General features: G+C 39.4%; 1 protein-coding gene across 1 annotated transcript; it reads left to right on the top strand.

Annotated features, from left to right (window-relative positions):
- Positions 1 to 32,266: 32,266 nt before the first annotated feature.
- hs3st4 (heparan sulfate (glucosamine) 3-O-sulfotransferase 4) lies at positions 32,267 to 124,161 on the top strand. The gene is made up of 2 exons (XM_031312955.2): positions 32,267 to 33,618; positions 122,066 to 124,161. Exons 1-2 carry the CDS (start codon positions 33,023 to 33,025, stop codon positions 122,718 to 122,720), a joined length of 1,251 nt encoding a protein of 416 aa, XP_031168815.1. The 5' UTR covers positions 32,267 to 33,022; the 3' UTR covers positions 122,721 to 124,161.
- Positions 124,162 to 144,179: the final 20,018 nt, after the last annotated feature.

Raw genomic sequence — 144,179 nt, 5'->3', positions numbered from 1 at the left:
CTGTGGGATAGACATGTCTGTCATCTTTATGTGTGCATTTACGGTGCCCAAGAGAAAAAATGAGTGTCAGAACCTCATCTATCTATTTCGGTCAACTGAGTAAAAATGTCATTTCTGCTTGTGTTTTCCTCATTTACAACAGTGATTTAGAAAAGCTTTCTCTTCGTGACCACCAGCGGCAGTACAATATAGTGGAATCAATATACTGTGGTTAAATTGCTCTAAATCAATTTCCAGCATACAGTACATGATAACAAAGCATTACTAATGCTACAAAAGCCTTTAAAAGATAATTCCAGTTTATTACAACTTGGGTCTTATTACCGTAACCAGGGTTATCGTTTCTGTCACTCCTGATATTATTGTACTCACCAAAGTGATTGCTGGTAAAACCTATGAAATATAAGATCCAAGTTGTAATAAACCAGAATTTTCCTTCAAGACTGCGGAGCTACATTATGCTTTTGCACTGATCTGTTGTCAGCTTGTAATGCATGACTTTCATATGGTCAACCATTTTGAAGTTAATGAAAGGTAAATGCGGGGCTAAGTTTGTCAATATTTCCATCCAGATTTTAGATTAAATTCCGTGACATATTTCTATCAGCAAGTCAGATCACTAAGAAGCCTGAGCTTGTCTCAGTAATGTCTGAAGCTGAATGAGTTCAATAACCCCACTTCATACACAGGTTAATTATATCTGCGTCTGTAAATAAATGCAGATAGTAGCCTCTGTAACCTGCACCTGCTACACCTACTCACCATGATTGACTCCCTCTGTAGGCTTTGGGGATTAGGTTGACCTGGTAGCTGAGTACACCAGCAGTTTCTGTTTACTTCAGTGGTGTAATTACGGGGGGGGGGGCACATCGCAACTCAATTTATTGAAAACCTCAATGCTGTCATAATTTTATGCAGCGATTTAAAGGCGTGACTTCTTTTCTCTCCAGCAGCCTGACAATCAAATCCTATTTTGTGCTACCACATTACAATGTCATCGCCATTTTCTACCCACCAACCACAACCGTCGTCTTATAATTCCTATTCATTACAAGCCATAAAATGTTGTGTCAATATAATACTATACCCATGTATATGTCATCCATGACAGTGGTTATGTTTAGGTTAAATATTTTGTATAAAACCACTCAGAAGGGTGTATGTATTGCATGTGTTTACAGCAAGCGTATAGTTCTTTACTTAGAAATCTGTCAAAGTAGATGCAGCATAACCTAAACTGGCTTCACAATAAATCAGCATTACTTTGTATTTCACAGTGAATACAGTGAAGGTGAATTTTTGAGTAAAAGAATCATTTTGTGTTTTTTTGTAGATTCATTACATAGATCTTTCTCATAGTTGTCTCCTCAACCCTTTCACAATTCTATATGACTAATGGATATGCTCTCAATCCCATTAAAAGGGTAGATAAGATACTTAAAGGCCACTGAGTGTCGACTGCTATCAGATTTTAATCCTCTTCTCCGCTTTTTGTAAGGTAGCTCCATGGCTTACTAACAGCAGAGAAAAGATTAAAAGAGTCGAACAAGACAGTATTAGTAGTAGTACTTCAGAATACAGAATATCTAATGTATTTTTTTTTTTTACCACAAAATGTTTTTTGTGTTTTGTTTTACCATCCTTAAATGAAGTTTATTTGTTTACATTAAAATACATTTATAACTAAACAAATTCTTGTGTCATGTATCATTATGGGAGTTTAGATTGAGGAATAGATGATTCACAAAGAGACTGTGTTTTGGCCTCAGTGTGTGAGGTCAGAAAAATGCCTTACTGATGATAAAATAAAGAAGAAAAAACACTTTGTTTTGGGAAGGGAAGTTGGAAGCACTGATAAACAACCTTCAACATAGACTCAAAAGGAAAATACACACTGTGATTCACTAACATCCTCAACAATGTTGCTACTTTGTTAAATCTAATACATTTCCATTAGCAGGTCAATTATTCATGTTGCTTTGAGGTTGTTAACTTCTCTTTTGTCATCACTTAAGCTGTATGCCATTACAGTCATGTTTTGGTTTTACCTTATATTTCATAGTATAGTGATGCATTTGCTGATGGAGATGTTGACAAAACAATAATATCAGTTTCATTGACACCAGAATCTTGAGAAAAATCAAAGGCACGCTCCCTTGAGTGTAAAGTCAGTGTGTTGCCTTGATTGTAGGAATAGATATCTTGCATTGTTCGGATGGATCGAGTCCTTAACCCTGCATTTTAATCAGCAGAAGGTGTTGTTCAAGTTTCGGATATTTCCAAGTAAATGTGACTGTGCAGTTAAAGTGCATTTTAAATAGTTCTGAAAAAAACAATGGAACAATTTTGTTTGAGAAAAAAATCTGGTTCTGCACGGCGTGAAAATAGCACCCAGGGTAAACACATTCAAATATTTAGCTTCACTTCGTCTCATTCCCTCGCCTCGGAGTTAGAATGAATGCGGAGGAGTGGAAGGTCAGCTTTAGTGAGTGTGCAGGTGTGCATGTGTCAGAAGTTAATAGAGGCAACGGTGGCTCTGTAACAGATTACAGCAGCTCTGTCAAAGGAAGACGACAGGCAAGGCCTGCAGCCCATTCATCACCAGCCCTGTCTTCTCCTCAGCCCCAGTCTCCTTAAGCCATGTGATAAAGGTGCATGTCAGCTCCTCTCTACTGCTCAACTGTATCCAGTCCCTGCAGAATCCACACAGAGGATCATGTGCCTTTATAGTTTGACACTGTAGCCATAGCAATACCTACATTGCTGTCTGCCTGCTAATGTAATGTATATGTGGAAGGGGACTGCTTCAAATACATGGGATTTTAACTCTAAATACCTTAAAGTTCCTGCAGACTTTATAGTGCTCAGGAATCTTTATTTTATGATAGGAGATTATATATGCCATAGTTTAAAGTATAGAAAATCCCCAATCAGCTTGATTGCTCAGGGGACTCTGGTATTAATCTGGCCTGAAATAGACAGAAATTGTCTCACTCTGTGGTGTTCTTATGGCATTAAAACCAGAACAATAACTTCATTCACGCAGCCACTTGGCAGTAATTTCTATCAGTAATTTCTATTGACCTAGATTATAACATCAGGGGATAATTTCCCCCATTAGTGACACAGACTTGTGTTTGCTCTCGATCGGATGTGTAGGTGGGTGCAAGGTTGAGTCATTTTATGAAGGATGAGCCATTAAATCACACCATGTTTCAGTATAAGAATTGCATTTACACATATTAAGTAAAGGAAAATCACATCATCTTGATTCTTTGAAAGACTGAGTCACCCCTTTTCAACAACACATCAAATGTGTATAATCTTGCAAATACATGCCCTTCAATAAATCAGTAATCTATGTGATAATTCCTTTTTTACCTAGATACATAATTTGATTTACCATGTGCAGCACACACATGATGAATCCCTATCACTTGCAACATAAGAGATACATATCTGCTTGTTGCATTCAAGCAGCATTCATCTTCTTTTTTTTAAGTTTCAAGATAAAACACAAAAGCCAAGTTAAGACAAGTTATGTTTTCCTAACACATAAACTGCCCCGGTGTCCACTACAGTCGTGACTGAGAGGACAACTTTTACAGATGGTGAGTTACTAAACAAACATTAGGTCAGTCAGAGATTGCAGGGTATTCACTGATGTGCAGTACTAATGTCTGTATAAAAGCCCTGTATGAAAACTATGCTTACAGCTGTTTTATAATTCCATGCTTTCTCATTTGTAAAGTTCTTGATATTAATCAGAGAGTTCAGGGTGTTTTGAATGCTTAGCAGTGAGTGATAATAAACATGAAAACCTTGTTCAGTAGTGGAACCTTCATAGGTAGCTGTTTTTTTATTTTTTACTACAAATACTACAACTCACAATGTTACTCAATAGATTCTTTGACATTTTATTCACAATATTCCATGTATTTATGTGTCCAAAATGAAAGATTTGATTTACTTTGGATGTTGTGTTGCATTTCAGGTATTCGTTTGATTGGTAGTTCTGGATAGCTTTTATTTCAACCTTAAACTGTTTAACCTTAACCATAACCTTTCTGATCCGACTGCCATCTTAATTAATTATTAAATCGTATACATGGCTTGATGAAAGGCATTTCATTTTATTTGAGAATAAACTAAGAAAATATATTCATACAACTCCATTATTTACCCTTTTATATGTTACTGTAATATAGCTTCGGTGAGTGCAGACAATATAATATTACAAAAAGATTTATCTACTAATTACAGAAGAGATTTCTTACAATTTGATTTTGTGTGGGATACAAAGGGTCCAAGAATCTGGAATCCCATTCCCTTGTCTACTTCACTTAACCATTTTGTAAGTGTATCCTGGAGCTTATGACTGGAGATTCTTCACTGTGCAAACAAACACACAAACATTTGCAGTAAAAATATATTTGTGACTGACTATAACCAAAAAAACATATTTGGAGCTGAATTAAACCCATAAAAGGGTCATGATCTACTGAAATTCATAACATAAACAGATAGCCACAAGACATAGCTTCCTACTTACTAGACCTCCTTAAAGATGCACATGTGGACAGTGGTGGCCTAAAGGTTAGAGAAGCGAGCTTGTGACCGGGAGGTCATCAGACCGACAGGATAAAATCTGGGTGGGGAAAGTGAAAGAGCAGCGCTTGTCCCTCCCTCATTACCACCAGGTGCCTGAACCCCAACTGCTCCAGTGGAGCTGCTCAGTGGCCAGCAGATCAGACTGTGGTTGTACTGGGCAGCTTCCAGGTATGATTGTGTAACTGTGTTATATATATATATATATATATATATATAGATATACATAAAACTGCTATAAAACAAGTTGCCAGACAGTTTAAATGTCTTTGTGCTTTGATTAAGTACATGGAACAATAATCAATATTGTCACGCTTTGCTGTTTAAAAAATTGAGATCACCCAATCTGACACATAATTTCCTCAATTGTTTATAGATCTTAAATGCCTGGAATTAATGCCTGATGACCAATATGCTGCGGCTCTTATTTGGACTGTTTTATAAATGCACCTATTTGTTTTAATCCTCTATCGCTGCCTTTGTGTAGGCTAATGTTTTTCCATTAGGCCTGAGAAACATGAACATTAAGATTGCAAGAAAAGACATGTCATGCCTACATACGGCAATAAATACATGGTTGGTTCTGAATTGATTAACCTAAAAGAATTAAGCTATCTTTCCAGCAAGCTAAAGAGATTGATTCTCCTACAGAAGCACAGAGACAGGAATGAAAGATTGAATATTTCAAAGGAACAACAGTATCTGGCATAAAGGCGGGCTGCAATATGATACTCACACCTCATAATGAAACTTTACTTTTCATTCCATTTCATTTTCACCCCTCTACTACAGTATGTCCCGGTTCCTTGAGGCGCGTTCAAAGAAATGTTCCCCCAGAGTGAATAAATGTCGTGCAGAAACCTGGTTAGGTCTGCGTTCATTTTGCAGTCAGTTCCCTTCTGTGCCTCCAACATAAGAAGGGTACTTCTATTAACAACCCTGCCAGCTGAAATGTAACCCATCTACTTGAGATCTGCTCTGAAATTATATTCCCTCCTCCACTTAACAACACATGGTCTTAAAAATGCAGCACAAATCAAAGTACAGTAGTGAGCAATAGAGACATTAGAGGAGAGGTGTACTGTCCGCCAGAGACAGCAGTTATTTGATTTATAAAATTATTTAATTTTAGACTGAGGTGGATTAAGCTAGAGAAAACTATTTCTATGATGATGGGGATCAAACAGATCACATGAATTATTAATGATGAGCATTTTGTCCCTGATACCATAAGGAAAATGTGGCTACTGCTGATTTTATGTAAAGTTACTACAGTATATACTTAAAATCAAACTGTTGGTGCAGGGAGGTAAACATAAAAATAATGAATATCATAACCCCGTTATCAGAGAATATGGCATTCAGAAAACAAAGATTAACTGCTAAACTATGGCCAAAATTAAGAAAAAAATATTTGTTTACCTATTTTACTCAGAACTCATTCATACAACTCATTCACAAGTTCACACGATGACATTTGGTCATTTTTTGAAATATACCACAGGCAACAGAGGCAAACATAGAACGCAAACCTCTATGGGAATCTATTGTCACAGATGCCATTATGGAACGCTTAGGGCCCTATCTTGTATGGAGGGTATATTTATTCATAATTGAAATTGAAAGTCCAAAGAGAAAATGAAGAGAGATCAAATTAAAAATATTATTTTACTAGGCTACTAGCAAAAATCATGCCATAATTGAATAAAAAAAAGGAAACTTAAAAAGCAAATTGAAATGGAAAATGATAATTTGAAAATGTTTTCATTGAATTATGAATAAATATATCCTCCATAATCTTGCACCCGGCGCAGCGTGGAGCAAGCCTGACCGTCATTTAAATAGCAAATGCAGTCTTATGGTGGTCTTACAGGGAGGTGTGTTCAGGTGTATTCTTGGCGTATTGCTATCTTGAGGCAGCGGGAAGTGATCGCATCATTGACCAACGAAAACCTGGTTTGAAGTCAATAGCGCAGCATTTCATCGTTATTTTAACAGCACATTAGTAAAATGCGCCTAGGCTTATACACAGCGCGCGCACACTATGCTTGTTACACACATACAGGGAAGCGCAGCAGCACACAAACATGCAAAAGATTACAAATAAAAACGGTGCAAATCCGCCATCATAATAGCAATGCACCAAGGTACAAACGCGTCTGGCTTTTAAAGGGAATGGGAGATGACACTTTGATTGGTTTATTGCATGTTACGCCCAAAACACACCTATGAATTAATGAAGACACTAAGTACAACCCTTTGAACCATGCACCCTGCGCACAGACCCTTTTTTCCGCCGTCAAACTAGCAAAAGTGGATTTGGACACGCCCTAAATGCACCTGCGCCATGCGCTTCACACCGTGTGCTTAGATCGTTAAAATAGGGCCCTACGAGTCTACAGCTCCATGTGTCTGTACTAAGGCACAGCTGTGATTTGAGCTAAATGCTAAAGTCAGCATGCTAAAGTGCTGATGTATAGCAGGTATAATGTTTACCATGTTGACCATCTTCGTTTATGGCGTTAGCATAGGAATGTCATTAGCTCTGTGGGTAATTGGTCATAAACTAAAGTATTGGACAAATTGAAACTGTGACCTGATAATAGCGTTAGATGAAAAGTTAAGTGACCCCAAAGTAAATATAGTTCATTCTGAGGGGGAAATGGATTTTAGAACCAAATTTTAATGCAATCCATGTAAAAGTTGTCAAGACATTTCACTGTGAGCCAAACATCACCTATTGGTGCTAGAGCAAAAGTCAGGGGATCACCAGAGTTATTAGGATTTGAACCAAATTCTGTGCCAGTTCATCCAGTATATGTTGAGATCTTCCACTGGATAATTGACCTGCTGGTAATGCTACATGTAAACCCTGTCTCCATTAAATTAAGTTTATATACCACTAATTTGCAAAAGCAAATGCATTTTGAGAGAAACATGGTGCTGTCATCATTATGTTTATGTTTTTACATGTAATTAGGACATTTTGTTAATGTGATACTGAAGATATCAACACATTTTTCATTAACTGATTGACTTTGCATGATGAAAACTTTTTATGTTTCTTAAAATACATAATCAGCAAAAACAAATTAGTAGTAGCCTATCGAGATATAATTTCTAGACATGATTCCAGATGAAAAGTCAGAGGATCACTAAAGTCTTTAGGAATTCTTCTCTGAAGACCATGAATGTATGTACCAAATAGCCTACATGTCAATCTATATAATGGGTGTTGAGATATTTCACTAAAAGACGAAAACGGTGGCACTAAAGGACATGTGAGGGAACCAAAGATAAAAGGGTTTAATCTCTGGGGACCATGAATGCCTGTACCACATGTAATTGCAATCCATCCTGTATGTGTTGAGATATTTCAGTTTGGACTAAAGTGGTGGACTGACTGACTCACTGACATCTCTGGAGCCCCAAGACTAGCGTAGATTAACAGCGGGCAAATGAAATGAAACTTGAATAGAAACGTGATATAGCAGGTAACCTCATTCTCCTTCACTCAAAGCAACTTCTGCTTCTGATGATACAGGTGCTGAGGAAATCCCTCTTGAGAACTAGTGCTGTTTTCAATAGTTTTTCCACTGTTGCTGTTATTACTGCACTTGATCTAAATACACAACCCAAAGCATGTGAGTAAACCTTAACTGCGTCATAGAGTGCAGCAAAACATATCTGAAAACCATTAAATCAAATTGCTGCCGTCTTGCTGAATTATCATCACCCTGCATTAGCTGTGTAGAACTACATACAGTCTGTGTTTTTCTTCCATATTCATTAATGTAATAGCCTTGAGAGAAATATTAATGTGAAGCAAACATCCAATCATAGTGGCCCAGCTTGCTTGTGTTGATAAAAGCCTGTGCTGCATTACAGTGTGATGTAAACTCTTTGCAATAAAATTTTGTTTTTTTCTATATCAACGCCGTGGGCACTTGGGCCTACATTTTGTGAAGGAAACATCACTACAATTCAAAGCTTTGCACTCCAGAGTATAGAGCTGTTTTCCTGTCAGCCAGAGAGTCCAGTGCTTCCCTAGTGAGGATGCGGATGACGCCTTCAGCACTCGTCTGTGATGGGGAGAACTGATGAAGAAGTACAATGCCATGGCCAGCGGTCAGCGGTGTTTATGAGGAGTGTCATCACGGCTGACAGCCTTCCCGCTCTATGATTTATACACTTCCAATTCACCTGCCGAGAACTAACAACTTGCCAGCGGAGGAGTGTAGAATTGTTTCATGCAAGAGGTGTCCTTGATGCCAGCAGACATAATGATACTGTTTGATGTCTGAAATTCATGCACTGTAATACTGTGCAAACATTTGCCGGGGACTCGTTTCAGACATGTCGATCATCTGATAAAGAAGATGTGCATGCCAGTCACTTTTTATTACAGTTGCAGTGCCATCACTCCCATGAAAACATTTACCTTGACAGCAAACTGAATATTTGTAATAGTTCAGATGGACCTTGATATAGCTATGATGACGTGTAGAATATATGGGCACAATCTTGTAAATTTCCGCTATGGCTAAACTAAAAGAAAATCGGTCAAACTACAAAACCCTCCTCATAAATTCTCCTCTCTAAATTGCTGTGCTGCCCATTAGGAGGTTGATTCATCTCAGCGTTTCACTCATATCACTTTCTCCAGCAGTTTAATGTGCCTCTAAGGATTGAATAACACACATACTGGCTGTGTAACACTGGGTCTATAAGAAAGACCAGGATAATTTTCCCTCTTGAAAGCCATCTTTAATTGGAATCTTCGTTTGTCATATTGGGTACAATTGCCCATAGCACCCCATAAAACAGACACTGACACAAGCAGAGTTTTTAAATTATTTTATAATTAGGTAATAAATTGGTGAAATATTCTGTTCTTGATTCTTTGGACAGTTACATTCACACATTTCTATCACATTTTTCTATTGAATGACACATTTGTGTTCTTGCAAAGCACAGATAAGACTAATTGGACAGTTGAAAGTGATGGTATAGCTTGAGTTGCTTTTCATTCAAAACGTGGCATGAATTGATAAAGGTGCCTGCGCAGCATGTGCAAGTTCCCTGTGACCTTCACTGAGCTGTTTTTTGTTTGCTTCTTTTAGTTCCTTTTAATTTGTGGGCCATTCAGCAATGCTCCATACACTTCACTCACACATACAAGGTTAAATTGTGGTTAGAATGGTTTGAATATTTCATTTTCTACAACAATATTATAAATTAAACAATAACATGAAATCACATCCTGTCACTACTTCAATGTGGTGATTGTGGCTGTTTTTATAGAGAGAAATTCAGTAGTTTTTGGTTAGACTTTACTGAAATGTATAATTCATCATTCTGCTTATAATTTTCAGATAATATATCGAAACACTGTTTCAATATTGGGACCAATATTGATATTATGCCTGAAACAATCATTTTAATGTGGAGATACTGCATTTATCAATTACAGCTGCATAAGAGTGCATTTTTATTTTATTTTCTTTATGATTGAAAACTAACAGATTTCCTAATTATAATCCTAATTCCTAACACCTACAAAAAAATTGTGAAAAATGCATGAGCAAAACATTTTTGAAAATGTTTCTTTACATTTAAACGAAAAAAAAGAATAAAGAAAGAAAAGAATTTGTCATCACCTTCAGTTAGTCAACACGTAACAAAGATTGCATAGTTTAGTAAATAAGTCAATGAATCAATTATCGTACTGTTGTCATCAAAAGGAGACACATTGATATTGCAATGAATGGGATAATTAAATAAAAAAACGTTGCCTAAGGTGACCATGGAAAATAGCACTTATCCAATTTTGGCAACAATTTAAATAGTATGCATCTGCATTTGTTATGCTTCAAAATACTAACTCAATGTGACTCTAGTCTAATAATAACCAAAAAATCACAACCACTCTGTCTTTAGAGTGATGTTCCAACAATCTTAGACTTTCTGTTTTTCCACCATGTCACACTTTAGTGATAAGAACTCAGTCCTGGAAGAAATAGAAAAACCAAACCCAATTTTTTATCTCTCGACATAGTGGATAAACTTAACCTCTGTCTGGGTGTTATCAAACTCTAGTGAGCAGGACCGTATTTCTTGTCCATGTGAACATTTGCCCTCTGGTCTTCTCTGAATGGAAAGGTACTGTATATCCTGAATTTCACATCTGGACAAATGTTTCCTTTGCACCCGGCATGTCTTGCCTATGATAAAATCTTCAAATTACTGCATGCTTGTTCCCAGAGAGAAAACATGGCAGTCTTGCTCACAGTTCTGCCAACAAATAGTAAAGAAATATGACCTATATGGAACAAACTGTGGTGCAAACATACAACCAAAATAGCAATGTGCATTTTCACTCGAAAAGGCTGATCTTCTAATGAGGCGAAAAGAGAAGAAATGTCTACTTTAAAGTCACTATACTATGTGAAAGAAAGGACATTTCAATTGTCTGTATAATGAAGACATAAGGGTTAAAACTCCTGTGGTCAAAAGCTTTAAAAGGTACATCAGGAAAAAAAAAAAAAAGAACATGTCAGCCACAGTGAAAAGCTAATTAATTAGAATAGGGTTTTAGAACAGTTTAACCATTGGCTGATCTGATGCTTTGGGGATGGCTTTCTATTACACAATCTCAGGGCTGCCGCAGTTAACCTTAATGTGTTAGAAAGCTGCACACATGTTATGTGTTAGCGGGTCAAATTTGACCTGTGATTTAACTCAGCCCCAAATATTCATACAACAATGATTATCATCCAATATTGGTTTTCACCTCATAGTTAACTTATTATGTATTAATTTACATGTGAACAGTCTTTTAAATGTTATTTTTTTATCTTAAAATATACCACCCGTTTTTAACCTAACATTTTTTTAAATTTACTCACAATATTTCCAATAATGAAGACAACGGGTAATTATGTTATCTCACTATAATAGACTAATATTAGAACACACCTCCAAACATTTTTTCATGTGGGCTTTTTCAACTTAATATTATTAACTGTAGTGACATCTGTGGTGTTACGGGTCAAAACTGAACCGTATAGATTTTGGTTAGGAGAAGGTAAGTCTTTGAACAAGAATAGACATCTAATGGAGAGGAGTGTCCAAATGACCCAGATCCTTAAAAATAGTTCTTTAAATTAAAAATAACTGACATTTAATGGTCGTCAATCCCTTATCACACCCAAGGCAGAGCACCAGCTGAGAACATCAACCCAACATGGAAGGGTGTTTGCTGGATGGGGATCGAAAAAACACACCTGGATGCTAAGATGGGGCTGTTGCTTCTTGCTGGGGTGTACAGATCCTGGAATGAGGCTACAGCTTATGGGGTGCTTAGTCATGCCAGAGTATATTGCATGCTACCATGTCACTTCAGACTTTTATGTGTCATCCTCTGTGTCAAGAGTTATCTGCTTTCACATTCGGGAGACTAGAGTTGCTTACTGTGTGAATGACAAACTTGCTCCTATTAGGGATATTTGGGACAAATGGGTGGATCATTTTCCATACATATATCCTCATTCGAGGATCTGTAAACCCCATCAAGATGCAACAGCCCCATGTAAGCATCCAGGTGTGTTTTGTTGATTTCCATCTAACAAACACCCTTCCATGTTTGTTGTTGGATCTTCTCAACAGATGGCAGTATGAACAACTCAAATGCTGTCTTGATGTCTTGGACATGTGACACAGCATATCTAGTAGGCCCCGGGGTCATTCTGATGTCTCAGTTGGTGCTCCGCCTTGGGTGTTATAAGGGATCGATGACCATTTTGATTTGTATATCGTTCATGCCACCCCCCTAAAGATGATACTAACTTGTGAGGGGTTTTACAGGTGTGTGTGTGTGTGTGTGTGTGTGTGTGGTGGGGGGGTGTTAACATTCAAGTTCATATTGAGTCAAAATGTATCGATATCCTGCGAGAAAGCCTGTGTTCCCAGGATTTTGGGGTAGGTTGCGTGTAGCCTATGTGTGGGTCTGTGTGTGGTGTGGTTGGGGACCTTTGAGCAAAATTTCATCTACAAAGCAGCCCACAACAGCCAATATTCTCTGCCGGGTCATATTTGACCCATAACACCACATATGTTACTTTTCTTTTAGAGACATTTAAAATGTACTAAAATTTTCATAACAACTTTCCTTGTGTTAGAATAGCCATGTCTGAAGATATCATGAGGCCTTGTTCCAATAAAAAACAGTAAATGGTACACATCTGAACTTGAAAACAATATATTGAACACAATATAAGGGTTAAAACCTCATCACCCATCAGTCTTAACCAGTATGTTGAAAGAAAACAGAGCACAGAGATTTGCACTTTCAACCCTAATTAAGATGTAGTTTCCAGATGTGAACATACAGGAGAGTCACAGAGAAAGTATATTTTAACTTTGTGTCTTTCATTTTCAGTAACACTGCAATACATTGAGGAATTGCTGTGAAAAGAAGGAGGGGGTGTTGAGGAAGAAAAGATTCAGGTTGGGTATGAAGGTACCCAAGGGGAGACTTGAATCTGAATTCTTTCTGATGCCTGCAATAAACACTGACCCTCTTGTTTTTCTGACATCTGATGCAATATGTGAAACTAAATCCCAGCCCAGCAGAGCAGAACAATTGTGGAAACCCGCTCTGCATGTCAGTTATTGGCAAATCAGGTGGAGAATCAGAGACAGCTGCCTCCACTATTCTTTCTTTGCATGAAAATGTGCAGCGCTCCTCTGTGGCGCCATCCTTCAGAAAGCACTGTCATGCCCATTTTTAGACAGATTCAGTCAGGAGATATGTCATTTTTTTCCCCAGAGATTTTTCCATTGATCTATGTAAACAGACATTAAACTGTGGATTATGAGTATATTATTATTACTTATTTATTATGCTTGTTTTTTGTTTACCAACACTTTATCTGAAAAAGTAAAGTAAATGGGACAACTAACCATGGTAACATAAGACAGCGTATCTGCACAGACAACATTTGAGGCACATTTTTCTGTGTCCGTCTCACACGTCTGACGAAACAGGTATACTCCTATTTTAATCATTGCGAATATAACATGTGTAAATCAATCCAAAGCACATTTTTACTCTCCAAGTCTATTTTTTTATTATTGGGTTCTGAGTGCTGGCAAAACATGGCTGACCTACACTCCATATTGTGTCTCAAGGTGTCCTGTGTAGACACAGACAGAGGACTGAGGCTGTTGCTGCTAACCTGCTGATAGCAAGTATAAAGTTCACCATGTTCATCTTATTTAAGCGTGTTAGCATGCTAACATTTGCTAATTACTGTAGCACTTAACACAAAATACAGCTGAGGATGGAAATTAGTCATTAGTTTTGCTGCTTTTCACGGGATGACCAAAGTAATTACAGCTCATCCTGTGGGGAACATAAATTACATTTTTTGTAATTCCATCCAATAATTGGATCCAGTAGTTGGATGGACTGCCAAATGTCAACCTTATGGTGGCGCTAGAGAAGAAGTAGATCACCAAAGTCAATTTGATGCCAATCCATCAAATAGATGTAGAGAAGTAAAAACGTTGACCTTCTGGCGGCGCTAATGGAAAAGTCAAGGGGATCACCATAGTGATGAGGAGTTATCCTCTGGGCACCATGAATATTTGCAGTGAATTTAACTGAAATGGTGGATCAACTAACAGATGGAGAAACCAGCAGACTAAGACCTAGAGCAAGCTCAAACTATCTTTGAGCATTTAGCTTGTTGCATTATAGGTGCCAGCAAAACATGCACACTATGTAAAATCACCTTTTTATATACATAATGTGGATTCTAACCTGCTGGGTGCTAAACTGTGACAGTAGTTTGCTAGGTGGTTAATAAAATGATGTTAAGGTTAAGAGTCCTAATACCAAAGCCATTTTAGGAAATTAATAAAGTAATGCACCATGCTAATATACTGTAGAAGCTATTATAGAAGCATTTGATTGGAAGCCGCTGATTTTTATTAGCACCTTGAAGCCGCTGATTTGATGAGTCAAACTGCACCTGTTCCCAGCAGAAAGCATATTACCATTGTACTTTACAAACTGGCTGTGTGCTGAATACTGGGCTACAGGGTAAATTGTGTGGAGTGAGCAGAATGCACAGTGTCCATCTAAGTTGCCATAAAAAAGGAAAGAGAAAGGAAATAAATAAATAATAATACAAGGATTATAAGTTGAAATTGGTTGAGAGAAACAACAAACAGTATAATTTAATTATTTAACAATTATTGTGCACACAGTAATTTAATCCAAGCTGAATGCATGTTTTATACTGTTAGAAGTTACATTATGAGCAATGCTTTAAGCTTCTATGAAACTACGGCTTGTCTGCTCTGCCTGGGGCTGGCAGCAGTAATACCAACCATTATGAACAAGCCAAGCAGACCTCACTATATAAAGAAATTTAACTTAACTGCATCTTTCAAAAAAATCTTCTTGGCACATTAATAATATTGCAAGGGTTATTGGCCAAGTTGCCTGGCCCTACCTACAAATCATCACTATGTGAAGGGGGAAAAAAATAGATTTACATATGCATGACCAGCAGAATGCAGATGCATTTCTCTGCCAGCACTATTAGGGTGTTCTCCATTCACTGCACATGGTTCGTGAACAGTATGGCATTCCAATTTGGTAATTTAAGAGGTATGGTGCACTCTATGTAGCTCAAGCCCCCGAGTCAGAGTCTACATGTCTCATCTACTGAAGGAGTTCAGGGTGAATGATTTGTTTGTGAAACACATTATGAAGCCAACTGGAGGTAACGGCATGGTGAAATGTTTGACACTGACTCATGTCTTTCAATTCAAAAGAAATGCTAGGAACATATGTTGTCATTCCAAATTGCAGGAATGTCAATCTAAAAATGAAGTGAGGATCAGTTTAGTAAAGAATCACATGAAGTCGTCCAGCAGCCTAAACAACTCTGTGGCCTGTTGCAAGTCTGCAAATGGTGTGCATTAACAAAGAGTCAGCTAAAAGCAGTGACACAGCCATACTGTTGGGGAGGTGTGAAAAGAGGAAAAGGAGATGTGTTCACCAAATCTACCTATTTACCCGGCCAAATCTACCTATTTACCCGGCTTTTGAAATTCTCATTAACTCAACAGAAACGTTGTTTTATTAGAAACGTATATCAGGTTACATTTTTGTACATTGTTTTATTTTTCCCAGAGTGTGAAGCCAACATTTCATATCTACCTACCTACCTAACAATGTGGACAGATTCCACATGGCACTCACCCATGCACCCACACAAACACACACACACACACACACACACACACACACACACACACACACTTTGTATCATATAGAGCACATTCATGTAATTACACATATCTGAGTTACAAAATATGCAAATGCTTCATATTGGAAGATTTCTCAATACTGGAAGACATTTTGATAAAAAGCCAATAGAAAAAAAATCCATGGCCTCTTGTTCCCTTTTATAAAGTCTATATTCATTTGTATGGATCATTCAGATATTTTAAAAGTACAAGCTGCAAAATGTTACGTTTTATAAGTATTCATGCTGTGCCAAGTTTCTGATGTGCTCTGCTACGTATTTGTTTATGTCTTGGAGACAGAATATGTGATTTATAGTTAGACTGGTGGGGGTGGCAGCAAGGGAAGCTGTTATGTTCTTCCTTTGCTGCTTGTCGTGCGCCGCTGCTGTTCTCTCCAGCTTGCTGTATGTTCACCCTGATATGCACCCTCAGGCAGTATGCCTTTCATTATTTCTTTTGAAACTTTCATCTGAAGTCTCTGAGGGATTAGCCCTCTTGATTCCTGACACAGTCAATGAAAAACAAGCCTCATATACAGGGAGGCTTACAGCCAGGAAAGCCGTGCTCAGCCTCCCCTCTCCTCTCGGTGTGAAACTTGGTATACACAACAAGTGGAGGTTCCTCTCGTTTTTGGTCATTTTGAAATTTGCGTTGGATTTTGTATGCCAGTATTGTTTTGCATGCAGAAAATAATAATCAATATTTTTGATGACATCTAGCTGTTGTGCTATAAACGTTGAAGTGTCTTTGAATAAAAGCATCTAGCTAAATAAATAATGCATGTAATGCAATTTAACCCTTCAAACAATATAAACCCAACTCTGCAGCACTATATGGGCTGTAGCTGCTTTTATGTGTTGGTGTCCCAAGCTGCATAAAGATAGTATGATTTAGTCTCCACACTCTCTTTACCCCCCTCAAAATAAAGCCATGGGCAGCTATTTCCAGCAAGCAAGATCAAATCATAGCTAAAAGGCCATTCACACCGCAGTGTGGTCACTCGCCACCTGCAATTATTTCAGTGAGGGTAAGGCTTAATATTATGTAACAAATGTATTAAAATTGAATTTATCAAATGACAATGTATGACAATGTGAAAGGGATAACGCTACATACAGTAGCGTTAGCACTAAAATCTGCAGCTCCCCTCAGCTTAACATAGCTTTATAGGGAGTTTCAGCTCATTGTTTAGCTGTCTGGCCCACAACTGTTTTAGTTCACTTTCAGCACTCTCATAGTATCCTTTTCGACCAATCAGCAGACAGACACAGTTAGCAACTAGCTGGTGAACAATGTGGAACATTTAGCAGCTAAAGAGCCAGATATTTCACTCAGGACTTGGTGGAGACCAAAAAACAGAGCTAAAAGAGAGTAAATATCAGACATTCATCAACTGCTTGCTGTTATCTGTTAGCATTTGATTAGAAAATTGAAATTCTGATGCTGATGCAGTCCGAATGGTCTGTCAGGTAATAAAGTGGCCACAGTGTTTTTGCTTTGCAATCATCAGATTAGTAGATATATTAACACTCTACAAAGAGTACTAACTGTGTGATTAATTAAGTAACACTGATTAGATAACACTCACATGAAACACATTTCAAACTCTGTCTTCTTTAAAGTGGCAGCGCATGATTATCAACAGAATCAATGTTAGCCAAACTGTGCTTGGATGGTGAAATGTTGCAATCTTGACTTCTTACGCTGTAAAAACTGTGACTTATCAAACAGTGACTTATCAAACAGTGTATATTAGTCCCTTTGGGATTTACATGCTGTGTAATGACGCACTCCCCCCTCGTTCTCCTTTTAGCTTACTTTTGTCAGCAGTTTCAGTAGTTTGCACTTTGCTAATAAGCAGGTGGAGCTAATCTATCTAGTTTGCCCTTCAGTTATGGTTTACTGTCCGGGGGACTGGACACAAGTGTCTCCAATAATCCCTTAATTAGGCAATGATGGACTATTCATTTAGTATGCAAAGCTGCAAATCTCCCCATCCACTGAGCGGAGCCCTCTGCAGTCATACGGAGGCCAACGCTAATGATCTCAGCAAGTGGCAGCAATCCATTGGAGCGCTGCAGCAAGTGCACATTAATCTTGCGGGTGATCCAGTTGATGAATGACCCTGGCCCAGAAGCCCTGGCAGATCCCACCTTAATTATGCTGAGGGAGCCACACCTGGGAGGCACCGGGGGACGTCTTGCTAACTCAGGAACAACGACCCAGGAGATGGCCTGCAGTCCACAGGCAGTTTGCTTCACTCTCAACGCCACTGTAACGCCTTGGGAAAAGTAAGCCTTTACAGCAACTCCATGGAGGAAATTATTACTGGGCCTGACTTCCAAAGCACAAGTTATGGAAAGGGCAAATGGATATCATCAATTCAAGACATTTTCCACTAATAGGTCATTAGAGGAAAGGGAGTTTTAGCTCCAAAAGAAACTAATTCAAGACGCTGTTTTTTTCTGTGATGATGCTTCAAACAGAACAATTTCACCACTGTTCTAATTGTACCCCATTACTTGGCTGTGCTCTGACATGTGTAAAGAAAAAAAATCACAGCAGGCAGTGTTGCATCATTCTAACATTAACACCCTAAAGATAGCACACTGGCACAATGGAAGGATGAGTAAAAACAGAACATGGGGTCAAAATGCATGAGTAAACAATATGAGGAAAAAGAAAGCACTAAATCCTCTGCAAACTGTTTGATCAGACGTTACGCAGAGAAACACCATCCTCCAAAACAGTGACAAAAATGCATCATCTTTTAGGGAGCATTCAAAGTCATATCAAAACAGTTGGTATCTTTATATTTAAAAGGCAAAAGCCACTGATAGAGTGCATTACATTTTGGATATTTTTTTGCAAAATACTGTACACTGATAACAAACTTGTTTCACGTTTGCCTTTTTGGCTTGAGAACAAGGTGGTTAAATTGTTGTCACTGAGCAGCTGAGAAAGTGTGGGGAGTAGATGAGAAGAGGAGATTGGGTGAGTCTTGAAATGGGTTTTTGCTCCAAAACAGAGTATTGGTTATTTTGTGCTGTTGGAAACAAATCTTGCTTTTTTCCCCTGAGAGATATTAAGTATTTTGCTTCAAGGCATTCATTTTTAAATCTACTAAATATGCTTAAAATATTCTAAATGTACCGTACCTTGATGGTAAAATAGGCCATATTAAAATAGTCTAGAGTTAATGTGTAAGGGCATGCTACTGTAGTGGCCTCTCACTGATCGTGCTGGGAATAGATGATCCATGTCAACTCCAAGCCACCTTGATTTACGCCTTCTTCATTTTCCCTCCAGTAATGGTCAACTGGTCCTCACGTCCTCATTGGATGCTATTGGACATACTAGACCTGTTCATAGAGGTTATTGGATTACTGGCACAACAATCTGCAGTAGGAATACTTCTCCCTTTTCTTGCAGCAAAGCCACTGTGACTTATCTGGGAGCAAATTTGTGAAATCTCATTATCTTGTGCTTTGAAGTGAGGATCAATAGGTATTTATGCCTTGTTTTATTCATATAGGTGGGATGTGAAAATTGACTCATTGTGCCTTTTTTCAAAATTCTTTATCTATCGATATATATATATAATTATATTATTTTATATATATATTGTTTTTTGTTTAGTGAATCAATGCAACAATTGCTGCATCAGGAACATCCAACAAATGGATATAACTGCATTCATCTACAATAAAGTTGGGATCCAAAAGGTCAGCTGGAAATGGGACAAAGCCCAAAGGAGTTCTCTTAAGGGCCAGCTGAATTTAATACACATTCCATCCATCACTTTTTATCATCTAATTAGTCCTTTGTGTGGCAGCCTGGTCAACATCGGAGGGAAGCAGAATTATTGATCATGTAAAGGATAGTATCTATCATTTCACCTCAGCATCGACACTCCAGCCATTTGAAAACAGATAAGACAATATAGCCGCATCAAAGTGCAATGAAATCATGATTGCCATTCGAAACAGAGGTCATTTGTTTGTTTTCCTCGGTTGGGCCACCGACTAATAGACTTACCTACTGGGATAATAAACACCACAACTGGAGGAATATAAGCAATCTGCATTTAGAATCATAATGTGAAATATAATACTGTAGTTTTTGATAATTACAGGATGTCTAAAAGCTGGAGTACACTGTAAGTACTAGAAATATATCAATTTATGGATGCCTTTATGGGCCAACTCACAATTGACATACAGATCATATAACATTGAAAGGCCTGTTGATATTTGTAATACATTTTTTACACAGTCAGTAAGTGTAACATCTGGAAAAAAACCTTGAAGAAGTTTTTCTAACCTAAAATGCCAGATGGTTTGTTACATAGAACCATCGAAGAAGCTGATATTGAAGCCTGACAAGATGGATTTTCATGTGATATGTGATACCGCGATTTTCGTGTAATTTTGTGATATCGCGAAAATCCAGCTGCCGTGCAATGTAACAATGCTTCCTCCTTAACAATAGACAGAAAATTCCATAACTGCTTTCTCTACAAAGGGCATGACATGCAAAGCTGCCAACCAATTTGAAGGTCCAACAGGTATCCCTTTAGAGGACTTAAGGTTTGTGGCTGAAACTGCATCTCTTCTACAAACAAGATGGTTCAGCATCACAGACACTAACAATATTATACCTAGCATTTGGTAGTTCTCATATGTCGACACAATGGCCACACAAATGCCTGATGAATATGATCTGTCTGTGTGCTATATCCTAACTTGACCTCCTCTATCTAGTAAATAATTGGCGGAGGTGCAAAGGATTGATACATGCCGAGGGGCACAAATGATGCGTCCTCCAAATTCATTCTTAACCACATTCTTAACCACATTTGGAGTAGCCTTTGAAATGGGACAGGCTTTGTAGACCCGTTTTGATGTATTTGGTTTTGCAAATGCGAATGTTGATGGAGGCAGCTCCTAATTGGGACACGGCTACAACCATCTCCACTGAGATCTGTAATGTTAGAACAAACAAATCAATACCGTCAATCCCAGCATCAATTAGTCACCCTGACAGTTGACCACGCTAGCAAGTTCAGGAATTCAAAAACAGCATTCTAGCAATAATAATAGGCTAAAGTGACAGATAAATGATCTAGGTTCAAACAGCCCACTTAGTAATTCAGGAGTTATTGCAGCTATGCAACAATTACAACAAGAGGACAGTGTACAGTGTGACTATTCAGTGTAAGTGTTGGAGTATGTGCATGTTCTGCAAAACTGTGCTCCCAAACAGGTTTATCTATTGCATGATCAGAGCATTCATCAGGGTAAGAGTGTTTGTGAAGAATGACCAATAAAGACCAGTTCGCACATCAGGGACAAACATTCACACACTTTTTTTTCATTTACAAAATGATCTCATCAGTGCAAATGACCATCACTATAAATCACAATAATGTGAAATTGTACATTGCACAGGAACAAGCTTAATCGCTTATTAAATCAATAGCTGTCTGCTCCAACAATTAGCCATAATTTGTTATTACTTTAAATGCCTCTCTTTCTCCCTGTTTGGCTCTCTGTTTCTCTGTAACCGGATTCCATTGCATCTGCATTCAACAGCATATCATAAATGGGTTAGATTTGGATCCTCACAAAAGAGATTTTTTTTACCATATTAATTTGCTCAAATATGTCCCAAATTTGTCAAGGCAAAGTATTTTTGTCAAAAGCTGCAATATTAAATCTGTTAAATCAAGACAATAAAAAAATTAAAATAAATCAGCATTATGTCTGAATCCACTTTCCTACCAAAGTCTGCCATTGTTTAAGAGTACCAAAGCAGGCATTGCATCTTTTTACTTATAAGTTATTTCAGTGCAGGAACAAATGTTACAACTCTAAAGCCAGTTGGTCAAAATGTATTACGGTTACTCATCTCCCTTGATTTTTGTACTAATTTCTTTTTTGGTGACCGCACCAAAAATCAATCAATAGGATTTTTGCACTTGACTCTCTTGATTGAATTAAGGTGCATCCAATTTCCTAATGTCCTATCGGACATGACAGATGAAAAAAAAGATCTCTTCATGTGTCAGAAACCTTTAGATCGGGCTGTCATTTCGGGTTCCAACAGGGTGATGACTTGACTGGGTAAACCTAGCCAAATCTGATTTGATTTCGCCTTGCAGCTCAGGCTGGAAACCTGTACATTTTTCTATCTTGCTTCCGTTACAAATCTGCAGGGACCAATCACAAACTGGCTTATCTACCTGGCGCGCTATTGGTGGGTTTAACACGATGACGACGGCAAGCAGCCTTTTATTTACCTTCAACATGGCGGCCACCGAAGCGCAGCAACCCGTTGATGCCGCTGTCGCTGCTGTTTAAAAGATTTCAAAGGCAACTTTTCTCTGAAAACGGAACAGAAACTTGCCCTGGAACAATTCATACAAAAGAAGGATGTGTTTGCCTTACTACCGACCAGCTTTGGTAAAAGCCTAATTTACCAGCTACCCCAGCTGGTGGCCAAAAGAATGGAGCTCAGCTACGTCACCCGGATCGTTGGTCTGATTGGTTGAAGGACTATCCAATTGCGTACAAAGTCATTTGAACTATGCCCGTTGATCACACCTCTTGTGCAGTAGAAAATACAGAGCAGACTCCCCAGACTAATGTTCAATCTTAAAAGATTGAGCTTGGTCTGGTGATGGCCAGACTAGGTGATGACCCAAGCATAATGCTAAATCCAGGGTTGTAGCCTGGAGTTATGGGCTCAAAACACTGAATGTACAGTAACTCTAGTCTGCCTCCATTTTATTCCCATTCCCTCACTGCCATTACTCATTGCTCACTACATGGTTTGCAACAATAACAATAACAATAATGAAGCCAAACGAGTGACAAAAAGGTCTGGATATACATCTGATTGGCAGACATACTGTAAAATACGGAACTATGTGACTAAAATGAACAAAATGAAGAATAAATTGTATTATGAAAGTAAAATAAATGGAAACAAAACTCTGGAGTACCTTAAATGATATCATGGGCAGAAAGAGTAACTCAACTCCATCTTTCATTGAGTCAGATGGGTTTTTCATTACTTAACCCTTGGAAATTGCTAATCATTTTAATGATCATTTTATTGAAGTGTGTAAACTAAGGCAGGGAATGCCAACAAGTTGTAATCCATCATATTTATGTATAGAAGACCAAACAATGAAAGACAAGAACTGTACTTTTTAATTGTGTAAAGTGAGTATAGAAAAGGTGAAAAAAATATTGTCCATCAATAATGAGAAACCACCTGGTATTGACAGCTCGGATGGAAAGCCACTGCGGATGGTTGCTGACCAAATTGCCACTCCTATTTGCCACATTTTCAATTTAAGCCTTGCAAGTAATGTTTTCTTCAAATTTAGAAAGAAGTTATTCTTCTACCCAAGCAAGCTAGGGCTGCCTTCACCGACACTAACAGCCGACTAATTAGTCTGTCACCTGTTCTTAGCAAACTCTTGGAAAAAATTGTATTTGACTAGATACAGTGCTACTTCTCTGTTAACAATTTAACAAGGGAGTATCAGCACGCTGATAGGGTAGGTCACTCAACATGCACTGCACTTACATAAATGACAGATGATTGGTTGAAAGAAATTGATCAGAGGAATATTGTGGGAGCAGTACTGCTAGACTTCAGTGCTGCCTTTCATGTCATTGATCACAAATTATTATTGAAAAAACTTGTATGTTATGGTCCATCTGCTTTATCATGGATAGACAATTATCTATCCTATAGAACACAAGGAGTTTTCTTTAATGGAAGCTTTTCTGATACAAAACATTTAGTGTGTGGAATTCTACAAGGAAGTTCGCTTGGCCCTTTACTATTTTCTATTTTTATTAAAGGGATACTTCACCGATTTAGCATTAAGCTTTGTACGGTAGTATTTTCAAATGACCGTGCTTCCCTCCCTCATGTCCCCCTGAGATGAGAGATCTCCGTATTGTGGGTCTGGAAAAAATCTTCTGATGACGGAAAACGACGATTTTTGCATCATCGGAAGATGTTTTGCCCAGATGCAATAGACTACAGCCTGTATTAGGAGGTACTTCCGCATGTTTTCAACCCGCCCATAGGGGGTTGTGTCAGCCATCTTGAAGCTTCGCTAACAGGGAGCTCCGTCTTTTCAGCAGAAAACTTTTACAACAATTATGTGCATTCAAACTATTGCACATGTGTACCACCGGGATACATTGGTACAGATCGGAGAATATGCAGGACACTTTATTACAGATGGAATACTCAACACACTACGCGAGCTTCGCCTGCTACGGAGACCAGCACCTCAGCCTGCGGTGTCGCCCGATGCCGCTAGCCGGGGAAAAGGACCTCGACAGCGGTGTGCAGGAGTGGAAAGCAGCTAGGTGGAAAGCTAACGCTAGCCGGCCACCTGTTCCATCAATCCTGCTTGCAAGTGTCCGCTCATTAGACAACAAATTGGACTACATCCAACTTCAACGAAACTCCCAAGGCGAGTTCAGAGACTGCTGTGTTTTTGTTGTTGTGGAAACATGGCTGAACAACAGTGTACCGACTATCCAGCTACCAGGCCTGCTGCTCTGTCGCCGGGTAACACTAGTGGAGGTGGGGTGTGTTAACACGGACTGGTGCAGAAATGGGTGTGCTTGTATCCAACTAACTGCTAACTGCTGGTGGAGTTTGTGACTTTTAAATGCCGACCATTCTCCATTCCACGCAAATTTACGGTTGTGTTTATACTCTGTGTTTACAGCCCACCAAGCGCTAATGCTAGTATGCGTTAGCTGAATTTTACGGAGCCTATAATGTGTGTGCACTAAATCTAGCCTGTTCCGTATGTCGTTTTTATATAATGTCGTTTTTATATATTTTAAATGTGTAACACCACTTGAGCCATGGTGAACCATTGTTTCGTGTATATGGTTGAAATGACAATAAAACACACTTGAGTTGAGTTGACTGTCTCACTGTCTGTCTGTCTGTAAACGGTAGGCGTGGCTTGGGAGTGGACTCTAAAGCAGTGAAGCAAGTGCATTCTGGGATTTGGTGTCTTTTATCCACATGAGCCAAAAACACATTTTCTGGCTTTTCTCACCCTAGAAGCCACCAATTTCTAAAAAAGATTCACATTTCTACTACATAAGTGACCCAATTTAAAGATATATTCATCTTTCCAACGGTGAAATATCCCTTTAATGATCTTCCACTTGCTTTTACAAAAGCCCATGTCCATGTATGCAGATGATACAACAATATACATGTATGCACCTACTATTAATTAAATAACTGCAACCCTCAACAAAGAGTTGCAGATAGCACTAGAATGGGTTACTAGCAATAACTTATTCTTAAACATGTCAAAGACTAAAAGCATTGTATTTGGTACAAATCATTCATTGAGCTCTAGACCTCAGCTGAATCTGATGCTGAATAATGTAGCTGTTGAACAAGTAGAGGAAACAAAACTTCTTGGTGTTATTTTAGATTGTAAACTGTTGTGGACAAGGCATGTAGATTATCTTGTTGTAAAGATGGGGAGGGATATATCTGTTATAAAAATATGCTCTGCTTTTCTAACACCACACAAACAAGTCCTGCAGACTCTAGTTTTATCACATCTAGACTATTGCCCAATGATATGGTCAGGTGCTGCAACGAAAGAGAAAACTGCAACTGGTTCAGAACAGAGCAGCTCGTCTTGCCCTTCAATGTCCACTTAGGTTGAATGTACACAACATGCATGTCAATCTCTCCTGGTTGAAAGTTGAGGAGAGACTATCAGCATCACTCCTGGCTTTTGTTAGAAACATTAATGAATTGAAAATTCCTAATTGTTTGTATAGTCAACTTAAATTTAGCTCTAACACACATAAATACCCCCCCAGACATGCCACCAGAGGTCTTTTCAAAGTTCCTAGAGCCCGAACACAATCAATGCAACATACAGTATTGGATCGAGCTATGGTTGCATGGAACTCACTTCCTGCTGAGATTGCCAAAGCGGACAATAAATCAAGCTTTAAAAAACTAGTAAAGCAACATCTAAGGGCCCTAAGACTGTAACCATATTTTGTAACTACTTTTGTACTTTTTATGTATAGGAATATTTATATGTATACATGTTAAGATGTATGATTGTAAGATTTAACTTTTCTATATTAAGTGCTTATGTATTTAGTGTAATATTTATAAGAGTACATGAAGAGGAATATGTATATTTATATTTGCAAGAAAGAATAATACTAGTTATACTGCTCTTATTTTTATATCATATGGCTGTTTTGTGTGAAAATGTCTTATTTTTATATCATATGGCTGTTTTGGCTGTTTTGTCTGAAAATGTCTTATCTGTTGTAATGTTTTATGTTTTGTGTGGACCCCAGGAAGAGTAGCTGATGTTCTGCATTAGCTAATGGGGATCCTAATAAAATAAAATCAAAACTGACTTGACCATCATAGTGAAACCTTTACTAGACATCTGTTAAAAATCTATCAAGAGAAGACACACCTGTAGGAGTCTGAAAAGTTACATGAATTGTATTATCTTTTGCTCTAGATAATTTGTCCACACAATGTATACAAGCATACAGTATTGTATTGTATACACTGTTGTTCTACATTAAAACATGTAACTAAAACAACAACATATCTTAACAATCCTACTAATGGCCCAATACTGTATAAGAAATCTTTGTTTATCCAATCTTCCTGCTGAGAAATTCTTCAAAGACATTCATGAGGAAAATGCCTTCAAGTATCACTCGAGGCATTTTCCTAATGAATTTTGTTATCTTCAGTAAATGCAGACAACAAGACTGTAGGCTTTAACTGAACCTTATACAGCACATAACAGTGTTGAGAGCCCAGGCTCATGCATGCTTCTTTACTTTATATAATTCTTCATAAGAATGTAAAATTATTGTAACTTTATAGTACATGACTCTTTCAGAGGTTGACATTTGTGCAATAAATTATCAGGTCATGTAAATATTAATTTAGTATTACTTAGTGTTTAGATTTAACTATATTTCAAGAGAAATTTGCTCCTTTCGAGTTTTTCTATTGTCCCTTTCGTCATTGTTTGGGGTCCCTCAGTAGTGGAATATACCTGATAGAGGGACAGTCACATCCTCTGTCTAATTGTAGTCTGGTAAACCATCTCTGCTGTCAGACCCAGGGGAACGACAGGGAAGTGCTCTGACTTAAATTACTCTGAGCACTGTTAACAGTCCAGACGGCTGTACCTGCCAAAATCTCCCCACATTGGCCCGTTCATCTCAGCTCCACCAGAAAGGCTCAGAATGTGGCAGAGTTCACAATCAGGACAATATTAGACAACCCTAATCTCAAGGTGGTGCAGCAGCTCCTGAGCTGTAACTATATTGAGAAAGTTCCAGGGGCCTGATGTATTTTGCATTGACAGTACAGGAACTTCATGTGTGGTGTCTTTAGGTTGTTTTTTTTTTTAAGCGTAAAACAGTCCTCTAGGGTGTGTTAAACATTGTGATGTCACTGCATTAGTTTACCACAGAAGCAATTGCAGGTGTTGCATGAGATGCAGTTTAGCCATTAGCCTCGTCTGTGCTAACTGCGTCCAGGCTGCATCCCTACCACAGCCCCCCAAAAGGAGTGCAAGTTATGTAAGATACCTATGATTTTTATTTTAAAAACAATTAGTTTTATTATTACACATGTCAATGGTTAATAATTGTTTTGTAAACTATTCATAAACATTATTTGGATGACTATTATAAAGTTGCAACTAATGTTTATAATAATTAGTTAATAATTATTTGTTTATAAAGCATCATGGGACATTAAATGGCACACATTAAATCTTTAATTTGTGAAATATAAAAGAGATGATTATTTGATTATTTGTCCACTGATAATAGATATCTAAATAATGGTTATAGATGCTTTTCAAAATATGCATTAACCATTAACAAGGTATTATAATTTATTTATTATTACTATTTCTTAAAGGTTTACAAATCAGTTGGTAATCATTAACAGATACTAATATAAATGATAGCATTGCTAATAATAAGTCAACAATGTAATATTTACTTATATAATAATTACAATTGTATTGTTTGTTAACAGTAAATAAACTATTACGTTTAATTAACTATCAATTTACCATTCATTAGTGACGGTAATTATAAGTTACCAAGATAAAGTAGACTCAGTGCTGCAGTCTACTCTAAAGCTTGTGAGATGATATTTTTTACAAATTAGATGAATAATTCTGCCTTAACTGTGAGTTAAGATTGAAAATCATAATTGAAGTGGAACTGCAGATAATGTTGTGTAGCTGAGACACATTTTTAATTCTGGGTATAAATGTAATATGGATAATTCATACCTGAATACAATCTAGACACAAGGCGAATGTTAATGCGAGATTCAAAGAGGCCCCTATGCTTCGTCCTGAACACGGAGTGTGTGCTGGTAGATTGTGACTGCAGTGGTTAGCTTGTGTCACGTTTACTGAAACAATGACATAGGAGAGTCATTTCTAACTTCCTTTATCTTAAATTCTGTTAAAACTTTTAAACCTGTTGTTCAATTTGCTATGGGCCTTTTCACACAACCAGTACATTATTTTCTTCACAAAGCAGCTGCCATGACTTAAACTAAACTTTAATTAACTCAATTCTTCCTGAGTGACTTCTTGTTTGTAAATGTAAATAGACACAATCTGAGCACTTAGTTTCTGCGGGACCAGACAATGTCTGAGCGATTTATGAATGGGCCAGATAACAAACACAACAAAGGGAAGATAAAATGGGTCAATGTATTTCCTCTTGTGCTCTGATAATAACTTATTATCAGCACTAAGTAGCGCCAGCCATCTTAATGCCACTTCACTTTTGTGTGTTGTTAACACTGACACGTTCTTCTGCAACTGCTCCACAGCCAGTGTCTGAGCATGCTCAGAAATCACTGACAGGGTGACTCTTAGACAGGTAGGAAGGCTGATAACAGTGAGCATTTACAAACGGGGCAATTCACTGTTAGAGAGCTCTCCACTTCTCTGAGTGGCATTTTACGAATACAACAATTTCAACAAACCCATTGAGCTCTCCTACGCTCTCTTGAATGCCAAACACCCAGTAAGCATTGTGCTCCAAACACTTGTCCATGCTTTCCTCCCCCTCACCCAATCACCTGCATTGCTTGTATACAAGTTGAGTTTGCCAATAACATTATATTACATATTGGTTGGGACATAACATTGGAAATACTATCAGAATTGACAAATCCTTACAAAATATTATTAATTAAATCATGCAGTAGTGTTCTGGATCAGGTTTTCACAAAAAACTAGTGTTTATAAGTAGGGCTGTCAAAGGATACATTTTTTCTTAATTGCGATTAATCGCTGAATTTCTATAATTAATCGCGATTAATCGCATGTTTTATCACATGATTAAAATTCTATTATTTTGCATTTCAGAACTATTTTTAAGTACATATTAACAATGTAAAGCAATTCTTACCAGTGTATCTTGATTGGGAATCAAATGAATGCAAAGAAAGTTACTTTATGAACTTGACTTTAATATTTGTATTTGTTTATTATTTATTTACTGTAAACAAAAGAAAAATTTGTGAATCTGTCATTATTGCACAATTCAGAACATGCCAACCGTAGTACGTCTTTAAGACCCGAGTCTTCTACAATGCTGACAGGTCGGCAGTTAGTTGCCACCCATTTTGCGAGAGCTGTAGTAATTTATTTGGATGTGGTTTCATCCACAGGTCGGCAAGTAACACTCTCCAAAATAGTGCTTTGTCTGAGCCTGCTAGCATCAACCTGAGTCACGTTAACTGTACTACTATGCTTAGCTCGTAGGTGGTAGCTCAAGCTTGATGTGCTTTGGTGATATTTTAATTCAGCTTTACACAATGTGCATATGGCTTTCGACTTGTCTACTGAGCCGTCCGGGAGTTTGGGAAAATAAAAAAGCACCGTTCAGAATTGTGTTGCTGCTGTCTTTCTCCATCATGCCTGCAGCCTGCAGCAGCAGGATGTGTTACGAGGAAGTATGGCAGCTTGATGATAAGTAAAGGTGCGGCAAAGGGTCAAAATAGTTGCCTAGCTAGATTCTAATGATATTAGAACAGCTAAGGGGCGTTGTTAGGCACGACGCAAAGCCGAGTGAAGTGTAAAATAAATTAATAAATGGCGGCATGCGATTAATGCGATTAAAAAAAATGAACGCGTTATGCTCGGCCCTTAATCGCATCACGATTAACACATTAATGCTGACAGGCCTATTTATAAGACATCTGCATCTCACACTAATAATAATTATATTTGGCCATAAAAATCAAAATTACTGACTTGTGTTTGTTAATTTAGTGACTATAAAAGATTACACCTTTTTAAATAAAAGTAACTGTCTACAAATAACCATAACTGTCTACAAGTGTCTTCATGTTAGGGGCAGCAGTAGCTCAGTCCATGGGGAATTGGCTTGGGAACGCCACTTCAAGTCCCCGTACGGACTGGCATGAGAGGTGCCAGTTCACCTTCTTGGCACTGCCAAGGTGCCCTTGAGCAAAGCACCGAACCCCCAATTCCATGGGCAGCTCCCTTGCTCTGACATCTCACATATAATGCACGTGTAGGTCCTGTTTGCATGTGTGTATTTTGTGTAATGTATATATAGTGAAAAAACTGAATTTCCCCTCGGGATTAATAAAGTATGTCAGGTTCTTCTTCTGCTACAAGTCATGAGAGTATCATGCAGGGTTATTTGACAAACATGTCAGTATTTCTTTTAACCTGCAATATGTGAATGTGACAGCAAAACCAGTTATAAACACACCGTTGACATATCAACACCTTCTAAGTTGAAATGGCAAACTTGTTAGTTGTTTATTTACACATCCAGCAGTTATGGAGCAACATTATCATCCATTTGGAGTCGTGTTTCTGGCCCCCTGATGAATGCAAGTGACTGATATTCACTCTATTTTATCTCTGTTTTGGTCTCTATCAACTCCTGAGGGAAATATGTGGATCTTTAGCTGCAAAATGCTCCACTGTATTCACCAGTTGGTTTTTAGAGTTTTTTCGCTAAAAACAGCTGCCTGCTGCAGCTGTAAACGACACTATGAGAGCAGTCAGAAAACAGTTAAGTTGCTGGCCAGAAAGCTACACAATGAGTTGAAATTTGTCATAGAGCTCTGTAATGCCGAGGGGAGATTCAGTTTAAGTGACCCCTTTCACATTGTCACCACATTGTTTTCAAATAATAAAATATAAATAGCCGCTTTAAGTTTGGACAACACCTGCAAAAAATGTTGACTGTACTTTATGTTAGCTAAGTCAGCAATGAGAATATATATTTTCTCTCTGCACTGGTAGCTCTCATTGGATGACATAGATTTTCTGATTCGGTGGAAAGGCACTGGCTGAATGCAAAAGAGTTGTCCTTTAGTAAGACTGCAACACTCACATAATCAAATGACTTTGTGTCACCCCTGGTTTGCATGTCGAACCGACTGCAGACATTTAGAATAGACAAATTTGGTCAAGCAACATATACATCTAATTATGTTCTACATTCCTAACACTGAACTTAAAATATAAGTGTGCCGTTCTGAGATGCAGGGATTGCAAATTATTTGAGACCCAGTTCTTAGTGTGGCGTTGGTTCTCCTGGTGTGTTGGAGGTGTGTGATGAATGAGATTCTCTAATACAGGGAGACAGTGGCATGCAATTTTAAATCCTCATATTGTAGCAACAAAGTGTACGAGTTAAGGTCTAGTGAATATTCTCATCAGTAATTATAGTCTGCACCCATGTATAATAAATTCAGTGTATAATACGCCTAAGCAGCATACCCGTTCTCAGCATAATGTTTTCTGCATGTGCTCTCTTGCATTTAGAAATATGTAGAGAACTACGCCCCCCATGACTCATTGTTTTAATTTAAAATGCAGTGTTGTTTATTATCCATCTTGATTAATGAAATGCTTTTATATTTATCTGAATAAACTTCTTTTTCTGTATTTTTTGGCAAATTACCTTATGCATTGCTCCACAGAAAACCAGCAGGGTGCAGACATGAGCTTTCTGTAAAATGTAATAGCTATTACAATAATCTTTCTGAGATTGAGTTTTATAGTGAACTTTATACAGTATGAAACAATTCACAATGTAATAAGATCTCGCATATCTCAACACTGTGATTCCCATCTCTGCAAGCAGTCACATGAATGAGGAGAAGCCGCTTTCCACGCAACTATTTCAGATGAAGAAATCTGACGTTTACAGCCCTACTTGTTCACGGATAGAGGAAAAAGTGGGTGTACACACTAGTTGTGCTGTGTGGCTCCACGGTGCTTTAGTTCAGATGAGCTCACTCAGCCGATGCGCGCACATCGTAGGATTCTACCAATCTGAGAAGACGCAAGGACCGCGAGCAGCAGCCTGGTAGTCAGTGGAAAGAGTGGATGCTTTTGTGCAAAGGCTGCGGACTTTCTGCTACACAAAGTAAGAGAACAGAGAAAGCATTCGTATCTTCTTGGAAAGATACAACGGATTGTAGGTTGCCTGGATGGTTGTGAACCACTCTTGTATCGCAGACTAGACGGGACTTCGGACTGAGCGGCTGAGGAGAAGAAGCCCACTTAAACACTCTGCTGTTCATTTTCTTTTTTTCTTTCCCCCCTTGTATACAATGTCAGGATTCCGTCCATCATACTCTGTCCAGTTCAAGCCAGGCTGCTCATTTGGAAGGACGCCAGACCTCCAGCCTCTCAAATCTGCAAGTTCAGTCCAATAAATTGTGACATTGTCTTTCAGCCTTGGATTTATAAAACCAATACTCAAGAAAAGCGGCTCGATATTCTTCCGGAATTTTAACGACCCATTTCCCCGCTATCCTTATAAATATGCGATTTGGTTGGATTAGGTTGGTTTGGTCCAGCTTCACGCTTTTTTGGCTGGAGCAGCGCTGATAGTGACTGATTATTGCTATTGATTTTGTCCATGCAAGACTCGGGGTGGAAACATGTCTGGCCACTTCTTTGAGAGGATCACTGCTATCAGAGATGGCATTTTGGTCCAGCACTTCGATTTTCACCTCTAAAGTGCCCCGGAAAATCTTATTCATGTTCACCCTCTCCCTATCTGTCACATACTTGTTCTATAGCTTGATGAGCTGCTACAACTCGCTGCAGTTCCCCCTACAAGAGAACTACGCGTATCAAGGGAGGCTGGTGACGGAGGAGACAACTTTTGTGACATTGAGGGAAAAACTTTACTCCGCTTCCCAGGGCTTAACCGAGTTCACCGAGGCCGAGAGAACCACCGCGGTTTCCACCGTAAAGGATCATGCTGAGGCCGAACAAAGGACAGTGGAATGGATTAGGACTCAGGCGTCTCCAACTAAATCGGCGACGGGGTATCACAACACCGCGGTGGAGAAGGAGCATCAGGAATTCAGCACCACGGACAGCGAACTCAGGGTGAACTGCACCATGGATTACGGAGAGAAGAAACTTCCCCAAGCCATCATCATCGGGGTGAAGAAAGGGGGGACTAGAGCCCTGCTGGAGGCTCTCAGGGTGCACCCGGACGTCAGAGCCGTTGGAAATGAGCCACATTTCTTTGACAGGAACTACGAGAAGGGGCTGGACTGGTACCGGTGAGTTACTATTTCAGTCTTATCTAGCGCCAGTGTTTTGTTTATGCCCGATTTATTACAAATGAATGCCTACTTAAAGCTGGTGTTTACCATTTTCCAAAGAATGCCTGTGCGTTTATATCTAAATGCTTTTTTTAATGCTTTGCACATAGACACAGGTCTGCATTTTCTTAGAGGTAAGGAAATCAATTTGATAGGTAATCAATCACAATGTTCGTCAAACTTAACATTGTTGCGTGGTGATGCAAACTTTTTACTATCTGTACTTTTAGCCGCTTTACATTATTGTAAGCTAATTTTTGGTTCGGAAGAAAAATAAACTCAACTCTTTTTTGTTAACTGTGAACTGGAGTATGTATGGTGGCTTAACTCAGTCCAGGAAGTTTCAACTATTTTCAAGTTCATTTGTATTTAGCATATAGTGACATGCATGATGGCTGCCTGGAATTGTAGGAGAATCCATTCAAAATATTGAACAGCAGTTTTGGAAAGTGGCTAGTAATTCACATATCGTTTGTAGAAATTAGTCCTTTAAGACACTGTCACAGTAACTGAAGTGAGTTCTATATTATTGTGTGAGTCTGAGAGAATACATGTGCATATGAACCTAGTAGTTCAATTTTTACCTCGTTCATGAATCATAAGGTGTATTATTATATACCAAACTGAATATGCTGAACAGGTCTGTCCATCACATATCAAGTTAGCTGAAGTTTAGAGTGTTTCACAATAATGTCACACACGTAGTAACACAAATACACACACAGGAGTGTCAATATATTGTTTTATGGTTTGTTTTAAGCTTTTTTAAAATGTCTGATTCTAAGTTGTTTAGTCTGTAAACCAAAATCACATTTTGTTTTACATGGTACATGAGTATTTTGAACCGAGCCATTGTGTGCCTCAGGTTGGTTCCTGTGTCCACTGGTAAAAGTAAAATACACAATACAAATCGCAGAGAATAATCTTATGATGTCATTAATATAAAATGTTATATCCATATTAAATAATGGATATAATGTTGGTCCTTTCTAGATGCCATTTATCTGAGAAATTGTCTTATGTTTTAGTTAATTATTCCTTGGTTTTAGTTTCCCTTAGAACTCTCCTTCTATATATATTTTTTATATACAGTATATATATATATATATATATATACATACACAGTAGATTTTGTAATATGCATTGGACTGCATATCACATATATTATGTTTTAGAGAACTAAAGTCTTTTTTCTGGCGTTTACTCTGTTTTGTTCTTACAAGTCAGCCAGTATTCTCTACTTCTCATCTGAACAGAACATTTCACACATCAATTATTAGGCCAAATTGCATATAAACTAACATGTTATAAGTGCTGTATTTTCTGAAAGACCTTTTAACTTTGCTGTGCAGCGGGTTCTCAAATAAGCGTGAATTTGTTTACACTACCGTTTAGTGATAGTTGACATTCATTTTTAGTCCAGGTTTATATGCCAGAAAAGAACTTGTTTATCATTGCTGTGTTTATGGGAGGGGAAAAAAAATCAATTTGAGGGTTTATTCATGGTCAGTTGGTCATGGCTCAGTTAGACGTTCTTACATAATGATGTTTGACCAAGGGGAATTCAAGATTTTTTTAATGAAGTCAATGAGCTGATGAGAATGACGCTGACTCAAAGTCCCCTCTGTTTCACCGTGGGTCTGTTACGCTGGTGTTTGGGTTGCAGAGCATCTGCTTTCATCTTGCTGCATAGACATGGGAGCTCTCGGCTGTTCATTTAGCCTGTGTTATTGCAAGCTGTTTCATTACACTCACGGTGAAAGGCTCATTAGACAGGAGGATGACATGCTTACATAAATAATAATAAGCGTGCTTGTGTGTTTTAAGGCCCCTGGGCAAAACAAACCCCTAATGGAGCTTTCATTTTTATATCTGCCATTGTCCTGTGTAGACCGCTTACCTCCGAATGATACGCTCAGGAGAAAGAAACATACATGTTGTCAAATTTGATGGTGAAATGGTTAAAACTAATCACGGGTTGAGACACTTTTTCAGATACCAGACACTGATATTAAAATCCATTCAGACCACGTTTGTTTGTTTGCTTCTAAATGATGCATTATACTGCATATATCTCCTCTGTGAGGCTCTGGCTAATGTAAACTTAATGGAAGTGAAATTATGATCAGTTACAGATGTTTGAAACCATTTGACATTGGTGTAGTTGAATGAGACCAGCAATCTCATAAAATGTGATTCATAAATTTGGGCCTGTCGCAATAACACCTGCTCCACATTTTGATGGATATGATAGACTATGGTGAATGTAACCCAAAGGCAACTTGTAAGCGCATACGTACTCAAATACGTTCAGTCTGTTCTCAACACAGTGAATACAATGATGTCTCTGTGTTTCACACTCAAAGCTTGTGTTGACTGATGATATTTGTCCATTCACATATTCAAGTTTAGTGAACTTATAATTATAATTATAATATAATTAATAATAAATAATTGAGATTGTGTGTTTGTGTTGTTGTTATTACTTATTCATTTTCTGTTACTATCTTACTTTGTGTTATGCTCCGGAGGACAGAAAGCAACATGAAGAAAAGTTCCATTGAGTTTTGTGCTTTGAATTAAAGAACCTTGAAGCCATTAATTGAAAATATACAGCGTGGATTCATTCAGGCTTGCCTGGATCCTTTGCCGCTGAAGGTACTGTATGTAGTACAGTGGAGGTTGTATGGGTAGTAGTGTTTGTCTGAACAAGACCCAGTAGGGTCGAAACGTTGCACTTATATTAAATACGGGAGTTTAAAGCAGTGTTGCGGACATTACACATTTTTTCTTTTTTAGTAGTGTTAGTGCACTTGAATAATACTCTAAAACAGATTGTATACATGTGTACATGCTACTTTTCAGCTGAATCTTGAAGATTTAGTTGCCAACCCTCTGTCCAGGAGTAGTATAGTAAATGCTTTTCTATAGGTTAGACAAAGACCCATCCAAAGATGTTGTGATTATCCTGGCAAATGTCTGAAGGGATCAAACTGTAGGAAAAAAGGGAATATGTGCTCTTTTATGTAGGTAGCAGCACACGCCCCCTCTAATTCCACAGCCGCTGTGTTGGGAGTAAAGAAAACGCTAGGCTCTCACTGAAGTAAATACAGGCAATTTATACGCTTTATATATAGTAGTAATCTTAATAACTGCACTTATATAAAGTTTCAATTATTCGAGAACAAAAAAAAAAGAAAGGTAATTGCTCTTCGATTTTGACAAAACTGCACCTGAAACATTTTCCGGGAGGTTAGAATCTCTGTGTTGTTGTTATTTTATGAGACAATGCACAGTGAATTGCAGACTAAATCACAATTGTATCACTTTAAAAGAAATGAACATATATACTTTTGCATGACTTCATTTGCATATGATTGTGCTTAAAGAATAGCACAAGTTTGTTTTTACAGTTGTGTTGTTGTGTTGTATTCCATACTGGAAAACTGGCCCATTACTGACTCTGTCAGCAGCTGGGGGGGATTTAGCAAAATTAGTAAAAGTAACTCAAACTATTCAGCATAAAATGCAAAGTAGGTAATCTATAATATATATCAGAGTACACTTTTAAAGTTACCCCATTCCTGAAGAGAATGCGGAAAACAATCCTTTCAGAACTTTTGTATTTTTTTGGAGAGTTTGCTTTGAAATTTAAATTTAGTCTGTAAAGTATTTCTTACAGTGATGATTTTAGCCTTCTGTGAAAACACAGACTTCCATGTCCATAAAAATCTCTGCACAAATACAGCACACATCTATATTCACATCAGGATTCCAACTTTATTGTGGGTCTGGTACGAGGCAAGCCCAGATTGGTGATTGGTGCTGCTTTCCTGTTTTTAGAACTCTTGGACAGTTTCTCCAGAGTGTTTAGGGCATACTTGAACAAGCAATTAGCAATGTAGTGCCATCATCACCATACACAGAGGACTTTCATCAGCCAATTGGCGTTTATAATGTTGCCTCTATTTCTGAATAACAAGTATCGGCCACCACCGCAAAGATTTAACTTATCTGTTCTCCTGAGCATGGCTCAACCTGGTGCAAACGCCCATCCTGGAATAGGAAAAGTTTAATGCGTGATGATCAATACAACAAATGTTACTCCAGCTCTTTGCCAGCATTTAAATACTTTACTTGAAAGATAATGTGTCTCATAAATTGTGTTAAAGAATGTCATTGATTATCGATCATACATGAAGATTTATACCTGCTGTGGGTAAGCATTCTCACCAGGATTTCACAATAGTTAGGGACCGGCCTAAAGCCTGAATTATACTCCCAAACAGACACGTACAGTACACGTACAGCTGTGGACAGCTGTGGACACCACAGATGCAATTAGTTCTGTGTCTAGAGTCCACTTGGAGGATGCGTTCCACACATGTGCAGTATTTCGCCATCTACAGGAAGATGTTTTCCGCGCATGCAAATCAAATCAGTGGCTACATCCTTGCAAGAAGATGAAGAGCTGCTTTGTCTGTTGTACTAAGCACAATTACATAAAAAAGAAAAGCGTACAAAGCAAGAAAGTGGTGTGTGTTGCAGCTCAATGACAACAGGATCAAAGACGGGGAGTTGAGCACGTTGCTGCAGGAAATGCGTGCAATGGACGAGGGCTTGTTAGTTAGGTTGACTGCTTGGTATTTTTGGCATTTTTGAAAAATTACAAAAAATTGTGTTTACATTAGTGCTAACAAATAGGGTTTGATTGGGGCAACTGCCAGAGCAAGAAGCTATAAAGAACAAAAGATAATCACAAAAATGTTGAACTGCTGTCTGTAAACCTTTGCCATAATTATTTAAGACAGGTAGGAAAACATGGCCAATAACAAAACTTTTTTAATTACATTACCAAATTAGAAAGTACATATTTTAAAGCACTTTAACATTTGATTTAACTGGCAGATTAACTGGCAGTATCACTATACCACATTGTTAAAAATAACACCATTTTGAAAAGTGTCAGATTTAGATTAATTCCAGTTGAAAAGTCTGTGAGACCAGATTAAATAATTCATCAGAGAGAATGAGGTTTCCCATCTATTGAGGCTCAATGGAATTCTGCTCTGCATTGATGGGTGAACTGGACAGTCAGCAAAGTAGGAGCAGTTATATCAGTCTTTTCACAAGGAGCAAGAATGGCTTTCTTCACACTCAAAGAACCTGGTATGGAGCAATTGTGTAATAGTACGCTGTGTAATAATGGAATTATTGAAATAAATATGTAATTAAGTAATATTGAATGTTGAAGTATGAATGTGTCATCAAACATCTCAATGATTAATGAGCAAAAGCTAAGATTCAAAAGTGCATTTCACACTCTGGGCCCTATCTTGCACCCGGCGCAGCGCAGCGCAAAGCCAGACGCAAGTGTCTTTGCTAGTTTAAGACTGATGCAGTTGTCAATTTCCCGTCCAGCGCCCACCTCGTTTAAATGCACCTGGGACCATCTTTGCGGCCATGGGCGTGCTGGTCTTACAGGGAGGTGTGTTCAGGTGCATTCTTGGCTTATTGCTATCTTGAGGCAGCGGGACGTGATTGCGCCAGTGACCAACAAAAACCTGGTCTAAAGTCAATAGCGCAGCATTTCATTGTTATTTTAACAGCTAATTAGTAAAATCCGCCTAGACTTATCCACAGCGCGTGCACACTATGCTTGTTACACACACACAGGGAAGCGCAGTAGCACACAAACATGCAAAGGATTACAAATAAAAATATGACGGAGAAAATTCGCCATCATAATAGCAATGCACCAAGGTACAAACGCGCCTGGCTTTTAAAGGGAATGGGAGATGACACTCTGATTGGTTTATTGCATGTTACGCCCAAAACACACCTATGAATTATTGAAGACACTAAGTACAACCCTTTTGAACCATGCCCCCAGCGCACGGACCCTTTTTTCCGCCGTCAAACTAGCAAAAGTGGATTTGGACACGCCCTAAAGGCACCTGCGCCATGCGCTTCACGCCGTGCGCTTAGATTGTTAAAATAGGGCCCTCTATGTGTTAGTACTCTTACTTTAGGCTTTATCAATATCTATATATTCCAGAGGTGCAAAAGTTGGACTGATACCTATCAAAAAAATCAATACAAGAGTCTGAGACACCACTACATTGACAAAGAGCCACAGATCCAAACCAAATTCTGCGTGAAGTTCATCAAAAATCGATATGTTAAAATTTCAAGTAACTCTGTCTGTGTGTCCTTGTGCTTCTGGTGTGTGTGTGTGTGTGTGTGTGTTTGTGTGTGTGTGTGTGTGTGTGTGTGTGTGTGCTACAGTACGATCCCATGTGACACACAGTACCCACTATAAAACATCCACTTCCTCAAAACAGTCCTACTGTACATGGAAGAAAGTCAAACTCGCTGAAATCTCAACTAAACAACTGTGTTGGGCAAAATGTGCAACAATAATGTAAAATATACTAGTGGAATTTACTTTGTCACTAATTTAAAAGGTGTCAAAATATAGAATAATATGGTGCTGATGGAGAATTACCTGATATGATCCTTTTGAATCACAATGAAATGAGTTGTCCATTTAATCTGAACAAGCCTGTTTATAGTTTTACACTCACTTCATGTACCGCAATAATTGTCCAAAAGCTATAAATTATACTTCTCTCATAAAATTCTGCAGTATAAGACTTAACAGGACATAAACTTGATTTACAACCTGTTCTTCATCAAATAACTGTCACTAAGATCATAACAGCAGCCAGAAGAAAGACAACACAGAATGTATGAAGTAACATTTGTTCCTTTCTGTAACAGGAGTGTAGATCCTGCATATCAGACCACAAATAGCTTATCCTTCTGTCAACCTGACTGACCTTCTGATTTATTGCAAAGCTCACCTGTTTATGGGGTGAACACATGATTTATCAAAATCATAGCCCCACAATTGGGGCTGGCAGCACTAAATTAAGAGCATATTTTAGGGAGAAAAAGACGAAGGAGCAGCAGGTCATAATCTAAACAACTTTAGTTTGAGGTAGTTTCATGACTTTCATCGCACTGCACAAAGTCCTGAACCTGATTTACCAGCATTAATACATAATATTATACAGTAGCTACTTGAAATTTATATTTCTGGTCAACATGTGAGAAAATCACCGCACAGGTCTGCATTAGGCCTGGCAAACTCGATTCCTTTTAAGGATTCCGGTTATTCAGAGTCACTCACTAAACTGATCCGGGTTGTGCGAATCACTTGAGTCACTTGAGTCAGTATTGATCTATAGGCGAGCCGAGGCAAGCTTGCAATGTTTCGGACTGTCTGCTCGACCTAATTGCATTTTAACATACTACAAACCTACAGTAGGCCTAGCTAGGCTATGTGCAGGACATTGTATGTTATTTCAGAAGTGAAAGAATGGCTTTTGTTGTTGATTTGCTTTACCCTGAGCTCGAGGAGAGACTTCACTCGCTCATCTGCTACAGAATGATCCACTCATGACAACGTAGCCGGCTGATTCGCGCGACTGACTGACTCGCGTGGGAGCTCGCGGGTCATCGAGGACTCGTGAGTCATCGAGAACTCGTGGGTCGTCGAGGGCTCGTGAGTTCTCGAGTGGTCTGCGAGCTTGCAATGTTTCTGGCTCTGAGTCTGCGGGTTGGGAAGTTCCTATAACCTGTCTCGGACTGTCTCTCTCACTCAGTCGCTTGAGTTGACTTGTGGAGTTGTTGTTGCCTACGAAATTGTAAGTTATAGGCCTAAAGCTTTTGGCAGCTAAGATGGCTAGGACTAGTAGTAGCTAATGTTGCAAGAGGTTTGTGTGTGGTGCTGTTATCATTTTAGATTGAATTGTAGTAGGACTCAACTGATCCGAGTTAATGATACTACAGACTCGCGCCTCGTGAGTTAATTTAAAGAGCCGGTTTAAGGATCCGAGTGAGTCACTAACAGGTTTAGTCTGCATAACATTTCCTGTGTATCCTTTGTCTTCTCTGCAAAGTATTTATACATAAGTTAAATCAGCTAACTGTGAACAAGAACTATGTTGGAACCAAACAGTATGGGTAGACACTATCTTGTGGACAAAGGCCTCAGATTAAACTGACCTCTGAGAGACAAAGGAACACGTGGCCACAGACAAAGAGATCGGGGCCTACACATAATCTTGACAGCCTGTGCGTCAAACTACTAGAAGAGAAAAGCTCACAAAATGTCCGGGGACCAGGAAGTCCTGAAGTCCCATTGGTCAGCGGACTTTGAACGCCACATGAGTCCATGTCCGGTGCTCTGCGGAATATATACGCTGAACCCTCGCTCCTCCCAGTCTTCCCCCGCAACGTGAGTTGCTAAAAGGTTGACACACATGCAAACGTTTGCTTTAAATAGCTCAATTTTTCGGACAAAGTGGACTATTGGATCCTGTGAAACATGCGGCAGTGTTTCAAATCTGCAGAAGAGAAATAAATGTTTCTCTACAAGGAAATCGGACAACACGGACGCCGCTTTTTCCTTCATCGAGTCGACCTATCTTGTTTTTCACTGACTGCACACAGTAAGAAGGCTTGAGGTTTCTAGGCAGAGAATATATGTGTGTTTATTAATAGGTGAAGGCTATTGCTGCCAATTGTTTTGCCATTAATGTGATCGGACCGCTGTGTCCCAGTTATTGCTGGGAAAGCACCACTGATCACGGTGCATTGTTGAGATGTTGTGTTGAATAATGTAGCTGAGTTAAACTGTAAATGCTACAATTGCTATCTCCTGCCGTGGAAAAGTTAGTTACTGTACTGAACGAGACAAGTGATTATTGTCTGAACCTCGAAGAGCAAGACTCCAAGTGCTTTGTTTCTCTCTCTAAGTGTGCTTTCTTTCTTCTTACACACTAACCAAACACAGGCATACACGTGCGTTGAACAGCTAAACGGCTAGCCATAGCCATATGGGGCTGCAACCAGCTCCACGACCCGCCATCTGGGGTTTAAGTAGTCTGTTTTGTGTATCTCTTTTTGTCTGTAACACGTTAGCTAACCGTACACATGAGCTAACGGCTAACCCCTAGTCACGTGGTGTGTAACAAAGCTTCATACATGCGCCATTTTGAACAGCTGGCTCAAGCGAGCAGCCATTTTTGATGTTTTGTACTGAACTACAAAGTGTCTCACACCCAGCGGTGCTTCATCCGCCCTCTTGATCACGTGGTTTAGCTACCCCCGTGGTCTCGTCACCTCCCCCCTCCTCCTCACACACACACACACACACACACACACACACACACACACACACACACACACACACATGTCTGCTACATGTCTGTTTGTTTTGCTTTGTTGTAGTTTGTAGCAAGTATATAGGTTTATTGATTGAAGTACTATTGATTGACAATTAATAATTTGGAAGTTAAATGAATTCTATTATACTGTAAATAGCAGTTGTTTGTGATTATTTGTGTATTTGTGGTAATAACAGCTGGTGGAACAGGTCTGTGCTCGAATTTCACCCTTCTTTTGTTTCTTTAAAAGATATCATATATATAATGTTTACTCTGTACGTGTGCTGTGTGTCTGAAATTTTGCTGCTGCAACAATGTTATTTCCCATTTTTTTGGGATCAATAAAAAATCTATCTATCTATCTATCTATCTATCTATCTATCTATCTATCTATCTATCTATCTATATCAGATAAATTAATCAAATTAATTAAGATCTGTATTTTAAAGGGAACACCACCTATGAGACTGTTTCACAGTTCAGTTATTGGTCCCTAATTCCAGGGTGGTGCTCCATTTTGATTGTTTGTCAATTTGGTAAAGTTATTAATACTCAAATTCATAACTTTATTAATATTGATAAAACATCTTTGATAAATAATTGAATCTGTACACCTACCAATTCCCAACAACTAACACTTTACTGAGGTTTGCAAGCTCTAATATTTCTGTGTTCTTAAAATGACACTTTAACCCCCTATGCAATAAAAGCTGAGGGGATGGGCTTATAAATCTTTAGAGCAGTGTTCTTTTCCTTTCAGGACTGCGTCCCTGTGCTGAGAAACAAGTCAGCAGTAGTTTCCAGCTCCGTGGTGATTAGTACCAGTAGATTATGTTTTTATTCCAGCATATTCAACTATTTTACTTCTGTTGCTGACTTTTTTTAATAATCTTTTTCTTGATGCTTCGTAAGACGTTTGTTTTTTTGTTTTTTTTAATGCATGTCACAGAATTAGCCTTGTCACTTCCATGGACTTTTCTCATTGTGCAAGTTGTAATGTGCTCTCACCAATAGATCCTACACAGCTCAAGGTCATAAAATAGAGTGCATTCCCTCCTCACCTCAGCAAAGAAACTGATCCTTTCTTTGTCTTGTGAAAAATTCACCTATTTTTTTAATATTATAGTCTATTCATGGAGACATTGTCAGTGTATCATGTGTGATTCAGCTGCTGTGGGACTTTGAAGGAACAATTTGTACTGCAGGCTTTAGTGTACCTGCAACCTCCGGTCGTAAGAAAGGACCCGGTGATAGGAGTTGTGTAATGGAGACATGTACTCACTGCCGAGCCAGCAGCAGAAAGTCTAAATCCAGTGTTTATCCCTTGTTTAGCCCTTCTTTCCCTCTCTCAGCTGCTCCATGTGCAGCTTAGCCCTTGACTCTTGCCACCTGACTGGGAACCTGTGACTCCGTTCAGTGGGGAGATGGGAAAGAGCAAGGTGGGCCAGATCCCCGAGTAGGCAGGATGCCATCCCGTCCAGCTGGGCCCGCGTGCTGCTGCAGTGCCTCCCTGTCCTGCACCTTCCCAACATGGCAGAATCTGCCTACGCCTGATAAGACGTCGCCAAGACTCACAAGGACGCACCTCTGAGTGCTCTGATGCCAGTGCTGCAGTTGTGGAATTAAACTTTTTAATTAGCAGCATACCCCAGCACTGTCAAGAGAGTGGACTGCTTCAGTACAGTCTTTCTCATTGGCTTCTCTCTTTCCACTTGATTAAACTCCCAAGCATCATGGAGCTTTGAGGTTCCAGTTACCACAGGAGCAATCATGTTTATTTCTTGTTTCTCTGTTTGAGGATCCCTTTAGATGCAGCATAGCAGAAGAAAATTACTCATAATATCCTACTCTTTCAGTCTGAAAGAGCAGCCTGTTTTACCTCACACACAGTAGGCCACCATATAAATCACAACCAAACACACCATACCAGTGGAATAATCAGCCTCTCGTTGTATTAAGCTTATACGTTTATGTTATTACTGTCCACCCTGTTGAATAAACAATATGATGAAGTCATCTTCTCCATGAGCAAATATGTGACTTCTTATTGTAAAGAGGCACTCCTCAGTGATTATCAAACATGCAGCTGATTGTTAAGGGTAATGGTGGAGTACCAGCAGTGAGTGCCTGTTCAGTCTCAAAGGTAAAACTGCATATCCACAGATTTTACTCTTGATGTAATTCTAGTTATAATGTTAATGGTCTTTTGTATATAAAAAAGTGTATATGATTGTATCGGGTTACGTGAATCATTATTGGTATGCACTGCATGTATGGTGTATGTATTTATGTGTTCATGTATTCAGTGGAAATCGGTTCAATATTGTTTATGTGCAGCGCAGTGTCTGGCCATGTTGGTGCCCTAGGCCAGACATCCACTGAAAACCCTGAGACTTGGTAAAATACATATATATATATATATATATATATATATATATATATATATATTTTTTTTTTTTTTTTTTAAATGATGGTCATTTTAGAATATTTTATTTTAAATGTCAGTGCAATGCCATTAACCAATAGTCTGTCAAAAAGTATATTTACATGCACACACAAGTCTATCCTGGTTTCAATGTAACATGTAAGAAACCTGGTTATTAGTAATACCCCTGTGTGGTTCAATATGATAAACATTAACCTGACTTCTCAAGGTCTGTGCAGGAGTGTCTTTGACTGCTCAACATCCCTGACAGTCTCTGTCATTCCTGTACAGACTGTCTTATGGCTGTCTTATGTCACCACATTTAATGATCCAAAAATTATACACAATTTTATTTTTGACAGTGTGCTACACTTTAGGCCTGCATTAAAGGAATAGGTCAACATTTAAGGAAATAAGCTTATTCGCTTTTCTGCCAAGAGTTAGATGACAATATCAGGTCTGTGAGGTCATTTTAAAGCTACAGCCAGCAGCTGGTTAGTTTAGCTTAGCACAAAGACTGGAAACAGAGGGAAATAGCTAGCCTGTCTGCGTCCAAGGGCTATATAAGGGGTGTCTTGTTTTAATCCATACAAAAACAAGTGAAATCACAGCAACAACAATTTCAGCACAGCTAATTAGTACAGCCCTAGTACAACAAGATTATTCTCCAGGTTTCACATGTTCTGCAGCAAATATCCTAATACGGTGGATCAGCACAGAGCACAGTGCTGAATTACCTTTCAGGAGGTTTTTCCTTTCAGTGGTTTTGTTTTGGCTGAATAGACACTCCTTTTTTTCATTCCATTCCAGAATTACAGATTGGTCTGATCTTATTGTAGCGATCTGTATTGTAACATGGGAATTATGGAAGAAGTAATACCGCTCCGTCCTTTTTGCATATGGAGAGAAAAAAACCTCTTGAGAAGTTAATGGGTATAGCCAATTTCATCCTGCCTTTGGTCCTGTTCAGAATTCATGTGCATTCTTCCACACACACACACACACACACACACACACACACACACACACACACACACATCTCTTTCTCCTGCCCTGCTGTAGCTACACTCCGATGCTTTCAAGTGGAAGTCTATTTTACTTATGGTTAGAATTTTAATTCACAGTTTTTTCCCCTTCCATTGCTATGAAGTGGCCGTGGGTTATGGTTCACCATCAAGCCTCATATCCACTTTATTTTTGTGTCTATCAAATGAGCCGGATAGATTCAGAGCAGCCTTCTCCTCCATTGTCGCAGGGCATAGAAGGAGGACTTAAGCTTGTGTTTTTGCTCCATGACATGGACAGATTGTCTGAAAATGAAAGACATAGCTTCATCTGTTAAATTATTTATTTTGGACCCAAAATAAAGTATAAGCTAAAGTAATGTTATGCTCAAAGGGATTCAGCTCTCCCAAAAGAATATTTGCATGCAACAGAATTGCTGTGATGTGCTTTCTAGTCTGGAGGAACAATGATTCTGTTCGGCAGAATTCTGGTTTACAGACGTCTTTAAATCTCTGCAAATAAGACTACCTTGGGACAAATACGCATGTCAATCACACTTGTCAAGATTCCAATTTTCCTTCCACATCTCCTGGAGCACTTGCGCTGCTCCTGCTTCTTATTGGATGCGAGGGATGTGGTCTCATGACACAAACTGATGCATTTGTTCAGTCAAAGAGAAAACCCTGACAGGAATGGTCATGGAGCCAAGATACAGAGACTGCTGGGAGTGTGTTTCAAATGTGTGTCCACGAGCTGATAGGTGCCTCTGTAGTGTGTTATGCTGAGAGATGATGGGGAATGGAAATGTTGGCTTTTCCCACTAGTATGAATAGGCAGCATTATCATATGACCATTATGCAGTCAAGATATGCAGCAATATATGCAGCATATGGCTTTTTTCCATCAATAAAGCCTTGGCCATTTTGAGAAAGCACAGAAATTAGCATCTAACGCTGGCCGCTAAACATCGGTGCCATTTCAGCCCATTTTTCAGACAATTGCCATTTATTTCAAGGATTTCGATGAAATGAAAAGTTAGGAGCATTAATAGAGGTGATCTTTGGGGCCAAATGCATCTTGTGCTCTTCATCGCATCTACAGTTCAGCAACAACCTGACAGACTTAATTCAATTATGGCTGTGTGATGTGTTGAGACTCTGGAGGTGTGAGCTAATTCCTCTGTTTACACCCCTGAGTCACTGTCACAAACAAAGACAAACACATTCATTGGCTTCCAGGATCTTGTTTGCTGTGATTGTCCCATCGCCTTTGAAGCTTCTCATCGCTTTATGTTGTTTACTTATTCATGCTCTTTCTTTCCCTCAAATCACCATGGGGTATTCCGTTTGAATAATTTTAGCACAGTGTGAAACAATGTATGAGCTAAGTATTAGATTTGTAAACTGCACTCAACACACTTTTGTACATACAGATGCATTGACAGACACTTCGATCAGTAAAATCCTGATGCCATAACTTTGTGATGAAACACATTGCCAACATCTTCGCCACCAGGACTCTCGGAGTGTTGGGTATGTTGGAAGTCATTAACACAGGCTGTGGCATTTGCCAAACTCCCCTGAGACTTGGATTAAGACAATGAATTGCAAAAGGATGCTTTTAGGGATTATGGTAATTAATAATGGCTGTATGAGGAAGTGATTGTTTTTCCTGGACAAATTGGAATATAATATATTGGCATTACAGATTAAGGAGAGAGTTGATGTGCTCTGCCTTTCCAATAAGATTGTTACCTGCTCTCGACCATGAATATGTACATGAATGTATATATATTTATACTCATATTGTTTATATTCTAATACAATTTTCTTAACCTCCTTATATTTAGAGATTGTGTGACATGCACCTACAAAACCAAAACAAATTCCTTTTATGTGTAAAAAACTTACTTGGCAATAAAGCTATTCTGATTCTGGTTCTGAAGCCAACTCTTCCCTTGTGAGGCCTTTGATATGTGTGATGTCTCCTATACGCATAATGCACTACACAAACACACAATAAAATCAGCAATGAATTGTAATTCAAATAGAGAAAATATTAACACTTTTAGTTGAAATTCAATTCAATTTAATTTTCAAAATAGAGCTCATAATACCTTGTTAGTGCTGCTCAAGGGCTAATGAAGAGTGTTTAGTTTGCCTCCACATCCTTTCATTCTGTTGTTGTAATACCAACATTCACAAACCTTGTTGGCCAAAGTAACAGTCGCTAATATATATGACCTACACCACTGCAGTATTCTTTGTAGTAACTGTGAAATGTGAAGAAATGTTTTACAAAGAAATCACAAATTTAATCTTCTTATATTAAACATTGATGGTATTTTTTTTATGCTAGCATCTTTATTTGTGCATGCAACCAATAGACACTGCTATATATATAATATAATATACAATATACTGCTATATTCCCTCTTTCCATTAATACCTGTTATTCAATATTCATGTAGGATATATGTCTAGAAATCTGTTTAAAACCCATATAATATCAAATTCCGTCTTTTTTTCTGAATCAGAATGTGACTGGTACTTGACTGTTAGAGACTGAAGATTCACCAAAATGTAAACAAGTTTAGGAGGCAAAAAAAAAAAAAAAAAAAAAAAAGGGCTCAGGTGAAGCCCACAGCTTACTGGCTGACTATGCGGCATTAGGCATAGTGGCATTTCTCATTTCTTATTCTGAAGATAGCAGTAGCCAGAAGCCCAAAATGAAGAAAAACGGAACAACAAAGAGTCAAGGGACCAAACCCCATGACTCACCAGAGAAACATTGTTTGCTCAAATGCTTTAAATGTTCACATTTTGCAGACAAGGGACCAAGGTCAGTGTGGATCACACCTGTAACTCTAACCCCAACCTTAAGGGTGATCTTTTCCGAATCTTAACCAAGTTTAAACTTCCCCACACCTTAAAAAAGGGTACTGCACCAATATAGCATTCTACTTCCATATCAAGCAACAAAGATCCTAGCCTACTTCTACTAGAAAGTGCCATATGTACAATTGTTTTTGCATATTTCTAATTATGCTGATTGTCAAAGTGTTTGTTGATATGTGAAAAGTTTAGTCCACGTGTTGCTTTCAGCCCATTCAGTCTTTTGGTGCTACCACTAGAAGTCGCAGAAGTTGGAAATCCTATACACAGAGGGCTTTATTGATATGTTCCTTTATTTATTTTATATTATTCTGTTGGAAGTTAAGGGATACCAACAGACATTTCACCTGATGTATTTGACCTGTTTGAAAATAGTATGCCAACACCACATCTGTAGCTAGCACCTATGAAGTAACATTACCAAAATCACCAAGATTGTATTAATTTCTGTCTATAACTGCCTCCCAACTCAACTAGCCAGTCAGAAGAGCATTTTTATATTATTATTTACTTTAAAGACACATCTCTATATACATAAAAACATAGGCAAAATGTCAGTATATGTTTTATTTGATGTGTCTGTCAGGGACAAAACTGTAAAAAATAAATAAATTAAAAAAAAAAAAAACATACCTGTCTGTTTTCAGGCTGTTGCAGGATTAGGATCCTTGACTTCTTTGGGTATTTTTTCATTAGGTATGTGAACTGCACTTGGTTATTCATTCCATGCATTTTAAGTACGTCCATGGCAAATCTCCCAATAGTCGCTCTCTGTTATAATCGACCTCTAGTTTGTTTCAAGTCTACAAGACAGGGGGAGGCAGAATCCTAAGTATGAATTGATTTTTGAATGAGCATACATTTACTTTTAAACACCTGCAGAACAAACTGGGGCTGTGCTGTGCCGCAAACAGGCTATCTTAATTGATTTGAGTAATGAACAAGGACATGCTTTCTGTCTTTTGACTCAAGGTCACTTTGCCATCACAGTGTTAAGCTGTGTGCTCTGGTCTTTATAAAGGACCAACTCACCATGAAAATGTATTTGGGCCAAGGTGAGAAGGTAGCTGCTGTAACTAATGGGTTTATTTAATTCAATTTATTGCTTCAGCCGCTGCATCATATGAGACATGCTGGTCACTGTAAGATTGAGGTTTCTTCATGAAAGAAAGAGAGATTAACCCTCTTTTCAAAAGGCCAGAATACACTCTCATGTCATGCTGGATTTTCGTGCCTAGATAGTTGGATGTATAAATCTGCAGAACTAAATGAATATAGGTTTGTTGTAAAATGGTGCTCTCAAGCTTATTACGTACAAGCCTTCTAATCAGCGTCACGCTGTGGCTGTGAGCTCGCCGGGCTGGGAATCTGTAATAAATGAGGGCTTTGTCAACATGTCCACTGTTGGGTGGGGGGAACCGGTGTCTTGATTTCAATGTGTCAGCCGAAAGGCATATTTTTCCAAGCAAATGTTTAGCATTCACTGCTATCTTTACCATCTATTATGTACTTCTGTGGATTGAGGATGGCATTCTCTTTTCCCCCTCAGCATATTGTAATAATTAATTCATCCTTAATACTATTATGTTGGCTACACGTCAGACCATATCTGCCTCTTCACACATTGTCTCCAATTAACATTTTCCAAATTTCTGATGCAATCTGTAGAATACAAAAGAAGGCATCCCAGCAGCTGCTAGCTCTGTTGTCTCAGCTCAGAGCAAATTTCTTTCTCTTAAATTTGTTTTGTAATACACCTCATTTTTACAGGAATAAACAAGTATGCTCTGCACATTGGGTAAACTCAACAAAGGCCTCAGGGTTTAGAAAATGAATATTGCCATGACAATTAGTTAAGCAACGGAGCAATGCTAGAGGAGGGAATTTCACACCTTGATTTTAATAATATATACAGTGTAATTTGCCTCGGTTGTAATGTGCATATGTTTCTTGGTCCTGGTGCTGTATTGTCACATCTGAACAGATGGATCATCACATATTGGCACAATGGCAGCTACTTATTTCAAAACATCTTTAGGATATGGTCAACCTGTAACATGTTTGTATGAATTTCTCATGTATAGTATGGCCATGTTTTATAGGATGTTTGCACTGATTGTACTTTAATACTTTAATTGTATGTGGTTTGAAGACTGTAGTATTCTTTTGTCACTCAATGCAAAAATGCCTTGGTTTACACATTTTCAAAAAAACATCAGTAAACCAGAGAGCATTAATGCTTTCTGCAAATTCCTCAAAAACAACTTAAAATATGAAGATACAGTATTGCTTTCTCAACCACCTTAACAGCAAACATCTTGTAACAAGATGTTCAATGCACCATTATTTTAATTTCAAACCTATTTGCTACTCTGGTCTTGAGGATACAGAGCACCTGCCAGGTAGTTGATTGCAGGTAATTGCCTTCACCTGGCGTCCCAGGTGTAAACCACTTCCTGATTACATGCTCAGAGTGAAAACCAGCAGGCCTTTAGGTCCAGAAGGGCTTGGATTGAGAACTAGTGCCTTAAACACTAGTCTACTTCCAAATCCATCTACTCTAATTGCTCTCCAGCAATTCAGAAGATGTTTTCTTTAAAAAAAAAACTTATTTAGGATTACATTTCTTCATAAATGCAGCCAGAACAATGTCAACAAAAAAATATACTCTAGTTTCAGAGGAATATCTGCAGAGGTGTGCTGGGAAATTATTCTGACATATAATGAGACAGTGGGTTGCACACTTTGAGAGGCAATGTCCCCTGCCCTGTGTAAGTGCTAACCCACAGAGTCAGCTATAGCTATTTTTCTCCATGACTTCATTGCTTTTTGTTTCCCAAGTTGACTGTGACTTGTGAAAGCTCAAAATGTGAAAAGCACAACAATGTCCACCGCATGTTCTGTCAATTTTTGAAAGTTGGCAGAGAAATCTTACTAAGGAAATTAATGTAATCGTGCAGCTTCCTGTTGTTTTGACGCAATTACAAAAAAAGAAAAAGTGTCAGGTCTTGGAGCAGGTATGAGCATATAAAACAGAAAAATATCCCTCACCACCAACTACTGTATGTGGTAGAATATCTGTGACTGGATGGAGTTTGAGGAATAATTGATTTAAAAGGAGTGAGAGTTTGCTATTTTCTTATCTTTATGAACAAAGTGTGGAATGTGGAATATGTGGAAACGTGCTAAAAAATAAATAATTGTATCTAGCATCTATACAATATATACAATAATATATTAGTTTCTCTTAATTTTTTGAGCAAAATAATGGAATCTCTATGAAATTTTGAACACAGCGCACCTTTCTAAAGTCGACCATCATTAACTACAAATGTAGTACAAAGTACTTAAGACCACATTTTGTCATGTTCCGCAGCTCCTCCCTCAAGCCAATACAGTTGCATTTAATTATTCTAGAACTGTATCTTCACTGAAGTTTACAATATATCTGAATTTCCTATAACATGCCTTACACACAGTTTTGATTTGTACATTTTTGGCCATGATGAAGTTTGAAGATTGTTGACAGGCAAACCATAGAGCAGCACAATTTCCCCGTTTACCCAAGGAAATTCAAAAAGCCAATTGGGTGTCACTGTGGCAATGAACTTTGCATATTAGACAATGACTGTTGGATGTAAACTCAAATATACCGAGTATATATACATGAGCTTTATAGAGTATTGGCAGAGTGTGTGAGTCAATCAAAGTGTATAGGCTTGTGCAATCATTGTGAGTTTACAGACAGATTGAATAGATATGAGTAGGAGTCAAGAAGCTGTTTGGCTATGTTGAGGCTCCATCTAAACGCTGCTGTTTGTGTATAGCGACAGCCCTGGGGAACTAAGTGAGGTGACGCATGGTCTTGGCGATAATGACTATTAAGTCTATGAGAGGAAGAAGTTGTGGAGCAGATGGTTGCCGGGTGTGTGCGCACTACTGCTGGCATTTGACCAAGTTATCACAACGTCACTGTGAAGTGTTAACAACTGAAAAATTAATTTTGGGGCATTTGTGTGATCTTTGGGGAAATTTGATGAGAATGACAATATGTTAACTCAATAGATTTGCCAGTTTTTGACAAATGTGTGGATCTCTGTTATCATGATGTTTTCAATAAAATGCTGGGATACTCTGAAGAGTTTTCTTCCTTGTTAGTTAACGCCGATTTGACCTCTGAGAAATTGCCAGTTAAAACTTGCTCAACAGGCCTAACGAGCACAATATTTCAGACTGAGATCCTCTACACAATGGCTCAGTTCCATATTCAGAGCAAAAAATAAGTCTCTTATTTGATAACTCCTCACTTGAACAGGAAGGTGTTTTGGCCCTCCTTTGTGAAGGCCATCTCAATGCTCTTATTCCTGCCCAGAAGATCGGGGCGGGATCTCTAAGGAGCTATGAGCGAGGATACGCGAGAGAAGCCTTCCAGGAAGCCGTGCAGCTGAAAGCTGTTGCTAATTCCGCCCATGCAGCTGACGAATTCACGAAACGCTTCAGAGGAAAGGACGTTATTGTGTTCTATCTTTATATGTCTGCTGCAGTCTACCACTAGGCGGCACTGTTGTAAAGCAGGTATTAGTTGACACCCTGAGTACAGAGAGAAAGAGAGAAAAGATGGCGACTACTGAATGTAGAGTGCTTTGCTACCATGCTTGCTATTAAGAACTGTTGTAATAATGTAAATGCTTCCTGTTGAAGTAAACGGCACTTGTTGAACATTCCGACGTTCTTCTATTAACCAGCCTACACTACAGACGTCTCATCCGTAATTTGCCTTAATCTAGTGCTGAAATCATCTCAAAATGTTCACCTTTTCAATGAAATATCACAACATATATGCACTGGCTGGCACAGAATTATATCAACATGCCCTCATACCTAAACAACAGACTAGGTTGTTTGCCAGTGACTCCCAAAACTATATATTATCGTTCTACTTAACATTGTGAAGCATGCGCGGTTTTAAACACATGGTTAATGTTTTGAAATGGAACTGCTTGGTTAGATTTAGGCAAGAAAACCACTTGCTTAATTTACGGGATTGCTCCGGTGCCGCTGGAAGATCCGCAGGATGTCCCTCACCTTCCGCTTTCTTCGTGTTGGCATTCTAAACTCCAGGGGATTTATGAGGACTATGGTTAACTGCTCCTCAGATCTCTGCAGGCTAAATCCACACAGCTAGCTATACTATCTGTCCAATCTGAGTTTTCTGAGTTTCACACAGGACACAAACACCAGTCTCCTGGGTGAAAGTTCTATGTTCGTTTGACTCATATTCCACCCTGAACTTCCTCCTACTGCGGACGCTGGTCCTCTTATACTACGCAAGGGGGTAAGCGAGCCTCTGCAAAGCATACCTTCTATGGAGCCATTTTGTTGCTAATAAGCCATCACCTGCCGTTAGCATTCCATTGACTGACATTCATTTTGGCGTCACTTTGACAGCGAATAACTTTACATCTGGAACGTTTAAAGACTCTATTTGTCCATTGTTTATTTCTAAAGAAACACGACAATGTATACAAGGCTCCATTACCTTGTATCTCACGTTATGGCTCCGTAGCAGACGTTTTTGTAAAAATCGGCTAACGATTGTGTCATAATCACGCGACTTTCTGTCGCATAGTAGACAAATTACCGTATAGTCAGGAGAAGCTCGCAGGCAGTTTCGACTTACATTAGCTGTTTAAGTTTAATTACTAATGTTAACTAGCATTTTAGTTAGCAATAATTAGCCTGTGACTATGTTATCTCCTTACATATACCTACACTCTCCGTCTCTGCAAGATTCGGAATGATTGAGATTTCTTTTGGCACAGCTACCAGAAGACTTCCAACTTTCAGACAGGTTGCTCACGTCACATCTATGTCGTCAAGCTCAGTTTGAGGCTGCGCAGTAACGCTCAGCCATCACCGGAAAAGTGCTTCTAATAGATTTCACTGGTCTCCGTGGAAATCTACGGCGTAGCTTTGTCCATTAATTTCATTGTCTATGATACTACGTCACACGACTTCCTGCTTTGCTCCTGTTATAATTACTATGGCCACTAGAGGTCGCTGCCTAACAAGAAACGTAAATATGGGGCATAATAAGCTGCTTGCACAATCGACACAAAAGCCGTTAGCAGGGCTATTGATTGTTAGTCTCGTTAAAACAAATACTACCGACATACAGTATACCAAGAACAGTTTGACAAAAGAAGGCAAAATGCAATTCTACTGCTACAATAAGGGGAACAGGTTTTGTTATTAAGGCAGTTTTAATTTATCTTAGCACTCAGAAGGGAAAAAAAGATTTTTTGTGTTAAATGATGCCTAAACTTTAATATTCGAGAATGCACAGGTAGCATCTGTTGCTGTTGTACTGAAACATCATGATGGGCTTCTGTGTTGGCTTCCTCTGTATGAGAGAAGCTTCTGGGTGTGATTTCATCCTCCTCTCCGCTAGTGTTGTGGTTTGTATGTTTTAGAGCAGGTTCAGTGCCTTAGCTGGCCTCTTTATTACTGCATTCCCTAATGCCTTGATTTAATGCATTCTCAGAGGTCAGATATTGTGCTGGCAGCCACAGCACACTTCCTTCAACACCGCCCCATTAATAACAGCAAATAAATCAGGGCACATTGTGAATTTCCTCACTTGCATATTGAAGCTATTTGTAAGTGCTATGGGGACATCTTTATTGCATCAAGGAGGTAAATTGCAGAACACTGATCTGTTTACACCTCAATCAGAAGTCCAAAACGTGTGGTCCATGTCCAAATTAATTAAAGGTACTACTCCCTGTGGGATGCTTACATTTGCATTCCATTAGAAACTCTCAGGGGGCCTCAAATGTATTTATGGAAGATTCATAAGACCATATATTGTTCACTCACTGTAAAATCTACAACAAATTATTCTCACCTTTTCTTTTCTTTGTTTTAGGTGACTTCATAAAAAAATACAGACGAACATACACATCATATCAAGGCTTTGATGTATAGTTTGTAGCATAAACAAACGTGATGAAGTTAATTTGCACATTTGGAGCCCAGTATTTGTAACTAACCTGCTTAAAATGAAACAAAGGGTTAAATGAGTCTATGTCTTCTCAGCGAGCAGTACGTTGCCAGAGATTGATCTTTGCAGCAACCTGTTTTCTGCACGTGTACATATCAGATTTTGTTTCATCATTCAATGATACGGATGTGGACAGAGAGAAGAAGTATTATTGTTGTCAGCATGTGTTTATCTCAAATAGGCCCTGCATAATCAACGTTACCCAGCAAGCAACTTTTCGTTTTATTCAAACGCAAATGTGCTATAAAAACCATCATGTTTTTTTTTAGATTAGACTTTGAATAACGCCAAACATCTTGTCTTGTTGCCCTTAACAAACTGATTGTTTGTAGCACAGATGTGTGTCCCACTGTATCTTTAAATGACTGAAATTACTAATTATGGGCCACCAGACAACTGAATGAGAATTGGCTTAATGATGCAAGATATTCACCATTTCCCAAACTTACATCTGAGTGACTCATATTTGGCCAGAAAGCCAGTGCTGGCTGTGGTTATAAAAACCCAACTCTTCCTCCTGGAAGTGATTTTTCGAAATTTATAGCAAATGTTTAATCACTGAGGTAAAGGTCTACATGTGCAAGCGCGAGATATGTTGCATATTTCAGTCCTATAGTTACATTGTGGATGTTAACCTCTGGGTAAGGTTTCCATCTGGGCTTATGCTTTACAGAATTGCCTGAGACTAAATAAATAAATGCATAAAGATAAAAAAAAAAAAAAAAAAAAAAAACATGCACAGGACACCGGTTCTATGCTTACACAGTCATCTACATTGTTTGTGTACCATTAATCTCCCACAGCATTCTCCCCTTCAATTTTCACATGAAAGCATGAATTGCTCCGGGCTACTGTCATGCAACAACGGCTCATACTGTCCATACTGTAACAGAGGAAAGCATATTCACACAACTGCTCCCCAAGAGTAAAAGAATCAGTCTAGGAGAAGAAAAAATACATAGGACATCACTGCTCATGGTTGGAGAGATTTCATTATTCATAATTATGCTGTTGTAGAAATATATTTTGCCTAGAGTAGATATTAATTTCAACCTCTTCTCTTCTGGTGTGTTTGTGTGTGTGTGTGTTCTGGCACGAGGAGAGCATCTTCTATAAGTCCATAATTCTGTAATGAATCCATTTTTTCTCAAGGAAAACAAACATGTTGGTCTGCCCAACTGAATGATCAACATGCCTTTCTATTTTTTCTCCCCTTGCTATTAAAAATGAACAAACCCACTATAGCATCAAAAATAGACATCAGGGACTTTGTCTTGAATTTCAAGCCAATGAAATGTGTTGGTGGGGGCAGGCATTCTCTCAGATTTTAAGAAGTATAAATTATGCAAAAAGCAGCTATTCCAATATTTATCACTATACAGTATGTGATATTTTTATCGCATAGGAAGAAGCAGGCGTGATTACACGTCATATATTTAAATTTCCCAATTATTCGTAGCTGATGTTGCAACATTTTAGTGACAAAAGAAAAGTGTCCAATTATCAGTTTTTCAGTTGTTCAATCACAATAATCTCATTACAACCCTGCAGTCAGCGTAAGTGGATGCCAAGAATACAACTGGGAGAGTGAGAGTGAATGGATCTTGTGTTTTCACTCCCATGCTCCACTAAATTATGCACTGGAGCATTGTTTATCCATAAAACCAGGCCCTGTTCCAGCGATCCACTCACAAAGAAATCCAGAATTAATTGGCAACACCAAAGTGAAGACACAGCAAACAGACAACTTTCTTCCTCTGTCCATGATGCAAATAATATCCAAAATGGGAAAAAGCAGAGCCCGCTCTCTTTTATGTCTCATCCCCTTGGTTCTTATGCCAAAACTCAGTTGCACTGTGGAGTCTTTAACCTCTCCACCCCCGGTTCCCCAAGGTTCTGGCAGGAATATCCTGACTAAAATTAATGCAGTAGTGAGCAGGAGGTAAAGGAAGGATTGTGAATGACGGTCTGATAATTGGGGTCTGCTGCAGCTCTCTGTCCTCTCTCTGATCTGGGGACAGGGGCGCCAGGGCTTACTCAGCAGAAGAACCCATTTGAAGTAGGGACACGCAGCCCCCTTCTATCTTCTGCTCTTATAATAGCCCTTTAGTACACTCTTAAGTGACTTGCTTAGATATATTGTGTGTGGCTTACCTGTTTTGAAAGTTACTCTTCAACTGCGCTGTAAGCGGGCCCTTGTGGAGAGTGCTGTTCATTTTCAAGGGGAAGCGGAGGGGGGAGCTGCTAAGTGGTCCACCTTGGCTGAAGCCGTGTTTACCCATGAGCACTCAACATGGTGACACAAGCTTTCACTTTGACTAATAAATCAGTGAAGGTCTGATGTGCATCGATGGGAATGCGGTGTCAGTTTTGATACTTGATTAGCATTTCTGTCACTTAGCCTTACATTGAACATAACTCCAGCTGTGCAACTCAATTCACGCTGCCCATGGGCATGACTATGACAAGCCGTTCCTAAAACTGACAGCCTGACGTTTCAACAGGTCGACAAATGTGCAATTTTACAGAATATTTCAAACAAATAAGATGCGTTGCAAGGATTTTTCTGTATACAACAATGAAAATGGTAGTCTTATGATTGCTTTCTTCCCCTCTTTCTCAGTAACACATACATGTGTCCTTGCAATTTAAGCTTTAATACTTTCATGTGATACGCCAAGAAAATGATCTATATTTCAGTTTTTTCTTCTTTTAAATAGATAATTATGAGATATCCTGTGAGACCTTCTTTAACATTTCAAACTGGTACACTTGGACCTTTATGGTATGGTAACAGTGCCTTACGTAAGCTGTGGCGTTCAGATGGTTAATTGATACTAAAGAGCCTAAGTCTGTGTTGAGAAAACATTCCCTGCACCATTTCATTCATCACGCTGCCTTGACTTCATGTTTATTGTAGCTCATCACGCCATTCTCAGTTAAGTATAGATACTACAGCTTGCCAAAATTCCTGAAGATCATCTGTTTCTGGGAGTCTGGTACCAACAGTCATGACACATTCAAAGTTTCAATCACACGTCCTGCCTGTTCGAGTGTTTCGATGAACAGCTGATGAACCTTTTAACCCAGCCCGTGTGTTTTACATATGCATTATTTTTTTACCATATGAAACAGGATTACAGGACATAGGATTTGGGGACATTGGGGGCTTCACCCGGACCTCTGTAGGGGGGATATTTTTTGTTTTTTATAAACAAACTAATTTTTATGTTTTTTATGCATCCTGGTACCGTTTTACATTTAAAGTACATGCCTTAATCATTAAAAAATGTGTATGTGTACCTCAAAAACTGTTGTTTACTACTCCAGATTAATTATGAAATGTGATATTAAAAATACTAGTAGTTGGTAATAATTAGTATTAGAGGAAGAACTGCTATCATTAAACAATGTTGCACATTAACATATTATGTGGCTTTATACTCCTACTCCGCTACATCTCAGAGGGAAATATTGTACTTTTTACTGAACTACATTTACATATTTGACAGCGTTATTTACTTTGCAGATTGAGGTTATTTATACAAAATATAAATCAACTAAAAGAAATATGTCATTAATATGAGCAACACCTTTACAGTACCAGCACACTGCATCAATAAGTATAATAAAATAATATATAATATTCTAAAATGGAAATCTGAATGCAGGACTTTTTTTACTGTAGTATACAATAAAATATACTAAGTACTTTTTCCACCCCTGCATGTTAACATGTGTTTATTGGAATATTAAAAGGCTCTCACACACACACACACACACACACACACACACACACACACACACACACACACACACACACACACACACACACACACAGGTTAGTTTAAAGACATATTTTAAGACTGCATTTCTTGTACAATATGCGTGCACACCAATGTGTGTGTGTGTGTGTGTGTGTGTGTGTGTGTGTGTGTATGTGTGTGTATATAATATATTTAGATTCCGGGGCTATTCATAAAACATTCGGGGGTGTAGCCTCAGACTTCTAGGCCTAACAACGCCACTGTATGACTCACTGATTAAAATTAGCTGTTTGCATGCCCAGTTATTATGGAGTGTATGATATTCAGAAGTATGCAATATATGGTTCACAACTCCCCTTAGAATATTGTGTAAACAGTGTGCCTCTGTACCGATATGGGAATTACCATCCTGCCTTAGCATATGTTAACCTACGCTCGGCTCAGTCCTCCCCATCTGTTAAACTCCACTGTTCAAAACAGTGAAGGGGAAATCTGTCTGTGACACTGACTGTGGAGCAAAACAGAAATGTCAACTTAATTGTTACATCCCTATTAATATGGGAGATATGGGATATCTCAACATGTAGCATTTAATCACACCTTCATCATTTTGAAGATATTGTTAAATTTTGATGAATACTTTAGAAAAGTTTCAGTATAAGATACCCACCACCTAGTGAGCTCTGCTCTTTTGCACAAGCAAAAAGCATAAGAAAATAATTATGAAAATCAACAAACTCCCTCACACTCACAAAAAAACCCACTACCTTACTTACCTGATAAAATAACACCCTCACATTGTTGACGTTCCTTTTTTTAGAGGGAATATATTATGCTTTGAAAAACTGATGAGACTTCTTGAAGGATCAGAGTTAATGTAGCAGTGACCTTGGAATTCAACTGTGGTTTAATTGAGGTAAGTGCTTGGGCCCCATTTTCATGCAAACTGTTAATATGGTAATGAGAGGATATGTTACATGTAATATCCACCTTTACTCTTGTCCTCATTCATCGTGGCTGTAGTGATACCTGTCCGTGTTAATGCCCGCTGCATCCATCCTGATTGAGGCCAGCATGTCTGATCACTGGTAACAGTAGCGCTGTCAGGGCAAAGCCAGAGACGGGATGCACCTAACCCTTTCACAGACCTGACTGGCTTCCACTTCTCTGTTAAAGTAAGAGTGCACTATTACATATCTGTGTGCAATCATTCACTCATTATGGGACTATCTAGTCAATAAGTCACTTAAACGCAACCCAGCACAAAGTACCCTTAAATGGTAATCTATGGCAGTATATCTGTAATATTAGAGGCAATTAAGGAGCATCTTCACTTCCAAATACAAAAGTGCATTTCATTTTCTTCATTTGAACCCTTTTCTTTGTAACACTTGCAATGCAAAGAGCAAACCTCGTATTCATGTTAACAGTTGGCTGTAAATGAAGAAGAATTGCTGATGAATTTTTAAAAATATTACTTTGGAGTGTGAAGACCACTTGGATCACAGTGCTTCATGAAATGATACTAAAATATCATGTACCGTTTGTTAAATCTTAATGAACACAGTAGCATCACTAGTAACAAAGGCAAGTGTTAGCACACGTGTTTCTATTTGCACTGGGTATTTTGGTTATGAATGTTTTGATCATTGTGATTACTTTGATGCAATATTGTTTGAACTTTACTGGAGCAAAATGCTCTTGAAATGGTGAGATGATCAATGTGTGAAACACAGTTTTCCATGGCAACAGTAAACCTTTTTCGCTCAGCTAGCTATCTAATCAAAATCAGCTCTTGACACTGCACAACAGATTAGCCAAAGAACTACCCTTAAATCAAGGAAAGTAATGAGTCTTGCAGCTTGTGACATTATTCAGCTGAAGAACGTTCATGTAATTTGCCACTCTGTGATGGAGGGTAAATAGGGCTGCATATGAATGCAAAATGTGTTGAAAATCCCAGGAATCTATTCTGGTGTATCTCTTAAAGGAATGCTTCACCCCAAAAATGATGAGGTGTATATCAGTTACATGGGCGTAAATCTGATCTAACAGTAGGGGGGGGACAATAAACATAAAATTTCTGAAGAGCAATTTTTGAAGGGGACACAAATAATACAGCCACAATTATACTCATAGAGGACATGTGTTCACAGAGGAAAGCCTTAATACTATCATTAGTGTAGCATGGAGACTGTACCATTATCCTTCTTTTCAGTGTTTCTCTTGATTCAATAAAAAAGCTGACTAAATTGACTGAAATATTCTTCTTTAAAACATGTATTTATTTTTAAGTTGTTTATAATCAAGCCACAAAAATACCTTAAAACATAATGATTTATTTTGAAAAAGTGTCCCCATATAAAAGAAATACAATGCCTTTGTACACTTGTTAAATTAGCTGATCATAATGTAAATTAGTGAGCCACTGGTAAAGCTCATTTGCTCACCCTGACAGCCACACACCTCCAAAAATATGAACTGAGCTCAACACACTTACCTGAGACTCTCCACCTGACTGTCCCTGGTCTCCCTGTTCCTCAGTTCTTTCTGTCTCCTTTGGCTGTGACATAGTGACGTTAGTATTTCCATAAGCACCCATTCTTATAAAGATGTTACCAAATTGTCTTGATATGAGGACTTATTGTACTTACTTGGCGTTTTGGTGTAGGCCTACTGAAAAAATATCTTATGTCTGTTTTTCTTTTCTCTGTCATTTTTAACAACAACACAAATCTTTAACGTCAGATGTGTAAATATGAGTTATAGGTTCATAGGCTCACCACGTGGTCATATTATAATTATAAAATGATCTTGCGTCCTCCACATAAATATTAGGTTTCGTCTGGGACAGAGGATATATATTTAACTGATCAGCCACTTAACTTCATATTGAGCAAAACACAACTGTAGATCTTCAATATTAACCCTAATATCAGTTCACATAACGTTAGGCTTATCGCCGTGGTAACGTTAGTTGTAGTGGGTGCATTTCTATCCAACAAGCTATAAGCTAGCTAACGTTACATTATATTACACTAACATAGCAAACTTTTTTGTCATGACTAATTCATTAATTACTCAGCATCATTTCTATTTGAGAAAAGAAAAACTTCATCCGATGTTTAATGTGAATAAAACAGCCTTGAACCGCCTACTTACAACACTACTGTCACTACCCGATGTGACTAAGTCTACTAGCGCAGATCCTACAGCATGCAGTGGACCAAACCACTGTGAGGCAAGGGAGGGGGGACTCAAAATGTTTCTAAACTTAAAAAGCATTTTTTGGGGTTTGTATTGTTTTACTACTTACACCGATATTTTAAGTATACATCATTATGTTATTTACAATACATAGCATTGTTTTAATAATATTTTTAGGGGGGGGACAACACTTAGATGCGGGGGGGGTCATGACCCCCCCGACCCCCCTGGGATTTACACCCTTGATCAGTTACTCACCCGCTGTTACCTTGACTTCTTGACGAAAATTTTGTTTTTTGGCGTATGTCTCCATGGTCAACCAAGAATCCAAACACTTTAAAAGATTAATTGAAGCAGTGTTACCTTTCACGTCACCTGAATTCTCGCAATATTACAAGATCACTCAAGAATTGCAGGATCACATATCACACAAAAATCAATCTTGTCAGGCTTTGAGGAATGTGTTTGTGTCTGTAGTACCAGCTAACCAAACCAATCAGTCGTATGCTCAGCACTTCCTAAACAAATGCGCATGGAAGAGTAGTGTGTCTGGGCAAGCGTGAGGCGTTAGTAAGGTTTTAGGGAGAATGCAAGAAAAGTACTGAGCATATGACTGGGTAAATGAGACTTGGATTATACTGCACAAGTTGTGTGGGAGTTTGTAAACAGATGTTTTAATATAGTTTGCAGTTGTTAAAGCGCCCCCCTATTACTTCAATTCATTAAGGATTTGGATTCTTCGTTCATGTAGAGGCAGGGAACACAGGGTGACAATATACAAATGATCATTTTGGTGGTGAAGTATTCCTTTAACTGAGTACTGACATGATGTGAAAAGAAGAGGGATGATAAGGAATCAGCATGAACAGTTGTGTATGTACTAACAGTTTTTCTGACTTGCTAAAACACTAAACACCATTCTCTGAACCAAATGCTCAGCGGCCTAAACCCATTTGTCAAATCAATCACTCATCTTGCACAACTCTAAACTAGGGCTGTCAAACGATTACATTTTCTTAATCGCGATTAATCATTGAATTTCTATAGTTAATTGCGATTAATCGCATGTTTTATCACATGATTAAAATTCTATTATTTTGCATTTCAGAACAGTTTTTAAGTACATATTAACAATGGAAAACCATTCTTACCAGTGTATCTTGATTGGGAATCAAATGAATGCAAAGAAAGTGACTTTATGAACTTGGTTTTAAGATTTGTATTTGTTTATTATATATTTAATCTAGTCACAAATTTGAATTTAGCAACAACTTTGAATGCACCACGACGCTGTAAATTACCAGTTTCATTGAACGCACCGTCTGTGTTTTTCCGCTGCAGATTGTTACATGCCGGTGTTGAATCCTCTACAGTGAAATACAGTCACACTTTACACAGTTTAGCGTTAGCTGTCAGCATTGTAACCGTGTTTAATCCAGCTACTAGCTAGCGGTAGGCTAACGTTAGCTGCTGTCGAGTGTAGTGTTAACTAGCATCATGTGCAGCAATGTTTCTGTTGCCTGTAACGTCTGTTTCAGAGCATCAGAGAGAAGTGCAGGCATGGCACCAGAATGAGGCACCGAAATCGGCGTTGCTATTCCTGCAGCAGTAGGATGTGTTACGAGGAAGTACTGCAAAATAGTAGCCTGTTAGGCACGATGCAAAGCTGAGTGAAGTGAAAATAAATTAATAAATGGCGGCATGCGATTAATACGATTAAAAAAAATTAACGCATTTTGCTCGACCCTTAATCGCATGGCGATTAACGCGTTAATGCTGACAGTTCTACTCTAAACACATTCTCACTCGTTAAAACACATTTCACACTGTAATACACTTGTGTTGCAAAATGGTTAACACAGGCAGCAAAACACAACTATCATTGTTTACACACAATTATTTTTTCTATTGTATTTGTATAAATTGTACGCACGTTTCTAGACAGTTCAGAGTGCACAGGTGGCACAGGAGCATTGAATGTTGATGTCTGATTTTGCTGTTTCACTATATTTTTTAGTGTACTGTCATGTGTTATTTATTTCGTTTTCTTTGTTCTTTGGCCTTTTGCAGTTGGACTACTGTATTGTTCTAAAAGTGTCTAATATACAGACATTCAACATTGTAGTACTTGCACTACTTGCAGTGTACAAGATATTCATTGTACAAGTGTGATATACTTTTTGTTGTCATTGCAAAATGTGTTCACTGTATGAAATACTGTAAAAAAAAAAAAAAAAAAATCTGTGACTACATGCCCTGGACACTGTGTTCTCGAATTGTTGAGATAATTTCGTAGTGTTTAGTTATTGACTGGCTGTGCATATGATGTTTTGTGAATAGAGTGTGAGAATTTGGTTTTGTGTTTACGGGTGAGGGTTTCAAGAAGTGTGTCTCAGCAATCGAGAAAAACTGTATTGACTGGCTGTGTGTATGATCTGAAAGCATTGTTTGATTTTTGCCAGCAGAGTCAGGTGTTTTGTAAACATCGTTTGAGAATTTTGTTTTGTGTTTACAGCTTTGAAAAAAATGGGTGAGGGTTTCAAGAAATGTGTCGTAGCAATCAAGAAAAACTAATACCAATGCCCAAACTGATCCAATATATTTTTATTTTAAAATGTATTGCACAATGATCTAGAAACTAAACTAAACTAAACACAGCTTCTTTCTTTTAGGCAGTGAGTGCTGCTAAATGTGTAGACAAGATGTTTACAGATGTACAGCACACTTGTGAAAGTCAACATTTCCTGGAGATAATGTGAGCAATAAAGTCACGTTTGTCTAATCTCGTCTCGGAGACATACCAGTTGTATTTAAGTGGCTTGCATTTACTTTTTAGTTTTACAGCAACATAAAACTAAATGTTTCTCTTTCCCAACAGTATAACAAATTGAATCAAGACTGCAAGACTGTTATCTTTCAACAGTAACTGACTGGTGCTTAAGTTCATTTCCAGGTCATGCTCAATTTATTTAATGCAGCTTTCACAGGCTTTCTTTTGCAAGTTTCAAACAATGTTTCACTAATATCTAAGTAAACAATGGCCATTATACATTAATCCATGTAGGATTAACATGGTAACACATTGACGTATAGTCTTTAGAAATATTAACGTATAGTTTTTAGAAAGACAGCAACTGATCAAAGCATGTGGTTTTAAAGTTTATTACTTTCAATCTTAAAGCAAAACCCAATGACCTTGTGTGATTGTACAACTTTGTTTATTTGTTTATTATTAGCTTTTTCTGTCTTTAGAATTACTATTTGTGCTTTAAAAGCCTTGATATCCTGTATAAATCCTGGTTTTGTGAGCATAATTAGCTTCTAATAATGTATTATTAAACCGTTAGATGGTTTAATCAAGCTTTTTTTTTTTTTTTTTTACAATAAAGTTACACACTCTAAATCCTTTACAGCCCAGGGCTACTGTCAAGAAGAAGGCAAACTGAAAGTAGTTAGTTTTATTCAGGGGAAATACTAATTCCAGATCATAGAGGAGAGAGGCACCAAAAAGGGAAAGCTTTACTTACGTAAGAGCAAATGTAATTATTTGTGTTCACGCATGAATTTGTTTGTTTTACTACTGTATGTAATAACTGAGCAGAGAGTAAAAAAACCACCAGACAAGTCTGGGTTTGGTGGTTTTCTCTGATTCACTTCCATAGTTGGTCAGAGAATATCCTGTGGGGCTTGACCCTTGCTTTAAGGCTTATGGCCTACATTGCACTGCACAAAGTAAATCTTCTTTGTCTTCCCCTCTGAGAGCCTCTGAATCAGAAACATAATGGATACAAAAAGAAATGATTTGGGAGGGAAGAAAATGCTCTTGGGTATGGTGTCCTATTGCTGTAGGCCAGCTTCTGTCTGCATTATAATGTTAGTGTGTCCTTGTTTTGGACTTGGGGATGGATCCACACACTAAACACTTCATTTAAATTGTAGCTGTATTTGTGGAGACCAGCCTGTGAAGTCAAGTCAGTCTGAGATGAAAGCGGGATATAGCTTTCAAATCGTCTTATCTTTAGAACAAAGACACATCATACTGCAACACAGAAGTCTACAGTCTGTGGTAAATCTTCTTTATAGGTAACAGCAGCTTGTTCTGTCCAAACGTTACACACATGATTATCACGCCATTGTTTTGAAACTCGACAAGGTTTAAAATCATGCAACCAAGCAACATTAATTTATTGATTATATTAACTTATGAAGTAAACATTGACAGAATTGAAAATGTTCTGTTATATATATATAAAAACCTTCTGTCAACTGGTGAAATGGTCCACAATGAAAAATTGTTTAATGTTAATTGGATTGTTTTTAACCACAAGTTTTATGACTCTGCATCCGTAGCTATCTCTATATGGTTGTTGACTGTAGCACCAGTAATAGCATTTTAGAGCTTGCAGCTGTACATCTGCCCTGCTGTTACAGGCTCTGACAGCTTTAGTGGCACAACTGCATTAACCCAATACTGAAGGAAAGAGCTGAGTCGGCCAGTCCCCTGTTCCATTTCCACAGGCTGATCTTCCACTGGACAAAGCCTCATACTTTGATCTGTTAAGTGAGTTCTCAGCTCAGATGTGTGCTTGTTTTGAAAGGAACAAGTGCACTAAAAAAGCGCAAAAAAGACTGCCACTGTGAATGGCACATGTACATGTACATGTACATTCAATCATGTTATGCCTATTTGGAGGTGAACACTTCATTCCAGCTGTGTTGTCACTTTCAACTGTACTTAAAACTACAATTCTAACACTTGAACTTTTGTACACAATTGTGCGTCTCAATTTACATTTGTTCCTAAAGTGGCATGTAATGATGTTCATGCCTTTTCAGTAAGAGACTGTGCCAAGTATTTCCATTGCAAAAAAGGCAGGTCAGTCTGTACTAAAACATCACAAACATTGCATATTTTTCTGTCTTTTTTGAATTTGTAAAAAAAAAAAAAAAGGACTTTTACCTCATTTCAAGGTAAGATACAATAAAGAAAACAAACGCTTTGTCTGAGTAAACCAGTCCACCGAGGTAGGGTACCAGCAATTAGAAGCAAAGTCAAAGAGGTGCAAATTGTATGGGGAAAAATTAATCTCCCCTCATCTTCACACTCTCCTCTATCATTTCAAATAAAGTATAATTTAATTAATGGATGATTTCTTTCTACGGACATCACAGCTATAGAGTTACGATGCCAATTTGGTTACTGTTTAAAGCATTGAAGGTCATATATTTGGAGTAATCGTTACTCAAAGTATGTATAATTATATTGTTGAATAGCCAATTAAAATCCTTGTTAGAGGTTGAGATATTCCTTTATTTATCTTCTCTCTGTGGACCTTCTTTGCTCTTGTCAGTCCTTAAAGCCATGCAAGAGAAAACCTCTGGGCACACGCAAACGCGCACACACACACACACACACACACACACACACACACACACCCACACACACACACACACACACACACACACTCACTCACTAACACACCACCACCACAACCGCCACTCCCACGTCTGCTCTTGTCATGCTGGTTTAATAAGAGATAGCATAGAATTAGAGAAAAGACAATACTGGGTGTTTGCACTCCCCCATAGTGGAGCAATGGTCTGCAGAAGCTGATTAAATACCATGGGAGCTTCTGTCCAACCAGCTTAATCTGGACAATACAGTATGTGGGTGAACACCATTCCATAGTGTTCACACCCGCCTATACTAAAGAATGAAATTAGCCACACATCCCACACATTCAAGTCTTTTCTTTCTCTCCAATTTCTGTATGTATTTTTTTCTACACAGTAATTATATGAATTCTGGAAAGCTTAATGTGTTGACATTGTAGTTTGTGTCATTTAAGGAAGCGCAGCTAACAGACACCTAAAGCTACAAGAATTGTAATGTGTCCGCGCCTGCTCCTACATACAGTAGTATCAGCACTGAAAATACAGTCTCCAGGTGGAACTGAGGAAGTGGGAGAGGGATCTGAAAATAAACCTCCCGATGAATAAAAAAACAAAAAACAGACTGAACAAATGTGAAGGGCTTACTCAATGCCTTTTATTGTGACAATGTGTCACAAGATGATTTTTTATTTGTCTAGCTGTGTTTCAGCAATGAAGTTTGTAATAATTTGATATTTAAAGCAAATTAAAAGGCTGCTCTATAACCAATACATTGCATCATAGCAGTGAAAGAAAGCTCTTTTAACTTGCTATTAGATTGTTTGCAATACAATTAAATAATTCTGCAGTAAATGCTATTTTTTTTTTTACTTTTGCTGTCAAACTTATGTTCTATTTCGTATAAGCTTCGCCCTCTAAGAGCTGTTGCTATTGGGGTTTCTCGCTCGCGCATGCGCAGTCGTGAAGATTTCTTTTGCACCATTGTGCCCTGCACAGGCCTCTCTTACGTCCACAGTTACTGTATATTACAGCTGCGAGTCCAGAGATCTGCAGTTTGAAGACTTTGAAGAACAGCGATGTCCACCTGTGTACCTACTGACGGACCGGCTACATCCTGCCGCCAGATCTCCACCCGAGCTGCGAGACGTGCCTCGGCCCCGTTTGCCGGGCTGGCACCCCGCCGGCCGCCAGCAGTTCTGTGCCCGCTTACCAACGGAGGAACTGAAGCGGCAGGCAATGGCAGCCGGGCGGACAGTCAGGTAAGGTAAGGATACCACCAGTGGCGACATCCAGACATCCCGGAAGGGGATCCTTTGGCGGGCAAGAGTCTGCTGAGATGGTTCTCTAGCCGGCGCCGGCTCTCCCTCCTCCCTGTTGGGAGAACTGGAGCTCAAAACAGAAGAGGATTATGGAGGATTACTGCGGCTGGGTTTTTTTTGTTTTTTTTCCCACCTTTATTTTTACAGGTTCTTATTTACGGCCACTGAGACACACGTTCCCCTCACACACACAGACGGGCTCACCGCCATGCTCAAATGCAGTAATGCAGGCGAAGCCCAGCCACACTGTGTCAGAATTAACAGGAGCAAACACCCATTCAAAGTGCGTGTTGATAGCCTACTCAGTTATGCTCCACCTTCCAACCTTCCAGCTGATTACGCGGATTGGTGAGAGTCCTGCGGCACCCCCCCCCCCACCCCACCCCCACCCCATAGCGGGCCTTGTTATCGGTACTCTGATCCGAATACACATTCACGGGCTCGCTGCCTCACACACAAGTGGTGCTGCAGGCGGAGCCCTGTCACTCCCTCACTGTGTAAACAGCGGGAGCGAGTACCCACTCAGAAGGCGCGGTACCACACAGTCACACTTCACGGGAAGAGCTCTGACTCGGTGACTGCCCCCGCCATACTTCCCCAGCATAGCGGTGTTCGGCAGCCACGCTTTCGACTATGCCCTACCATGGGCTGTGAGAAACGACCACCCGCTTCACACAGCGGCGGGAAGGCCTCAGCGCTCACTGTTGGCTATGTCAACAGACAACACACAGATGTGCGCGCCCGCTCTCGGAGCACTGTGGAAAAGCATGTTACCCATGAATGCATGGATGTCAAAGCTGATCACAAAGGGCTCTACACTCCAGTTTGCCAGCCCTCCACCTCATTTTGCAAACAACCATGTCATCTTAGGTGGAGATAGCTACTCTGACGTCAGAGCTAGCAGAGCTGCTGGCAAAGGATGCTATTTCCCGCATCCCTCCAGGGGAGGAGAACGACAGTTTTTACCCCCGTTATTCTCTCACACCGAAAAAGACGGACGGGATGGGACCCATTCTGGACCTGTCTCAATTCAACTGGTGCATTATGAAGCGCCCATTCCACATGCTGACTATCAGACACGTGCTGGAATGTGTGTGTCCCCGCAAGTGGTTCACCTCCGTGGATTTGAGAGATGCATATTTCCACATCTATATCATTCCCAAACACAGGAAATTCCTGTGGTTCTCCCTCCAGGGAGCTCAATACCAGTACAATCGGCTGCCATTCGGCTACTCTCTAGCCCCCCGCACATTCTCCAAATGCATGGAGACGGCCTTATACGCCTTGGCCTAAGACGCCTTGGCTGGATGCACTAAGCTCTCCTTCCCTGCAGTCGGACCTGGCCTATTGGAAAAAACCCCGGACCCTGTTGTCGGGGGTTCCCTTGGGGAGAGTGACGTCACATGTAACAGTGTCTCATTGGCTGGGGGGGCATGTGCGAATCGCAGGTTGTGGGAGGGAGATGGTCAGATTTTCCACCTCCTCACATAAATTGCCTGGAGCTGTCCACGGTGCTGAAAGTGCTGAAACACTTTGCATGGATGGTGATGTGCAGACATGTAGACAACATGACAGTGGCAGCGTACATCAACTGTCAAGGTGGCGTGCGCTCAGCCCGGTTGTTGGAAATACCAGAAGCCTGCTGTTGTGGACACAGAGGCTCTGCTCTCAATCAGAGCAGTGTACATTCCGGGGGTTTTGAACTGCGCAGCAGATCTGATGTCGCGGGGGGGGGGGTCCCCTCTCACAACGAGTGGAAATTGAATCCCTCTCTCATTCAGATGCTATGGAACATAGCTAGCGACACTGGATCTGTGGTTCTCTATGAACACACGGGACAATCCACCTCTCAGGGTCAATGCCTTTTCTCACTGACCATGGCCCAGAGCCCTTCTATACGTTTTTCCCCCTGTCCCTCTGATTCCTCACCTCCTGGCACGCATTCAGGAGGAGATCCTGTCGGTCATTCTGGTGGCACCGGAGCACACAAGCGCATCCTGGTTCCCAACCCTGGTTCAACTACTGGCGGGCTCCCCATGGCAACTTCCGTGGCACAGGGACGCACTGTCGCAGCTGGACGGTGCAACATACCACCCCCCCTGTAATAAGCCAGCAGCTATGGGCCTGGTCGCTGAGCAGGAATGATTGGAGAGGCTAGGTTTGCCCCCTGCCGTTGTGCACAATCCAGGGCGCGAGAGCCCCCTCTACTATGGCGTGTTATGCTGGACGATGGTCCGCTTTCCAGCGCTGGAGAGTGGAGAAAGGTGCAGAACCCACATTGTGTCCTCTGCCCCTCGTGTTAACCTACCTCCAGACATTGGTGGATAATGATTTGGCTCCGTCTAGAGTTAAAGCCTATGTGGTGGCCATTTCGTCCTGCCATGAGGGCTATGGGGAGAGGTCAGTTTTGCACACCCCCTGGTGAAGCGTTTTTTTGAAGGGGGTCAGACGACAGAAACCTGTTTGTTCTCTCACACCTCAATGGGATTTAACCCTGGTGCTCCGAGCTCTGGGGAATCCTCCTTTCGAGCCTTTTGCACAAGTCTCTCTCAGGATGCTGTCACTGAAAACAGCGCTCCTCCTCGCCTTGACATCGGCTAAGAGGGTGAGTGATTTGTGCGCACTGTCGGTTTCACCGTCCTGCCTTTCTATTAGAGGGGATGGGAGCGCGGCTACTTTACAGCCAAATCCTTCATTTACGCCGAAGGTTTTAACAAACTCCTTTCGGTCGAGGATGTTTTCCCTTGAGGGTTTTTTCCCTCCGCCTCATAACAACGACGCAGAAGATGCGTCTCACCGACTTTGCCCGGTGCGCACATTATCCCAGTATGTTTTACGCACAGCAGACATCAGACGAACACAGCAGCTGTTCGTTCACTACAGAGAGTGCTCACAAGGTGCGGCTCTTTCGAAACAGCGGCTGTCTCACTGGCTGTGTGAAGCTATCACCCAAGCCTATAGAACAGAGGGAGTGGAACCCCCTCAGGTAGGGATGGGCGATAGAGACGATATGCAATATAAACGATACAAAATTGGCCTACAATAGAGATTTTAATTATATTGCACTATCGCGATAATTCATGTTGATGACGCAATCTACCCGCGAAATTTAGAGCCACGAGCTGCAACCGGCAGCAACGCGTCATCGTCATCTTGAGTAAACATGGCTGAAAGCGAAACAAGGAGCTGGTGAAAAAGACCAGTGCAACATCCATTATTTGGACTTGGTTTGGATTTAAGCCGCTACAACGGACCTGTGGTCGAGCCGTACCATGGAGCCTTTCATCAGCCTGACAATTTACTATATAACGGATGATTGGAATCTTGGCAGCCAGTGTTTGCAGACGTCGTACTTCCCTGCTGAACATACGGCCGTGTGTGTGTGTGTGTGTGCAGCGGTGGAGTGGGACCAAAAAATGTACCGGGAAGTTTGCGGCCCCCGCCGTACGGGTTGAGCAGAGGCTGCACAGTTTGACCAGCAGGCAGTGGCACCAGGCCGCCGGATGGTGTTGCTAACAACTTGCAATGTATAACTATTATCAGACCGGCCCACCGGGAAAAGTCCCGACTCTCCCGTGTGTGTGTGTGTGTGTGTGTGTGTGTGTGTGTGTGTGCGTGTGTGTGTTCAAATGCGTTACATTAGGCTGCAGGTAAGAAACTTTGTTTGAAATGTGTTTTTATTTAAGGTATCTGTGCATCTTTGCTTAATACTGAAAGTATTTTCAGTACAGTGTCTGTTCCTTAACCAAACAGACACCAGTTTTTCCTGTTCTCTGCATCTTGGGTGGCATTTAAGAACCAATGACTTAAACTAACTAAGTGTAGTGCCTTTTAGAATGGTTTGCACTAAAGAGAAGACACCCAATACTTTAATCTTTTTCTTTGTCAAAGTCTCTAGTGTACTTGAATTTTATTTATCTAACATTATGTTGTATAATTACAGTTTTGAACAATAAATGTTCTCAAAACTTCATACTACGTTTCTTCCTCTTTAAAAAAAAAAATACATTTAGCAGTTTGGTTTTCCTTAGGGTCTATGTAACCTGGTCTGAAATGGTTCTATTATAATTTATACATCACGATATATATCGTTATCGCAAGAGGCTGCAATGTATATCGCAATATAGATGTTAGGCTATATCGCCCATCCCTACCCACAGGGCATCCGGGCACACTCCACGAGAGCGATATCAGTGTCCGTGGCCCTCCTCAGAGGCAGACGGTGGCTGTGCAGCAGCTTCCTGGGCATCCCCATGCCCGTTCATCCGTTTTTATCTGTGTGATGTGTCCGAGTCCTCCATGACTCACTCGGTCTTATCCACACTTGACGGCAAATTATGCACTGTTGGATTTGGTTTGCTGCTGTCTCCATCCTCCTGCACTTGAGTGGCTGTTAGGAATGCAGTTTTTTGCAGTTATTGATTGTGATATTAATTTTTTCAAAGCACTTAACACTCTATATAACATGGGTCTTACGATCAGTAATAGGCCAATTCATTATCATGACAGGTTTTTTATCAAAATAATATGTTGTTTGATACATTAAAACTTGTTCAGTGTGAATAGGAAGAGGAATTAGTTCATGTTCTACTTGTGGACCTTGTGTCGCAGGTGGCATTGACTACATCAGCTTCGCCCTTGACCCGATAGCAACAGCTCTTAGAGGGCGAAGCCTATATGAAATAGAACGATAGTTACGTTATTGTAACTCCAGATTCTATGAGTATAGGCATAGCCCTCTAAGATTCAGGCCACCTGCTTCACCAACGTTGGCTGAAGAAAAATGCTGATGTTGGGAGCAGATCTCTGGTCTCGCAGCTGTAATATACAGTAACTGTGGACGTAAGAGAGGCCCGTGCAGGGCACAAGGGTGCGGAAGAAATCTTCATGACTGCGCATGCGTGTGGGATAAACCCCAATAGCAACAGCTCTTAGAGGGCTATGCCTATACTCATAGAATCTGGAGTTACAATAACGTAACTATTGTTATATTTAAAGCTACTGCTGTGACTGTGTCCACCCCTAAATACTTTTAAATGTACACTGTCCTTTTTGCCCGCCTTAGTCAATAACATCCACACCATACATGCACTGCCACAGTCACCACAGGGGGTTCTCCAAAGATGCCATACTATGCATGGACCAGGATGCTATAGAAAGCTGCAGCTGATCCTTTCTTATTTTGGTTCACTCAGCACATTGGGCCCATAATGCCTTGAGTGTTTGCATGAGCAACATGACATCACTCAGCCCGGCCACTCTCCAATTCTAGTTTCTTCTGATATCCAGGTCCACAAGAACATAATAGGTGGAATGAGGGTTTTTTGGCGGGTGGGCGAAAACAGGCAAAAGCTTGCCCGTGGCAATGCACACCAGAGAGCTCTCTGTGGTACACACTAATCTGGCCACCCACTAGCTGTGACCCATGTATTTCCCATGTGAGCAGCGTACTCTAGGACAAGCCCACCCTTCCATCATTGTCACATGCTGCACTAATGAGTACCAGAGGGCACAAGGTCAATGACTGGGCTGATTTGCCTGCTGATAAGTGATCGCCAGGAGGCACTGCAGTGGAGAAACTGAAAAGAAGTCCTCCCTGCATTTGCTAGAGCAGCTCTCTGCCTCCCTTCACTTAAAGAATATGAACCTCTGCCTCGTTTCATACTCTTAACACTAAAACATTTAGGGAAGTAAACTACCCAAATAACCAAATTAATGTTAATATTACATTTGCATTATTTAGAGAACAGGATGTAACCATCAGTGTTATCATACCCTAGATGTGTTTTAACCTTAAGAAGTGTTTGGTGCATTAAAAACCAAACTCTTTATCATTCTCAGTACATGAGTCTCTGTTATTCCTAATAGCAGAATACGTGATTTGACAGTTAAATTGCCCCTCAGTGATTTCAGCATGCCATTGACATAGGTAAGTGATATAAGGCCCCCAAAACTAATTTGCATGTGATTATGCAGCTGTTACTGTAGAAAATAGAGGATAGCTGTAATTGTCTTACTTTTAGCATGTAATTACATAGCAATTTGCTTTCTGTAATCTGAGATGCTATAGTGAGAGCTGTGGGACAGAATTAATTACAGTAAAGAAAGAGGTGTGTTGTCTTGATACACACCCCTGTTCTTTGTTCGCATCTCACCACTCCTCACATTTGTCTTTTTTAATAATGTGTGTTTTTTGTCTTTATATAACACTCAGAAAGTTCTTTAGGGGCACAGGTACTTTTATGATGTATTGGACTCCATATCCTGTCAAAGGCAACATCTAACACCACAGTGGATGAAAGGAGGGGGAGAAAAACTGGAGTAATTATCCTATACCTTGTAAAGCTGAAAATATGTTTTTCTTTTTTGCATTCTATGGATGGCTCCTTATCATATTCTCAGCTTATCTTACTCTCTTTTAACTTTACCAAAAGCAGCATCAAGCTGTTAATGACTTTAATCTTCCATAAAAATGAGGCCCAAATCCAAGGGAAAGATGCAGCCTGGAGCAAATGAAATTTCAGGCATCACATGGCGATGAGTCTGCAGTCCAGTTGCAGAGTGCCTTAGCTTTGTAGTTGGAGATAAACACTTGATGCCTTTATTTTGGCAAGACATTGGCAGTTCTCAGGAAGACTGGCAGTAGCTGTAATCAATCAGGTCATCTGGTGCCAGGGGGAGACAGCCGAGCCCAGGCCGTCTGTCCATCAGGGAGCGTGGCAGCCATTGCAGGCCACAGGACTATACCTGCACTGCCTCCAAACGAAGGTTGTTTTAATTAGCTGGTGCCTCCTTATTCAATTTTCAGACGGTTTAGTGTCATTAGAAGGTGGTTAAATAATGCATCAGGTACACAGAGAAGAGTAGGTTTTTGTGTTCTCACTCAGAGGATTTGCAAATATCTCTGAAAGATTTAACAGTTTACTCTGAAGCTTTTTTAGCCTACTTCACAGGAAACTCATGCAGACACCAGTTGTAGTACTTCACAGTTTATAAAGGGGGTTCTGCTTGGTAGGGGTGCTAAAGAGTCTCACTAGGGTGATATTGAGTACAAAACTCAACAAAAATATTCGAAGATAATAACAAAATCTTTCTAATGATTAGTCATTTGAAGTCATAGACATTTAATAGTGCATAGAATGTGCAGTAAAAGTTCTGTCCTCATTTTGGATTTATTTTGAAATCATTGCACTTGATTTATTCTAGAAGGAGGACGGAGGCAACATATGCCATTGCAGGTGGTGTTTGTTATGAACCTACCCAACAGCAAGTCCATGCAACTAAATACATAAACATTTCCTCTTGATTTTGTCTGTTATTAAAATAAACACACACACAAACATCTTGTAGATGCAGCTGTGAAAGTAAACACTGGCAATAAAAAATATCCTATCAGACTCCGTATCCCTGACACATTGGAATACATTCAAGAAATGTTGTTTTTCCAAAACTGAAAGGACACACTAGAATTTACATATATTCTCATTTGTTTTGGCTACGTCTGTTTCTTCACATACACAGATTTACAACTAAACAACTAAAATCCATTAATAGTCAGTTTTAACATTTATTTTATGGCCAAAAATACATTTCACATTTCTTCTTCTTCTTCTTCTCTTTCTTCTTCTTCTTCTTCATATATACATTTCTTATTATTATTATTATTATTATTATTATTATTATGTATACCAGTGCTTATCCTCATGCATTAAGGATTAAGGTTTTTAATGGAGAAAGTCAGAAATTCCTTTAAAGTATGAATCCTGCATGTATTTCGACCACCTGTGCATCGGCGTAAATCTGATCTAACAGTAGGGGGGGACAATAAACATAAAATTTCTGAAGAGCAATTTTTGAAGGGGACACAAATAATACAGCCACAATTATACTCGTAGAGGACATGTGTACACAAGCTACAAAAATACCTTAAAACATAATGACTTATTTTGAAAAAGTGTCCCCATATAAAAGAAATACAATACTTTTGTACACTTGTTAAATTAGCTGATCATGATGTAAATTAGTGAGCCACTAGTAAAGCTCATCAAATATGAATTAGGTTCATAGGTTCACCACGCAGTCATATTATAATTATAAAATGATCTTGCGTCCTCCGCATAAATATTAGGTTTCGTCTGGGACAGAGGATATATATTTAACTGCAGCAAACCCACTGATCAGCCACTTCAAACACAACTGTAGATCTTCAATATTAACCCTAATATCAGTTCACACACATAACGTTAGGCTTATCGCCGTGGTAACGTTAGTTGTAGTGGGTGCATTTCTATCCAACAAGCTATTAAACAAGCTAGCTAACGTTACATTATATTACACTAACATAGCGAACTTTTTGTCATGACTAATTCATTAATTACTCAGCATCATTTCTATTTGAGAAAAGAAAAACTTCATCTGATGTTTAATGTGAATAAAACAGCCTTGAACCGCCTACTTACTACATTCTGTCGCTACCCGATGTGACTGTGAGTCGAGTGCAGATCCGATTCCTAAGGTACAGCATGCAGTGGACCAAACCACTGTGAGGCAAGGGAGGGGGGACTCAAAATGTTTCTAAACTTAAAAAGCATTTTTTGGGGTTTGTATTGTTTTACTACTTACACAGATATTTTAAGTATACATCATTATGTTATTTACAATACACAGCATTGTTTTAATGATATTTCTAGGGGGGGACAACCATTAGAAGGGGAGGGTCCTGACCCCCCCGACCCCCCTGGGATTTACGCCCTTGCACCTGTGTTGACAAAAAAAGGTTTGACTCATGTGGGTGTTTGTGCATAGTTCTTTTGAAACGTGGCACAAACTTTAGACATCCAAAGTTTTCTTGGATTTAGGAACTGCGCCTACCTCGAACGTCCAGGACAGACTGTAACACAAGGCTAAGGAAACAGAATAATATTAATCTTTCAGAAAACTAATAAAGGATATTGAGCTCCTTAAATTTCAAACATACAGTCATCTTTTCACAAACTTCAATGATGTTCTTGTTTTCCTAGAATCATATTTGATGTGTGGATGTTGTTGCCATTCCATGAATAATGCATGCACATGTAGAGCTGCAGGGGCTTTCTAATAGTGACCCTGCGTCGCCTCGCTCCTAGGACTGCAAAGAGAAGAAAAGTGGCAGCCTGTAACCATGTTGACATTTTGGAGTGAGTGATCCACAACAAATGTCCATTAAAGGTGTGTTGCGTTTCATGCAAGTCTGTTGTATTCTTCCAGCTCAACACAGGTCACCCCCGCCATGCCAGCAGAGGCGATGCTTCACCAAGCTGCACAAATGAGCTTTCCATTTCACTCTGCATGAACGATATTTTAAAAAATGGTTTCCGGTTGATAAGTGGAGGCTTCCCATGATGGAAAGTAATACTTTCATTTCCATGAGCAACACACACGGTAATAGTCTCACATTGTCATGATGCTGAATTAATGCTGCTTAAGTCTACACTGTGTATCCCACCTGCAGAGTGTTTGGTAATCAGTGCTTAGGACTGGGGGAAGGGGAGCTATTAAATGGAGTTTAAACCAGACGTTATTCTGCTCTCTCTGTCCCTAAAGAAAAGGACAGTTAATGTGGATATGATCTAACAATTTGTGACTGCAATGACTGTAACTGCAATGAAATATTTTAAAGTTGCAAAAAAAGGCCCCTTTTTCCAAATGCAAGTTGTGTTTGGCAAAATGAGATGTGACATACAATGAATGGCAATATTGCTGTAGCTGCACAATATATATGGGCCTTTACATGTCCATCCATCCATCTTCTTCCGCTTATCCGGTAACGGGTCGCGGGGGTAGCAGCTCCAGCAGGGGACCCCAAACTTCCCTTTCCCGAGCCACATTAACCAGCTCCGACTGGGGGATCCCGAGGCGTTCCCAGGCCAGGTTGGAGATATAATCCCTCCACCTAGTCCTGGGTCTTCCCCGAGGCCTCCTCCCAGCTGGACGTGCCTGGAAAACCTCCCTAGGGAGGCGCCCAGGGGGCATCCTTACCAGATGCCCGAACCACCTCAACTGGCTCCTTTCGACGCGAAGGAGCAGCGGCTCTACTCCGAGCTCCTCACGGATGACTGAGCTTCTCACCCTATCTCTAAGGGAGACGCCAGCCACCCTCCTGAGGAAACCCATTTCGGCCGCTTGTACCCTGGATCTCGTTCTTTCGGTCATGACCCAGCCTTCATGACCATAGGTGAGGGTAGGAACGAAAACTGACCGGTAGATTGAGAGCTTTGCCTTCTGGCTCAGCTCTCTTTTCGTCACAACGGTGCGATAAATTGAGTGTAATACCGCACCCGCTGCGCCGATTCTCCGACCAATCTCCCGCTCCATTGTTCCCTCACTCGCGAACAAGACTCCAAGGTACTTGAACTCCTTCACTTGGGGTAAAGACTCATTCCCTACCTGGAGAAGGCACTCCATCGGTTTCCTGCTGAGAACCATGGCCTCAGATTTAGAGGTGCTGATCCTCATCCCAGCCGCTTCACACTCGGCTGCGAACCGATCCAGTGAGTGCTGAAGGTCACAGGCCGACGATGCCATCAGGACCACATCATCTGCAAAAAGCAGCGATGAGATCCCCAGCTCACCAAACTGCAACCCCTCTCCACCCCGACTACGCCTCGATATCCTGTCCATAAATACTACAAACAGGATTGGTGACAAAGCGCAGCCCTGGCGGAGGCCAACTCTCACCTGAAACGAGTCCGACTTACTGCCGAGAACCCGGACACAGCTCTCGCTTTGGTCGTACAGAGATTGGATGGCCCTGAGAAGGGACCCCCTCACCCCGTACTCCCGCAGCACCTCCCACAGTGTCTCCCGGGGGACCCGGTCATACGCCTTCTCCAGATCCACAAAGCACATGTAGACCGGTTGGGCATACTCCCAGGCTCCCTCCAGGATCCTTGCGAGAGTAAAGATCTGGTCCGTTGTTCCACGACCAGGACGGAATCCGCATTGTTCCTCTTCAACCTGAGGTTCGACTATCGACCGAACCCTCCTTTCCAGCACCTTGGAGTAGACTTTACCGGGGAGGCTGAGAAGTGTGATACCCCAGTAATTGGCACACACCCTCTGGTCCCCCTTTTTGAAAAGGGGAACCACCACCCCGGTCTGCCACTCCTTAGGCACCGTCCCCGACTTCCACGCAATGTTGAAGAGGCGTGTCAACCAAGACAACCCCTCCACACCCAGAGCTTTAAGCATTTCTGGACGGATCTCATCAATCCCTGGGGCTTTGCCACTGTGGAGTTGTTTAACTACCTCAGCAACTTCCACCAGGGAAATTGACGACAATCCCCCATCATCCTCCAGCTCTGCCTCTACCATAGAGGGCGTATTAGTCGGATTTAGGAGTTCCTCAAAGTGCTCCTTCCACCGCCCTATTACCTCCTCAGTTGAGGTCAGCAGCGTCCCATCCTTACTGTACACAGCTTGGATGGTTCCCCGCTTCCCCCTCCTGAGGTGGCGAACGGTTTTCCAGAAGCACCTTGGTGCCGACCGAAAGTCCTTCTCCATGTCTTCTCTGAACTTCTCCCACACCCGCTGCTTTGCCTCTTTCATGGCAGAGGCTGCAGCCCTTCGGGCCCTTCGGTACCTTGCAACTGCCTCCGGAGTCCCCTGGGATAACATATCCCAGAAAGACTCCTTCTTCAGTCGGACGGCTTCCCTGACCACCGGTGTCCACCACGGTGTTCGTGGGTTGCCGCCCCTTGAGGCACCTAAGACCCTAAGACCACAGCTCCCCGCCGCAGCTTCAGCAATGGAAACTTTGAACATTGTCCACTCGGGTTCAATGCCCCCAGCCTCCACAGGGATGCACGAAAAGCTCCGCCGGAGGTGTGAGTTGAAAGTCTGTCGGACAGGGGCCTCCTCCAGACGTTCCCAGTTCACCCGCACTACCCGTTTGGGTTTACCAGGTCTGTCCAGAGTCTTCCCCCACCCTCTGACCCAACTCACCACCAGATGGTGATCAGTTGACAGCTCTGCCCCTCTCTTCACCCGAGTGTCCAAAACATACGGCCTCAGATCAGATGAAACGATTATAAAATCGATCATTGACCTTTGGCCTAGGGTGCTCTGGTACCAAGTACACTTATGAGCATCCCTATGTTCGAACATGGTGTTCGTTATAGACAATCCATGACTAGCACAGAAGTCCAACAACAAACAATCACTCTGGTTTAGATCAGGGAGGCCGTTCCTCCCAATCATGCCTTTACATGTGTCAGGCTTTTTAGCAAAGGTCCACACGTGGTCCTGGTGCTATTAAACCTATTTGTTTACAGTTTGGCGAATTTGCACTGTGGAAAGTCATGCTGCATTAGCTATTAGCAGTTTCTGTTTAAACTGTATCCATTGCTGCACAGACAACTAGAGCTATCAATTTGTTCTGTGAAAGAAAATCAATCAACAACTATTTTGATAATCGATTAATAGTTTCAGTCATGTCTGTAGCCTAAAGATTTGCTGCTTTTTCAGATTTCAAATAATAGACGGAATATCTTTGGGTATTGGACTTTTGGTCAAACAAAACAAGACGTGTAGGCTCTGGGAAATTGGTTAATTATTTCTCATTTTTTAAAGCTCTTTTTACTTTTTATCCCCTGGCAGACAAAAATTTCAGCAGAGCACCGGAAGAAAACATATAATCATGATGATTATAAGGCAAGAGCTGAAGTTATAGGAAGCGTTTTTCTGTGTCTAAGTGGATTAATGGATCTTTATACCACTTTGTCTGTAAATTGTAGGCTGATTCCAGGAGTATGTGTATCATGTCTGTGTTTTCACATTTGACTGAGTTATTACTCTTAGAAAATGGGGTGCCAAGGGAGCACCAAGCTGTTTTTTTTCACAGTCTCCATGTCCTCGTCAAGAGCTTCAGATAAATCATGATAATGAGAATAATGTCGGCGTATTGGAATACTATGTTATAGTATTTCTTTTCAGGCTTTCAGGCAAAAATTAAACGAAGATTTCTTCAATGCATCTACTCCCATTATCATGGAAAACTGAATCTTAGCTGATTATGTATCTTACTGGCTTCAATTGAAAACTTGAGTATTTTCCTATTGTAATTTCTAATTCTTACCATGTTTAAGAGGGAAGATAAAATGAAGCTACAGGTAGCAGCTTATGAGTCAAGTCCCAGTTATCATTGTGTGTGAAAAGAATTCTTACATTGTCTGCTTTCATGCATACTAACAAAGCAGCACAGGACATTATCCTGCCAAAGGTCCAAAAATACTAATTATCTGCTGTTTACTGGGCTTTGTACACCCCACCTTTTTTGGGACAATCGATAATTACACACAAAGGCTGGGGGAATGAAATCACCCTGAAAACTATTAGCATGAAACTGGATGAAGTTCATTAGCGATTCTGCGGGCATACTGTGTAATATCCAATATCAGAGACAACTACCTCTGTTATCCCTTTGTCTTTTGTTCTCATCCTGTGTAGAAGGCACACAAGTTGGTATTCTGTGACAATTCATTACACCCTTACTCAACATGCAGTCTAATATAATGCCTCATAAGATGAGCTGGTTTTGATGCAATTACTGTAACCTAGAATGGCATGATTTCTTCAGGTGTCACATTTTAACAAGTTGGATAAAATGCCAAATGTAAAGGTGACTAATGACAAGAAAAATAATTAAGTTGCAATCACAGTGTAAGGTGAGACAGTTATTTTTGTACCTCACAATTATTTGGTGGCTTATTTATATCTATGGAATATTATCTTTTCATTATTATGTAACAAGTTGCCATATCACAATTACCACCCTTTTCCATCCCTGTCAGGCTGCCTTCAAATGCATTTTGCTGTCATTTAAATGGACTCTGATTTACTAACCAGGTACATTTCACAAACATACACTATGGAGGGAATATGGCTGTGTATTGCCTTTTAGCCTAATTCAACTATTGGTTTAATAGTTGTGGGCATCTGTTGTGTGGTGAAAAAATAAAAGAGGAGATTGTTTAAATTTGTTAAGCCAGAAATCCTGTGTCTCACCGTGGATACTGTGTAGTCTCTTTTGCCTGAACATGCTCTTGCTGGATGCTCTAACAATTACACTGCATGACTGGCTCGCTATAGCAGTGCACAAGAAAGCTCCTTTCAAGCTTGGGATGGACGACACAAAGGGACAGTGCATGCAGCAAAATAAATAAATGAAGAGATATGTTAAAAATGAATCCCTGCTTTTCCCCCCAAATAATATGGTGAAGTAGGCAGGTGCTCAGGATTGCCATTTACTTGAGCCTGACAGCAAACAGAAATTAATACTTTGATTTCTTTCTGGTCAAAAGTAAACTACTTTATTCTCTATAAAAGTGGACCCCAAGTATTCATTCTCTGTTTAGCAACCTTGTTCGTCATCTGTGTGTGCCGGATTTTAACAGCAGTGAACCATAATTTGTACCTAATATACAATAACCCACTGCAGTTATTACAGTACATTTACATTTACTGAATATTTCTATTGAATTGCATCCAATTAAATCTTTCCAAAATGTCTTACCAATTAGACTAATTATATGCACATGTAAGTTTAGAGGCATAGTCTCTCATTGTTGGAACTGCTATCAACTCTATATGCTATAAACATCTGAAACATGACTAGACATTGTTTTATTGTAAGAAGTCACAAGTCAAAAACATGGGAAACCACTGGTTTAATCTTCAACAATATGTTATATCTTATCAATTTACTGTGTGTTTTTTTATGTAAAATCTTAATCTTAATAGTATCTTATAAGTATAGCTGTCAAATAACCATTTAAATGTAGTGGAGTAAAAAGTACAATATTTTTCTCTGAAATTAGGTTGACGTATAAAATATAACATTTAGTACAAGTACAGGTAACTTTAAAGTCACCTACTGTACTTATACTTAGTTACATTCCACCACTGGAAAAGAGCATAAAAACATGTTTTTTCTTAGACTAAATAAAGACAAATTTATGCATTATTAAATGAAAATAAAAATAATGAATTAGAGAATAAAGGCTAAAGCTTACCATATGTATGGTATTAATTCATTCATTAAAATGAATGAATGTATCCTTAAGGTGAATAAGTGCCACATGCACATTCAAAGAAGTTACTTCCCCAAACAAAATACACAAAAGTGGAGGAAGGGTAAATCATGCCTACTGTACACATGTGTTGACTCAGCAGAGATAACTTTAAATGAGAGAAGTTGATCTACAGGTAGTCTATATCCTTGACGTTCCACTTCCGTTATTGCTCCGTTGCCGGCGGAAAATACACCGGATTTCACTCATTTAGGCCAGATATCCATTGCCTTGGGCTTCCTTTGTGTTGGTATTTTAAACTCCGGTCGATTTATGAGGACTATGGTTAACCTTTTCTCAGATCTCTGCAAGGTAAATCCAGACAGCTACCTAGTCTATCTGTCCAATCTGAGTTTTCTGTTGCACGACTAAAACAACTTTTAAACATACACGTTCCACCAAAAAAAGGTTCCTTCCAAGCCTATTTTGCAGCAGCACCGCGGCTTTTCTAAAATTCTAAAACCGCTTTTTAAATTTAGACTAAATCGTTGTGCCAGCTACCAACCGGCCAAGTTGCCAACCTATTATTTCTACCTGCCCACCCTAATATAGCAGGCTAAACACCGGCGGTGCTGTATACATACATTCACTGCTGTCGTAAGGGATAAAGACATTTGCTCTACCCATTAAATGTGCATGGCTGGTTTTCCCTTTTTAAATGCCTTACCCCTTTGCCAAGGTATTGGAAACCACAGTCCATGTAAAGTGTTAAATATAGAGAACATTTGCCACATCACCACATGTCAGGAGCAGAGAGAAATCTTAATTTATCACAGGAAAGGCCTTTTCACCTCTATATCAGCCGCTGAAGGGATATTACAGAACTGGTACTTTATGACATGAAATTTAAGGAGAATATACATCTTTTCTTATATGGTAAATGTTACATTAATGTTAAGATAATTCTTGGACAAGAAAAAGTCTCAGACATTGTTCACTGTCCCCTGCATTTGTGCTATTCGGGCCTAATTAGAAACCAGGTAATTTAAATACCCCACGCACACAAATGGAACCGGGTGCACACTTTATAGTTGCTGACCCCTGTCTCAATGGTTTCTCACTGCATCTAATGACAGACCTGTGGGATATAGCAATGAGCTTTTAAACTCGCTAAATGTCACAACAAGTAAAGCAACACTCCTTGGAAAATGTATTGAAAAATATTGACAATATATTTGAGTAGCAGCATAAGGTACAGAGCCGTATTGATACAAAGTAATTGGATGAATTAAAAATAAGGTCAACAACGACAACTGTGAGACAAGCAATGATCGTTTTGATGTGCTGAAGAATTTCCCATGGAAACATATATGTAAGACATAGCTATAGCCAACCTAGTCTCATGGCAGTCCGTGAAATGGTCACGTTATTTAATCTATTGATTCGTACATGGACACGTTTATCTCATTTTTTTTTTGTGGTGGTCAGCACGTTTTTTCAACGTATTTCAATGGGAAGCATCTTTCGTGATCACAACATGACTACGGTAGCGAGTAGTATGAAATGCCGAAAAAATCCGTGTGGTGGGTGGGTCAAACAACACAGGACTTTCACCCCAGAGACCGGGGATCATGTCCCGTGTGTGATGTTTCATTTCCCGTTGTTCTTTTCTTAAACCCAACTGTCCCGTTGTTGTCCCACGTCCCCCAGAGATCGCGGATCGTGTCCCGGCGTGTGACATGTCCTTTCCCCGTTCTTCTTTTCCTAAATCCAACCTTCGTATAGATGCTTCCCATTACGTGCTGACGACCACGGAAAAAACAACATAAATGTGTCCGTGTACACGAATCAATAGATTAAAAATAACGTGACCATTTCACGAACTGCCGTGAGACCGTGTTGCTCTATCACTCTTAACAGATGTCCATCTACCCCCCAAAGGCTGTTTTCCTAGTTCTAGTTCTGCTTCTAACTTTCAAAGTGAAAAAGATAATTTACTGTGTGCCGGGGGAAGCCTTGCTTCACTCTAGTAAACCTTTCTTTCAAGTTTTCTTTTTTGCAGTCTCTGCAGTAGATCAAATGAGCACACTTCTCTTTTACTCCTCTCCTGAGACATATTTTGTTTCAGTTTTCTGAAAATCATACAGTTTAGTCAGGGTTTGAGAGTGTTGTTTACTGCAGTAGAACATTGTTTGGGAGAAACCCTGTAATGAAACACATGTACACTTTTCAAACTGAATTTTTAAACTAAATTGGTTTATATTTTGCTTTTTATTTTGTAAAAATGCCACCATGTCACTCAGCTACCAATGTTTGAATTGTGCAGTGTGCTCAGGTTGTGATCGTTAATGGTGGTACGTGATGACCACAGATAACCCTTCAGCGTGCTTCTCCATGTCTGGTTGGACACTTGATGAAAGACAAAGAGTGTCTCAAGAACAAAGGGGATGTTAAAGAGCTCAGCATACCCTTCCACTGACACTATCTCAAGTGAGACTTACTGCAAGTGGACAAGAACAAAGAGCAAAAAACATAGCAGAAAAAGGAGAGATGACATTGATCAAGGAGAAAAATAGCATCCTGATTCAGACTCAGTCATCATCACCTCGCTGTGCTAAAGTCCAGCTCCAAAGGATACGTAACACTGATTACAATTTAAAATAGCAAGGTATGAAACCTGCTTTCTCTATGAAACCAAAACAATTAATTGATCTGTTTGTCTTAAAATATCTTTCATTTCTTCATTACTGCCACTAAAGTAACCAGAATAATGGAGACACAATTATGTTGAGAATGGTCCTGATGTATCACAATGCAGAGCGTACAGTGTACATCAAAGCAAGGTTTAGGCATTTTGCGAAGTCTCAAACTAACGTGAAAGCTCAAAATATGTGACTTAATATCTACACAGGAAGTATTTTTAAAAAAGTAAACCATTTTATTTCTTTAAATCAGCTAATGCAGTGCCTGTTCAAAACGGGTTTGGAACAGGCTAATTGCCTGGCCTCTGCTGCTGCTTGCAGATTTCTGGAGAAGCGCTCATCCAAACAACTTCACACTCAACACTTTGCTTCCTTGCGTCCCGAGCAATACACCTTCAGTGGCGTCCTCTAGCAATGCTAGAGTATGTCATTTGCTAACAGCTATTTGGCTATTTTTTGGAAACAAAAGCATTAATTCTGAAAGTTACATCGCTGATGCTTGAAAGGTTTGAGTTTGTTACAATGTAACATCTCCAGTCTCTATTTCTAAGGCCGGCTACACACTGCCTGCGTGGCGTGAGCGTGGCGTTTCTGTTGCGTGTCAGCTGCGTGGCGGCTGCGTGTCTTACACACCAGAAACGTGTCTGACGCGGCGCTGCTTCTGCTAGCCTTGTGTGTACTCATGTATATTTCCCATTGATAAAATGAAATACCATGTTAAACATAACAGCTGATTTAGTTGATTACAGTAAAGACAACGTTGACAGCGTTGACAGGTGCAATATTAAAAAAATCTATTTTATTTTTGAAATTACATTTATATCTGCATTTATATCAAAACCTAGATACTTTCAAACATCAACATGTCATTTATTAAAATGTATTCATGTCAAAATGACATATAAACATATTTTCCTATTCAATTTTGCCTGGAAACGCTTCCAACATGCTTGCGTGTCACGTGAAAAATAGGCGTTGGTTCTTTTTCTAGCATGCACGCGTTTTCCTGAGACGTGCGTGTCACGCAGTCAGTGTGTAAGCTCTAACCTGTTAACATGGGAGCCAAAATATAAACGGACGTGTGTTTCAGCTGACACAAATGTTGAAAAAAACTACAGACATACAATATAATGTAAACAGATGCCATCTTCCTTTATTTTGACATCGTACATTTTTTTTTGTTGAGACAAGTTAAAAAAGCACTTTGATCCTGTGACCTCATTATTACTTAAATACATAACCGGTAGAGATACTCCACCATTACCAACACAAACATAAAGAAAAACACCAGTTCTGACCTTAAGTGTTTCCATGCTATTAAACATACTGTGGATCAGACTGGAGCTTTGAGCAGACGTTAGCTTTTAGCGCCTTTTCACCCCGGGCTTATTGCTTACAATGGCAGAACACAGTATTTTTTTTTAAAGTCCCTGTCTTATTCATGGGATATTTTCAGCCATTCTGAGAGGAAGAGTCCTCTGTAAAAAAATGCCCTATAACAACTAAAGCAGTACAATAAATAAATAAAAGCACATCCTGGTTTGCAGTTTACTCCCTGGTCTGAAGTAAAACCACTTTTTCGAGGTATAACAATTTAAGAACATCTCTTTGTCGGGTTCTTTACTTTAAACATGATTTGAACAGCAGCTAAAATTGTTTGCTTGCTCAGTTCTATTCAGTGTTTATCCATTCTGTCTGCCTCTCACACCCGGATTAGCTGGAAATCTATGTGCCAGTTTAGACAGGGGTTAGCCCTACTTGACAGTTTTTCCTATCGCTCTAAAATGACAAATTCCATCAAAGAATCTGGAGGCTATAGTAATACTGTTTGGCTTGCAGTTTCCCTGGTAATTAAAATGGGAGGGCAGCTACCTCCCTAATGTCAGAGGGATTTTGTTATCAACTTTGCAAGGTGCTATGAAATGAGTCTCTGTGCGCCATAGTCTTAACCGTTCATGTCTCCCTCCTCAGAGTCTGGCTTGCGTTGCAGTTTTAGACAAGGTTGCCATCCTGGGCCCGTGACTCGATCATTAGAAGGTCAGAGGCACACACAAAGAGACAGATTGTGCTGCCACCTCTCAACAGGACTCATCGCATCTCGTTTACAGCACAGTGGGTTGCTTTCACTGACAACTTGAAATGTACATAAAACGCAGCATGAGCCCACCCAGTAGAGAAAGATTCGTTATAAGACGCAATTGTTTTTTTTAGTCACACCTCACATTTCTGACAATGTTGTCACATGGCTGAGTATTGCTCCCAAAGCTTTCAGCCTAATGATGCTGCTGTTGATGAGGCAGAGTTTGATCACATGCTATTTAACGTCCACTGAATATGAGAACTACATACAGTTCACACGATATATGGAGAGAGCTGGTATGGAAATAGGTGATAAAAAGGGTGCAAGGGTTCATCACTAATATCAATAGATAGCCAACACAATACAATGGAAGTGAATGGAATTTCATTTAGGGTTCTCAGAGCATTAAGAAAATGACGTTCAAGAGCAATGAGTCAACAATCCACAGATCTCATGGTCAACGTCTTTTTAATTGAACTACTTTCTACTGAAGGACTATTCACATTGAGGTACTTTGCCTTGTATTTGTGTGGAGGCAAACATTTCAAAGACGGATATTTTGGGTGAATCAACCCTTTGAATCTAACACGGGTTTCAGGAGGGCATAACATCCTTGAATAATTTCAAATGCACACTTGACACAGCGTTCAATGATCTGGATGCTGTGTCATATGTACGGGGGAGTAGATTGTAACATCACACGGCAGGACAAAAGTTAGTCAGCTCCAAATCTCACCGACTGTTTGACAATCCAACTTCATGCTGAATCAAAATATTGTCAAATATTTCCATGACACTTTCATCTGACGGATGGACACCAGAGGTAAAAGGTATTTTGTCAAGGCAAAGGGTGTGATTCAGACTCCATCAAAGAACACATACAGCAAGCTTGCTTTTTTCAAACCTGAAGCACTTATTTACACACGTGCTGCTCACTACCAAGAATACCCTTGCATTTAGTAATGACTTGTAACATCTCCAATGGCTTTCTCACCCAACCAACTTCTAGCTGACGGCTGTGGTTGTTGTAATCTACACTGCAGGTTTCTGGATCTCAGTTAATCCTAAAAGTAACTCTCTGTATGAAGCAAATACATAACACTGCACTGTGTTACACAGTGACTGGGCCTAATACCAAAACTGAGCGTCATCCTCTAAAGTGCTACATCACCAGAAAAAAAAAAATGATGCTCTCATCATCAACAGCTTTGGGGCGTAATTAAACCTGCTGTGTATGTAGCGACGGAGTATTTAATTATATCAGTTGTACACTACGAGGCACTGCTCCTTCTGGCTGTGTTGATGTTTAAATAAAATTAGACCTTATTGTCCGGTGTTTAGCAGACTGCGCAGACTGTTATTTTATTATCTTTTGTTTCCCATCAATCCCTTTTGTTTTTGTGTCCTAGTCTACTTTTAATAGGGAGGGGATTCATCCAAATTGTAAATTCAGCGTCCAACAAACTGTCCAAAATGATTCATTTAAGGTTCCGCAAATGAGAGGTTTTAGAGACTTTAGGTGGGAAAGTGAACAAAAATGACCACCTCTTCTTTATCCACTTTTAATTCCCAAACCCTGCTTTTCCTTTCCCTGATCCTCTCTCTAATGTTTTTTTTTTTCTCTTGCTTTTAGTTTATTATGCAAGCCCCCCTTCTCTGCCTCTCAGTGTCTCCCTGCTTATAAAGCTTTTAAACATTGATAGCGCCTGCAGAGGGCATGGAGGCCCACGTGGGAGGAGAGTTGGTGACCTCGGGTGATTTTGAGCACCTGGCTCTCAGAGGAGACGTGCGCGGAGCGCCTCCGTAGTTTCTACTTTGCTTTTAGACAGAAGTGAGCAGCAGACCCACTTCCTCTGACTGCTGATTAATTCTTTTTCTTCTTACCAGTCCCAGATGTGCCTTTGATCACTCTGTCTATTTTTTTTTTACAGTCTTTCATTGTCACCAAGAAGTAAAATGAATTGAACACATATAAAGACCAGTATTTTGCGGTATGGAAATCTGGAGGAAAAATTGTATCTCATGCTCAGATGTTTGACATCAGTGCTGTAAATTAGTGATAGAATTTTCATTTATATTTTCTTGTGTCTGACTGCGTTCAGCACGCTCAAAGGCATCACATCACAGTGTAATGAAAAAGACAGGCAAAGACAGCACAAAGCATATTCAGGATTTCTATCATAGTCACAGGACATTTAGAAATCATGGGGTTGTTCTTTGGCACGCAGTTTTCTGCTGATTGCTGATTTTACGTCTCTGGCACGAAACCATATACCTCATGCCTCTGCATGCTGTGGTATTTGGTAAAGAATGCAATGCCTCTTTGTATTCCAAAACCTAATGCAGTTTCATATTTCCAAGGATGCATTTAGTCATACCTCATTTGGTCTGTGGACACTTAACATGCTCAATGAGTTGTTCTGTTTTTGCTGCCATTCATTTCAATAATGATCATTGTCTGCTTCATTCTTAAATGAGATAATGGCTTACACCAATGATCAAGTGGGATATATTCCAATAGACTGTGTGGCTGCACATTACAACTGACTGTCTCCCCACTCACAGGCTGACAAACAGTGATTTAGATGTAAAAAAGGTATCTGTTCACTACGCTGCTGTGCTAAAGCAACATAGGCATATCAGAGCGGTCAAGCATGGCATTAGTTTCCCAAATTCCCTGAATTTGTTGGGTTTTAAAGGATTAACAGGGAGCACACAGCTCAGTGCTGCTCTACAATTTCCAGATTTTGCATTATTTGTAATGGTTGATATTTACAGCCTTTTTTTTTTTTTTAAATCTATAGCTGCTTTTTAATTTTTGTTAATCTATTCAGGTTATGCATCAGGGACAAGCCCTCAATCCCAAACCTGTTTAGCGGTGCCCTGAAAATAAAATGCGATTGTCAAATAAATCTACCTGTAAAAGGGAAATTAATCTTTGTAATATTCCTTTTGCAATCTGTCTGATAAAACACTCACACATAGGTGATTTTGTCTTAAAAGAGTAAGCCATCATTTCATGAATCAGCTGCATGACAAACTCATTTTTTTATAGTGAGACAAGATTGTTTCCATAATAATTCAACTTTGGTGAAAATTATAGCGTTTCCCCTCTTGGCCAATGACATAAAACCATTCCCTGAGAAAATGTAAATACATTTCATTAACTAAATGTGCATTATCCTTCACAGCCACAGTCATAAATAAACTCATGAAGGTTTATAATTCAACAGTGATCCATTCTCTAAGCGGTTGCTGAAAAATTCAAAGTGTTAGCATTTAAGCAGCCGTTAGCAATTAAGGCAATGTCGGGACAGGCACTGAAAATTAGCTTGAGGCTATGAATGCTATGATATGTGGCTTCAGTCTAATCAATGCATATTCTGTTTGTGTTCCTATAAAAACGAACACATAATTTCTCATATTGCCCAGGGCTTATCATTAACAGAAATAACTGGATACTGTATTGTGATTGCAATGTGTCAAACAGGTTCAAAACGTCTGTTGACTTTAGATAACTTTATACCAAAGGGGAGGCATTGTTTCGTACTACATGTTATAGTTTGAGAGTTATTAGTGTGTGCTGTTTCTCAGGTCCAGTGGGACATTTCTGCCATCTTTATTAAAGTGTATGAAAAAGTGGTTGTTTTCCCAAAACAGCTGTAATATTCTCTCATTTTACTGAGATAATTTGTTGTATATTTGTATAATTAATGAAGTAATTGTTTTCTCTCTGATTTCCATTGTTTTGAGTATTAGCAGCAAAGCACAGAACTGAGAATTTAACAATTGCAAAGTGCTCAGTAAAACATACAACTGTTGGAATTCATGGCAGGAAGTTTCAGTGATAGCTTGTTGAACTAAAACTTCACTGTCTTATGATCCCATTAGACTATTTTCTTATTCTATACCTCAAAGATGAGCAACAGCTGACAGTCTCATGAGTTTAAAGTAGTAGAGAATAAACTAAGATTGTTATTTATTTTGTAAATATGTTGACTTAAGTCTTTCATATGTATACATAACATTAACATATTAATGCAGTAGAAGTGTGCTATTCCTATGAAATAATGAATTGCTAAATATATACAGTATATGCACATTTTATGTTTACACATTTAACACTTAAATTATTCATTATCTTTTAAACACATGCTCATTTAGTTTTAAAAGAAAGTATCTATCATCTATCTTTCTCTACATGTTATTTTTTTCTCCAATAAACAGATGGCCCTGGTATGATCCTGTCTTATCGTTACCATGGTAACCACACAGTGCAGGTGCAAACTTATCCCTCACCCAGGTTTTCGTGGATATGAAATGTTTTTATGGTACATACACAGTATTGCTCTTTTTTAAACATTAGCCACGCTTTTTTTCTTTGTTTGCCTCAGTAGATGTGTCCGTGCCGTGCCTTTTATCGTGGCTGTCATGGCTGTCATTATCAGCCACATTTAATTTTGGCGTGCCATTTCATTTCTCCCTCCACAGATGAAGTTATACAAGTTTAAAAGTGTTTTTGACATGTAGATGATGGACGACAGGCGTGAGTAAGCCCCAAAGTAAAACTGAAAAGAGGTTACATCTTCCACCGGAGATGTTGCATAAAACTATATTATTGATCATGACATTTATAAATGCAAATAAGGATTTTATACCTTGATGTTAAGAGATTCAATAAAAGGAAGGATATTTATAGATGGTATTGATGGGTGAATTGTTAATGTATATTATATTGCAATATAGAAGACAAATATCACACCTCATAATCAAGAAAGATAGTGGCACTAACTGATACTGATACAGCAGATAAATCCATATTGATATCACTGACATTTGACCCCGGTGGTGTCACACTTCCACTAGCTCACCTTAAGTGAACCGCAGAAAGGCTGAGTTGTGACACTGATGCAGAGGATACCTTATTAGTTACAGGCACATATTCAATATGGTTAGTTTCATTTTACACCCGAAATACGCCTTATTTTCGATATTCAGATATTTAAACATGTTACTGTCATCACAGTAAGTGAAAAATCGATACATTCACATCTATTAGTGTCATTGGTGCAGTGGATTATTCACTTATGCCAATTAGTTGACGGAGAGGAAAATGGAAGAGGCCCTTCAGACAACCGCACGTCTAACAGAGTACAGCTCAAGGACTGTGAAAGATGATTTTAAATAGCAGACTTGATGAACATTGGACGTCAGAATTAAACATCAAAGAAATTACAAGTTAAAATGTAACAGCTGTGAACAGATTGTCAGACTACCATAATCCTGTGAGTGTGTGTGCAGTTTTCCCAAGCATGTCCACTACACTATCTCCCTACTGCTGAGCAGTAATGTTTAAGATATGCACTATTTTTCCCTGTGATCATATCCTCTCAACGGGCCGTATTGTTTTGCTTGAATAGCCTTTGTGTCTCAATCGCTATGTGAAAAATCCATTACTTGGTCAAATACGCGGTTTTAGAAGAGAAGACAAACATCCATATTTAATGATATTGTTTGTTTCCAACTCTTTTTCTCCAGAGGGCCATCCCGGCTGGTGTACTGTATGTATAGCATCAGATCATCCAAATTTAAGTGTTTTTTTCTATTGCGTCCACCTGTTGAAATCTGGGCTTTAATGTGGCTGAGTGATTAACCTGCTAAACTCCAGGCAGAGTGGGATGACTGCCTCACAAAACTGACAAAAAACATCAATAATTCAACATCTGGTGTGCTGAATGCTAGGCTGGATGTTATTGTTGCATCATCCGTTGTAGCTACTACAGTCCATAAAGTCTGATATTGCACTGGGGACCTCAGGTTTATTGACAAAATAGCCTCCGGAGCATCAAGGTCCTCAAAAGTATGCTTTTTCTTTTTTGCAGGAGCCAATGCAAAGACAATCATAAGAAACATGTTAAGACAAACATATATAATTTTCAACAATATTGTTTAGATTTTAGTACTTACAGAGAGTAAAGCACTTAGGCACAGTAACAGTGTTCAATATGTGTAGGTCAGTGCAATTCAGCAGAAATGTCAAATGAATCCTAACACCGGTTCAATCAATAAGATTGTTTCATTTAAATATGTCACCTTCTATATAATCAATCAAGGTTTACTTATTTTATGCACCATGCATTTGCTACTTATTATCTAATCAGTTCAAGTCTCAAAAAGGCAGCATTCCCTCAGTTTAAATCATCATCAGTCAGCTTATCTTCTTTCATGATCGTTGGGGAATTAATGGCTGTTAATCTGTTTGTCGCTGCCACTCCAGTTGTTGCTTTTTGTTCTTCTCCCCAACAGCAATCGCTTCAAGTGCAGTCTCTGCAAAGTTTTGAATAGTTTGATTCAAAAAAGCTTTTTCAACTAGTCTCTCTTGATGAAATTAGCAAATGCTCCTTACCAGTAATTTAATAATGTCACAGAAGTGTAAATACTGTATGTGATCACTTCTATGGCATTCAATATTTCAGAACAGTGCAGAACAGGAACAGAAGGTTCACATTACATTGGCCTTTCCACTCTGTACAAATTGTACAAATTTCATTCATCCTTGCTATGTCTATATTAACGATGTTAGCATTACATTTTAAACCTGAGCAAAGGTTAATCGAGTGCAGAGGAAAGAACAAGCACAATGTGAAACTGAATGTGCTGCATAGCTCGAATGTTGATCCCTAATGACAAGGTTCATCTCTGCTAAGGCCAATAAGTAGGTATATTGAAGAAGAGGTCGTTTTCTTTTTACAAGTGATCAACCATGCTGCTGCTGTTATTGTGCATTATTTGACACAATATCCCCCTGGGTTGTGCATGAACGTGTTAAAAAAGCGCATTCATGCACATTCATGAACGTGCTCATGTTTTCATTGATCGGTTAACTGAAAGTATCTGTCTGCAACTAATGAACATGAGCATCTTAACTCTCGTGAGGATCAACCCGGCTTTAGGACACCCGGTTTCGGTTTAACAAGGGACCCTGTTAGCTGGTGACTTTCAGCCGAATGCATTTGTTGTAGTAAATTACATAAATGCTTGGCGTAGATAATAAAATAATAATAATAATAATAAACACAGATGAGTATGTATAGTTGATTACAGTAAAATTAAATGCTTTCATGAGGACACCTTCATGTTCTGTGCGTGTTTTCAACAGCTGCCATCACTACAAGCAATTTGACTGAGTCTCTAGTTAACACAGTCACTCATTAACCCGGAAAACTGGCATGGCTAGTGCAACTGGAAATTCAGACAACACAGCTACCAGTACTGCTGAAGCCAGTTCAAATGAATATTTGAAGAAGTTTTATAAACAAATCAGTACAGAATCCGTAATTCATTTAGTTTGGGAAATGAGCAATGATTGGTGCTTGGGATGTATGGGTAGTAGGAGGTTCTACATTAAAACAAACAGCTCGGAGCAGCTCATTTAAAAATAAAACTGAAGAAATGTACATGAACATAAATAAACATGAACTAGTTCATTTTACAGGACTGTGAACTAATTCATCTGTGTGAACTGAAGTTGCACAACACTGTCTTGTGTTTAATGCCCTTTATTTTTCCAGTTGTTTGTGTACTGGAAGACAAGGGAGGCAAATATCTGGAACCACAGGTCGATTTTCATGGCAATGGTAGAACACTCAAAAGGTCATCAAAGGTATTTCTTTATTTTTCAACCTTATAAAGACCCTGTGTTGTAAACATGAAGGGCATCAACAAGCGAGGGGTGAAAAGTGGCCTCGAGGTCGCAGGATCTGCCCTCTCTATGATATGTACACACTACAAACGTAGCGAGCACTGTACAGAAAACTCAACAATCTTTGAGGCCGCAAAGGTCAGAGGCTTTGATGCGAGCTAACTGATGTTGTGTGCCAGGTCTGCGGAGCTCCTCACACTGTGCTGAGCAGCTCTGCCTTTACAAGAACTTTGACTCTACAGCATACTAATTGCTATGAAATGGAAGTGAACTGATAACCTAACGTCTCTCGTATCACTCCGTGGCATTTTTATCTTTAATTGTCTGCAATGAAGTTTTAAGCCTTGATCTGTCCTGTATTTTAGATGGCATTTAAGTGCTTTGACTGACATTTTCTTCATATTTTTAATCTCAAGATTGCACAAGACCATCCTGTCAAGACAGCTATCAAAACACTTCTGCCTATGCGGGTAATAGCCTTTGTGCAACCTTTGAAATAACTCTACTCTGGTGGAATGACAGCCGTTTAAACACAATTTTTTTTCTCATGTTAAAGTACAACAAGTAGTTCATGCAAGTGCAAGGAAGAACAGAAGTGCATGATAATCTTCATCAAAATATAGACAAAAAAGGCAGACCTATTTCCTCTGTGGTCCTCGGATATACAGGATAGGCTGAATGACAATATGCTAAAAACATGGTTATAAAACAAAAGCGTAAGCGTCTTTTTTTCTTACCATGTCTTGACAGATTTAAAAATACTCTTGGAGTGTGATTGTTATGCAGAACGAGACGCCTATTTCATCTCTTGATGTGAATGAGTGCTATTCCCTATAGAAATCCTGACTGATTGTTGATCAGTTTCTGCTGACCCTTGCTCTAATGACTATGAAACTCTGTAAAATGTGCAGTCAATCCACTGAAATAACTAGGTATAAGAAGGAAATATTGTGCACAGCACAGCAAGCTTCCCCTATGCTGTTAACGAGAGAAGATACAACTCTTATACTCTGTGAGAGGCAGTTTGTTCATAGAACAGCAATGGCCTTGGTCTGGCAGGTGGTTTGTGTGGTGAAAGCCATGATTGTCTTCAATTCAACCTTAACCAAAAATGAATAGCGTTTAAAGGAATGATTTTAGGTTTTGGGAAATACGCTTTCTTGTCAAATGTTAAATCAGAGGATTAACACTCTCATGTCTGCACAGTAAATGTGAAGCTACAGTCTTGCATCCGGTTAACATACTGAGGCTTAGCATAAAGACTGGAAAACATGACTGTTTCCCCCTGATTCCAATCTTTATGCTATGCTAAGCTACTTTCCATACAGACATGATATTGGTCAATCTTCTCATCTAACTCTTGACATGAACGCAAATAAGTGTAATTAAAAAAAAAGGAATTAATCTTTTCACCATCTTACTTATTATTTGTGACAGATTTGACAGAAAAACTGCATCATGCATGTGTCTTCATGGGTGTTGTGAGGTATTTTTCTGACCCGAGACAAAACATGGTCCAACCATATATTCATGCTGTGATGTCATTGTTCAATCAAGGCATTCATCTATGACGTATGCCATTTCGAAATGGTTAAATGTTTACTGTTTGTTCTCTGCAGAGATGACACAGCTAAATGATTTTGACACAGATAATGAAAATAGTAAAACGCCACAGATTTCAGTGTCAGCACAGCTGTTAATTATTTTGTTCTCTAAGGCATTGCCCCTGGGGTGGGATTGAAGAAAACTAGCGTTCAGCATATTTAGAACTGCTTTATGTTAATTGAAACAAAACAGTGACAACTAGCTTGGTGCTACTTTCGTGCCAACAGCTGTTAGTGTCTTGGCAAGTGATGCATTGAATTCAAATCAAATTTAGAGGTCACTAAAACAACTTCATTAATAGTAACATTCACTTGGCAAAGTCTGGTTCAGTAACACTAAAGCAAACGGTTTATTGCACTCACAATGAAGTCTAATGAAAGTTGATGCAAATGTAAAATAATAAACTTTAACGTTGTAAAATGACACATTATTTAATTAGATATGCTTTGAAGGTTATCCCGATCACTATATCTCGGGATGTTTGGGATTGTGGGCAGGGGCTTTCATTGTGTTTCTTGTGCTGCAGCTTTGGTTAAAATTGCCAAAAGGAAAAACAATGATGTGTTTTGACAGGTATTCAGAGCCACCTTAAAGCTACTTCTGTTACACACAGTAGCGTTGGCTTTCAGGGTCTGAACATGGTTCATTCCACCTGAGATAGACTGTCAATGTCATTGGCAGATTATACGCAGAGGAATGTGTATGCAGCCCACAGCCATATGTTTCTCTGTCATGGTCAGGCCAAATGACAGCCAGACGGGACACTCTGTCACTCAGCTCGCAGCACGAGGTGGAGGTTGCTGCGGCCAAGAAGCCCGCTCTCGAAAACACGTCAAGAAAAGGTGTCATATCATGAAAACATCACAAAAACATCTCGCTGCAAGTGAAATAAGCCTTGTGAGGAAATTAAAACATCTAGTTACGAGGGAGGAAGGCAATGCTATGTGTCAAATAATGAAGTTAAGTTATCAGGGATAAGAAAGTAACTTATCTAATAGTTGATCATTTGCTAAACCCCACCCTCAAATATCCTCTATCCTAGTTCAGCAACCCTAACTACGCATGGCATTTTTTGGGATATGGATTTTGTTTTTTGCAAAACGTAAAAATGCAAGCGCAAAAGTGCTAGGAAGGGACTTTTAGTAGTAAGTACGGTATAGTTACTTTCCACTGCTGATAAAATGTAGGCCTAATGCTATTATGTGTAGCAAGCCTAAATGTTAATTCTCAACATGTTAATATCTGTCAATTGCTGGAAATTCCATCTTGCAAATGTAGAATCAGTCTCTGCAGTCATCTCAACCTTTGAATTCCAGCAACAGGAAATAACGTTACTCTTTTACTCACAGATTTTTTTTTCTCTGGTGCCGAAATGTTTCACATTGTGGGTGGCAGTAGCTCAGTCCTTATAGGAGTTGGGTTGGGAACTGGAGGGTTGACGGTTCAAGTCCTTATATGGACCAAAGGACGGTGCCAATTCACCTCCTGGGCACTGCCAAGGTGCCCTTGAGCACAGAACCCCCAACAACTCTGGGTGCTCATCCATGGGCGGCCTGACATCTCTCAATTAGTGCATGTATAGATCCTGAGCATGTTTGTGTATTTCAGGCCTGTGTGTAATGTGTGTAAAAACTGTACCAGCAGAGTCAAAATGTGAATTTCTCTTGCCGGATAAATAAAGCCATGTCATCTTCTTCTGAATTCTTAAAAAAACAAAACACCACTTATTTTGGGGTTAAAATAAAATGATTATGGTTAAAATGCATTGTAACGATAGTTACGTATTGTAACTCCAGATTCTATGAGTATAGGCGTAGCCCTCTAAGGGCTGTCGCTACTGGGTTAATCCCTTCGCACATGCGCAGTCGTGAAGATTTCTTTCGCACACTGTGCCCCGCACGGGCCTCTCTTACGTCTGCAGATACTGTATATTACAGTGCCGCAACCAGAGATCTGCTCCCAACATCACCATTTTTCTTCAGCCAATGTTAGTGGGGCAGGTGGCCCGAACCTTAGAGGCCTACGCCTATACTCATAGAATCTGGAGTTACAATATGTAACTATCGTTCTATTTCGTATAGGCTTCGCCCTCTAAGGGCTGTTGCTATTGGGTTAGGGCAAAGCTGATGTAGTCAATGCCACCTGCGACACAAGGTCCACAAGCAGAACATAGACTAATTGTCCGCGCTATAGACCTGGGTGATAGCTTCACCCAGTCAATGAGACAGACGCTGCTCTGAAAGAGCCGCACCCTGTGGGCGTTCTCTGTAGTGAGCTAACAGCCGCTGTGTTCGTCTGATGTCGGTGAGGCGCCTCCTCTGCGTTGTTGTTATGAGGCGGAGGGAAAACTCCCTCGCCCGAAAAGGATTGTTAAAAAATTTGGTGTAATGATGGATTTGGCTGTAAAGTGACGTGACAACAGAGAGCTTAGTGCGTCCAGCCTTGGCGCTGACAGTTTGGCTCCCATAGTGGTTGTCTGTGAGGGGACCAGTGGGCTCTTTTGCCAGTTTATGGCAAGGCTCAGTGATTGTAGGTGCTGCGCGAACTCCATTGTGTGGAGCGCAGCCCTCTCCTGGGAAGGAGCCATAATGATTAAATTGTCCAATAAAAAAGGACTTTGATCCCTTTTCTGCGTAACGGCTGTAACGCTGTCTCCACGCATTTGGAGAACGTGGAAAATACGCGTCACTCAGATCCACGGAAGTGAACAATTAGTGGTGGCGCACACATTCCAACATGTGTCTGATCGTCAGCATGTGGAATGGGCGCTTCATAATGCACCGGTCGAATTGAGACAGGTCAAGAAGGGTCTCATTCCGTCCATTTTTCCCAGTGTGAGAAGTAACGGGAATAAAAACCGCGCCATCCATCTCCCGGGTTAGGGGAATTTTACTCGGCATTCACACAGGTCGAGAACAAGAACCTTAGCGGTGGGCAGGGAGCCCGCCCACTGCGGAGGAGAGAAAGAGGAGAAAGCCGCTGGACAGTCACCGTAGCGGGGCTCCATAGTCCTCCGCCGTTGCGAGCTCCAGTCCACCCAACGGGCAGGAGGGAGGGCCGGCAACGGAACCGTCTTCGGGGACTGAGTCAGCAGACTCATGCCCGCCAAAGAGGTCCCCTTACCAGCTGCGTGGGTGTCGCCGCTGGTGGTATCCTTACCTTCCTCGACTGTCCGCTCGGCTGCCATCGTCTGCCGCTTCAGTTCCTCCGGCAGTGAACAACTGCAGAACTGCCGGCGGGGTGCCAGCGTGGTGAACGGGGGTTGAGGACACACCTCGCGGTTCGAGTGGAGGGCCGGCGGGAGGATGTAGCCGGTCGGTGGTCGGTACACGGCAGACACTGCTGCTCTTCGAAGTCTTCAAACTGCTTGTCGCTGAAGAAAAAATGGGAGCAGATCTCTGGTCGCGCCACTGTAATATACAGTATCTGCGTACATAAGAGAGGCCCGTGCGGGGCACAGCGCACAAAAGAAATCTTCACGACTGCGCATGCGCGAAGGGATTAATCCAGTAGCGACAGCCCTTAGAGGGCAAAGCCTATACAAAATAGAACGGGTATAATATTACCACAATTTATATAAGTAATGTGTTGTATTACTGCGTTACAGCAAAAAGCAATACATTACTGTAATGGCGTTAATTTTGTAACGTGCTACTCCCAACACTGTTTGTAACCATCAAGTGCATATGAGCTTTTTATTTACTAATATTGTTGCCCTCCTCTTTGGGATGATACTGCAGTTTAACAGACTGCATGTAAAAACTGCTATTATGACTATTACTTCTTCAAAGGTGGATAATTCATGATATCCAATGTATCTGAATATTAAATCTGTAAATATGCAGTGTATATAGAATAGCTCCTTCATATTTGTTTTAACAGCTTCTTTTTAACTCGCCCGTGGTGCACTGAACATCTGCTCTGTGAATAACAGGGAAATATCATGGGTGCACTATGTTGCTAAATAATAATCAAATCAACATAATAAGTGTCTAGTTTGATTACCAGCATGTCAGGGACATTAACAAAACAGAGCAGGATCACAGAATTAACCTTTAAGGTATACAAATACACTACTTAAACATTTTAATTACCTACAAGCAATTACAGAACGTCATAAAGCGAGAAGTCTTTTTTCCCACGTCAACACCTCATCCCTTTAAAGACCTTTTGTGTTTGCCAGCGCTAAATAGGGATTCAAACTGCATTGAGAAGAAAGCAAGCTCAATTTCTTTCTTCTCTTAGTAAGTGAGTCAAACCAAAGACTTTCTCTACTTTGGAGCACTTAAGCAACATGAATAATTACAGGCTTTATTGGGAATGTCTGACAACGTGGTCATGAGATTGGTTGTGCTTGTCACAAGCTGCACATGAAGTCATCATGAATATGGAGCTGTCCAAATGGGACTTGTACCATATCTTTATCAATAATATATATATATTTTTCTCAGACTCCATCACTCTGTCCCAGAAATGCCTGAAGCAGCTGTAAAGACCTTTGTTTCTTCCTCTTTGCTATCAGGTTGGACAAAGTTTAACAGACGCAATGTGTAAAAAAAATTTTTATGAAAAATGGCAGTATCATGATGGTACCTCATCATTCTTGGTCATTTAAATGAATGCATATGAGGCTTATCTTAACTCCCCCTGACAGGCCTGAGGCTGGTCACTTCAAGGTTTTTGTTTGAGATGTCAGCATCCTTAGCTGTGAGAAATAATGAACATCCAGAAGGAGAATAAAGCATCTTTTAATAGCCTTCTGTCTCGCTGAGGTAAAAGTCAATGTGGAGACCATTTATAATGAGGCAATCATCAGGTGGACCTCGTGATAATATTGTTTCTCATAATATGCCCTGAAATTCTCCTGGCTCACAGACGTCCCCCCCAGACAAGCAGCAGCAACTCTTCCTGAGCTTGTTACAAGTGGAAAAACCAACAGCACATTAGACATGCTTCCGCAGTGTGTGTGTGTGTGTGTGTGTGTGTGTGAATTTTAACACAAATCATGCAAATCGCCGAAAGGTTTTGCACACGACTTTCAGCCGGGTTTGTAAAGATTAGTAGTGCCTGTTGACTTCAAAACGTACATTTGAAATGTGATCATGGGAACAACCAAGCCGAGGATTAATTGAGGAGAAAATTATTTCCATCAGGCTTTTAACCGTTACGCTCACATATAAAAACTGTCCATTAAAAACATTAATAACTCTATACTCATTCCAGCTCATCTGAGATTATCCCTGTTTAAACCACTCTTAGTTTTATCATTTCTTCAAGATACAAGTGCTGGGAGAGGCCAACAGTTTGATATTTCCAGTTTTAACCATGAAGCATTAATCCTTGTTGTGTGAAAGATGACTGTGGTGTATAATATTAATTATAACAAACATCTGCTCAGAGAAACTACAGGAACTGATAAAAATGAATGAACTATGAACTAATTCTACTAAAACGGAACAAAAACAAGCATATTATGCTCTGAATAATGGCACCATCAGGGGTGTCGGGCTGGGGGGGGAAGGGGACTGAGTACCCAGGGCCCTCATGTGAGGGCCTTAAAAGATGCTAGAATGAATAGCTGTGGATGCGGGGAGGGGCCGCTTTCTTCAAGGCCCAGAATGTTGTGCTACGCCCCTGGGCGCCATGAAGAACATATTGGAATATATTTCAAAATACTTCCTGTTGCTTTTTATATTTTAAAGATGCAAGGCCAAAAGTATGAAAACATTACACCTGTAGGCCATGTGATTGTTGAACCTTTCATTCCAAAACCACAGGCGTTTATCTGCTGCTACAACAGCCCCTGCTCTTCTGGATATCTTTCTACAAGGTTCTGAAACGTGGCTGCAGGGATTTCAGGTCCACCACTGTTGTTGGGTGACGGGTCTGTTGGTGTTTGAGTTCATCCCAAAGGTGTTGAATGGGCCAGTCAAGTTCTTTCACACCAAAACTGGGAAAAATCATTTATTCATGGAACATTTGTATGCTGTACCATTACATGTTTTCTTAATTGGAACTAAGTAGCCAAGCCTAAACCATAAAAAAACACCCTAGACCAAATACAAATAACAGTGTGCAGATACACATATTTGCCAAAGGATTTTAGAAGTGAATGGAGGTTAAAGTCCAACATTTGCATGTAGCAATATACATAGTATATAAAATACCAAACTTCCTAAGCAGAAGGTATTGGCCTTGAACTGTGCAGGCAGTGTGAATAGGTTGGATTTTGCTCAACTTACTGTAGCTGTATTTATGTTTAGAAAATCTAACACACATCATTTACTGGAAAACATTATTGTCATATCCAGTGGTTCAGGAAATAAGATGGAAATACCGGTATTTTTTTCTGATTCTGATTCTGATTCTAAAAATATGAAAATAACACAAACAACTGTCTTACAGGCAACCGTTTCCTGAGAAAACATGCACACTAAATAAAATAGCAGCTGTATTTCCTGCCCTCACCTGCACACTAGAGCCCCATTTACACTACATTTATTGCCTAAAGAAGGCCTTATTGTAGAAAATATAAAGTCACAGTTTTGTGAATTATATCTAAACTTCCATTACAAGATTACAAGACACGTCTGTTAACAGGGAGCTATAAAGTGCTCTTGTTGACTCCTTTTGTAAGCTCTCGAGTAAAACATAAGCCTTTCAGAAGCCCTTTATTCTATCACTGCTATCATGAGAATATATTGCTTGTATGTGCAAAAGTCATTAGGCAATTAATTTATTGTATAACACACCCGTTGTCCGATTCAATTTATGAAAGTGGATTGATAGTGAAATTATATTCTTCAAATGACCGGAGCATTTCTTTTATATGAGGAGAGGGTCCACTGCAGAGCAACATGGAGAGTTCAAGAATTGGTCAGCTGCACTGGTGTTCCCACAAAAGACTTGTTTTTCTTGGATGCTAAATCAGTAAAGGGCTCACAGTGGTTAATGATGTATTGTACCACAGAACTCACTGCCTCTCTATGAAATGTGGGCACTGACAAAGATAAAACAGTTTAAAGTTTGCCTCCGTAGAAAGTCACAATAACACTGACATTGCCATGTGTTATTGAAAATGCATTTTTACACGTGGGTACAAGTAGCCATAGGACCACATTCAATCGAAAAAATGCTTGTCTCAGTAACATACCTGCAGTGTAAGATTCTCTTGTGTTACAGCGGGAGAAGCACTAAAAAAGCCGCAATGCAGTTTGCTCTCCCAAATCATCTGATCACTGTGCTTAATTGAATACTGATGTGAAATGCAGACAGCTAGAGATAGCAGAGCAGGTTCCACAAGTAATTAAATATGCTACTCCGCCCATATGGATAATTTGCTTTAACTCATTTATCCTCTGATAGTGGAAACATACCTGTTTTGAGTGTTGGTTATTGATAAGGGATTTTCATGGTCAGCAATATGTTTGCAGAAAATGAATGCACAGCTGTCAACATATAAAACTATGCAGTAATGAAGTTTATTCAGCTTTATAATTTACCAGGTTTTAAAGCAGCCATATTATGCTCATTTTCAGGTTCATAATTGTATTTTAAGGTTGTACCAGAATAGGTTTACATGGTTTAATTTTCAAAAAACACCATATTTTTGTTGTACTGCAGCGCTCTCTCTCACTGCTGCAGATCCTCTTTTCAGCTGGTCTCTGTTTTAGCTACAGAGTGAGACCTCTTTTTTTCTTCTTCTTCTGTACTATCTTTGATTGCACTGCACATGCCCAGTAGCTCAGATGTAGATCATGTCAGCTAGCTAGCTCCATAGACAGTAAAAGAAAGGCTGTTTCTACAACTTCAGTCAGTTACAAGGCAGGATTAGCTGGGAGACTTCTAAATGAGGGCGCACATGTAAGTAGTTCTTTCGTAGATTATGGTGAACTTGTGTGTGTTGTAGCAGTGCTTTGCTATTGAGGACGAGGTAGCATGCTAGCGTTAGCGTTAGCATGCTAACGCTAACGCTACGAGCTAATGGTTGCGGTTAGCCTGCTCATTTCGGCTTGTGACGTCACAAGCCGTGTCGATTTTGAACAGCTCACCCAGAGACTGAAGGCAGGACACATTCAGAAACTGTATCTCACTCTAAACAGCATGGATGGATTTTTTTCAGAGTTTGTATGTGTGTGGAAGCACCAGAGACACAACATAACACCCCAAATCCCAGAAAAAGTGATTTTTTCATAATATGGGCACTTTAATCAGGTAGACTTCTGAGATGTACTCTATCAGAAAATTAAATCAGAGCCATACCCCTCTACAGTAAGGACTCAGATGCAATAAATGTACAGGAATTTGTTTGTTTGTGCAGGAACAAACTACTGTATTCATTTACATTTTAACACAGTAAATACTGGCAAACATGCTACAAGGAAAACAGAAACTTGGGCTCAACCGACCATAGAGTCTAAACATTGGTTTGCAAATATGCATTTATCAGTAAAAGTATGTGTATGGGGACGGTGTGGAACACAGTATGTCTCTCACTGCATTATCCATTCAGCAAGTTTTCTTTGGGGGATAAAATAAACAGCCAAGCTGTGGCACAGATTTGGTGAAGAATGATGTACACCATTACCATAATGGGAATAACTAACGGTGCTTGAACCTTTTTTTTCAGAATTAAATGTCATCCTCCAACCAGAGGAAACTGCTATGCTGACTAACTAAGCTATACTGTTTAGGTGTATGTGCATAGAGGCAACCAGTGGCATTGTTGAGCAGGCTGAGGTGCAGTATGGATTGCCACATGTAGTGCAGCCGCAGCATGCTGCGTGGTTTTTCTAAGAATGAAACATATGTTACCCGGGAAGCTAATGGTTTCCATGGTGCTATAGGCAAACCGTAGCCGTTAGTTTTATTTGGGCTGCCTCTGACTATAAAGGAATGGTGAAACATACAGGGTGATGGCCCACATGCCATTTATGAGCCAGTAAATTGTCTCATGTGGCACAACAGGGTATCATTTGGACCAGAATTGTGTCTGGTCTCATCTATCAGTGCTGCCTTCAGACAAAACATCTCAAGAAACACAGCTGTTGTTTTAGTTTTATTTTGCTCACTTGCTGTCAGAGAAAATGTGACCTCGTGATGCTCAAAGCAGTTTGTGGGAGCAATCAAGTGTGACTGCTCCAGCTAAGGAGTTAATTACTGGATATGTTTTGAAATTCATTCTTTTCTCCCTCCATGCCCTCTCCCAAATACTCTATGCAGAATACCAAAACATAAATTGTCATACTCACAAAACCATGTTATTATGTAAATCCCACGGCCGCACATTAAACATTGAAATAATGGACATTGTTTTTCATTTAAAAGTAGCACAGAAAATGAAACCAACATCAGAGGATATTTAAAATGTCTGTAACAACAGGTTACTCTGTGCTCCGACTACATGATAATTGAAGCTGCAGTTTTTATCACTTTGCATTTAATACAGCAGCATGGAAGTGGCTGCACATCTCCCAACATAATAACTTCTTCTTCTGTTTTTAGGGCAGCAGACATATTTTTGTGTTTTACACACTCGTCCTTTGAATTAATTGCAAATTGCTGTGTGACATGAAATTACTTGAAAAAAACATTTGGATGAAGATTACTTAATTTACTGAATTTAGTTTTAGCTTTCTGGATTTTCTTTTATCGTTGACATTTATTCAAATAAGTATTTTGTGCTGATTGAAACTATAATATACTTAAAACCATTTACATTTCTGCAGTTTAAAGATGAATAAAAAGTAGTAGTATTAAATTGTTTCATTTTGTAAAAATACATTTTATTCAGGTTACTTACTTCATTGCTATGTAATTGAATTGTAACTGATCATCCCTATACTCCCAGAATATAGCAGAACATGTGAGGACAACAATAGATAAAAGTCTTTAGAGATTAAGGTTTACAATTTAGTTATATTCTATCTATAAACATTTGACACATTTCTCTTTAAGCTCTCCCTTTGGCAGCCTGGATTACACAAGTTAATCTGTGTATCTCTAAAACATTATCCTGCATTTGTGATTGTGTTTATGGCAGATTTGCTTCACGTGTTAAACTACCTCTGCTCAGGAGATTAACGGTTTTTACGGTGGTGGTGGTGGTGGTGGTGGTGGGGTGGGTGTTACGGGAAGTGCCCAAATAAAGGGCTGAGGGCTACACCGAGATTCTTTCAAGGATTACATCCTCATGTCTCCTTCCATCTCGAGTATTGAAAACCATGGGAGATGTTCAGTGGCTTGCAACAGCCATTTCACAGTCGAGGTGTTTGTCTGTCCATTTTCCCAACGATAAATAATATCTTTTCTGTTGGTTTGAGGCTGTAACCAGCAGAAATAATGCGGAACAGATGTAATAAACAGGTTAGAGGTCCTGCAGAGGCTTCCTGTGCAGTCATTTGAGATGGTTGGTGTTTGCCCAATCTTATGGTCGCAAGTCTTTGAGTTAGTGGAAGTAGGAAGGTGCTTTCTATGCTTTGATCCTGAGAACTATTTAAAAAAAAAACATGACTGAAAGAGAAGCACTTAATTGAGTGGTTGTTTAGTCACTATGTTCATGTTTTCTTCCTGACAGTTCGGCCCTTTTTATACTGTCTCTAATCCCTTAAGTCTTTTGCAGGTAAGAAACTCCAGGCGGAGAAGCAGCCTGTTGCCGTTAAGGTGTTAAATTAAATCTTACAGTGATTAAATAACCAACCATTATATGGCTGTAGCAAATTAATTTCCCCTGTGTCATGTCAGCCTGGCTAACACAGTGTATCTATGGAGCCAAGTGTGAGCTGCTGATATTAGCTGTAGTCATACCAGCTTCTGAATAAAACAGCTAACCTAGTGTCTGGCCTCTGTACAAAAGTCACAGTAAAAATATAAAACCAAATCATTCAAGAATGCCAAACTGTGCATTCCCAAAAATGAAAAGCTTTTCGTCAGATAGAGAAAACACTCTTGTTCTACAAGTAAACACAGTAAATCTTACATGAATGAACTTTTTTTCTGTGCTTGCCCCTGTCTGCAGTTGTAAATATAACTGTCACTCAGGACATTTGAGCATGATGTAAGTATGGCAGCTGGGGCTGTTAAGCTTGTGTCGAATGAAAGCATGCTTAAGGCACTCCGGACTGGTCATAGCTGGCATTTATTTGGTAAGCAAATAGAAAATCCACCATGAAAATGAGCTTTTCAATAGCTGAACGTTTGTGCACATATGATACTGAGAGATAAAGATCTTATAAATGATAGCAGTTCACATGGCAGGTGAACTATTTTAGCTTCTTTTTTTCTCCCAGTAGACCGTCTGAATTGAGCAATCTCTGCCAGCTAAAGCACAATTTGGATTAGCAAAAGCCCCACTGATAGGTCAGCTTAGCCCGTAATGGAGCAGCTTAGGCCTTGTCTGCATGATTATAACATTCTTAACAGCCTATTTTCATGCATCCAGATGTTACAGTATGAACAGCTCTGCCTCCCTTTAAGCCCGACAAAAATTTAGATCACAGTGACATAAAATAACTTTTAAAATATCTATATATGTTTTGACAAGAGACCTAACTGTTACTGCACTGCAGTTTCTAATGAATGTCTAAAATCAGACGTTGAAGCTGTAAAAGAATTCAAGCAATAATCATTTATTCACATTTAATTTATTGTACACGTTATCATCTCAGACATGACTTTGCTGAATCAAAGCAACATTATGACAGCTTTAGCAACATTTTTCACTACTGCTGTTTTTTCAGCTTTGACACTGAGAAATGCTTGCATGTGAAAAATGTCTTTTAGTAAATTGACATTTAGCAGCTCAGTTCACACTTTGCTTTTAAATTGCCATAAATCCTTGTTCAGAAACTATATTCTTCAAACCTTTCACTTGTAATTCATTTTCAACAGCTCAGTTTGTGGCTGCGCTTTAAATAAGAGCCCCCTCTAGACTGTTCCAGCTGTTCTGATAATAAAATGAATTATCCTACCTACTAGTGTGTGTGTGTGTGTGTGTGTGTGTGTGTGTGTGTGTGTGTGTGTGTGTGTGTGTAAAGCTCAGTGCACTCACCCACACCAAGGATTCAAGGGTGTATTGTTAATAATACATAGTGATGCTCAGGATTCTCAGCACAATAGAGAAACAGCCACAACAAAAGGTTTATAAGTGGTGGTTAATGATGGGAAGTAGTTGAAATGGAGATTACCAGAAAGAGCTATAGTTTTTTAGTAAATGTCTGTCAATATGTGAACTGCTGGGTGGTTTAGTCATTTTCAAGTGCAGTCTGGCTTGCAGGTTCTTCTGATCACACATCTAAGGACTTTTACTTTATTACACCCTGAAGAAGGCTGTTTGTGCTGTTACGGGTGGGTTGCTACCCAGCTCTATTTTTAATGTACTAACAATTTCAATATAACATAGACATCTAAATTAAAGCTTTTGAACTTTTTGCAAGAAGAGTGCCTTGGATCTTTCTTTTTTTTTACTTTTACTTTATCATTTACAATGCAAACACTTCACTGTGCATTACAGTATTTTCATTAACGCCCCCATCCTTCAAATTAGTCAATACATCAACAAACCTTTCTTTTATGGGTTGAGTTCTCAGTAAAAGTACTTTCATATGAGTTACGTGCTTTAAAATTAAAGTGAAATGTTATGAGTGGCACGTGTAGGCAGCAACACTTTTCTAGCAGATTACCCACAGCTTTATGAATGCAGAACATCCAGGAGGCAATAAGATAAATATTGTGCTTTTGGATGCACAACATGGGTTTTTGTCCTCAGAAGACTGGGGCTATTCTGCACCAGTTAATGGGAATAATCTGTGGTTGTTTCTGTGCAGTTTTTGAAACAAAAAAGCTTGTTTTTAAAAGGTGGGAGCTATGCTAACTACTTAGCTGATCAGATTTGTTGTTCTCATTGTTTGGGAAGGAGAAATGTTAAGTGTCTTGTCAGATGACTTTCATTTAAAGATCTTTTTAATATAAAACAAGGCAAAAATACATGCACTGAAAGATCAGTTTATGTCCTGGTGTTTACAAACTAACAAATCCTGAATTCAAGAAGCTCATAGGGATTTTAAAATTGGCACTGAAAACCATCCAATGTTAGCTTGACCACAATTTACCCTTCCTCCATATCAACCGATGACCAATTTCTATCCCATCCATTCTTTCTATAATCGCTACAGTCAACATCAGTATTTTTGCTGAAAATGCTGACACTTTGCATATACATTTAGAAATTACATTTTCTTTACTCATTTATATATTGGGATCAATACCCATTCAACTGCTATTCCATGTCAATGTGCTGCTGAAGATGTGACCATTATAGCAAGGGGTCAAATGTGAGTCACAAGGCATTGCTGCTGCAGTGGAAATACAGAGGAGTTTTTCTTCACTTCTGTTCTTCATTAAATCACCTCAATTATTAAATTTAGAATGAAATAAATGATGATAAAAAAGAGCAGATATAGATAGATAGATAGATAGATAGATAGATAGATAGATAGATGGATATAGGCCTATAGTGTTAACAAAGAGGTAAAACACACATAATTACAAAATCTTTCAAAGCTTTTTTTTTTTTTTTTACTTTTTTTGCCAGTCTAGCACCTCTCACAATTTGGTGATCTGATCAAAACCTGATCGCAACTTCACTGGCTCCGGACTAAAGAGAGTTACATGCTAGAGGCACTTCTCATCACCTTTGAGGTTGGACATTCATTCACTGAGGAATTCAAACATAAAACCGATGGCTGGAAACTCAGAGACTGACTCTTGTAATGTATTCCACATTCGCTGGAATTCAGTTATGGATTGGCAAATTAGCTAAACTCGCTTAACCCATTTCTGCTGATCATTGTGGATGAAGTTTGTCGTTGTCATGAGAAAGTACAAGACACCCACACCATTTATCCCTGTGAGATTCCTGCTGAGCTTGAAGGATTGTGAGAGTAATATACAGACAAACTTATTTTAACTTGTTAATTTGTGAAACGTGAAATATCCTTCTTTTGAAAGCTTTCAATTTAAAATGATTGTCTGTAAGATTTTCATGTAGTTAATTGTCTAGAAAGTACCGCAAAGCACTGCTACTTGGGCGGAGTAATTGCTGACTCTATTAATCCAACTCTGAGCGATCTCCAGGCAAACTCTCTGCTCCTCACCACGGGGCTTCTCACTCCACCCAAGTAGCAGAGGTAGCAGTGCTTCGCCTTCTGAGAATATAGTAGGAATAAGCTAAAGTCCCAATAAGTTGGCGTGTTCCTTTAAAGGTTGATGAAATATGTAGACCAGCGGTAATACATGTATTGCTGTTCTCTGGGCAGACACTGAGGCTGACATTCTCTAACTGTGTGCCATAAAACAGGTTTTATGGCACACAGTACCAATTTTTGCAATTTCAGAAATGGCAAAAGTAACAAGTTTGCCTACCATAATTATTCCCTGATATTCCTCCTGACATTTTGTGAGTTACCTTAAATTTCTATAAAAGGAGAAAACTGCAGAATTCTCAGAATCAAGTTCTGTCTGTATTACTGGATATATGCTCTAATATCTCGCACAGAGAATGGAAAGAGTTTGTGCAGCCTCCTCCTTCGTGGTGTCACACTGACCTACAGCTCCATAATGAATTGGAAAAAATGGAGAAAGAAATGACTGTGATAGGTAATATCCTGGAAAAGTTCATGTCCAGGTGTTGAACTGATAGTGCTGCCAAAAAATAACCTATTGGCTATGAAAAAAGGTTGGGGGAGGAAAGACAGACAACCCTCTTTCCTTTAAGATTTCTCTACACTAAGTTCAACATACCTTAGGGCAACATTCAGCTATAGTCATGTATCCATCAGTATTCAAAATCAAACAGAAATCATTTGTGCTCTCTATTAAACGAAATCAGACACAGATGCTGTTTAATTTGATGTATTTAATAACCGGTTTTATTCCATTTGTTTCTGATGATGGCTTCAGCCATATGGCCTAGCTCTGATGGAAACAGTTTTTATCTTCTGTAGCCACTTGTTTATCCACACAGTAATTATTGATGCCCTTCAATCTTGTCATCTTATCAGATGTAGTATCACTGAAAGCTTGGTGCACAGGGTTGAAATAGCCAGAAATTCTCTCATTTCGAGATTACATTTCATAATTTTACATATACTGTTGGACAATCATCTCATATGAACCCACTTAATACAAATATCTAACCATAAATAGTGTGTGTGTGTGTGTGTGTGTGTGTGTGTGTGTGTGTGTGTGTGTGTGTGTGTGTGTGTCTGTGTCTGTGTCTCCGGCATGTGCTGCATCCCTAGGCGGCTGATTGCAGGTCAACGGCTCTGCTACAAACGGAGAGGCTACGAGCCTCTGTACAGCAGCGGGGGCGGGTTTAAAAAAAGCGACTAGCGACAAATCTAGTTACTTTCTGTAGAAGAGATACGCCAGTAGGTGCAAGGAATTTCGCTCTTGCGGCCGCAACATTCGCCTCTCTCTGTCACTTCTGACTGAAGAGCAGTGACGAGCCTACGGGCACGCCATGTAGAGGGCCAGCGCCAATTGCTTGGCAGCTCCTCCACCATCGGTGTATGGGAATTGGGTGAATATGAGCCAAATTGTAAAGCGCTTTGTCCGGTAAGGTAGAAAGGTGCTATATAAATGCCATCTCCATTGCCAGTCCATTTACCATTTACCATCAGATGAGTTGTTCTCGAGAATGCTTCGAACAGGAACGCCACCCGACATCGCTGCAAGAAGCAATACTGGGAAATAGGGTTTTATAACTGTATTTTGTGACACATTGTTTGTGAGAATTTACACAGTAAAGTTGTGGAAAACAAAATACTGGGAACCAAGCCATTGGCCTCCGAACAGGCACCGCAATAGTGTTTTATAAAGTCTCATGGAAATGTAATGTACTGAATGAGCAAGAATGACCAATACAGGGAAAAACATGTAAAAACTATGCGGTCAGGCAGTACAGAGTTTTCTCTGCGGTCAGCTTCAGTGAAATGATTGCATCCTAAAGTGCCGGCCATTTTTCTCAGACAAGGAAATTTATCATATTCAAACTGTCATTTTAATTGGTTCCGCTTAACTGAGCTGGATCTGCAACATTTCCAGGATGTAAATGTTAGCCTTTGACTCTGACGTATTCAGGTGTGACTTCCAATTACTTTTGGCCGTTTTATGCTTTTCTTTGAGCTAATACACATTTTGAGAGGGTTTATGCTGTATGGAAGATGTAGGGATGAATGAAACATAATGTATTTAACATAGAAAAAGTCTTAACTGTAATTTAAAAAAAAACTTGAAGAAAAGGTAACTGCCGTTTTCTATTAAATGGCCTGTTGATATTGTTAACCTGTGCACATATTGAACATACTAGTATATATGTTCTGTTTCAGGCAGTAGTTTTCTCTCTGTGTTCCAAATAGAGTAAATCAATAAATGACACTGACATTTCTTCCATGGGTGTGTTTGCTGCCACTGCAAAATGGGGACCAGCACATCACGACTGTTTGTTTTTGTAGGAGCAACATCAATAACATTGAATATTGAGAGCAGTTGTGATCAAATTGAATGAGCTCTTATTAGCTCATCCAAAGAAAAATAAACCATCAAAGAACATTCAAAAAAGAAAATCATCTTTCAGATGAGTGGCAGACTGTTGTTGAGCCAGCACAGATGAGCCATTATGTAAGAGCCATTATAGAAGAATTATTTTTGGTTTAGGGTTTGTACTGTACATTTATTTCTAGGCTTTTGAGGAGACATCAGTGCCTTTTTATAGCCAGTAATGTTAAAACTAGACACGGACGTTGAAAAAAAGCAATATCCTCTGAGTTTGTGATGTGAGATAAGATTGCTTCCATTTTCTCCCACGACTTTAAGACAGTTAAAAATAAACTAATTTTCCAGCTCATATACACTGTTATGGACAAATGATGCAGGGTGCTACAGCATCCCAAACATCCCTATATTTTCCCTTGTCACCACTCTTTATTTCATGATGTTTTATGTCCAAAGGGCATCTGAACACATCTTCAGATCTCAGCGCTGCAGTCTGGTGATGTGGGGAGAGAAGTACCTGGCTTGCCCACTGTTGGAAGTGGGACGGTCTTTAGGGAATCTTAGGAAGAGAGCCGGGAATAAGGTTTTGATCAGGACCAGCTGTCACTTCTGTCCTCAACTATTCTGTTGAAGCCTACAGTCCTGCAGAAGTACAAGTATAATTGGCTTATTTAGAGTGGGGAGGCTGTGTTGTGTTTTAATAAGTCCCCTGTTTTATTGTTCTTGCCATTCAACAGACATGGTTTACCTGTCACTTAAACTAACTTTACTTATAGACAGCAACATCAATTATGTAGATTTACTTATGACAAGATAGTTTGCCTTAAATTCATGTAGTTTGTAATCCATCAAGATCATCATCATGATCACCATATACTGTAGGCTTTAATCACGTGTGTTGAACAGTTAGGGGAGATTGCTTCAATCATTTTAGAAGAGCCTGTCCGTGGCAAATGAATAACTGTGTTGATTCAATTAAAGCTAAAAATTTGGTTTCAAATCTGAAGTATTTCTTTATAACAATCAATTGTATTGACTAAATAAGCAAACACACTATTTATTAAGAGTTAAACTCAGCTAATCAGCTTCATTAGGACTGTTTTGACCTGGTTTTATCTGATTTGATTGAGAGTGATCAAACAACCCACCAACATGTCATTAGATTGAGATTATGCTAAATCCTGATCGGTGCACAGAAGCAACAGTGCAAAGCAAAGAAACAGATTGGATTGGGAAAAAATGTGTTAAGAATAAAAAGAAGTATTGGTTAAAGGATATGGACAAGTAATAGGTGTGAATAACGAGTGTCGGGATGAGGCTGCATTTGTAGTTTCCACCAGAGCTTCATTCAGGTACAATGTATAAATGAAAGACTGTGAAGACAAGAAAAGATATGATGAAATATGTTGCCCCGTTAAGAATCTACTATAAAGATCATAGTCATATGGTACTGCAAATGCATGGAGTACAGATTTGTCAAATTGCATGATACTAACAGAAGAAAATGTTCATGTAAAAAAAAAAAAAAATCACAATTTTACCTAGGTCTACAGTATGTATATTATTACATAACTAGATCCAGTGAATAGCTTTAAGGCAAGCAAAGGATCCTTCCACTACACTCAGGTGAAAAGGTCAGATTTGGGGTGAGAAAAACAAAAACAAACCAAACTCTCCACCATTACTTGAGCCTGATCTGATCACAGAGAATGGCAGCATACTCTGTATTTGTTTTCCTCCTTAAAACTGCACCTTAACCTTGACAAAACAATGCCTCCCACTCCAACAGACCCACTAAGACCCTCTGCTCTGGCCTGTAGGCTTGTTTTTTTCTATGTGTGCCAAACATGTACGCATCCACTTGTCGAGAGCCGAGTGAAGAATGACTCATTTGACCGACCAACCATTTTCTTTTCTTTTTTCTCCACCTCTCACTAAACCAATGTCTCTGTTCTTTGTATTGCTGTAATCACTAACATGTCACTCAGGGTGTAATAATGGTATTATTCATTGCAAACTGACCACAGTATCTCTCACTGCAAATGTCCTGACTGACTGTCGTTGATGAATAGCCGCTTACACACTCAATTGATATTTGAAATCAGACTCGGAGTAACACCTCAATACAAATGCCTTTCGTTATCCTTTTTTATTGTCTGCCTGCACTGACAGTTAAGGTGCTGGTTCACTGAGAAAAATGCCAGTTATTTTGAGAAAATATTTCTACAGAGACTGTTAGCTTTTATCTTTCATCATTTCTTTTATAAAACGTAATTGAAATATGTTTCTTGTGCATAGGGCAAATCATCGTCCTAACAGAGGGATTATTTTCTGTCTAAATATTTACAGAAAACAAAAAAAGACATTTCTGCTGTATAATTCACACCTCGATATCATTATTTGTAGGAATTATTTAGTGGATCAGAGTAGTCTGCCCACATCACTGGCACCGTCTCCAAAATGTGCTCTCCAAAGACTCAGGAGCTTATTATGAGTGGACTCCTTTAGAATAATTGATTGTATTTGACATGACATGGAGAAAGCTTGGCGGATTGATACTCTGCAGCAAAGCCCTGATCAATCCAAATGAGAGACTGAGGGAGCTTTTATTTCTCTGCCAGTTTATTAGAAACAACTCAGCTTCTCTGGAGAAACTCTCGTCCTCCAGAAACAGCTTGGACCTATTAGTATCTTGGAATTTAAATTAGCGTGATCCCTCACCTCATCATGCATTGAAATATTCCCCGTACACTAGTTTGACAAAACATAATGAAACATTGAGTTAAATGCTGGGCCATGTTCCAGAGCACTTTTGCGGTGGGCGTTAAGGCATGAAGAGCTGTGATTATCTGCGAAGATTAGTTTCTGTCCTAACAAATACAAAGATTTGCTGTGATTTGATGAACTGCACGTTCGGAATGATGAATCAACCTTGAGAGATGACTGGGCATCCTCCGGATCTGAATTTCATGTGGAATAGGTGTAATATGGATTTCCTTCCGAAGCTATAGTACAGGATCTCAAAATAACTAGAGAAGTGTAGTTTTAAAGCAGCCATATTATGCTCATTTTCAGGTTCATAATTGTATTTTAAGGTTGTACCAGAATAGGTTTACATGGTTTAATTTTCAAAAAACACCATATTTTTGTTGTACTGCAGTGCTCTCTCTCACTGCTGCAGATCCTCTTTTCAGCTGGTCTCTGTTTTAGCTACAGAGTGAGACCTCTTTTCTTCTTCTTCTTCTGTACTATCTTTGATTGAACTGCACATGCCCAGTAGCTCAGATGTAGATCATGTCAGCTAGCTAGCTCCATAGACAGTAAAAGAAAGGCTGTTTCTACAACTTCAGTCAGTTACAAGGCAGGATTAGCTGGGAGACTTCTAAATGAGGGCGCACATGTAAGTAGTTCTTTTGTAGATTATGGTGAACTTGTGTGTGTTGTAGCAGTGCTTTGCTACTGAGAACGAGGTAGCATGCTAGCGTTAGCATGCTAGCATTAGCATGCTAACGCTACGAGCTAATGGTTGCGTTAGCCTGCTCATTTCGGCTTGTGACGTCACAAGCCGTGCCGATTTTGAACAGCTCACCCAGAGACTGAAGGCAGGACACATTCAGAAACCGTATCTCACTCTAAACAGCATGGATGGATTTTTTTCAAAGTTTGTATGTGTGTGGAAGCACCAGAGACACAACATAACACCCCAAATCCCAGAAAAAGTGATTTTTTCATAATATGGGCACTTTAAAGGTTGATGTTCTGCTTTATTATTTATTTGTCTGACTTGGATAATGTTTTAGTGACATTTAATGGATCTGGTTGCAAGGGATTATTTTTTTTATTTTTTTTTTAGATAATGCAGTAATGAGACTGCATTCAGCTGTTTTCCAAGGAAATTGAATGACTCAACTATGTTCTGTATTTTTTAGTATCAGAGTCATATTCTGCATGAGCTGCTATTAGTCTGTCTGTATTATTTACTTGCATCCACTTTATCTCTCAACACAACCAAGTAATTCTCCTGCATGCCTCTCACTGTAGAGATCATTAAAAGTTACTCCATGCTCTAAGTAGAGGTGCCTTTATCTTCACACTTCTGGTTCATATGTAAATAAAGCTTTGGGCTTGTTTTGAAATGCAGGAAAATAAATGTTATGTGGTATGTCATCACTCTAAGGCAGTAAACAGCAGATGGTTCGCAGGGCCTCTTTAGCGCTATGGATTTTATTTACCTACCTACCTGAATGACCTGTGTTGAGCTGAGCAGCTGATGCGGAGAAAGAAGAAGCGGGAGTTAACAGTTTGCTGTTGTTTACTCCAGTTCCACTAGACTGCAAGGCCAGAGGAGTCATTTGCCATGCACCGAGAAATTAGCTTGTTTATCAGCATTTTGATTTCCGTCCCGCCTCGTGGTCCCACTGACATTTTAGATGTACATGATCCATGACTGATTCCCGATCAAAGTGGAGCCTCCGTAACATATAACGTAACGTATTTGGCTTGAGCAGTTTCCATTGTTGTATAATTAAATGCATGATGATTAGCGTTAAGCCCATGAGGACAATAGCTTGTTACGTGCACGCCTTCAAAAAGGTAACCTTGAACATTGTACATCTGTCCTGTCAGTTGGATATGCTCCAAAGATGCACAGCACATAACCAGTGTGAGACACTGCAGCTCAGGTCCATACAGTAGGATATCGGTTGTTTCAAGGTGATTTGCTGTGGTATATCTGAGCTTTTTTTTTATTGCCATACATGGTGATGTTGCACCCTTGGACCACCTAGTCTACTCTGGAGTTGAGTTAGATGGTAGACAGAGCTGAAGTCCTTGAAAGGTTACAAAAATCTTTAGCCATTCATTACTGTAAGAGAGGAAGTGTGGAAAGTGATGGAATATAATGAAAACTAATACTCTTTCTGGTCACTATGCCATCAGTAGATATGTTAAATATCCCATTACAGGCCCAGAAGTAACCACAGTTCTATGCTGTCAAGAGACAAACATAATCCTGAGGGAAATTACCCATCAGGAAGGCAATACTCTTACTGAGATGCAATTACCAGGCCACTTGTGATACTTTCAGCCCAGTATCCATGTGTGTGTGTGTGTGTGTGTGTGTGTGAGGGTGGTCGATATGTGCATAACAGCTCTTATGTTTTGCAGAGTAAATTGGATTCTTTGCTGGAGAACAGTTAATTTAGAATATGTCCAAGATGCAAATGATTGATGTGAGTATATCGTTACAACTGTAGGTTTGTGGTGCAGGGCAGCCTAATGGAAAAAATATTGCAGGGAGGAGGAAATAGTTTTTATCCCAGAATTATAGAGAATTCTTCTGCACTAACTCTGTTAATCTCCAGATTAGAAATCATTTGGATTTTGGGGTAGGCTTTTTATACATTAATTTCCAAGCAAACATGACTTAATTTGGGGAAGGAAAAACTGTGTTCATGCTCAGATTTTCTTTCACTTTATATTATAATGTGGAGCTCCTGTGCTTGTGTTTGTTAGTAGTAAAATAAACAGCGTGGCTCACAGAGGATTTAATGTACCAAATTAGCACTGAATCACATAGCCTACAAACAAAGAAAAGAGCACGGATTGGAATGAACATCAGTGTAAACATTTGATGAGGAATTGCTTGAGGCAAATGCTATGCTTTATTATTGATACTAAAATAGAAAGGGTAGAAACAAGACTTGCTCCTGTGTGTATAATATACTCTGCACTGTCGTATCCTACAACTCATCCTAACAAACAAAAATTAAACATAATATTTGCGGCGGTGGCAAATGGCTTTCCATTGTTCCGGAGGTACATTTCTTAAGCCGGGGACTTATCTATTGTACTACAAATTATCACCTTGAATCTGATAATTAATCACTGCTGCCTTCAATGAACAGCCCCTAACCTTAAACGTAGCACAGAGAATAGAAGAAAAGCCTGCACCCATTGCAGGGGAAGTGCATGTACATAAGAAATAAAACTGCGTGCACAGAGCATGAGCCTTGCATGCATAATAAATGTATGACAAAACAATACCCCAGGCACCCCAGTATTAATGATATGCGGCAAACTCATTATTAAAGTTCCAAAACAGCTCCTGGAGTAACACAGATGGAGTCAATTAAGCAATGAGCATACTTGCTTGCCTGCCGTTTCATCCTCTTTCTTTTATCTCTTGCATATTACTCTATGGATGTAATTAGCTGTATGTTTCTCCTCACAAGATAATGTCCGGTGATAATAACAGTTATTTTCACTTGTAATTTCACATAATGTACTGCTTAACAAATTTGCTCGCGCTGTGTCCTTGGGTATTTTATTTGCACTGCAAGAGGTGTTGAGGATAATACTGTGCTAAGCTGCTTTTTTTCTCTCTTCCCCTGTTTGTGTTCCCAGAGACCTGATGCCTTCAACGCTGGAAGGGCAGATCACCATGGAGAAGACGCCCAGCTACTTTGTGACTAACCATGCCCCAAAGCGGATCCACTCCATGGCCAGGGACATCAAGCTTATTATAGTGGTGCGTAATCCTGTCACTAGAGCCATTTCAGACTACACGCAAACTTTGTCCAAGAAACCTGAGATCCCCACCTTTGAGGTCCTGGCTTTTAAGAATCGGACGCTGGGTCTTATAGACGCTTCATGGAGTGCGTTGCGTATAGGAATATATGCGCTCCACTTGGAGAGCTGGATGCAGTATTTCCCTCTCTCCCAAATGCATTTTGTCAGCGGGGAAAGGCTCATTGTGGATCCCGCGGGCGAGATGGCCAAAGTGCAGGACTTCTTGGGACTAAAACGGATCGTCACAGACAAACACTTTTACTTCAATAAAACTAAAGGATTTCCGTGTCTGAAGAAGCCAGAGGACAGCAGCACTCCCAGATGCCTCGGCAAGTCTAAAGGGAGAACTCACCCTAAAATTGACCCGGACGTGATTCGGCGGCTGCACAAGTTCTACAAACCCTTTAACATGATGTTCTACCAAATGACTGGCCAGAACTTTGAATGGGAGCTGGAGGGGGACAATGAATCTCGTAGCTCTCAGGACTAGCAGACTGCGGCATGGCACAGCACAGCCACACCACCAGCCTTCTTCAATAAAACTACTATTGTCTCGCTTTGTCTTCAGAGAGAGTGCTTGAGCGCGCCAATCAATCATGGCTGTCTTTGCAGTGTCTGTATCCATTAGCAAGAGTTTACTGACATGCTTTTTCTCTCCCTTCGATACTAATGTTGTTGATGATGGCAAATCATTATTGTATATATTAAACATAAAATATATTTCTATTTGTGAAAAGGAGATGATTTATTCATTTTGTTTTTAAAGCATAGAGCTGATATAAAAATCATGTTGACTATGGCAATGCATGTGATAAGTTAAGTGTCCTTACCTCATGAGCCCTAAGGCTAAACTCCGCCTGTTTCTTCTCCCTTTACTTTCATTTTTGCAGTTTGTTGCCCTCACACCCACTCACCAGCATCAAGTACAAAAGGCTATTCTATTTCAATAGCTAAGGCCATGCATTGTTCTGTATTATGTCTTTCCACACTGTCCTGCTGCTTTAGAAGAGAAAGAAAAATGATAAGACGTATGGTACAATAATCTTCTGACATGTGCTCATCTTTCCAGTTGTCCAGTTGACAATCCTGTTTTTGTCTAAGTTTACCAAAGTGTTAATTTACTCATTGTTGTGGTTGCTCTGCACTCATTAATTGCACACATAGTCAAAAAGAGAGCTGATGTACAGTGGCCATCATTCAATTATTGGATTGTTTCACTGCTTAGTTAAACATTAGCATACTGATGACCATGCACTCAGACGTGGTGCAGTATCAGTGATTTTGGCATAATTTGACAAATGAATCTGTCTACTGCAAATATCGAGGGTTAGCTTTGGATCAAACAATTCTGCATCTTGACAAAATCAATTTCCCGTCGCACAAAAACGCACCCAAAATATCAGGTAACTCTCGCAGTTCTCGACTGTTTGCCTCATGAACCTCCTCTTGTTGCAGTAATACATGTCAATGAGGGTGAAGAACAACACCAGAGGACCGAACAGAAGTTTGTTAACAAACATCTGCTGCGGCGCGGTCTTCTGTCGTTAGAGATTAATGGCGTGTTAAATAAGCCACTGCCGCTGGAACAATGTCAATGTCAGAGAGAATTTGCTGTCAAGGAAAAGCTACATGCATGCCCAGGTAAATTACCAAGCCACTACTGTATGTACTTAACTCGAATGAGATGCTGTGTTGCAGGGAAATGTGCTGTAATCAGAGGTTTAATTGTGATCAGCAGGACTAACTGGGTGGATGAAAATAACAGGGTTTTGCTGTGAAATGCTCCTTTACTCATGCAATGAAATAACAACATGACCCATCATTTTTTTCTTTTGCATAAATCAGTGTGCGTCTGTCTGTTGTCTCTGGACTTTTCATCAATTGAGACAATCAATACAGCCAATGAGTCAATAAATACAGTCTGCTACACATCACTGGTTGCTACAGCTATGATGCATTGCTCTGTTAATCCTCCCTGTTCTCTTGCCATGGATGGCTGGATTGGTTCACTCTCTGCAGACCTCTCTGTCACCCTGGGGAGGCCGGCACCAGCAGCTACTTACACAGAGCAATTGATTCAATCAAAGTAAGCACTATACTGCCCTTTGTAGCGCCAAGCCTGAACACTTACCTCTGAGTCTCACTATCCCAGAGTCACAACTTCCACTTTGAAGTTTCTCTGTGTAGCCATCGTTTGGTGTTTTTTTTGACAATCTCTCTGTCTCTCCTCTCTTTCTCTCTCCGCAAACGTCATCCTCAGAGCCGATATGGTTTCAGAGAAGGCACAGCACTCTGTATAAAGATATCTACAAGCAAGACATGCTAATCATACATTTAAGAAAAGACTGTATCATTATTTATTTATTCAGTTTTTTTTTCCCTCAAGCTTTGAAACATGTATAATCCACCTTCCAAACCAGACAGTCCCTCCTACTCAGTGTAGAGATCCTCAAAGAAATCCACAGAAGGCACCCTACAGTGTTGTTAGGACAGATGAGGACTCCATTTTCCCATCTATGAATATGCACTCCTGTTATCATTTGCATTTCCAGGATGACACACATGAGGGAATTCCTTTCCTAAGTCAAAACTTGGATCCAACCTCTTGTTAACAGAAACACACACACACACACACACACACACACACACACACACACATACATACCTTTTTCTTTTGTACCTCTTGCTTGTTTTAAGTACAGGCAGAGTACTGTGATCCATCCTGCGAGAGTTGCGATGCATGAAAGGCATGCTAAGCTGTCCTTCATGTGTTCCTCCCAGTGGGGGTCATGCAGCACTATGTGGTTCATCAGCATCAAGTAAAGAAGACGGCGATGATAGACGAGCATCGCCTGCTCATCAAACTGTCACTGCTCCAGTGCCATCATTTTAAAGTGAAGTACAAATTCATATGTGTCTGTCGTTACTGACAATGTGGCAAAGAGCTGAAACGGTAATTCACGGCATGAAAAAGCTACCTGGATGCACTTGAAATTATTTGCAGTTGCAGCTTGTTGTTTATTTTGGGTTGAAAAGCTATAATCTGTGCATGAGAGGTGCTTCAAAGTGTTCACTTTTCTGTTATATGATCTATAATTATATAGTGCTGTAGGGAATTATTGAAGGATACAGCAAAAATAAGCTCAGTTTGAAACCAAACCAGTGTGAATAGTTTGGCTGTAGAAACATGAATGTTTGTAGAAGAAGCCTTCATTATTACCAACTAATTGTTTTTTCACTTAATTTGAGTGAATGATTACAAGGTGTGTAAAGAGGCACAACGGTGTCCACTTCTACAATGAACTTCCCACTAATACACTGACTTAGCCTCTAATGTTCTTCTTTTGATGCCCATTCACATCCAAAATCCTTAAAGAGAGATGTATGTTGTGTAAAGGTTTGAAATTCAATAAAAAAAAACAATGTGTATTTGTATTGTTAACATACAGTCAAGGTGTTTTAACAGCTGTCAATCATTGCAAAACAAATACCCACTAAATTAAATAAGCCAAACATTAGATGCAACTGTACACACTCCTACTACGCTTGTCTTTCTCATCCGGAATGAAATCATTCATTTATCCATACTGCAATTGTATCTGCATGGAAATGTACCCAAGGTGGCTTAGTTACTCATTGAATGTGGCTGCTACCCATGCACCATAATCTTATTGATCACCAAAATAAGGATTATGCACAATCCGCCCCTCGCTCTCTTCTTATTCTCTATTTTCTAATATCTTTGTCTTCAGGTATATAGAGGAGTGAAGGCTTCTCATTCAGAAAATGAGAACAATGCATCCACTGGTTGCCAAGGACAACCTGTACATTGGTGACTGAATTATTGAGATTCAAAACCCAAACATTAATGACTATCCCCTCTGTTTCTTCAGCAAAAATCCTCATAACTGTACCGCTACATTTTCCATGAAGCTTACATTTATTTTAGTGTTACCCTGCTTTGTGGAGTATAAATTATATCCCACCCTATTTCACAGCTGAAACAGATATTGAAACTAAGAGTGAAGTTGCTGTAATAACCATTACTGTTATGAAACAATCTGATCCTGATTGTTTTGTGGTTTGTATCCTATCATCTACTGGCTTGACCTCTGTGAGTTAAGCTCAGAGAACAAAGTGACTCAAAGTGACACAAAGCAGGGTTCAGTTCACAATGTTCTAAAGGTTTGATGAGACACGATAATATATACATTTTCTAACAATCGTTCCATTCACTTCGATGACATGAGAATATGTACCTCAGGAAGGTAAACAGTGTAACAATTTATGATAAAAATGTATGATACCAATTACAACTGATGAGAGAGGCTTTGTTCAGAGTCATTACAGACTGGAATGTAACATAAAGTCCACAATGACAGGACTGACATTTTTTTTTTTTTTTTTAAATGTCTTCAATCACACATGATTCCTATATCCTCAGATCAACAGTTCCTGCCATTATCATAGACCAGAGTCAGTAGCAGAAGTAATCATTTCATCTGCTGCTGAATCAGGAATGTCCTCTTCAAGCACCTCAGGAGAGGAAGAGCTAGCATCCTCTCATGAATCTTGACTCAAAAGCTTTTCTGTCCTCTGTGCTGTTGCAATGATTTTCCATCCCCTCAGCCCCACTATACTCTTCTGCCTCGTTTCTCTCTCTCTCTCTCTCTCTCTCTCTCTCTCTCTCTCTCTCTCTCTCTCTCTCTCTCTCTCTCACTCTCTCTCTCTCTCTCTCTCTCTCTCTCTCTCAAACACACACACACACACACACACACACAGGCCTGAAATCTTTACAGCGACTCAAATTTGAGTCATCTTGTGTGTTTTAGCCATGGCCTGAATGCTCTAAAATACCTAGTTGAGGTCTTTGAATAGAAACATTACAACTGCAGATGTTGATGATGTTAGAAATAAAGAGCAAATGTTCAAAAATGACTAAAACGTAAATTTGATTGCCAGCAATTTTACAGAAATACAGGCTGCAGAAAAGTCCAGCACACTTAGTGCTTGCTACTAAGCTATTTTTTACCCTACTTGTGTTGTTTACCATCAAATCAGTTTTCTGTGTTCTGTTAGTTAATGAGATGCTGTGTTCAGTTCAGGTATTGTGGGATATTTAAAAGGTCCGCTTGATCAAAAACTACAATCATTCAAAAGGATTAAAAAAAATGCCACGCAGCGTCACAGTTAATATCTAATCAGCAATTAAACACTAATCACTGAAAGATAAACATGTTGATAATGTGGACCAATAAATTAGGCATACATAACCTAATGTATGTTTAATGAAATTGGCAGAAAATCACATTGGCTTCTCAAACTGTGCTATGATGATAATGTGCAGTAATCCAGTTGCAACTGAATAATATTAACCCAGTAGTCCCCACACCCCTCCTACTTTATTAATACTCACAATAATAACATTTCTCTCTCATTAAATTTCAATTTTAATTTGCTTTATTGGCATGACAAAATCAATACATCTGTGTTGCCAAAGCATTGAAAAAAACAACAAGGAAATGTGAGTAAATACATGTAATAATGAAAGTAAACAGGATAACTGATATCATTGAAGACAATAAAAAAATACTGTCCCTCAACAAGTAATATGTGAAAAAACAATAACAATAAAAAATAATAATAAATACAATTCTCTACTTATTTTGACTGATATTGTCAACAGGAGAAGCCATATTTAACTGCTAGGCATGCCATACTTGTATCTTCCCCTAACAAAAAAGGAAGCTTGTTGTCCTTAAGGTATGCAGTGAAGCCTGCTATAGAATTTTCAAATTTAAAAAAATATTTTATTCTTATGTCTTTGTATTTGGGCTATGTACATACGAAATATATTTATGTTTCAATGGTGGCAGTGTGTAGAAACACATTCCTCTCTTTGTCTCTCCAATTGTAAATGGCGTCCTCTTTCTATTTCCAATTCATTGTCACTGATTCTGTATTTTGAGAGACATTCTACTTCGATATCTTCATATCTTCATGGATTAATAACAGAGGAGTTTGTGTTTATTTTCATTTCTCTATTGTTCTGTATATTTATCTTTTAATTTTGTTTCAAATGTTTTGATTGATGACTGAGGATTGTGTCTGTAGCTAGTCCTCTGAGGCCTATGGACTGTGTTGTTTAGCTCAGTGTACCTCAGAGCCAGCTGGTGGACATCCGAGTGTGTTAAATATATTTAAACAAAGATCACAACAAGTTGCTAATTACTGTTAGTAATTCAGTGTTGTAATTGCGCCCCCCCCCCCTCCTCATAAAAAAACTTCTGAATATGTTTATTAAATGTTTCTGCAACATAATTTAAATACTAAAATGTTATTAACTTCTAAATAACCAGAGGGGAAAATGTAATTAGAAGCAAATCAGGGTTTTGCATTTTCCTTGATTGTCCTCCCCAGATGATTAACAGTTATTTAGGTGTTTTGCTCACCAAATAGGACATGATGACTCATGATATATATATATAAAAAGAAAGAAACGTAATGTAAGAAATGTTTAAATCTTTTGTATTCATGGATTAAGATTCAGCAGTGTTTTTGTACTAAAATGAAATACTCAATGTCTATCTGGGAAGAAGATTACCATTCAGTGTCTTATACTATAAGAATTCTTGACGTAATTGGTACCTTCATGTAGCTGCAAGTGACTTGGATAAGCAACCGGACTGGTAAAACTGCCAAAGGATATGTTACATTTAATTTCCCACATACTCTGTAGGGAGAAATAAAACATTTCTTCTGCTCTAGCCCCTTAATCTGGTCCTCTGGGGGCCAGTGTCCTGCAAATGTTTGATCCTCCTTGACAGTTAACAAGCCACACCTGGTCTGTATCTACTGTACTTAGCACCACATGGGGAACATTCACTATCAAGGAGGATCAAAAGGAGGATCAAAAACCTGGAGGACACCAGCCCTCAAGGAGCAGAATTGAGTGTTTTGGCTGCTGGCCATAACAGGGGCTTTTCATGAAGCCCTGCACTCCACTGGCAGAAATGTTCTTCTAAGGTGGTCCTCTGTCACCTTGAATTGAAGATCGTCATACTGCAGAATAGAAAAAGCAGTAGTGTCTAGTTTTTCAAGGTCTTGAGAAAATACACTGTCAAAACAGAAACTCTGGTGATCTTGAAGGCTTGGCACTAGACAGTCATGGAGAGTTTAGTGCATGCTGCCTCTATTTATTTCATGTTTTCTGTGAACCTTTGTCCCCTTTAGATCCCCAAAATGACGTCTAAGAAATAGCCTCATGCAAGACATTCAAATATGTGTACAATTGTTGTCATTTCTGCAAAATATTGTACTAGTGAGAGTAGAATCATTGAGAAAATTGCAGAACTGAGCTTTTCAAAAATCATTTTCTATTAATGTATTTGAATTCTGATAAGGGTGAGCCCTCAGAAGGCATTATGATTCGGCCTAAGGCAACTACATCATAGTTGGATTCAGTCGGTTTCTTATCCAAAAGCCAAGCCTCTGTGTTGATGAACATACTCTAAAGCCTCTGCTCATAGTTAGCTGTATTTATGAGCTGTGGTGTTGGAAAATCCAAGCCAGAGGAAAAACATTTTGAAGTTACTGGGCTTGTGTTGAAATAACAACAAATATGGCATTAACAGTGTGATGTATGCATTCATAAACAAACTGATTGTAATAAGTGGTATCATGGCTTAACAGTTCCTAGGATCAGTAGTGTTGTTTGGGTGATCATTTCAATCACTGATGGTAAAAACATCAGCAGCCTGTGTATGAAAAATTAGGACATTTCCTCCAAGAAATTAGGATCTCAGCAGACATTTGCATATGTCACATGACATATGCTGGAAAAATGGGAAACATTTGCATAACTGGAGTCATTCAGAGTTGTGAAAAGAAACAAAATTAATATAATATAATATATTAATATTAGTGTTCATGTCAGACAAAGATTTGAACTTGTATTGCACAAAACAACAGTAGAAACCATTTCTCCAGGACAGTTTTAATTATGGTTGTGACACTGAACATTTAGAAAAAGAACCAATTCAAGATGTGGAAGTAAAGAGGCCAAATACAAATGTCCTTAAAAGCTGTTTATAATGATCACTCACTACTTTTTTCTCCTGTCTGTCTGCTCTCCACCTGTCCGAATGTTTGCATCATGTTTCAGATTAAATGCACACAATAAAATGAGTCGTAGCAGGCGGGGGAGCCAGCATCTCTAGACTATAGTGTGGACCTCTGCTTACATACATCAAACTACACTACAAGTATTGCACATGAACATTTCAAAAAATACAAAACACTGTGGCCACAATGAGTTCAAATAGCAAACAGGCATGTGATTGGCAAAGGTCCAAAAAGCAGGAAAATATATGGACCAATGCCACGCACATCATATACCACCCTCATATATTTTAGTGCTTTTTGTTTGTTTAACTGGTGGAACATGCAAGAAGCAATCATTGTACCTCTTTAGCACCACACATAGGGCTCAATATTAATATTAATATTAATGTTTGTGGAGGGCAACTTAGAGGTGTTCCCTCAAGAAATTGGAAGGTTTTTGAATTAAAACTATGCAACTTCACATCAATTTGGACCATTATTATTACTATAGATAACACACAAAACGTCCTATAGTTAAATAATTATTCCCCTCTCACCCGCCCCCAAGCACCAAACCTTGAGGGACAGGGCCTTTACTGTTGCCCCCTCCTTCTGGAACTCTCTCCCCCAACAACTCAGACTTTCCACATCACTTGCTCACTTCAAATTCACTGCTCGGGGCCAATCAAATGATGACAATGACAACGGTGTGTACGGTACATTGGCTACCGTGGAAACACTTGCATGTTGTGGATTCACAGTGCATAGAAAATTAACATTTTTTAACAGTCATGGTAAGTGGAGCAGGTGGACCCAAATGCAGGAGACTGCAGGCAATATGAAGTTGAAGAAATTATATATATATATTGTATATATACACATACTTTATATATAGACTTATATAGACTTTATATATATATATATATATATATATATATATATATATATATACAAATTATATTTCACAGTTTGTGCAGGCCAGGCAAAACTAATAATACCAGAACAAAACCAAGGATCCAACAAAGACTGAACTGAAAGCCATACAAACTAATCTGATGAGGGGATAAAGTGCAGGTGGAGAGAATGGCTGAGAAGCTCAGGTGAAGGGAATGAGGTGATTAGGCAGGAAAGCAGGCAGGGAGCTGATTGGCTGGGGAAACTCTGGGAGCAGGGAAGGACTAACGATGCAGATTGTGTATAGCAGGTGTATAGATGGGCAAAGGAGGGAAAAGCAGCACAGAAACACAGGATGAAAAACACAGCAAACTAAAAACCAAAAATCCAGAAAACACAATCCTCTTAATGATAAACTGACAAATCATTAGAGTGTCAAAGAATATATATGAATATATACTATACCCTGCAACTCTTTTATCTAGAAACAGAAAGTCAAAACCCAGACAACAAAATCCTCTTAATCACTGAGCACAAAAGGTCTGAGGGCATCTGGACACTGAGCCAGACAGCCATGACACTAAAGAGATATTTTGCTGATTTAAATCCAGTTCTGTTTCACTGCAGTGTGGGCAGTGTGTGCAGATGAACGGTGTGTAGGTCCACTCCATGGTCGGCCGAGATCCGCCAAAGGACAGAAAATGCGTCATGGAGATATAGATATATATATATATATATATATATAGTAAACTGTTAAAACACACTAAGTAGTTCCAAATTGCATAGGTAAGTGTAAGGTAGGTTCCAGGTAAATTTCTAGAAGGTTGATAGGAATTAAATATAAAGCATTACCATTTTATTTCCCGACATGAATGTCTAATTGCTGTTTCAAGGACTTACCTTGCTGCCAGGAATAAAATTCTGGTAAATACTTGATCTTTTTATTTATTTTATTCCCTAAAAATTAATCAAATTGACTGGAATGGAAATTGATCTTCACAGGGTTGCTGATAAACCCAAATAGTCTGATTATATAAAAAGTGAGGTAACCTGCTGTTTTTTCTGCAAACTTTTAGTTTATGTTTATAATCTTGTGAAATCCGTATGCTCACTCCAGCTAAAAGGCTGGTACTAATATGAAATTTCAGTTCTGTTGCAGTTCGACTGGTTAACTTTGAAGTGCTGCTCAAATGAAGAATTGTAAGATGAATCAACCCATCTCTGGAGTCTTCTCTAAGTACTGTCTGACTCCCTGCCAATTAATAACCCAGCACAATTTTCTGCAGAGACATATTTCATGTGTATGAATCACTTCTGAAATTACTGTGGGGACCTGCTGATAGTTTAGCTCTTCAACTGCGAAAACAGGCCGGTGCAAGAAAAACCTGGAGACTCTTCAGCAAGACTTATACTAGAACTTTTACACTATTGGAAGACATAGCCATTTATTTTCAAATTTGTGAAATGTACCTAGAAAACACATGCTTATTTAATTTATTGAGGTCAGTTAAATACTCTTAGGTACAAAATACAATTCTTATTAATCCTATTAAATTATATCAAGTTTTAATGAGTATGAAGGATGTTTCATTCCAGTGTTTTGATTGGCTGTGACCTCCAATAGTCAGGATAGCTCAGCACTGGCCATCTGGTCAAGGACTTCACCAACAGATGCATTATTTCTCAAGTCAATACTTCCACATCCCAGAAAGTCCCGCTTTGAAAGAAGACTAATTTCATTATCAATCCATGCAGGTAATGATCTCATTAATTCACTGTTGATTCATTTTCAGCTGAGTGGATATTAACCTTTTGCCAGTAATCATTAATTTTCTGTGGGAGAGGTGTGGTATGTTGTGATTGGAGCTATAAACAAAACAATTAATAGGCTCCCAACATTAGAGGTCCTTCATGATGTCCAGCTGACTTCTTACACTCGAATGATCGATTTATTGACTCTCCCCTCCCAACCACCAACAGAACTGCTCTAATCTCTCACCTCACACAGAGTATGTTTTGTCCCAGAAGTGACAAGGGGGATTATTTGTGTTGTTTTGTGTAGTCATGCATGGATTTTGAGGACAATTATCATGCTCTGAATACTCATAACTTTGTAGAAGGCAATCAGGAATTACCATACAGCACCTGGCTCCTGCTTCCCAGTTTGCCTCAGAATAAATGCCAATAGGACACTATTGTTGATCATTTAAACGTTAAAACATTTTAATTAACTGTTTTATTGTTTTGAAAATTGTCCCTGATGTAACATTATCTGTATACAGTATGTGAACAATGTTTTACAGACCAATCTGTTTTAATGGTGATTTATTTTCTCACATGAATTCCTTATTTCTAATCAGAATCATTAAGGACCAATCCTTCAAACTGTTTTATTTATCTCCTTGATATCTTCTGTTTACTGAAACTATCTTAAAAGTTATTTTAAAGGGGGTTGAGGATTGTAGGGGGCCTAACCTATCGATCACTAACTATGCTCCCTTTTTGGACATTTAAAAATACAGTTCCACAACAAAGTTTGTGATTCTTGTAAGAAGTTTCCACCAGCACCCTGCAGTGATCCGATAAAAATTCCTTTACTCTTAAAATTGCATTCAAGTTCAGACAAACTGTACTGATGCTCGCTGTGTAAGTACACTGCTTGTAAGTGATGTTTAAAGGGATAGTAATTACAGTTGCCAGGCACTAAAATGTCTTTCTGTGAAAACTCAATTCACTCTATAAAGAACCCCTACGTTCGTAAATACAAGCTCGTACTGTGCATCTTTTCTCGTAAACCTAACCTGCATTCTGATAATCGATAATATATTGAATTTACTGTTTTTGCTTCTAGTACTCACATGAGACTCGCTTCAGTTGATGGGCTTCCACACTCGTTCATTTTTACTGACTGCTCTGAAAGGCACCTACAATAGGAGTCCAGTAAATCCCACCAAACTGGAAAATTTACAGAAACAAGACAACTGGAAAAAAAGGTGCATAAAGTGTATGTGCTCAGAATGGTAAGACCTTGATATTGTGCTATCAGGTTTAGTAAGTCTTGGTGAAAGAAAAATGCTGGTTGTATGTGTAGGAGAGAAGTTCTCTATATAAAATATTTAATGAACAGCAAAGGATACACCAAATAAAAATCATCAATCATGTCACCGTGAAGCATACAATGCTTCAAACTGTGCAATGTTCTGAGGAGACAAAAAATTATATATATCTCAGTTTAAATATGAATACAGTTTATATCTTAAATGAATCAGAAGACAATTTTCGGGTAGGGGAAGAATTCTTTGCGTAGGTAGAAGAAAGAAGGGAGTGTGTTGCTTTTCAGTGAGACTGTCTGACACTAATTAAGTAATTTGTGTGTGTTGGGGGGGGGTAAGTGTCAAAGTGTGTGCATTTATTTTCCAAGTTGATTTTCTTGTAATTACAAAATGAGAGCATGCAATATATGAACAATTTCTGAAGAGTAAGGGAGTAAATAGTAGTTGATACATTATAAATTCCAGTTGTAAGTAGGGGTGGGATGGGTGGACTGGGTGGGCTGGGTGGCCCCAGCCATGTTTACGTCCATATGTACCCATAGCTGCTCTATAGATCTGTCGTTTTAAGTTACAGACTGAAAAACTTGTGCTGAAGAATTGTGTTGTTCTTTAGTGCAGTTTGGATTTGCAGTGAATAAAGAGAGAAAACCTGCACTTTCACGAGCATTTTGGATTTATAGACCAATATCGTGATGTCATTATAGGATTGCCTAGCAATATTTTGATTATAGCAGAATTGCTGTATCGTGATATTATCGTAATCGTGAGCCATGTATCGTGTATCATATCATGAGGTACCCTGTGATTTCCAGCCCAGTGGTCAGTGGGCAATATTGTAAGTCAGGCGTGTCTTCAAAATTCAGCCAATGTATGTTTGAATCTTGACATAGTTATTGTAGTGTATAATGTATTTAAAACATTATTATCAAGTAACATGAATAACATACCAGAGGTACAGGGGACAAGGGGAAATATAGTATAGTGGGGGAAAATAAATAGAGTGTCTATTTGCACCCCCGGTACGAATAGCCTCGGCCACGCAGCTGAGCTATTCACACCCTGTGACGTAACAACAAAAACAAGTTGCAAGTTGCGTGCACCGAAATCATGGCGGACGTTCATCTTCCATGACTGCAGAAACTGGCGTATTAGGAAAGTTTTGTCTCTAAAGTTTATAACAATTGAATTTCTAGCGGAAAATGGATACTACAGTTGCGCTTTCTGTCTTCAGTGAAAGCATACAACCGTTAGTTTGTTAGTTAGTATCTATTTTTTGTATACAGTATGGTTACCTAGCAACCGAGGCTTGAAGAAACCAAGTGGTAAACAGTTGGATAACATTCTATAAGGACTGCTAGGTGAGTGGTTAAAACATAGAGCTTTGGTTTGGGAGTCTGGAGTTCAATTCCCTGGGGAGGTGACCTTGTTTTTTTCATTTTGGATTGGATCATTTGCATGCCATTGCGCAAGTCAGGGCCCGCGAATGCGAAATTTTTTTTTGCAGGGTGGTAGGGGAAGACTCATGAATATTCATTAGGGGACTCATCCCTGAATGGCTAGTACTTGTTGCCTGCTCTGGTTGGGTTGGTTAGGTTTAGACAAGAGGAGTGGGATTGGTTATGGTTAGGGTAAGAATGTCAGGGTGAGCCAATCAGTGATGAGTTCCCTAATGAATATTCATGAATCTTCCCCTACCACCCTGTAAAAAAAAAAATATCGCGGCCCACGCAAGTGTATGTATTAGCGTCTCTCTGTGTGCAAAATATTGGACACTGCAACGATAATATTCCAAAAAGGTGTAGTACATGATTAGTATGGATAACTGTGTGTAAATATATGCCAAGGTACTGTAAATGCACAGGGGTGCAAATAGCATACATTGATATTTGTACCAGACGGGGTATTAATAGAACACATTGCTGTGTGCACCGGCGGGGTACGAATAGCATTCATTTCTAATTGCACCAGGGTACGAATAGCATACACTGCTAATTGTACCAGGGGTGCAAATAGCCTCACCCATAAATAGATTGATAACGGATCAGCACTTAAAAAGACTAAATAGAGGATAATACTGTATTACAATGGACAAAATATGCCTCATTATTATTATTATTTCACTTGTATTTAATCACACCTGAGTCAAAGCTGGTCAGGAATGCTGACAGCTGCATCTTTTTATCATGTTTGATTGCTCACTCTTCCACCTGGTCGTGACAATGGTTTTCATTTCCTATCAACATAAATTTCTCCCCTTAAATGTAACAAAATGATATAACATCCACTCCTGCACCAGCTTTCCCTCCGTCAGCCTGTAGATAAAGTTTGAGGGAGTACACTTGACCCTACATGTGGCAGGCATAAATCTTAGGATGATGAAAAGCATAGCAGGCTTGAATGCAAATAAGACCAGAATCATGATTTTAGGCTGCAAGAGGACTAGAAACTCACTACTTCATCTGACATGCAGTATTTTTCAGGCCAGACGGTTGACCGACATTATCCCTCCACCTTAAACTAGGACTTGCTACATCTTCTATAATCTATATATCTTTGTTTAATCAAGACTTAATGTTCTGCTCTCAGGTCCCAAAAACAATCCTGATCATACTATATTGTATTTCTATTTCTATGAGGACCCTCTACTGACAATAGCTTCCACCGTCTGGTGAATCCATTACTAATGCATGCTGTATGGCCAAGTTTTGACTGACAGAGGCTTCAAATATTTCACTCAGTTTCATTGTCAGAAGTCCTCACCATGCATAGATGCTCACAAGTCTTTGAGCTAGAGTCCAAGTCAAATCTCTTGTGGTTATAATGAGTGTTGTCTTACCTGCTGCGTTCCACCCAAGCTGCTAGAACACTGCATAGCTATATATAATAACAGTCGGAGTTAATCTGCCGTAGGTCGTAGCTGAAGCAAGAAGCAAGCTAACGTTAGATGGCCAATGCTGAGCCAAAGATTTATACTACAGATAGCGCATTTCAAACAGCGCCAATGGTATAAAACGGTACATACTTTCTGTCTCCTAAAGGGGCGTGGCTTCGTTTGAATGTGTAGTGAACGTTGTGTCGATGGATGAAAAGTTATATTTTAATAATTTATTAATACGTTCTTTTGCTAATGTTAGATATTTGAGCTAAAAGACATATTTAGCATCGCGGAGATTAGTTTTGTTAGGGCGTTCACGAAAGTTAGCTGACGTTAGCTTCTCTGCGTTGCCAGATCTGGCGAGAGTTTGGTCCTGAGACAGAAACAGGTTTGAAACAAAATTATGTATCCGTCTGAAAAATGCCATTTTAGTGTCAGAATGTTCTGGAGATTATAATAATAATAATTTATTTGATATAGCACCTTCTACAGACAGAGTCACAAAGTGCTTCACAATAAACATTTGTTAAAATACAGTAGGATCCAAAACAGAAAATAAACAAGCAAAAACAAATACAATACCAATGAAGGTAAAAGATTAAAAGACTAAAAATCCAAAATTACAAACATGAGACAAAAGCGAGTTGAAACAAGTGTGTCTTCAGCTGCTTTCTAAACGCGTTAACCGTGACTGCAGAACGTAAGTTAATAGGAAGGGCGTTCCACAGAGTCGGAGCTACCACTTCAAAGGAACGGTCACCTTTAGTTTTCAAACCAGTAATCCCTGGTTAGAAGACCTGAGGGACCTGTTAGTAGTGTATAGATGGAGCAGGTCAGAGCTATAAACAGGGGCCTGACCATGCAATGCTTTATACGTAAGAACAAGAACTTTAAATTGGAACTGAACTTGATCGGAAGCCAAATGTAACAAGGATAAAACATGAGTGACATGCGACATCCTGTTGGACCTGGTCAACAGCCTTGCAGCAGAGTTCTGGACGGTCCTGGGACGACTTGCTGAGACAGGTGAAAACGGAGTTACAGTAATCAAGCCGGGATGATATAAAACCATGAATGATCATCTCAAATTCACATTGCGAAACAACGGCTCTAAGTTTAGCAATGTTTCTTAGTTGAAAGAAACGTGCGGGTTAGTGCAGGAAATGACAATTTGTGTATTTTACAGCAGAAACCAGGTCTCAAAGACTTTGATTATAATCAACAAAAAAGAGGTGGATTCATTTTACCAGAGGTGCACACAGATTCTGGAAACATACTGCTTATAGTTTTTTTCTTGAGAACAGTAATGGCACAAAGCAAGGTAAATCTTTTTGAACAAAATACCTTAAATTGTAGTAGAATAACCTCTGTTCTTGAAAATTGTTTGGACACTCCACCCTCATTTGAATATCAAAAAAAGGCTTATCATTTAATTGAATGGGAAATTGACAGCATATGAAATCGCAGCAGATAGTAGGATGATGGACGCTGTGCAGAAGAGACAAAATAACTGCATCCCATGAGGTCTAATAGAAAGACAGAGCAGGTGGGGATTCATTGTGGAGAAATGAAGTTTTTATGATCCATAGCTGGTAGAAACTTTAATTCAATTGTTACAGAAATATGTGGATGACTGGCCAGAGTGTTCACAGTAGTACTGCAGTATGTGCACCTCCCAATTATAATTTAGATACATAGCTTTCAGTGTCTGAGTCACTTATCTGTTTCAGGAAGAGGAGATTTTTTTATGCGTAGGCTATTAGGCTAAAGATTCTGAGCACAAACACTCCTTGTTGTTTCAGTGATATGCAAACGAGACATACAGTAAGGAGAATCTGTCCCTAAATTGATACAACATTCAGTCAGTCTGCAGTGGACTGAATATAGCTCACCACTATGCATGAGTGTCCAAAGGCATTTACAGTGTTGTGACTTGAATCAAATGGAAGCCTCAGGCCATGCACAGACAAACTAAAACATTTTGAAAACCATTTCAGCTCCTGAAAAATAAAAGGACCCTATATATAATATTTTTTTTTCGGACCTATTTTTGAAAAAAGCTTAAACTTGATGGCATGGCTTCCTGGGCGCAAGGATGATAGTATTCTGGTTGTCACATCATGTTTGTATTCACACACAAAAAATTATGACACATTTATGCATGTTTTCACCATGTAGGGCATGATTAATAATTAGAACAATATCTCTCCATTTCATGATACAGAAATGAATAGCTATTACAGAAATTAATAGCTAGTATCTATGTAGCACCACAGGTAAACAAACACACCTCCCGAAGCACTACACCAGGCTGACATGCAGCCTTTCACCTTTCTATTTTAACACTGACTACCAGGCAGCTGCTTCTAATTTTAAATGTGTTTGATTTGGCTGAGAATCAAACCCCATGAATCCTCCTTCAGACATCCACTTCCTGCTGTTTGGTCCAACAAATCTTTGTCCAAGTCATCATAGTTAATATTATATGTCAACAACTGCTCATGCAGAAATGATCTCATGTTAAACTCTTAGCGTGTACCAACTGTTCACGCCGAAGTTGCCCTCTCATACCATATTAACCTCTGGATATGTAAGAGTAAAGAGTGATGAGGGGGAGATCTTTCATCTGTTTGCATCATGTAAGTGTATGATTTTCTTTGTAAATCAGTGTTGGCAGGAAAGGTGAAGATTAACCATAAGAGGTTCCCAGGTCTTTCAAGAGGTTAACATATATGTTTCTTCATCACAGCAGGAAACACTTCACTTCTCAAGAGATTGTATGATGATAAAATCAGCAAGTAGAAGACGAAGAAGCCACTTATGCCAAATAAATGGTCCGTTTACCTTGTATAGATTAATAAATGTGCTTTATCATCAGCCCAGCTATGGAATGAATTGATTGAAATTAAATTAAATGTTTGTGAAATTGCCACTTGAAAGATGAATGAATTATTTCTAATTGTATGTAAATTAAATTGAAAAAGTATTGCCAACGCATGTTAATACATACAAATATGGCCGGGCAAAAAAAGAAAGAAGGAAAAGAAAAAAAGGTTAAAGGTCAGAATGTTAATAAAACCAATATCAACACGTACAACAGAGACTGAGCAGTCATTATATTCCATGGAAAATCATGTTGTTTTTACAACTACAATACAAAATGCAAAAGAAATTGGTACATTTCAAATTTGAGTAGATTAGAAAAGATTATTCTATATTGTGTTCACTAATCAAAGTATGAAATGTGTTTGCCAAAGATATATCTTTAATATCATGTTTTCTGGCAAACCAAACATGTCTGTCTCTGATAAACACTGATGTTATCAATGGAAGTGTGTATCAGTGCATATGGATGTTTTTTTGTTTGTTTACATTTGTCCCTGGGCTTAAATCAAATGTTTGTGAAGGCAACCCAAGCAGTCCGCCTGTTGTTTATGAGGCTCAGGGATGCAAGTGCAGAGCTTTTCAAGATTCAGGGAATCGTTCTGTGCATACAAGAACTTGTTTATATTGTTGCTTTTACTAAATAATATTTGATTTCAAGGCAGAGGATTTATCTGCCTAACAAATCAAGGTTATACTAAGCGACAGAAGATAAGTCATCTAATTTTTGTGGAAGAAGCATTCGCTCTTAGGATAACAAAAATCCACTATCATTGGCTGCAGTGTGCTATAGATGACGAGGTCAAAAGGAGATGGCAGAGCAGTCTTAATTAAAAGTCACTGGGGATGCGACCCAAATTCAGCCTGTCCGGTCATTTCTTTGCTGACAAAGAATCATTACATTAGATGTCAGCGAGGATCAATATTCTGACAGGGTGAGGTACCCTCATTCTCATCTCCCTCTCCAAACCTGTGCATTGACTGCCAACCTCAAGCAACAAGAAGGATGAGGTCAAAGATTTGTTCAAATCAGCATCTCCATCCCCACAGCTCAGACAGGGGGAATCACTCTTCGTTTGTTGAGGCAGACTGTAGCAGCGAGGCATCATTAAATTCCTTCTCACTGCTTATTGTGCATAATTCATATTCAGCCGTTGAAATATAAATGTTGCTGTGTTGCAGAAACTCTGCCAGACCAAGGCACAAGATAAGGGCCAGAATCAAACCCCAAGTGGGACTTCAGGTTGAAGGAAGAAAACGGGCAAGGACTCCTTTGGACAATTCTGGATCGCCTGCAGCAAAATCAATCTTGAATGTTTTTCTGAGACACGCAGGGAAACAGATAAACAAAGACGGCAATATAATTGGTCATTATGTGAAACATTTTTCTCACCCAGACTATGCTTTGCAAAGACTTCAAGTAGATGATAACACCATGCACCACTAAGATATTAAAAGCACAGCCGTACTTCATACAAAATGCATTGAAAAGTAAAAAATGCGTTGTTCCTTTTCTCATAAACTAAAACGAGAGGCACTACTTTTTATTTTGGGGGGGAATAAACTTCAAGACGTGACATGACCTGTCCTCTGGAGGACATAGCCACACCACCGCCGCTCCGTGGATTGTTGTCGGGATGATTATCACAGAAGCCTGGCTGAACACACTCACCGGACGGCAGCTAGCTGCTAGCAGCTAGCAGCTACTGGCAGGATCGAGACAGGGACCAGAGGCCTGTACTACGAAGCAAGATTTGGCGTTAACGAGGTAACTTCAGGTTCAACCCAGGGTTTTCTGTACCACAAAGGTGGATCACTTGTTACCGGGTTCAATCGCCGTGGTAACTTATGCTGAACGTCTAACCTGGTCGGGAGCAGGTTATGTTGGAGATTAGAGATCAGCTGGTGTAAAAGCACCGCCTACTGACCAATCAACACTCGATTAATAACGGCGTCACCGCAACCGGTGGAAATTAGGACGGTAAGATCAGGCGGAGCTCGGTGCGCGGAGAAGGAGAGAGAGAGGGAGAGAGGGGGAGAGAGGGGGTGAGAGGGATGCGCTCATAAAAGTTGAAACATTTAGAAACCGACAACCCCGTTAACATTCCCTGATGGGTATTTTGAAATATATAGATTTTAATGGGAGGGAATTACATATAGGCTATCTGCATCTTGAGCCGTGTGTTGCCAAATGCGCACATCAGTTTGAATTATGTTTTTATATATTTTATTTGCTCTCACATCGCTTCCCCTGCCAGGGTTGCAACTGAAATAATAGGCTAAAGCAACGACAGTTTATGGAAAGCACAAGTGTAATTATGGTCAGATCTAATGCCTGACTGATGGGGAAGTGATATTGATAAGCGTTGTGATTACAGCGTCAGCTATTTTTTGCCAGCTTTCCTCCTGTTTTAGGAAGCAGCGACTGTATTGCGTTTTGCCTGCAAAACAGTGTCTGTGTTCTTCATATTCATGTAGAATTATAATTTGCTCTTCTTATATACAATATGCAGCTCTGGTAGATGTTTGCGATTGGTCGTGCTGTGCAAACACCGCCTCTTTTATGTGAACGCGCACGCCGCTGGATTGGGAAACCCTGGGTTGATTGAACTAGTTGTTAACCACTGTCGCGGTTGTTAGGGTTAGTGAAGCCGGGTAACTAAAAGAAATCTGGGGCATGTTGATCTTGATTCGTAGTACAGTCCTCAGGGTAGGTGAATTTAAACAATGTCTGAGTTAAAAACGCATCTTGTTGTCACGTAAGGGCCCTGTTCATGTTGCACAGACATTTTAATTGCATTTTATGTCTGTTAAGAGGCACAAAGGCACTCTAAAACTTGCCCCGACAACTGCCGTTTTAGCTCAGTGGAAGCTCATACACGTAGCTGCAGCTACTCCGTGTTCCCTGTACAGATTCGTGTCAGGTTTTTTTCAATTGAAAGTACACGCATATTTATAGCGATCAAGATTAACTTAAAAATTGGCATGAATTCTCCTTCAAGCACTTGGTTAAGGTTACTTGATTAGTAAAAGTATATGAAAATCGGACACACTACTTGCCCATGCACCACCCCCACCTCAACAGCTTTACTTTTCACCGGCCTGCATGAAGGGCTAGAGATACTGGGCTGCATTATACATGTGTAATACGTGTTATAATCTTTATATATTACATATATATCACATTCTCTCTATTTCTCTTCACATTTTCCAATTGGATCCTTGGATCTTCTTTTACTTTCTATATAATGATGTGTCACATCTCCATTAGACTTCTCTTGGTGCTTTGTTCACTGTAGAGATGACTGATGGATAAGTACAATGGCAATATATTTTTGCCTTTTTCACAGGGATCTAGCTCCCCCAGCTTTGCTTGCATTTACGTGAAGCTGCTCCTCTTGTGCAGTGATCCCTACAGAGTGATTCACTGTCCTATCTCTCTCCTACATCCTCCCAGATCCCTTTAATTTGGCCTGCTTTCAACCCCTGAAACATTACCAGTCAGCAAGCATCGTGTTCACCATCAAGCGCGAAGCATCATTTATGGACACATTACATTTTCCAGCTGTTGGCGCTTTCCTGCACCAAAATGAAAAACTTCCAAATATGAAGTGCCACCTGTACCCACAATAATGGACTGAAATTTTATCTTCTCAGCGTGATGTGAACAAAAGGTTTTAGAGATTTGGTTTTATCACAGACCGATATTGGACAAGTTTAGTTAGAGTATATGTGTGTGTGTGTGTGTGTGTGTGTGTGTGTGTGTGTGTGTGTGTGTGTGTGTGTGTGTGTGTGTGTGAGCGGTCACTCATCAGTGGCCTTGAGAGCATCTTACTTCCTGCTGTAGCACAGTATTAATGATGGGAGTGCAGGTTGGCGTAGTTGATCCTATCTATATCTCATACATTTTACCTTTCCTGTCACAACGCTGTGTGGAGAATGCATGTAATGAATAATATACCAGAAGACTCGCGGCATGATAATTACAGGATAATGAATGCACCTGCATTTCGCCCACAATGTCATGAAGAAAGAAAGAAACAACTTGCAATATGTTGGAAAGAGGCTTGTGCTTTTCCTGAGCACCGACCAATTTGTGTTTTTTATTGTTTCAGCTTGGCAGTTGTCTGTCAAAACAGCA

Source organism: Sander lucioperca, chromosome 21, assembly GCF_008315115.2.
Source record: "Sander lucioperca isolate FBNREF2018 chromosome 21, SLUC_FBN_1.2, whole genome shotgun sequence".
NCBI lineage: Eukaryota > Metazoa > Chordata > Actinopteri > Perciformes > Percidae > Sander > Sander lucioperca.
This window is presented reverse-complemented; position numbering and strand designations above follow the sequence as displayed.

Excerpts from the sequence above, each read along its gene's own strand:
- hs3st4 (XM_031312955.2), top strand. The coding sequence starts at position 33,023 with ATGGCATTTTGGTCCAGCACTTCGATTTTCACCTCTAAAGTGCCCCGG. Across the intron at positions 33,619-122,065 it reads AAGGGGCTGGACTGGTACCG|AGACCTGATGCCTTCAACGC; the intron begins GTGAGTTACTAT and ends TTGTGTTCCCAG.